Source organism: Ambystoma mexicanum, chromosome 14 (genome assembly GCF_040938575.1).
Source record: "Ambystoma mexicanum isolate Mex_15411 chromosome 14, UKY_AmexF1_1, whole genome shotgun sequence".
Classification (NCBI taxonomy): Eukaryota; Metazoa; Chordata; class Amphibia; order Caudata; family Ambystomatidae; genus Ambystoma; species Ambystoma mexicanum.
Genome location: NC_090940.1, coordinates 502,328,023 through 502,472,201, shown reverse-complemented (window position 1 = coordinate 502,472,201; position 144,179 = coordinate 502,328,023).

Genomic DNA, 144,179 nt, shown 5'->3' with positions numbered 1-144,179 from the left:
CCCCAGGTGAAGTAGAATGCACTCAACAGGGGACACATTGCGTTCATTGATGGTTCATCACTGATCTATCAGGGCATGCTATTGAGACACACCCGCACATCAGTTGTACATAGTGAGGATGGATACCTCGAGGTAATAACAAGAAAAAGTTTACCTCTGCACTATTCTGCACAAGAATCGGAACTACTGGGGTTGATAACAGCCCTACAATTGTACGCTGACAGAGAGGGGACTAGCTAATCTGGTTCAGCGCATGTGACATCCACAGTGCATTCAGGATACTACCACTGGAAATGGAGGGGCTTCCAGCAAACAAATGACACCCAATTGCAGAATACTGCACTGCTGTCTGAATTGATTTACGCATTCTCACTGCCTATTTCAGTAGCGGTCGTGAAGTGCTCTGCCCATACTAATGGTACCAATTTGATAGTGAGTGGCAATGCCGCAGCAGACCAGAAAATCAAGGCATCAGCATACTTGTTGGAGATGATAGAATCAGTATTGATAAGTTGTGATGAGAAAGCACACCAGAAGGAAATAGCAGAACCATATAGTGCAGTATCACTGACACAAATAATTGAATTGCAAGCACCCACGTCACAGGAAGAGCAGGAATTATGGATGAAGAGGGGCTGCTCATTGTACCATGCAGACCTAATGTGGCAGCAGAATACGATGGAAAGCTTGTGATTCTGCTAGAATTATTGAGAGTAGCATTAGAACAGTTGCACCTACCTGCGCATACGTTCAGGAATATATAACTGCAGAGTAGTATGACCAGTGGTACATACCCAGTCTACAGGAGCATATCCAAAATGTTAATAGTGCTGTTTGTCAGCAATTCACTGCAGGGCATACATTGAGGACGGTGAAGGCAATATTACCCGGTTCTTCTGGGCCATTTCAGCATCTCCATATTGATTATGTTGATATGACACAAAGATGTCATGGCTATTGGTATATGATTGTCGTGGGTTGTCCCTTCTCATGCTGGATAGAGGCAGGTCAATATGCTCATCCAGATGCTCAATCAGCAGACACATTCCTTGTATGTGAGGTATTTCCCCGCTGGGAGTGTGTGAAGTATTGTGATCCGATAATGGACATCACTTTACAAATTATTTATTCAAGGATATTGTCACCTTATTGGCCAGTGAGAACTTTACCCAAAAAAATAGGATCCATGTGATCACTGCGCTGCCCGTAATTCCAATGACGAAAATTTTGATGACCATTACTGTGCGGCACAGTGATCAGATAGCTCACTGTGGCCCGCATCCCTCTACCCGATCTCCACCCTAGCCACTTACCTTAACCGTGGGACACACGAAAGTGTGCCGCTGAGTTCCCTCAATCCTTGAGTGTCAGTTCCCACCCCTTATGTGGGCCTGCGTTGGCACCGCAGGGTTCCTTTTTCTTGTTTTTCTTTCTTTCTCTAAATCTTTCTTGTCCCCTGCTTTCCGTTTAACCATGACTAAATGGAGCGGGGGACACCCCTGCTTTGATTAGTCACAGTAATGGGGATCAGCGTTTTTTACTGTGCGTAGGTCGCAGTTTTAGTCCCAGGCAACCTTTTGGAGTCGCAGTAAATTTATAATTTCAATAAATACATATGGTACACTTATAAGAAATGCATGTACCATTCCAATTATATTAGCATTCTAAATATCCTTGTTGACAATTTAAAGACAAGATGCATATAGAGGTGTTTTATATACAAAATGGTAAAGAAATTGGCTGCAGCCTGGAATATACCCTCTCTAACAAAATCACAAGAATCTGTTTCATGGAGGGAATTTAAGACTACAGCAAAACAAAAAAGGTGATGGCTGTAAGGTTAAGTATTATTAAGCAAGGTGTCACGTCATGGTTGGGCAACCCCCACCCCCAATGAAATCATGCTGTAACAAGTGGGACCCAGGCTGATGTCAGGTGCAAGGCTGTAACCCATATGGCCCATACCACACAAAGAGGCCGAATCCGTGAGGCACACGGGGCAGTGATTGTAAACATTGTGAATTTGAGTCATCACAGTACTCCGCCAACGTAAGTAACCCAGACATCTGCATGCATTGACCATCCAAGCCAGATCACTGTCCCACTCAACACCCAAATGTCAACAAACCGCTGCAATCGCATTGTGATACCATAGGCATGTAGAAATGCTGACCCCCAAATCATTGCTCATGCCGTCTCTCTCTCCACCCGCCACAGGCAGCGAGCATGACAGCGAGGACCAGGAAAGCACCCGGGCCAGTACCTCCAGGGGCAGAGTCAGTGGCCGCCACATACCTGCAAGCAGGAAGACAACACAGGCAATACCACCTGCTCCAGCAACCCCCATGGAGGGTGCACAACCCCCACCTGCACCCCTACCCATGCCTGCAGTGCCGCTGGACACATGTCCCACGCTGCACTCTGAGGAGTCCAGTGTGGCTGGTGAGAATGCAGCCATGTGCCTCCTCGATGTGCCAGACAGCCCCCCATCAATATCGGGAGCCAACGTGGAGGACACCATTGACATTGGCCATACCCCTGACACACCATCATACAGCCAGGTGGCACACAGCGACTCCGGGGAGAGTGATACCCCAGGAGTACAACCTGCCTATCCTGTATCCACTTCCCCTGCAGAATCTCCGGGAAGGCCTGCAGGCCCAATACCAAGCCTGCCAAGCACATCGGCCACATCGGCCATGGATGTAGTGCGCTCTCAGCATCTCACAGGCCTCATTGAGGAGGTCATCAGGGACAATCGCGAATCAAGGGTGGAGTGGCGCAATGACCTTCAGGCTCTGGGTGAGGTGATCACAGTGAACACAAACCGGCTCTACAATGTCCTTGGCCGGATCGCAGATGCCCTGGAAGCAGCACACCCCACTCCACAGCCCCAGCGGGAGAAGCCACCTTCACAAAGCTCCCCCACCCAGACCAGCCCGGTCCGTCGTTCACTGCGTACATTGCGCCGCCACGACATGGATCCCCCTGGCTCTGGGAGTGCACATTGACCATGCCGGCACACACATGTGGCCTATGTTGCCCTAATTGAACTATTGTGGGGTTGTTGTGGGGGGAGATGGAGTGGGGTGAGGGTGTGTGTGGGAGTTGTGGGGGAGGCAGAGGGGGGTGAGGGTGTGTGTGGGAGTTGGGGGGTAGGGGGAGGGGGGTGAGGGTGTGTGTCGAAGTTGGGGGGGAAGGGGAGGGGGGTGGTGGAGGTTTTGTTGTACACGTTAGAACTTTATCATTCAATACACCGGTTGATCATCCAAAAAAAACAGAGTGGACATTGATCAATGTGCATGTGTCTTTTAATTTTCCACAGTGCATGGTGTACATGTATCCCCACACCCAGTGCCTGATGTCCTGACATACTCACACCCTCAGCTGACTAGTGAATCAGAAATATTGTCTGATCAATGTTTGCCGCATGGCATGTCCCTCCTGTGCATCGGCACCGTGATGCTGTCCTGCCATTCCTTCCTCCTCCCCCTCATTATCATCTGGTGGTAGCAGTTCCACGTCAGGGGGCAGTGGCACGTTCCGACGGATGCACATGTTGTGCAGCATTACACATGACATGGTGATCTTGGACACCTTCTCGTGGCTGTAGATGAGTGCCCCACCTGACCGGCTGAGGCAACGCAATCGTGCCTTCAACAGGCCGAAGGTCTGCTCTATCACCACCCGTGTACGTGTATGGGATCTATTGTAGTCCTCTTCATGCCTGTTCTGTGGGTTGCAGACCGGGGTCATGAGCCACAGCTTCAAAGGGTAGCCAGCATCACTTGCATAAGAGTGGAATGAAGGTAAGTGTTTGTAAATTCATGGTGGACAACTGTACTAGTCTTACATGGCAGCAGGTGATTACTGGCCATACACACATGTCCCAGGATGCATTCACCCCATTACTGGCCCGCTATGTGTCCTGTGCAATGGAATTATGGAGGGGGTAGCTTCTTCATGATGGGTTATGGTGTGCACTCACGTCTTGTTGCATGTGCATCGTATATGCATGCAGCACTGTTGGACTGCATTCATTGATGTGTTGTGCGAGTTTTGGTGACAGGGGTGGGTTGGCTGTAGTTAGTAGCATACTCATCATTCTGCACTGATCTGTGCCATGGTGACTTGCAGCAATCCTATGGGTGTGCAGGACCAGTCACACGCTGTGGGATCCCTGTTAGACTCACTTCTATGCACTCCCAGGGATGACTGTCCTGTGTGGTGAGATGCAGGAGTGTGCGACATGGTGCAGGATGCCCTTACGGTGTGTAAGGGCCACTGATGAGTGGTGCATGTGTTGTGGTATGTGGTATTTGGGCAGGTTTCCTGTTAGTCATGTTGTGTTGCTGTCATGATGCCTGCCCCTGGAAGACCAGACCAAGCCCAGCAGCCCCGGAAGCAGGCATCATGCCACTTGGAGCATGCCCAAAAGCCCCAGTTAGGGGCTGTTTGGGTGCAGTCCTGGCGCCTATGGCGCCAGGCTCATAAAGATAAAGTCAGTCCAGGCGCCATGGGCGCCAGGCTCATTATTGATAACTTACCTGAAGCAGACCATGCTGCATACTCACCTGAGGCAGACCATGCTGCATGAAGACTCAAGCCAAATGAGGTTTAGGAGGGACTATTTTACTGAAGGGACTATTTTGTTACTTGGGTGGGGCTTTGGAAGAATACTTACCTGGAACTTCTTCCAAGGCTATTTAAACCACGCCCGGACAGCCACTCGTGCTTCGCGTTATTCTGCTTGCTGCAGCGTAACGCTCACAGTGTTTTCAGCAGCTCCAGTCTTCAGCCACGCCCGCTTCAATCCTAGGACTCCTGAAACAAGAAGAAAAGAAGGATAAAGGTTAGAACAGGAGTTTTAACTTTAATCCTTACCTGAATCCTGATCCATTTCGCCACAGAGCTGAAAGACAGAAGTCTTTGAAGCATCTCTTAGCATTCCTACGGCGCTGCACTGAACTCACCTGCTTGGCGGTACTTCAGCATTCCATCACACTCTCTCCATCTCGCGTCCGCCCTCCGACACCTAAGGAGACAAAGACAGCAAGGTGAGCAAGGGGACTCTCTAAGGCTATACAAGCTACCCCCAAGGACTTACCTGATTTACCACGGGGGGTACTCACCTCATCTCGGGTCGGCGCAGTCAACTCTGCTTCATCGCCGTACCCCGGCCCCTAAGGGGAAAACCACAATAGACTTACCTGAATCTTACCAATTGCCATTTGGAAATCTTCGAGTGGATTAATCGGCAACCTGCAAGGAATCGGACAGAGTGAAGATCAGACATTTGAACTCTTATGAACAATTGGACTTTAGAGTCAATACTGGAACTCACCAATTCCTCTACGCCAGTGAAGTAACTGGTCATCAACGCGCCCCTGCGGTCGACGCAGGATGGAGAGCTCACCCTTCCAAACCATCGGGTGAGACTAGGGAGGGGACATCAAGAGTGATCTGTGGGAAGACAACGGGAGTGGGGAAGGTGGGTTGACACTAAATTCCACGGGTGGTTAATTCCCCATCTCCTTTGCAGAAGAATATTCCTGCGAGCCAGACAAACTAGGCAAAGCGGGCCAGTCCAGTCAGTCATCTCGGCGCTACACGTCACGCTGGTGGAAAAACAGCGGCCCAGTTCCGTTCGACGCCCCGTGGGAACCAGGTGAGCGTAACAGTTAGGTGTCGGCTCTAAATCATCAACGTGTGGTTAGGTAGACATGTGCCATGTCACTTGCCTTGGGGCACAGTGTTCTGTGAGGTGCACATCGTGCACTGGCCTGAACATTCCCACACAGGTGAAGTAGGCATCTCCCCCCTTTCCCACCAAGGTGAAGTGGGCATCCCCCCCCCCTTTCCCACCCAGGTGAAGTAGGCATCCCCCCCCTTTCCCACCCAGGTGAAGTAGGCATCTACCCCCCCTTTCCCACCCAGGTGAAGTAGGCATCCCCCCTTTCCCAACCAGGTGAAGTAGGCAGCCAACATACTCGCAGACCCAATGCACTGCCATGGCCCATTCAGGTTACTCACCAAACAGCCAGGCATGTCGTCCGGCATGTCGCTCCATGTAGCGTGGTAGTGTGGAATTCTGCAGGACCAAGGAGTCATGAGTTGATCCGGGGTATCGGGCATTGCAATGTGTGATGGCTTTACTGGCATTACACACCATCTGGACGTTGATGGAGTGGTATTGCTTGCGGTTGCGATACGGCACCTCCATGGGATGCGGGACCACCAATTCAACATGGGTGCAGTCGAGGGCACCTATGCAATTTGGCATGCCTGACAGTGCATGGAAGGCAACTTTTGTATCATATATCTCCTGGGGAGTCGGGGTAGGTATATGTAGTCCCTTGTGTGGTTGAGGAGGGCATCCAGCACTTGGTTGAGTATCCGGGAAAATATGGGCTGTGAAATGCCATGCATGTGTCCGACTGTATGCTGGTAGGTGCCTGTGGCAAGGAAGTGGAACACAGACACTACCTTCAGTAGAGGGGGGATGGCAGTGCTGATTTCTATGAGGCTCACTATATCGTCATGTATCAGGTCCACTGTGGTGGTAATGGTGTCCCAGTTAAGCCGGTACAGGGTGTGGATCTGCTCTGGTGTGAGGTTGAAGAGGGTGGCTCTGATGCAGGGGATTGGGGGCTGGTGGCGTGGTAATGGTGGCTGCACCGGTAGGGCATGCTGGGCCTGTCTCACCCTCCTTCTCCTCCTGTGCATCCTCTGTGGTGGGGGCTGTGGTTGTTGTTGTTGTAGTTGCTGCCTTGCAAGCAGGGCCTCCAGCTCCAGGAATGCTGCTACAATTGGTATCATCTTGGTATGGGAGGGGGTGTGGTGTGTGGGTGTGCTCTTTTTGTGCTGTGCCAGACTCCATTGCCTCCACCTGTGATGATTGAGTGCACCTGTGCCTCTTGGAAACACTGCTCATGGTTCTTAACACCTTCTTGGCAATGTCGTTATTTACTCCATGCCGGTAAGGTACTTTGCGGCCTTGTGGAGGCCGTTTTTTGCATGTCCGCATTACTTGGGATCAGCTCCGGTTTACGCCATGCCGCTAATTTCGGCATGGAGTGTCAGGCGCGCGCCACTAGACCGCAATCAACGACCTCGTACTTTACGGCGCCGTAAATAACGGTCTGGTAGGGCAGAATAGTCCATAACGGGAAACGATGACGGTAATCCTTTTCCAGCATCGTTTTCCCCTTACCTCCTAACTCGGAATGACCCCCAGATTCCTGTTTAAAAGATGTGACATCATCTTCATTGAGGACATTTAGCAGGGGTGGACTGGGACCAAAACGAGGCCCTAGAAATAATGTTCAAAGTGGCCCCCATTTTCAGCAAGCCTAACGCTTTTCCTATGAGGACAGTTGGAAATTAAATAGGTTACTACACGGAAGAGGCCCAGGGTGCAGAGGCCTACCGGGAAATCTCCGGAGCTCCCCATAAGCCAGTCCACCCCAGACATTTAGAACCGATGCCCGTTTGAAAGTGCATAGGATTGGGGACAGAGTGAAGAGTTGGATTGGCCCCAAGTTTGACTTACATCTTAATTGCTAGGTACAGGAAACACTCACATTATCTCCTGTAGCTATCTAGATACCCAAATATATGGAGGAAACTTTTGAGAACACTCCTGCAAAATTACAACATTCAAAACTATTGTAAAAACATAAGACTTTTACTTCTAAAGGAGCATGTAGCTGTAGCAAGTGCAAGAGGAACTTAAGTTAAAGGAGTTGGAAGATAATTGTAATAGTTGTGAAATGGATGGATCCTTATGTTTAAGGTTTGTATGATGAAGAAGGCCTGTTATTAAGAAGTAGGAGGAAGGAGGACTCACTGTTTTTATTTTTCTGTCACTACTGTTTAAAAATGTATAGGCATGCACTAATTAAATTCTGATTCAAGGTAGCCCTGCTGAAAATTGTTATTTATTTTAATGGAGGAAACTAAATACATTTCTTCTGACTGAATGACACAGAGGGGAGAAGTGACATGCACAACCCAGAGTCCAGCCACTGCCACGGTCCACCACCAGGAGATTAGGGCCAATCAAAATCATTATTATTATTATTACTATTATTATTTTTAATGTAATCCCTTCATTGTTGTAGGGGATGTGGGAAAGTACTTGGGAGAGAAAGTGATTGGGATGGGGAAAGCAGGTAAAGAAACTTTATGACACAAAGGGGGTAATTCATAGATTTCAGCGCAGAGGCAGCGCAGAGAGGGATCGTGCGCCAGCCTTGTGTGCTAAACAGCATTCTGGCGCACTGCGTATTCATGGAATTCCCAAGGCAAAAAGAGCCCTGGCGCAGAGAACATCCCGCAGCGCCAGTTACGCCCCCAGGAACGCCCCTCGCGCTAGGAAAAGCCATCAAAATCCCAAATCCAGCGCACAGGGCTGCGCTAACCCTGGACCAGCTTACAGGGCCGCTAGACAGCAAACGTCGAGCAGGGAACGTGTATTCCTGGGGTGCGCTGGAATTATCACACGCGGTAGGGCCTGTGCGAGCGGGGTACGTGCATTACTATGGTTCGCGGGGAGTTTCACACGCGACTGGCCCTGTGTGAGCAGGGTACGTGTGTTTGGGTGGTACGCGGGGAGTTTCACATGCGGTAAGCCCTGTGCGAGCGGGGGACGTGTATTTCAGGGGTGCGCGGGAAATTTCACACGCAGTAGGCCCTGTGCGATCGGGGTACATGGATTTCGGGGGTGCGTGGGAAGTTTCACACGCGACTGGCCCTGTGCGAGCGGGGTACGTGTATTACTGTGGTTCACGGGGAGTTTCACACGCGATTGGGCCTGTACGAGCAGGGTACGTGTATTTGGGTGGTACGCAGGAGTTTCACACACGGTAGGCCCTGTGAGAGCGTGGTACGTGTATTTCGGGGGTGCGCAGGAAGTTTCACACGCAATTGGCCCTGTGCGAGCGGGGTACGTGTATTACTGGGGTTCGCGGGGAGTTTCACACGCGATTGGGCCTGTGCGAGCAGGGTACGTGTATTCGGGTGGTACGTGGGGAGTTTCACACGTGGTAGGCACTGTGCGAGCGGGGTACGTGTATTTCGGGGGTGCGCAGGAAGTTTCACACGCAATTTCGCAGTCAGAGCGGGGTACGTGTATCCAGTGGGATGCGCATGGAGTCCCACACATGGATTGGCAGTGTGGGTCCTCCCAGGTGTGCCCTCAACCCCCTCCACGGGCCCTGCAGGCAGCCCACACCACAGGGGACTACCCTGCACCCCTGGCCATGTCCCACAGGCAGCCCATCCACCATGGGCATGCCCAGCCAGTCCACATGTCACCTTGCACTAGTGATCACCAACTCATGTCCCCCTGCACCCCCACCGCCCAGCATTGAGGGGCACCTGCCAGCAGGCCCCCACTCATGTCCCCCTGCACCCCCACCCCCAGCAGTGAGGGGCACCTGCCAGCAGGCCCCCACTCATGTCCCCCTGCACCCTCATCCCCAGCATTGAGGAGCACCTGCCAGCAGGCCCCCACTCATGTCCCACTCATGTCCCCCTGCACCCCCACCCCCCAGCAGTGAGGGGCACCTGCCAGCTGGCCCCCACTAATGTCCTACTCATGTCCCCCGGCACCCCCACCCCCCAGCATTGAGGTGCACCTGCCAGCAGGCCCCCACTCATGTCACACTCATGTCCCCCTGCACTCCCACCCCCCAGCATTGAGGGGCACCTGCCAGCAGGCCCCCCAGTCATGTCCCCCTGCACTCCCACTCCTCAGCAGTGAGGTGCACCTGCCAGCAGGCCCCCACTCATGTCCCACTCATGTCCCCCTGCACCCCCACCCCCCAGTAGTGAGGGGTACCTGCCAGCAGGCCCCCACTCATGTCCCCCCCACATGACATAAAGATGCACAATCATGGCCACCTTCTACACCAAAATACCTCAGCACGCCACCCCAGTCTTGAGACGCAATGATTTCCCAATCCACCCCACACTGACATGCCTATCTCAAGACACAAACCAAAAGTCAACTATGTACATCAACACATGTCCGTCATACACACCCACGGGTTGGCATTGATTGCGTAAACCCACATTTTCACATGCATGAACCCATATCAAAATGTATTATGGAAAAAAATAAAGCAATGAAATGAAAGCATAAAAAAATAGCACACATGAAATGAAAAGCATGTCCAAAAGATGAGTAAATGAAAAGTAGAACCAATCCAAAGAAATCCAAAAGAAAAATAGTCCAAACTCTCCCTCCACCAAAGCAAATCCAAAGGAAACGTAAAAAGAAAAATCCATTAATCCATGGTGAAATCCAAAGAAAAAGTTCAAATTAATCCATTGTCCAACTATGTACAATCCATTGTCAAAAAGAAAAATCCATTAATCCATGTTCAAATCCAAATGAAAAGTTCAAATAGATCCATTGTCCAACTATGTACAATCCATTGTCAAGGGTCCATGAGCCCAACAAAAGAAATTAAACCTACCTAAGAAACTACCTAAGAAAAAAACTATATACAAATGTGTGGGGCATAGTCCAATCACCCCAAATCAAAGGAAAATGAAAATGAAACCTAGCACTAAAAACTATTTACAATGGCAGCTAGTCCGACGGCTCACTTTTCGATGTCCCGGGCCAGGGCATCATCGAACTCCCACTCAATGTCCTGGAGGCAGTCCTCTTCCATGGCCCGAGGGTTCGCAGGGACGATGACATGTTGACCTCCAACTCCCTGCGAATTGCCTCGAGGCACTCGGCCCGCTTCAGTGCCCTCCGCATGGCGTTCTCCGCCCTGACCATTGTGAGCCGTGCCTCTTCTGCCCGCTGCCACTCCGCATCTATGGCGTGGCCCAACCGCTGCCACACGGAAGACACTTTTAATCTTGGGCCCTCCTGCCCTCTGGCCGATGCCTGCCCCTCCGATGTTGATGGCCCCGAGCAATCATGGCTCCCACCTTGTTGCTGCTGCTGCTGTGCCTGTGCCCCTGCTGTTGCTGCCTGCACGTCCTCCTATGGCTGGGGTGCAGTTGTCGTGGGGGCCACCCCTGCTGGACGTCCGACTCCCGACTGGCAGGGATGTGTCCCCCACCAGCCTGGCCGCTGGGTCAGAGGCAGCTCCACAGGGTACCCAGGTGATACATGGGTGGGAAGATGGCATGGTGGACGACTGGCGCGTAGGGTGTTCAGGTGAGGAGGGGGTCGGAACAAGGTCCAGCAAACGGAGGAATCCAGCCCTGGTGACTAGTCCCAGTAGGTAAACGCGGTCAACGAGGCATTCGAGATGACGTGCAGTGTCTTCACGAAAACACTTCAGGTCACCTTGCATGCCCCGTTGATGCAACGCCATCCCACTCAGGAAAGGCTCAACCCGGTCCTGGATAGCCACGTCCGCAGGAAGAGGAAGGCCAGTTGTTGTAAGCGGATTCCCTCCCTGAAAACGGGTCTGAACATAGGCATCCCTGCTGGTGTGGGATGATGCAGTCACAGGATCGGGGACAGTATTGCACACAGGCACCTCCACGGTGGCCTGTGCTGCCTCCTGTCCCTGCCTCTGCACTGCACCACTAGCACTAGTGGAATCCCCACCTCCAGACCCTGTGTGTGTCCCTTCCACGGCCTCCTCCTCCACCAAACCCCCCACCAACCTGGATGACTCTGTGCCATCTTCCTCCGTCGGGCCCTGTGGGGTCTCAGCTGCCCCTTCTGCTGCTGAGGGGTCCACCTCCAACCTCCGCCTCTTGGACCTACCCTCGGCTGCTGCGGCCTGGGACGCAGCACCAGACTCCTCACTCCCCGACAAGATGGCAACCTGGGAGGGGAGCCGGGCCTTGCCTCTCCGGCTGGTGGTGCGATCCCTGCCGCTCTGCTACACAGCACCCTCTCCGCCCTCTTCATCAGTTGAAGCTGCAGACAGGGAGAGATAGAACACAGGCATCAGGGCACTTGACAATGGACTGATACACACATGACAGTTGTACATGAGTGTCAGTGTCAAACTTCAGACATGGCATCACACTCCCCAACACACATGTCATTTCAACTCACACACATGAGCAATTCAACAGCATTATTCCACCAGGCAGCACCATCCATAAACAAACAACAGAAAGAGCAGCCGAAAGTGAGCCTGATGTCACATGAAACAAGGGGAGTGCACAACACATGCACACAGGCCACCACACTTACATGCATGTGTACATCTCCACCAACTCTCGCAGTGATGAGATCGCCATCCATGTCACATCTGCCATTCAGCCTTCTACATGTCAGTGTCACATGCATCCCTGTTGCATCACAGTTGCACACTTGTAAAATACACACACATGCACATGTACACAGTGCAGACACATGCAGCTGGAACCACCATCCATGTGTGACACCACAACCATGCCAATGTACATACACAGTAATTCAAACATATGTGCTCCCACACCTGCATTTGGCCTGCATGCTTACCAACACATCCACCATCCATTGGTCTCACACATGAGAGGACTCACATGTGTCAGCCTCACACCCCTGTACATACACATCCATACATGGCCATACAAATACACATGTGCAACCTGCACACTACTGGCACACCACAACACGCACAGTGTCCAATCAGTATGCATGTACACCTACCGTTCGACTCCAGACGGGTCTGCCTCTCAAGGACCTGGACATGAAGCGCTGGGCTTGTGTGTTCCAGGACCCTCATTTGGTGGTCTGACAGGTGGCCCCGGTGCCCCTTGGCATCCGCTGCCTTCAAGAGGCGCTGGGCCTTGTCGAGGGTCCTGGACCTGAAGTCCTCCCAGCGCTTCCGGACATGTTTGATGTCGCAGACTGCCACCCCCTCCTCGTTGATGGAAGTCACGATGTCCATCCAGATCCTTGTCCGTCCTTCATTGTTGGCGCGCAAACTTCCAAAGAGGACATCATACTGCCCCAGGACTTGCTCCACCAGGACACCTACTTCCCTGGCACTGAAGCTGATGGCCCTCTGCCTCTCTGGCTGGGGGTTGCCAGTGGTGTCAGATGGTGTTGTGCCTGACATGGCAACCCCAGAGGCAGGTGTGGATGGGCAACTGGGTCCTGGGGCTGGTCTGTGGAGCGATGGTATCCAAGTCGGGAGTCTTCAGTTCCAACAGGGGTGCTCACAGCAACTTCACCCCTGGCTGACGTGCAGGCAGCAAATAGCAGGGCACGTGGGCAGCAGGCAGTCAGGCAGCAGCAGATGGCAGGTGGGAGCGTGCTCGGGGCTCTTGGGGGCAGGAAAATGGCCTTTTGGGCAGGAGCGTGGTCTTCTGTGTGTATTCGTGTGGCCAGCTTGATACAGAGTGATTTGGCACGTGAAAAAATTGCACGTCAGCATGTAATCCGAGGAAAGGCCCTTAGCGCATAAGCGCGTCAGTGACGTTACACGCGCAGGCATTGCCCACAACACATGTGCACAGTGAATCAGCATGTGAGAAAACTGCACTTCACCGTGGTATTGGACGAAAAGGGCCTTAGCGCATAAGCGCGAAAGTGACATTTCAACGTGTGTGCTGGCTTAAAAGGTACAAGTATCACGCTATTTCCAGCCATGTGCCTCCTCGATGTGCCAGACAGCCCCCCATCAATATCGGGAGCCAACGTGGAGGACACCATTGACATTGGCCATACCCCTGACACACCATCATACAGCCAGGTGGCACACAGCGACTCCGGGGAGAGTGATACCCCAGGAGTACAACCTGCCTATCCTGTATCCACTTCCCCTGCAGAATCTCCGGGAAGGCCTGCAGGCCCAATACCAAGCCTGCCAAGCACATCGGCCACATCGGCCATGGATGTAGTGCGCTCTCAGCATCTCACAGGCCTCATTGAGGAGGTCATCAGGGACAATCGCGAATCAAGGGTGGAGTGGCGCAATGACCTTCAGGCTCTGGGTGAGGTGATCACAGTGAACACAAACCGGCTCTACAATGTCCTTGGCCGGATCGCAGATGCCCTGGAAGCAGCACACCCCACTCCACAGCCCCAGCGGGAGAAGCCACCTTCACAAAGCTCCCCCACCCAGACCAGCCCGGTCCGTCGTTCACTGCGTACATTGCGCCGCCACGACATGGATCCCCCTGGCTCTGGGAGTGCACATTGACCATGCCGGCACACACATGTGGCCTATGTTGCCCTAATTGAACTATTGTGGGGTTGTTGTGGGGGGAGATGGAGTGGGGTGAGGGTGTGTGTGGGAGTTGTGGGGGAGGCAGAGGGGGGTGAGGGTGTGTGTGGGAGTTGGGGGGTAGGGGGAGGGGGGTGAGGGTGTGTGTCGAAGTTGGGGGGGAAGGGGAGGGGGGTGGTGGAGGTTTTGTTGTACACGTTAGAACTTTATCATTCAATACACCGGTTGATCATCCAAAAAAAACAGAGTGGACATTGATCAATGTGCATGTGTCTTTTAATTTTCCACAGTGCATGGTGTACATGTATCCCCACACCCAGTGCCTGATGTCCTGACATACTCACACCCTCAGCTGACTAGTGAATCAGAAATATTGTCTGATCAATGTTTGCCGCATGGCATGTCCCTCCTGTGCATCGGCACCGTGATGCTGTCCTGCCATTCCTTCCTCCTCCCCCTCATTATCATCTGGTGGTAGCAGTTCCACGTCAGGGGGCAGTGGCACGTTCCGACGGATGCACATGTTGTGCAGCATTACACATGACATGGTGATCTTGGACACCTTCTCGTGGCTGTAGATGAGTGCCCCACCTGACCGGCTGAGGCAACGCAATCGTGCCTTCAACAGGCCGAAGGTCTGCTCTATCACCACCCGTGTACGTGTATGGGATCTATTGTAGTCCTCTTCATGCCTGTTCTGTGGGTTGCAGACCGGGGTCATGAGCCACAGCTTCAAAGGGTAGCCAGCATCACTTGCATAAGAGTGGAATGAAGGTAAGTGTTTGTAAATTCATGGTGGACAACTGTACTAGTCTTACATGGCAGCAGGTGATTACTGGCCATACACACATGTCCCAGGATGCATTCACCCCATTACTGGCCCGCTATGTGTCCTGTGCAATGGAATTATGGAGGGGGTAGCTTCTTCATGATGGGTTATGGTGTGCACTCACGTCTTGTTGCATGTGCATCGTATATGCATGCAGCACTGTTGGACTGCATTCATTGATGTGTTGTGCGAGTTTTGGTGACAGGGGTGGGTTGGCTGTAGTTAGTAGCATACTCATCATTCTGCACTGATCTGTGCCATGGTGACTTGCAGCAATCCTATGGGTGTGCAGGACCAGTCACACGCTGTGGGATCCCTGTTAGACTCACTTCTATGCACTCCCAGGGATGACTGTCCTGTGTGGTGAGATGCAGGAGTGTGCAACATGGTGCAGGATGCCCTTACGGTGTGTAAGGGCCACTGATGAGTGGTGCATGTGTTGTGGTATGTGGTATTTGGGCAGGTTTCCTGTTAGTCATGTTGTGTTGCTGTCATGATGCCTGCCCCTGGAAGACCAGACCAAGCCCAGCAGCCCCGGAAGCAGGCATCATGCCACTTGGAGCATGCCCAAAAGCCCCAGTTAGGGGCTGTTTGGGTGCAGTCCTGGCGCCTATGGCGCCAGGCTCATAAAGATAAAGTCAGTCCAGGCGCCATGGGCGCCAGGCTCATTATTGATAACTTACCTGAAGCAGACCATGCTGCATACTCACCTGAGGCAGACCATGCTGCATGAAGACTCAAGCCAAATGAGGTTTAGGAGGGACTATTTTACTGAAGGGACTATTTTGTTACTTGGGTGGGGCTTTGGAAGAATACTTACCTGGAACTTCTTCCAAGGCTATTTAAACCACGCCCGGACAGCCACTCGTGCTTCGCGTTATTCTGCTTGCTGCAGCGTAACGCTCACAGTGTTTTCAGCAGCTCCAGTCTTCAGCCACGCCCGCTTCAATCCTAGGACTCCTGAAACAAGAAGAAAAGAAGGATAAAGGTTAGAACAGGAGTTTTAACTTTAATCCTTACCTGAATCCTGATCCATTTCGCCACAGAGCTGAAAGACAGAAGTCTTTGAAGCATCTCTTAGCATTCCTACGGCGCTGCACTGAACTCACCTGCTTGGCGGTACTTCAGCATTCCATCACACTCTCTCCATCTCGCGTCCGCCCTCCGACACCTAAGGAGACAAAGACAGCAAGGTGAGCAAGGGGACTCTCTAAGGCTATACAAGCTACCCCCAAGGACTTACCTGATTTACCACGGGGGGTACTCACCTCATCTCGGGTCGGCGCAGTCAACTCTGCTTCATCGCCGTACCCCGGCCCCTAAGGGGAAAACCACAATAGACTTACCTGAATCTTACCAATTGCCATTTGGAAATCTTCGAGTGGATTAATCGGCAACCTGCAAGGAATCGGACAGAGTGAAGATCAGACATTTGAACTCTTATGAACAATTGGACTTTAGAGTCAATACTGGAACTCACCAATTCCTCTACGCCAGTGAAGTAACTGGTCATCAACGCGCCCCTGCGGTCGACGCAGGATGGAGAGCTCACCCTTCCAAACCATCGGGTGAGACTAGGGAGGGGACATCAAGAGTGATCTGTGGGAAGACAACGGGAGTGGGGAAGGTGGGTTGACACTAAATTCCACGGGTGGTTAATTCCCCATCTCCTTTGCAGAAGAATATTCCTGCGAGCCAGACAAACTAGGCAAAGCGGGCCAGTCCAGTCAGTCATCTCGGCGCTACACGTCACGCTGGTGGAAAAACAGCGGCCCAGTTCCGTTCGACGCCCCGTGGGAACCAGGTGAGCGTAACAGTTAGGTGTCGGCTCTAAATCATCAACGTGTGGTTAGGTAGACATGTGCCATGTCACTTGCCTTGGGGCACAGTGTTCTGTGAGGTGCACATCGTGCACTGGCCTGAACATTCCCACACAGGTGAAGTAGGCATCTCCCCCCTTTCCCACCAAGGTGAAGTGGGCATCCCCCCCCCCTTTCCCACCCAGGTGAAGTAGGCATCCCCCCCCTTTCCCACCCAGGTGAAGTAGGCATCTACCCCCCCTTTCCCACCCAGGTGAAGTAGGCATCCCCCCTTTCCCAACCAGGTGAAGTAGGCAGCCAACATACTCGCAGACCCAATGCACTGCCATGGCCCATTCAGGTTACTCACCAAACAGCCAGGCATGTCGTCCGGCATGTCGCTCCATGTAGCGTGGTAGTGTGGAATTCTGCAGGACCAAGGAGTCATGAGTTGATCCGGGGTATCGGGCATTGCAATGTGTGATGGCTTTACTGGCATTACACACCATCTGGACGTTGATGGAGTGGTATTGCTTGCGGTTGCGATACGGCACCTCCATGGGATGCGGGACCACCAATTCAACATGGGTGCAGTCGAGGGCACCTATGCAATTTGGCATGCCTGACAGTGCATGGAAGGCAACTTTTGTATCATATATCTCCTGGGGAGTCGGGGTAGGTATATGTAGTCCCTTGTGTGGTTGAGGAGGGCATCCAGCACTTGGTTGAGTATCCGGGAAAATATGGGCTGTGAAATGCCATGCATGTGTCCGACTGTATGCTGGTAGGTGCCTGTGGCAAGGAAGTGGAACACAGACACTACCTTCAGTAGAGGGGGGATGGCAGTGCTGATTTCTATGAGGCTCACTATATCGTCATGTATCAGGTCCACTGTGGTGGTAATGGTGTCCCAGTTAAGCCGGTACAGGGTGTGGATCTGCTCTGGTGTGAGGTTGAAGAGGGTGGCTCTGATGCAGGGGATTGGGGGCTGGTGGCGTGGTAATGGTGGCTGCACCGGTAGGGCATGCTGGGCCTGTCTCACCCTCCTTCTCCTCCTGTGCATCCTCTGTGGTGGGGGCTGTGGTTGTTGTTGTTGTAGTTGCTGCCTTGCAAGCAGGGCCTCCAGCTCCAGGAATGCTGCTACAATTGGTATCATCTTGGTATGGGAGGGGGTGTGGTGTGTGGGTGTGCTCTTTTTGTGCTGTGCCAGACTCCATTGCCTCCACCTGTGATGATTGAGTGCACCTGTGCCTCTTGGAAACACTGCTCATGGTTCTTAACACCTTCTTGGCAATGTCGTTATTTACTCCATGCCGGTAAGGTACTTTGCGGCCTTGTGGAGGCCGTTTTTTGCATGTCCGCATTACTTGGGATCAGCTCCGGTTTACGCCATGCCGCTAATTTCGGCATGGAGTGTCAGGCGCGCGCCACTAGACCGCAATCAACGACCTCGTACTTTACGGCGCCGTAAATAACGGTCTGGTAGGGCAGAATAGTCCATAACGGGAAACGATGACGGTAATCCTTTTCCAGCATCGTTTTCCCCTTACCTCCTAACTCGGAATGACCCCCAGATTCCTGTTTAAAAGACGTGACATCATCTTCATTGAGGACATTTAGCAGGGGTGGACTGGGACCAAAACGAGGCCCTAGAAATAATGTTCAAAGTGGCCCCCATTTTCAGCAAGCCTAACGCTTTTCCTATGAGGACAGTTGGAAATTAAATAGGTTACTACACGGAAGAGGCCCAGGGTGCAGAGGCCTACCGGGAAATCTCCGGAGCTCCCCATAAGCCAGTCCACCCCAGACATTTAGAACCGATGCCCGTTTGAAAGTGCATAGGATTGGGGACAGAGTGAAGAGTTGGATTGGCCCCAAGTTTGACTTACATCTTAATTGCTAGGTACAGGAAACACTCACATTATCTCCTGTAGCTATCTAGATACCCAAATATATGGAGGAAACTTTTGAGAACACTCCTGCAAAATTACAACATTCAAAACTATTGTAAAAACATAAGACTTTTACTTCTAAAGGAGCATGTAGCTGTAGCAAGTGCAAGAGGAACTTAAGTTAAAGGAGTTGGAAGATAATTGTAATAGTTGTGAAATGGATGGATCCTTATGTTTAAGGTTTGTATGATGAAGAAGGCCTGTTATTAAGAAGTAGGAGGAAGGAGGACTCACTGTTTTTATTTTTCTGTCACTACTGTTTAAAAATGTATAGGCATGCACTAATTAAATTCTGATTCAAGGTAGCCCTGCTGAAAATTGTTATTTATTTTAATGGAGGAAACTAAATACATTTCTTCTGACTGAATGACACAGAGGGGAGAAGTGACATGCACAACCCAGAGTCCAGCCACTGCCACGGTCCACCACCAGGAGATTAGGGCCAATCAAAATCATTATTATTATTATTACTATTATTATTTTTAATGTAATCCCTTCATTGTTGTAGGGGATGTGGGAAAGTACTTGGGAGAGAAAGTGATTGGGATGGGGAAAGCAGGTAAAGAAACTTTATGACACAAAGGGGGTAATTCATAGATTTCAGCGCAGAGGCAGCGCAGAGAGGGATCGTGCGCCAGCCTTGTGTGCTAAACAGCATTCTGGCGCACTGCGTATTCATGGAATTCCCAAGGCAAAAAGAGCCCTGGCGCAGAGAACATCCCGCAGCGCCAGTTACGCCCCCAGGAACGCCCCTCGCGCTAGGAAAAGCCATCAAAATCCCAAATCCAGCGCACAGGGCTGCGCTAACCCTGGACCAGCTTACAGGGCCGCTAGACAGCAAACGTCGAGCAGGGAACGTGTATTCCTGGGGTGCGCTGGAATTATCACACGCGGTAGGGCCTGTGCGAGCGGGGTACGTGCATTACTATGGTTCGCGGGGAGTTTCACACGCGACTGGCCCTGTGTGAGCAGGGTACGTGTGTTTGGGTGGTACGCGGGGAGTTTCACATGCGGTAAGCCCTGTGCGAGCGGGGGACGTGTATTTCAGGGGTGCGCGGGAAATTTCACACGCAGTAGGCCCTGTGCGATCGGGGTACATGGATTTCGGGGGTGCGTGGGAAGTTTCACACGCGACTGGCCCTGTGCGAGCGGGGTACGTGTATTACTGTGGTTCACGGGGAGTTTCACACGCGATTGGGCCTGTACGAGCAGGGTACGTGTATTTGGGTGGTACGCAGGAGTTTCACACACGGTAGGCCCTGTGAGAGCGTGGTACATGTATTTCGGGGGTGCGCAGGAAGTTTCACACGCAATTGGCCCTGTGCGAGCGGGGTACGTGTATTACTGGGGTTCGCGGGGAGTTTCACACGCGATTGGGCCTGTGCGAGCAGGGTACGTGTATTCGGGTGGTACGTGGGGAGTTTCACACGTGGTAGGCACTGTGCGAGCGGGGTACGTGTATTTCGGGGGTGCGCAGGAAGTTTCACACGCAATTTCGCAGTCAGAGCGGGGTACGTGTATCCAGTGGGATGCGCATGGAGTCCCACACATGGATTGGCAGTGTGGGTCCTCCCAGGTGTGCCCTCAACCCCCTCCACGGGCCCTGCAGGCAGCCCACACCACAGGGGACTACCCTGCACCCCTGGCCATGTCCCACAGGCAGCCCATCCACCATGGGCATGCCCAGCCAGTCCACATGTCACCTTGCACTAGTGATCACCAACTCATGTCCCCCTGCACCCCCACCGCCCAGCATTGAGGGGCACCTGCCAGCAGGCCCCCACTCATGTCCCCCTGCACCCCCACCCCCAGCAGTGAGGGGCACCTGCCAGCAGGCCCCCACTCATGTCCCCCTGCACCCTCATCCCCAGCATTGAGGAGCACCTGCCAGCAGGCCCCCACTCATGTCCCACTCATGTCCCCCTGCACCCCCACCCCCCAGCAGTGAGGGGCACCTGCCAGCTGGCCCCCACTAATGTCCTACTCATGTCCCCCGGCACCCCCACCCCCCAGCATTGAGGTGCACCTGCCAGCAGGCCCCCACTCATGTCACACTCATGTCCCCCTGCACTCCCACCCCCCAGCATTGAGGGGCACCTGCCAGCAGGCCCCCCAGTCATGTCCCCCTGCACTCCCACTCCTCAGCAGTGAGGTGCACCTGCCAGCAGGCCCCCACTCATGTCCCACTCATGTCCCCCTGCACCCCCACCCCCCAGTAGTGAGGGGTACCTGCCAGCAGGCCCCCACTCATGTCCCCCCCACATGACATAAAGATGCACAATCATGGCCACCTTCTACACCAAAATACCTCAGCACGCCACCCCAGTCTTGAGACGCAATGATTTCCCAATCCACCCCACACTGACATGCCTATCTCAAGACACAAACCAAAAGTCAACTATGTACATCAACACATGTCCGTCATACACACCCACGGGTTGGCATTGATTGCGTAAACCCACATTTTCACATGCATGAACCCATATCAAAATGTATTATGGAAAAAAATAAAGCAATGAAATGAAAGCATAAAAAAATAGCACACATGAAATGAAAAGCATGTCCAAAAGATGAGTAAATGAAAAGTAGAACCAATCCAAAGAAATCCAAAAGAAAAATAGTCCAAACTCTCCCTCCACCAAAGCAAATCCAAAGGAAACGTAAAAAGAAAAATCCATTAATCCATGGTGAAATCCAAAGAAAAAGTTCAAATTAATCCATTGTCCAACTATGTACAATCCATTGTCAAAAAGAAAAATCCATTAATCCATGTTCAAATCCAAATGAAAAGTTCAAATAGATCCATTGTCCAACTATGTACAATCCATTGTCAAGGGTCCATGAGCCCAACAAAAGAAATTAAACCTACCTAAGAAACTACCTAAGAAAAAAACTATATACAAATGTGTGGGGCATAGTCCAATCACCCCAAATCAAAGGAAAATGAAAATGAAACCTAGCACTAAAAACTATTTACAATGGCAGCTAGTCCGACGGCTCACTTTTCGATGTCCCGGGCCAGGGCATCATCGAACTCCCACTCAATGTCCTGGAGGCAGTCCTCTTCCATGGCCCGAGGGTTCGCAGGGACGATGACATGTTGACCTCCAACTCCCTGCGAATTGCCTCGAGGCACTCGGCCCGCTTCAGTGCCCTCCGCATGGCGTTCTCCGCCCTGACCATTGTGAGCCGTGCCTCTTCTGCCCGCTGCCACTCCGCATCTATGGCGTGGCCCAACCGCTGCCACACGGAAGACACTTTTAATCTTGGGCCCTCCTGCCCTCTGGCCGATGCCTGCCCCTCCGATGTTGATGGCCCCGAGCAATCATGGCTCCCACCTTGTTGCTGCTGCTGCTGTGCCTGTGCCCCTGCTGTTGCTGCCTGCACGTCCTCCTATGGCTGGGGTGCAGTTGTCGTGGGGGCCACCCCTGCTGGACGTCCGACTCCCGACTGGCAGGGATGTGTCCCCCACCAGCCTGGCCGCTGGGTCAGAGGCAGCTCCACAGGGTACCCAGGTGATACATGGGTGGGAAGATGGCATGGTGGACGACTGGCGCGTAGGGTGTTCAGGTGAGGAGGGGGTCGGAACAAGGTCCAGCAAACGGAGGAATCCAGCCCTGGTGACTAGTCCCAGTAGGTAAACGCGGTCAACGAGGCATTCGAGATGACGTGCAGTGTCTTCACGAAAACACTTCAGGTCACCTTGCATGCCCCGTTGATGCAACGCCATCCCACTCAGGAAAGGCTCAACCCGGTCCTGGATAGCCACGTCCGCAGGAAGAGGAAGGCCAGTTGTTGTAAGCGGATTCCCTCCCTGAAAACGGGTCTGAACATAGGCATCCCTGCTGGTGTGGGATGATGCAGTCACAGGATCGGGGACAGTATTGCACACAGGCACCTCCACGGTGGCCTGTGCTGCCTCCTGTCCCTGCCTCTGCACTGCACCACTAGCACTAGTGGAATCCCCACCTCCAGACCCTGTGTGTGTCCCTTCCACGGCCTCCTCCTCCACCAAACCCCCCACCAACCTGGATGACTCTGTGCCATCTTCCTCCGTCGGGCCCTGTGGGGTCTCAGCTGCCCCTTCTGCTGCTGAGGGGTCCACCTCCAACCTCCGCCTCTTGGACCTACCCTCGGCTGCTGTGGCCTGGGACGCAGCACCAGACTCCTCACTCCCCGACAAGATGGCAACCTGGGAGGGGAGCCGGGCCTTGCCTCTCCGGCTGGTGGTGCGATCCCTGCCGCTCTGCTACACAGCACCCTCTCCGCCCTCTTCATCAGTTGAAGCTGCAGACAGGGAGAGATAGAACACAGGCATCAGGGCACTTGACAATGGACTGATACACACATGACAGTTGTACATGAGTGTCAGTGTCAAACTTCAGACATGGCATCACACTCCCCAACACACATGTCATTTCAACTCACACACATGAGCAATTCAACAGCATTATTCCACCAGGCAGCACCATCCATAAACAAACAACAGAAAGAGCAGCCGAAAGTGAGCCTGATGTCACATGAAACAAGGGGAGTGCACAACACATGCACACAGGCCACCACACTTACATGCATGTGTACATCTCCACCAACTCTCGCAGTGATGAGATCGCCATCCATGTCACATCTGCCATTCAGCCTTCTACATGTCAGTGTCACATGCATCCCTGTTGCATCACAGTTGCACACTTGTAAAATACACACACATGCACATGTACACAGTGCAGACACATGCAGCTGGAACCACCATCCATGTGTGACACCACAACCATGCCAATGTACATACACAGTAATTCAAACATATGTGCTCCCACACCTGCATTTGGCCTGCATGCTTACCAACACATCCACCATCCATTGGTCTCACACATGAGAGGACTCACATGTGTCAGCCTCACACCCCTGTACATACACATCCATACATGGCCATACAAATACACATGTGCAACCTGCACACTACTGGCACACCACAACACGCACAGTGTCCAATCAGTATGCATGTACACCTACCGTTCGACTCCAGACGGGTCTGCCTCTCAAGGACCTGGACATGAAGCGCTGGGCTTGTGTGTTCCAGGACCCTCATTTGGTGGTCTGACAGGTGGCCCCGGTGCCCCTTGGCATCCGCTGCCTTCAAGAGGCGCTGGGCCTTGTCGAGGGTCCTGGACCTGAAGTCCTCCCAGCGCTTCCGGACATGTTTGATGTCGCAGACTGCCACCCCCTCCTCGTTGATGGAAGTCACGATGTCCATCCAGATCCTTGTCCGTCCTTCATTGTTGGCGCGCAAACTTCCAAAGAGGACATCATACTGCCCCAGGACTTGCTCCACCAGGACACCTACTTCCCTGGCACTGAAGCTGATGGCCCTCTGCCTCTCTGGCTGGGGGTTGCCAGTGGTGTCAGATGGTGTTGTGCCTGACATGGCAACCCCAGAGGCAGGTGTGGATGGGCAACTGGGTCCTGGGGCTGGTCTGTGGAGCGATGGTATCCAAGTCGGGAGTCTTCAGTTCCAACAGGGGTGCTCACAGCAACTTCACCCCTGGCTGACGTGCAGGCAGCAAATAGCAGGGCACGTGGGCAGCAGGCAGTCAGGCAGCAGCAGATGGCAGGTGGGAGCGTGCTCGGGGCTCTTGGGGGCAGGAAAATGGCCTTTTGGGCAGGAGCGTGGTCTTCTGTGTGTATTCGTGTGGCCAGCTTGATACAGAGTGATTTGGCACGTGAAAAAATTGCACGTCAGCATGTAATCCGAGGAAAGGCCCTTAGCGCATAAGCGCGTCAGTGACGTTACACGCGCAGGCATTGCCCACAACACATGTGCACAGTGAATCAGCATGTGAGAAAACTGCACTTCACCGTGGTATTGGACGAAAAGGGCCTTAGCGCATAAGCGCGAAAGTGACATTTCAACGTGTGTGCTGGCTTAAAAGGTACAAGTATCACGCTATTTCCTTGTACGTGCTTTTTGTGGAGAGCGAGCGGGTGTATCTTGTACTTCTTGTCGGTTCACACGTGATTACTTGACAACGTTTCCAGTTCGTACTCCCTGTTTCCGCAGACTGCGTTCTTTTCTTCTTTTGGCGGGGGTGTTGCCTATGCGCACACGCATGTCTTTTTCACGTTCTTTTTCAAGGCAGACGGTGAGTCACGCACGTATTACCCAACTGTGGTTGCCCCCATGTGTCGCATACCCCTTCAGTGGTCATTGTAGGCTGCGTGTAACACGCGTATGCTTATTTTTGTGTTTCTGGGTGCCACAGCGTAGTGCGGGTTTATTTTTCCATGCACGTGGTCTGCCAGGGGTTGCGTGCACGTGTGCTTTTGTTTTTGGGGTGCCTGTGCGTTTGCGTGACCCGTCATCTTCCCCCAGGGGTCACATGATCAGCTGCCCCCAAGCCCCTCGGTGTCCCATCAAAATTTGATTCCTATTTTGTGCTCGGAATGCACACGACGCATCCTGCAATCCCTCACCATCACAACGCTCCTACACAGAGCGTGGGCTTATCAGCCCATTTGTTGCCATCGTCCACTATATGCACCCAATGGGCTTTATTCATTCTAAGATGGCCGCCGTCCTTGATTTGCCGTGTCCTCTCCTCTGCCTGTCCCCACCAGGCCTCTAGCCGTGTCCTGATTGGCTACCTCGCTTCCCCTTAACTCTACGCGATTCGTCGGCAGGCGGAAGCCGGGTCGCGGAAGTAAGGCGAGGAAAAAAGGCTTCAGGCTCTGACTGAGCTGACCGAGCGCAATCGGCGCCCGGCGATGTGTCTATGTCCTTTTTGCTGCTGATTGCTACAACGCCCGTGGTCTCGTCATGCCTACCTGACTAACGGTGCCCGGCAACAAACTTTCCCAGAGCTAAGGTAACACCCTGCCCACAGCCTTAAAGTACCCTACATCGTTGGTGTCCCCTGCGCCTGGTCAGTCACAACCACCCTTCACCCGCAAGAACTTATTGACTCTTAATATCTGTCTGGCAGTGTATAGCATCTCTTGCACGGCCTCCCTGATTCTTCTCCTCTGCAAGGGCTTCACGCAACATTTGCATTCAGTCCACTATGCTCTGTATAGATATGCCTATTTGTACTATGCCTCTACAACTGCATTTAACCTCTTTGTGCTCTACATTGCCTCACCCAGTGTTGCCTTGCGCCCCAATCTGCATTTAGCATCTGTGTTTTGATCTGATTTGCCCAGGGATACCCTGCGCCCATACTTGCATTTAATTTGGTCATGCCTCATGGTCGCTAACAGACCACCACAATTGTGTTAAGCCTTATGATCGCTAACAGACCACCCCAATTTGTGTCGTGCCTTATAGTCGCTATCAGACCACTACAGTTCTGTTGTGCCCTATGGTCGCTATCAGACCACTACAATTGTGTCGTGCCTTATGGTCGCTATCAGACCACTGCAGTTGTGTTGTGCCTTATGGTCGCTATCAGTCCACTACAATTGTGTTGTGCCTTATGGTCGCTATCAGACCACTACAATTGTGTTGTGCCTTATGGTCGCTAACAGACCACCCCAATTTGTGTCGTGCCTTATGGTCGCTATCAGACCACTACGGTTGTGTTGTGCCTTATGGTCGCTATCAGACCACTACAATTGTGTTGTGCCTTATGGTCGCTATTAGATCACTACAAAGGTGTTGTGCCTCATGGTCACTAACAGACCACTTTAACCTGTATCCGGCTGCACTCACCCACTCGACCTAGCCAAACTATTGCCTAGAATTATTCATTGTATCTTTGGTCCTGCACCCTCCTAGTTAGCATAGCTGAACCTTTGTTGCTGAGACCTGTTTGCATTTGATTCTGTACTTACCTAGTCGGCCTAACCTCTGAGTCATTGATTACACGTGCTCATGTACTTCTTAGCCAGCTTAGTTAAACCTCTACCCCTGCGACTTTGATTGCATTTGCTCTTGCACCTACCTAGCCGGTATAGCAGAATTATTGCTACTGAGTCATTGACTACATATATCATATTAGCACTTAGTATCTAGGTGGCTCTTATCACCAGATTGCTCCTATATGTTAATACCTCTAGCATATATTGTGCTTCATACCTGTTACCAACTGCTCCCACCAACTACTAATGTGGCATCTTAGATAGACCTCCTTATATAACTATGTATCTATCAGCCATTTACACAGTCCTACTGAAGACTATCCTACATCTATTCATTATGCTAGATGTTAGCCTACCTAACACGCTGCTGCCTCCTCTGACATCGGTAATACATCAAACCTGTTACTCTCCAGGCCAATACCTATATCCTAGCCTTGGATCCCTTGAGACAACCACCTCTGCATCACGTCCATGTGATACACTCAGTAGAAACCTTAGACTCCGCGCCAGGCTAACCAAACTGCATGAACCTCCCCGTAGGTCTCTTCCCCCTACCAACATCAAAACTAACTTCCAGCAGATCTGCAATCCTCGCTATGTTAGACTACCGCCTCCACCCAACTCCAATACTTGTCCTACTCAGAACAATAAGCTCACTACAGCTAATACACCTACTATTCCATCCCCCCAAGCCACAGAGATCTCCAAAACCCCAACTATCGTTGGAGCACTCTTGAACGTGAGATCGCTTGTCGCCTATGCCCTAGACATTGCCGACCTAATCTCAGAAGGCAACTTTGACTTTCTCGCTATTACAGAGACTTGGCTACACAATGCAACAGGACCTTCGCTCATGCTAGCCATCCCAGATGGCTACACGATAATCAGAAATGACCGAGAAGGTGCAAGAGGCGGCGGCATTGCCATAATCTCCAAAAAAGCCTCTCACTCAGACCAGTACCTACCCAATCGTTCCAATCCTGCGAGACTTTATCTGCTAAACTCCAGATAAATAATAATCAAACTCTCACCATCCACCTTTTATATAGACCACCAGGCCCCTTAGGCACCTTTGATGAGGATCTCCACAACCTGCTCACTTATAACCTCAAACCTTGTTCCCAAATAATCCTCCTTGGGGACTTTAACTTAGGTTTCCATGACACCACGGATACCAATGCTACAGTGGTAGCCAACACTATTCACGCACTAGGCCTATCTCAAAGAGTTGACAAGCCTACGCATCTGAAGGGAAGAACGCTAGATTGGATAGCTGACTGTAACTGCTCAGCCACTATCCTATCCATAAAACCCCTACCTTGGACAGACCATTCTTTAGTGTCCTTTAACCTAGCCACGTCTAGACCTAACCCCACAATCCTTCCAATAGCACCGCCTTGCTTAACCAGAAATAAAAAATGCATCACGGTAGAGAAAGTGATCCCAGCTATACTACCGACCCTCAATGCATTATCAGCTAATCTAAGCCCCAGCACCCTAGTACAAGAATTCAATAATATCCTGCTGGTCACCCTAGATAAACTGGCACCTCTCAAACTCAGACCAAGCAAACCAAAAGCCCACCTAAACAAATGGTTTACTCCACAATTGAGAGACTTGCGCATCTTGAAAAGAAAAAGTGAAACCACCTGGAGGCTCTGTCCTTCAGTCGACAACAAAGTCAAACTAACCTCTCTCAGTTTACAAAAAAGAAGTTTGGCAGGCAAAACGTAACTCATATGATGACCATATAGCCAACTCTAATTCCAGCATGAAAGAGCTCTTTTCTATTTTAAAGGAACTTGAGTCGCCGATCACCACACCAGACGCCAGGTGAGGGTGTGTACTCCTGAGTGGTATGGGTCACCCAAGTGCTTCCTCCAAAACATTCAGCGGCCGTGGATTTGGGTATGACAGTATCCCTTCTGCCCACAGTAGCCAATTGGCGCCACATTACTGCAGTTGCTCTTGAAATGTCATCTTGCAACAGCATTGTTCTGAATTTTTCAGTGTTCATTCAGGCTAATTGTTTCAATTCTTCCATTTTTGCAACACATTTTTCAGCCCTCATGCCACATATGTGACATGCTTCTGTCATTGATTACACCCCACATTGGCCCGCATTTGTTACCTTGTTATGTGAATGATTAGACCATTCAGGGTGATTGAGTATTGGCCTGCTCACATTAATTTTTGGGGCCTGTTTGAATGTGGAACATGATAGTTGTTTCCTGTCATGTTGAAGTGACCAACCATTGATGTGTACATCTGCCTGCAATCACTGTATTATTGCACACTGGATGTGTTGCAGTGTGTGGCACATGCGTATTTTGTCACACTATTTAGCATTTTTCATCTCATCATGTCCATCTCATTTGGATGGGTGACAGTACTCATTCACTGACATATGGCTGTACTTGTCAAATGTACCATGGCTAGGCTACATGCCATCTGTCTTCTGGCATTTGTCATGTATTTGTATTGGACATGCCACTCACAGGCATGCAGCAATTGTGTTGCTTTTCCATCTTGGTGTCCTCAGTGCCTGCTTTTTACCTCCCCTTCCAACTCATTGACAGTGCATGCATGCCAGGGTTATTGTCATGTAGGACATGTGTAAACCATGTACTGGATCTCTGGCTTGTAAGGCCTATGTGTGTGCTATGGTGATCATGCCTGTTTCCATTTGTTGTCTTTCATGTTTTTGCAGGTGATTACGCACTTGATGCTGTAGAGGTGGAGGAGATGGTGCAGACCCAGGAGGAATCTCAGGCACGACCGGGCACCATTGGAGGACGTGGTGTGGTGGTGGGTGAAAACCCAATCTTATTGCAGACCATACTGTCCACGGGTGTCTCTGGTTGCACCTCCCCAGACCTCTATGATTCAGGTGCTGAATCGGATGATGAGACTAATGTTCTGTCGGAGGTGAGTGTTTCTGGTAGGGATTCTGTTCTGTCCAACCCACCTGCACCAGGGGTAGAACCCTCTATGGGGATGTTAGTATTGGTAACTCCGCCTTTGGCGGTTACGGATGCATGGTCACACTCCACAACATCTGATCCTGTTCCTGGGCCAGCAGATCAGTGGGGGAATGCAGTCCTGCAGCCTCAGGCAGTGCCGGCACAGCAAGGTACAGATCGCCTTGCTCCAAACAGGTGTGGTGCCCGCCGACACGGTGGCCATGCGCCATCAGGCAATACTGTATGGGAAAACTCCATTTACGGTATTGCAGCACAACAGGGAGCATCAGTTGAAATGATTGCTCAGGCAATGGAGAGGGTGGCCACTTCCATTCTCCCCCCTGAAAGGCAGATGGAGCAACTACAGCAGGCAACAGACTCCATTTGCCAATCACACAGGGAAGACATGTTGGCATCCAACAGGTACCGACGGGTGGAACTGGAGACTCTGCGGGAAGCCATTTCTGTGGAGTCACAGGGCCACAGGGAAGCCCTGAGGTTAGAACACCAGTTCCTCAGGCAGACTCTAAGTGAACTTGAGGCTTCCCGAAATGTAAGGTCAGAACAGCAGCTGGAGCAGCTCACACGTTCGCTCTCAGCTGAGCAGCAGGCAACTCGGGAGGAGATCCGGGCATCACGCGAGGCCATGCGTGCAGAAATTCAGGCAACCAGTGAGGTGCTGTATGGGATCTCCGCACTATCAGCCTCCAGAATCAGTCCTTAAACACCTGCATACTTGCTGCCATGGATGACCATACCAGGGCTTTGTGTGGGCTGCCTCCCATAGCACCACCACCTCCTGATGCAGAAGTAGAGGGTGAAGAGAGCGACAGCAGCAGTTCTCCCACAATAGCGTAGCCGTGCAGGCCATGAGCCCATGGAGGTATTTTTTTTTCCGCAACATCCACACAGGTGGGTGTTGGTGTGCACCCTGTCCTCGAACCTCCTGCGTGCCCCCACCTTGGCCCCCACATGGCCATTTTTGATTTTTATGTTTTTTTTTACAGTGTGTTGCCTTGTGTGGCTCCCGTGGGCATCCACTGTTTATTCCAGCTGGGCACATGCAGGCTTGTCCTGTGTTTCGGTTAGATGCTTGGGTTCCTGACACACACCCCTCCTGCTTCCCTTTCCATGGGCTTGCAAAGGGTGTGATAAAGTGACAAGGACTTACACAGTGACATTGGGCTCCCATGAGCTGTGTGGGCAGTCTGTTGTCAAAACTGTGTGTACATCCCTAGTGGGAATTATTGTTGTATTGAACACTGCATGGTGTATTGCTATGTGCTTTTGCATCCATGTCTTCCTCCTTATTCACAGATACCTTCTTCATGTCTTCACAAGGCCGTCTACTTTGCGGATGCAGTTCATGTTGTATGCAGTACACTGACACATTTGCCTGATGTCAACACTCTGCAGTTGGAAGGGGTGGATGTGCTGGCTTATTCAGGTTGTAAAACTTGCACTACTTTTATTTGGTACTGTCATATTTTGGCAATGTTTTATCCTGTGTTGCTGTATTGTGTTGCTGGTAAGTATTTGGTCATGTGTGCTGTTTGTTATTGATTACTGAGAGCATATTGTCTGTGGCCTGTTTCCATTTGGGACAGTGCACTTTGTGACACTTGTGTCATGTGTTGTGCATTCCTTTGTTTGCTTTCACATTGCATGACATGCCATGGTGTATTGGGTAGCGGAGATGGGGAGGGGTTGGGTGACATGGCGCTGTTTTCATGTTGTATTTTTCAAGGGGGTAGTCATTCATGCAGCATGAATGTGTGTCTTTTTGTGACACAGCATTGGCTGTCTTTCGGTAGGTAGGGATGCACACAATGTAACACTTCCAGGTGACCAATCTCAGGCTGGTATGGTTGTGACAAATGACTGTCCCTTATGTCATCATCATTGATTGTCAGCTGGTATGTACCACAGATGTGTGCACTCCACAGGGGTGTGATTTTAGGTGAAGTAATTAGCCACCACCTGCGTACGGGCTGCCTCACCACGTGCCCTTTCCCCTCCCATGCGCAGCGGGCGTGCTTGTGGTTGGGGATGTGGGGGCACCACCATGTGCACCGGCAGGCCCCGGCGGGTTGCAACATTGTGCAGGACACATGCTGCCACTATGATCCTGCACACTACTGGGGGCGCGTATAGCAGCTGCCTACCAGAGCGGTCAAGGGACCGAAAGCGTGACTTGAGCACTCCAAATGTGCGCTCCACCATGCCCCGGGTTGCAATATGGGCTGTGTTGTATCTTACCTCGGGTGGTGTGGTGGGGTTCCAAAGTGGCGTCATCAGGTGGGTGCTCAGAGGGTAGGCACTGTCCCCTGGGAGGTGATGATGGGTATCATTAGTGGGGTTGTGACATTACTCAGTATCTGACATGCATGCATGTGCAGAGGCATTTATACTCACCAAGCAGCCATGTATCACCATTCCACCCAGCTTCTAGGTCCCGGTTTAGGGTTGACATTCTGTAAATGAAACTGTCATGGGTGGACCCTGGATAGTTGGCATATGCTGAGGTGATGATTCCCTTGGCATCACATACTACCTGCACGTTGATGGAATGCCAGTGCTTGCGGTTTCTATAGATGTGCTCAGTTGCCCTGGGAGGACTTAGAGACACATGGGTGCAATCAATGGCACCTAGCACTTTGGGCAAGTGTGCCACCCCGTAAAAATCCTGTATGGCAGGCTGCCTTTCTGCAGGTGTTCTGGGCAGGTATATGTGCCTGCGGACTGATGGGCGTGCAGTCATGATGGCCAACACCTGGTGTAGGTAGCATGACTGCGTGGCCTGTGACACCCCCCCCACTATGGCACTTGTCAGCTGAAATGAACCAGTGGCCAAGAAGTGCAGTACATTGAGCACCTTTTTCAAGGGGCTCAGTGCTTGGGAGCACAGGGTGGGTGATGTGAGATCGAGTATTATGTGAGGTGGAAACCTGTACCTCCCATACACCTGGTCATCAGGCATCCCAAAAAGGCTGGTCCTGGGTGTAAAAATTCTGGCCCTGACTATCCTCCTCCTCCTGTGGTGTCCCACGACCACTGCTGCGAGGAACGGTATATTCATCATAGCGTCTGAGCTTGTTTGTTGTTTGCATGCACTTTTATGCTGCGTGGGTCCGCGTACGCCTGCTTCCTGCTGGCGTACGTATTTCCGGATTAGCGCGTCTTTTTGGCACACGCGTTTCCCCTGTTCGATTCCATGAATATGTGTTGTTGGTGCGCGTGTGGGTGTTCTGCGCATTTGCCTCCTGTACTTCCCCCGTAACGCCCACATTTTCACGCGTTGTTCCCCATTCTGCGTGTTACGCCCCGTGTTCCGCCTACTTTTGTTGTGTGCGCCGCACTATGGCACTTTTGTGGTGTGCGTAGCGCACGCCATTTGATGACCTGTGCGCCCACGTGCGCCACGCAGGATTTTAGTGCACATTCCAGTATTTACACACGCACGGACTTCCATGAATCCATGTGCGTGGCTTTCGCACACTTGCACTGCGATTTTCGCACTTGCTCTGCGATTCGCACGCTTTTGCATGCTTGCGCTGAGATTTTATGATGTGTTTCGTGTGGGTGGAGGATTTATGCGGTAGGTTTTGGAAACAATTTGATAGAGAAAAACAAAGTGGCAATGACTTGAAGGTTTTGAATGAATCTTAAACCTCGGGCATAGCTCTGTCAACTCTCCAGACCATCATTCTTTGCCCGCCAAGCCATCACAGAGAGGGCAAAGGCCATATGCAAACTCTACTCCCCAATGAGGCTGAAACATGTCTGGGGATGCTTGTGGTCTTGTACAGAAGGGGTCTGACTTAGAATTTTGGTCTGGAGTGTCCCTTTTGGGGTGGCTTCAAGCCTGATTTGTATATCGTCTTTCCCCTTCTGTAATGGCTAGGCAGGCTGAAAAACGATGGTCTAGATGGTTGGCCAGATATGTGCCCGTGGTTATGATTGATTCAAAATCTTCCAGCCACCAGCTTTCGGTTTTGCAATAGTTTGATAGAGACGAAAGAATTAGTATTTTTGAGACAAGGAAGTGATGAGATACTATGGATTGTTCAGATTTCTATTTTTTTAGAGGAAAAATTGCTAGACATTCTATGGGCTAAGTAATCAGGAAGTAGAATTAAAATTGGTGAAGTATCTTAGGTTGTAAGAAAAATCAAGAATTTGAATTAAAAAATGTTGATTTAAAAACAAAGTCATGTTTTATAACAATTAAATAAACAGATAATCCGAAACAGTGAAAGCTGAAGGATAGACTCCAGTGGGCACTAAGGGGGGGGGGAGTCCTGGGGTTTTGGTCACACAGGAACAGGCAGCTGTTTTGGGAATTGACAGATGTTTTTAAGGATGTTTTTTAAAGAGGTTCAAGTGGCAGATGGTTAAAGTTAAAGGTGTGGCAAATGAAGATCTAAGACAATGCTATGCCACCAACAGACTATGTTGGGTGTCTAGGAGACTTAATGTCAAACCAACATCTCCATTTTCTTTAATAAACAAATGAGCCTACAAATCCAGAAATTGACAGTGACTATTGTTGATACTGTCCCTGGGTGCTCACCTAGAAAACCTTGCTTTCTAGACAAAGACCCTGCTTTTTGAACTCTGAACAAAAGATTCAGCAGGAGCAGGTTATATATACGATATTGGCTCACCCATCCTGACACAACTTTGTGTTGACTGTGGAAATCTCCTCTTGTTCGTTTTGTCTATGGGAACCCTTCAGTCTCATAGAAGTTCTTCAAGATCATATTGTTTGTGATGTCAGGGGCTGCCAGAAATAGGCAGTCAGGATTTGGATATTGTGTGCGACATTGTATTGTATTGTATTCGTTATTTATATGGCACTCTTTCATCATTTGTATGGCCTCAATGCACCTTGTGGTTGGAACGCCCTCGGTGATCAGAGTAAATGTGTAGGAGGTTCTCAGAGTTTCGATTAGGAGATACTTGTGTGCATTTTCATCGGCTTAGGACTTAGGTAGGTGGCTAGGCTCCAGTAAGCAGTCCAGAGGTCAGGCACGTGGGTAGGCTCTGTTGGTTGTTTAGGATAGAGTGCAATTGCTGAAGATTGGATGTGTGGCCAGCTATACAGAATTATATTTTTTTTGGTAGTTGCTGTATACTAGTGGCAGAGGTGTTGAGGTACGAAAGTGGTTTAATGTGGACGGTTATGTGCGCTGCTAGACTGGAATGGCATAGCCATAGCTGCATTCTATGGTGCAGGGATGGATGGCCATGCTTTCAGCCTTTGTCCTCAGACATGGTGTAAGGTATATGTACCGTATGCTTTGATGTAGTTCGGCTTCAGCGTTGTTTTTCTTTGTCCAATGTGGACGGCATGGTCTCCTTATTCGTGGTCTCTCTGGAGCGAAAATCTGCTTTGCAGAGGGTGTATTATAGTATTTGTTTACTTCAGTTGAGCCAATAAGACTAAAGGTCTTGTGAACAATCAGTGAAGCTGTCCCAGAGGTAGGTGTTATTGGTGTTTCTCTAAATTACACGAGTAAACAATTTTCTCAGTGACCTATCTCGCAATACTTTCTCCTCTTTTGTGAAAGGCCCACACAAAAATGATTCCCTTTTCTAAATTCGGTACAGATATAATGTATTTCCAATTGAGATTTTATAACAGTTCTATTCCAACAATAATACTTTAGGAGGAGTGTTTTTATTTGTTTTAATATGTGTACATTTCAATCCCTGAATATACTATGTATTTCCCCCTCTGTGATTTCACACCATGTTTTGGTAAATTCAAATCACCTCTGGTTGAAAATAAATACGCGCTGCCTTGCTTCGAATAGGGTCAGATTCAATAATCTGTGAAAATTGTTCTGCATTTGTCGGAATGCCTCAGATATGGACCAAGCCTAGCAAACTAATGCATAATCAATACATCTTTCACCGGTGACCAGAGGCTTAGTCAAGCATGCAGAGTAGACCAGTCGATAAATGATAGCTGGAGGTCATTGCAATGGCAGCACTAAGCTCTCAGCTAAGATGGCGTCCCATTGGTCGTGACCGCGACTCTTCAGCCTCTGCAACAACTTCAGGGTCGCAGAAGGTCAAGTTTACTCATTGCTGAACACCTGCCCTTGGGACAGTGTGACCTTTGCCATTCACCACTCCTTCTAATCTACACTCTAAGTGAACTCCTGCCTCTTGTTAGTTGTTTGTTTTTGTGACATGTAAAGTGAATTAGACACAAATGATGGCGAGTACTTGGTTACACAGAAATGCATCCTGATTCTATCGGAAACTTGGGGACACAATAACTGTTTTGTCTTTATTTTACTCAAAGTCATGCGAGGATTGAAGGACATTTTAAGATTAAAATTGAAAAAGAGCTCAGGGACGTGATTGGTCAGCGATGCCACCATTTTAACCATCGTTGATATTTAGTCATGACAATCTGCACAGGGTCCAGCACGCAGAGCCAGAACCAGAATACAGGAGGACTATCAAATCACTCCATTTTTTATTTGTTTTTATTTCCATTTTTAAAGCGCTCAAACAGCCTGGGGGCATCGAGTCGCTGTTACAGGAATATGTCTTAGTGGCCTATTTATAACGTGCTTAACACCCAGAGGTTTTTAAGTGCAGACCCAGGGATCGAACATGTGTTACTTTGTGTAGTCTTGTTTCCAAGGCGAGCACGTTGTCACTGAGCTATCCTCGCAGAACAATGGATTTCACAATCGGTTTCGCAAAGAAGAGGTGCACTTAAATGTTCTCAAATGTTATTGCATGAAACAATGAACACTGCTACAGATTCAGGAATGAAAGCTGATAACAATACTCATTAGTAACTTGAAAAAAATAACATAATCGCTTTTTAATATATCGCTTTATGCCTGATTTTGCCTGCTTCTATGCGCTGGATTCACAGGTGACATTGGTGCCCCATTGAATGGTAATGATTCTATCAGGGTAACTTCAGTCAACAAACACTTGCGCACTAGCAGTAGTTTGGTCTTTTTCTGGACTGCTCCTATCGCAGATTTGTTGGCACTCACTTTTCCAAGATCGTTTCTGATTGGTGTTCTCGAACTTAGGGGGTGGGGTCTAGATCTGTTTTACCCCACCATATTCTTGCTGCTTTCGTTGCTAGGCAAATGAGCTGACTACTGATTGTAACAGCTCTCTTCTCTCTCTTATTCGTGTGCACTTAGTTCGTGCACTTTTCCTTGAAAGGTTTTTCACCAATGTTCTTTTGAAAAGGGGGGGTCCTGTTTTAGCCCCCCCCCCCTCTGGCCCACAGACCCATGGCCTCTCCCCTCAAACCTCCCACCCCCTACATCCTCAAAAAAGTATTGTGTTTTTTTTTTAATTAGGCGAAACACATATCGAAGAAAAGTGCACAAAGTGCGCACAAATAGGCAACAACGAAAAACAAACGCATTATGTTTTTAGCAAGAATGAAGCTCTGCAATCGAAGCCCCCCTCCCCACTTTAATACATAGAAAAAAATCAAGCTAGAGCACATTTTTCAAGCTGTGCTGATGGAGGTGACTGAGCATAACTGTGTCTGAGTTGTGCTAACTAGTGCTACATAGAAAACTCTCAGACTTGGGTGTGTTTTTTCTCCTCCGTTATTTAAATTGCATTGTGAAAGTATTTAAAATTGAATTGTGAAACCTAGGCCTTTTCCTCTCTTAAGGACTCTCAGACTTTGGTGGGTTTTTCCTCCGTTATTCAAATTGCATTGTGAAAGTATTTAAAATTGAATTGTGAAACCGAGGCCTTTTCCCCACTTAAAGGACTCTCAGACTTTGGTGGTTTTTTTCCTCCGTTATTTAAATTTCATTGTGAAAGTATTTAAAATTGAATTGTGAAACCTAGGCCTTTTCCCCACTTACAGGATTCTCAGACTTGGGTGTGTTTTTCCTCCGTTATTTAAATTGGAATGTGAAAGCATTTAAAATTGAAATGCGAAACCTATGCCTTTTCCCCACTTACAGGATTCTCAGCCTTGGGTGTGTTTTTCCTCCGTTATTTAAATTGGATTGTGAAAGCATTTAAAATTGAAATGTGAAACTGCCTTTTCCCCACTTACAGGACTCTCAGACTTGGGTGCGTTTTTCCTCCGTTATTCAAATTGCATTGTGAAATTATTTAAAATTGAATTGTGAAACCTAGGCCTTTTCCCCACTTAAAGGACTCTCAGACTTTGGTGGGTTTTTCCTCCGTTAATCAAATTGCATTGTGAAAGTATTTAAAATTGAATTCTGAAACCTAGGCCTTTTCCCCACTTAAAGGAGTCTCAGACTTTGGTGGGTTTTTCCTCTGTTATTCAAATTGCATTGTAAAAGTATTTAAAATTGAATTGTGAAACCTAGGCCTTTTGCCCACTTACAGGACTCTCAGACTTGGGTGTTTTTTTTCCTCCGTTATTTAAATTGCATTGTGAAAGTATTTAAAATTGAATTGTGAAACCTAGGCCCTTTCCTCACTTACAGGACTCTCAGACTTAGGTGTGTTTTTCCTCCGTTATTCAAATTGGATTGAGAATGTATTTAAGACTGAATTGTAAAACGTAGGCCTTTTCCCCACTTACCGGAATCTCAGACTTAGGTGTGTTCTTCCTCTTTTATTCAAATTGCATTGTGAAAGTATTTAAAACAGAATTGTGAAACCTAGGCCTTTTGCCCACTTGCAGGACTCTCAGATTTGGGTGTTTTTTTTCCTCCGTTATTTAAATTGGATTGTGAAAGTATTTAAAGTTCAATTGTGATAACTAGGCATTTTCCCCACTTACAGGACTCTCAGACTTGGGTGTGTTGTTCCTCCGTTATTTAAATTGGATTGTGAAAGTATTTACAACTGAAATGTGAAACCTAGGCCTTTTCGCCACTTACAGGACTCTGAGACTTGGGTGTGTTTTTCCTCTGTTATTTAAATTGGATTGTGAAAGTATTTAAAATTGAAATGTGAAACCTAGGCCTTTTCCCCAATAAAGGACTCTCAGACTTGGGTGTGTTTTTCCTCCGTTATTTAAATTGCATTGTGAAAGTGTTTTATTTTTTAAAAAAATATATATATAAATGATTTACTAATTTGTAAAACCTAGGCCTTTCCCCACTTACAGTACTCTCAGACTTATGTGTGTTTTTCCTCTGTTATTAAATTGCATTTTGAAGTAGCACCTGTCTAAGCCTTTTGCCCCGTGGCAAAGCATTCATTTAGTGAACATTTCTACCATTATCTAAGCTCCTGTTGTCTTGTCCAATTGTCTACTATGGTCTCGTCTCTCTCTTTCGCTTCTGCTTGTGTCCTTCCCTAGTGTTTCTCCCCTCCTCCTCCCACACCCTTCCTCTTCTCTCCTCTCCTCTCCCTACCTACACTATGGTGCTCTGTGTCTCTCCTACCTTTTCTAACTGCTTCTCTATCGACTATCCTGCTCTCCTCACTAAATCTGGTAGGAAGAAGTTTAAAAAGGACATGCTGGTCTCCAACCCAGGACTTCCCATCGCTGATACCTATACCAGTGCTTCCTCCATGCAAACCCTCACCAACATCCTTTTTGCAGTTCCCTCGCCAGACCTATGGACTCTTCATATGGTCTCTGTGCTTTCTCCTTTCTCTTCTTCTCCCATTAATGGTGGCACCCGGTGGGAGGCCCTTCTGGCCCCCTTGCACTCCTCTAAGGTCATCATTAATGTCTACCTGAATAGTACCGTCTTGGTCCAAGGCCCTCAGGCCAACTTACTCCTCTTTGATAGATGCTTCCCGCACCTCATACATTTCATTTCCTCTCCTGCTGTCCCATCTCTTCCCCCCACAGCTTCCTTGCCTCCCCCTGCTGTCTCCTCCTTGGCTACCTTGCCCTCTCCCCCTTCCTCTTCTGACCCCACCAGGCTTCTTCTACACCTCCGCAGGGTGTACCTCTGATTTGTACTCCTCCACGAAAGTCTTTCAAGGATGGCAACCTTCTCCATATTGTAATTCTCAGCTCTCGCTCTGCTGTCAAACACTCCTTGGACATCTGCGGTCTCCTGGAAGAACTTGACCATGAATGCCTTGGTCTTACTGAGACATGGTTCACGGCCAGCTCTGTCACAAGCTTTGACACTCTCCTAGCTGATGGCTACAAGATCCCCTCTGCGCCCAGATCCAACCATTCTGGAGGGGGAGTAGTCCTGATCTTCCCTGAGTGGATCCCTGCCTCTGACATTCCTACGCAGGCCTACTCCTCTTTCAAATGCCTCCTCTACAGGCTCTCTCTCTCTCCTGGCTACCATCTATCGACCACCCGGTCAGATCTTCTCCTTCCTCTCTGAGTTGGCTGACCTCTCCTCTTCCCTCCTGGTCTCTACTACTCAACTCCTCATTCTTTGAGACTTTAACATCCACCTGGATGCTTCCTGTCCTTCCTCTGGACTCTTTCGTAACCTATGCGACTCTCTCTCACTCTCTATTCTCCCCTCTGGCCTGACTCACTTTGCAGGGCACACACTGGATGTTCTGATCTCCTCAGACCTTCTCCTTTCTATCCATCTGACCACTCCTCTCTCCCCGAGCGATCACTTTCTCCTTTCCTCCCAGCTCACCCGCTCTACCCCTCAGGCCAAGCCACCTCCAGCACTGCCACCCAACTTCTCGATTATCTGACCCATGAAGCGTGTGTCATTTGAGGCTTTCACTGCCACTTTCTCACCCCCCCCCTTTTAGCTGACTCACACCCTGACACAGCCCTTTCCATGCTTGACTCTGCTATATCTGATACTCTTGATGTTCTTGCCCCTGTCATGAGGATCCGCCTGAAGCCCAATGCCAAGTGCAACTCCTTGTACGACTCTGATCTAGTCTCCCTCAAACACAAGTGCAGGGTGGCTGAGAGGAAATGGCGTGCTTCCAGTACATCGTTTGACAAAATGGCCTGCCGCCTGCCCCAAAGGCAATACCATCTCTCTGTCCACACCAAGAAGAGAGCTCACATCCAAGCCCACGTCTCTGCGGCATCTAACAACTTGGTTGAACTCTTTAAAATCTGCAAGGAACTGGCCAATCCTGCTGCAGTCTCTACCTCTCCTGTCCCCTCCCAGGCCCTCTGCACAGCTCTGGCTTCTCTCTTCATCACTAAAACTCAGGACCTTCCGTCCTCTCTTTCTTCCTCTCCCCCTCCTCCATTTACTCCCTGCTCTTCCTCTGGCCCTTCTTCGGCCACCACTACTCCCTCCTTCTCTGCCTTTCCCCTGTTCTCTGCAGACAAGGTTTCTAGACTTATCCGATCTTTGAAATTCTCATCACAACAGGTTCACCCTTGTTCCTTCAATACCATCAAGGACCATACTGTCACCATGGCACCTGCACTGGCATCTGCAATCATTCCTTCGCCACTGGAGTCTTCCCTTCCCCCCTGAAGCACTGCCTTGTGCACCCCCTTCATAAGAAACCCTTGGCCAACCCGTCCTGCCTGGCTAACTATCTCCCAATCCCCATCACACTTTCCTGGGCAAACTCCTGGAAAAGCTCGCCATCTCCCAGCTTAATCTTCACACTGAATCTGTTGGTTGTCTTCATGACCATCAGTCTGGCTTCAGAGCTGCCAGAAGCAACACAACTGCTCTCCGGAACACCCGTGAAGATCTGCTCTCCAACCTTGATTCCAACACCCCCTGTGTACTCATCTTACTTGATCTCTCTTCTGCCTTTGACACAGTCAACAATGCCAACCTGCTCAACTGTCTCAGTGATAACCTGGATATCACAGATCAGGCCCTGATCTTGGCTGACTTCTTTCCTCTCCGATCGACCCTCCCAGGTCCAACTTCGGTCCTTCCTCTACTCTATCTCTATAGCTACCCGTGGTGTTCCCCTGGTGTCTAACCTCTCTCCCTGGCTGTTCAACCAATACCTGGCACTTCTTGCCCATCGCATTGCCGCTGTCTGCCCCAACTTTCAGTGCTATGCGGATGACAGCTCAATTTCTGTCTCCCTTCAGCCACCTCTTCTCCTTCTCTCATCTTTGGCTGTCTGTCTGCTATCCAGGAGCGGTGTGATGCCAATGATCTCTGCTTAATGCCAGTAAGACAGAGATTCTCTGCATCTGCACACCTGCTGCCACCTTTCCTGTCACCCTCTGGCTGGCCTCTTTTGGCCCTCTTCCTGCTCCCACCTGTGAGGCTAAAAACCTTGGGGTCATCTTCAACTCCACACTCTCCTTCTCTCCTCACATCTCTGACGTCTCTAAGAAGTCCCACTACCAGCTGCACCTCCTCAGAGGTATTCTTCCTTTCCTCTCCTTCCCCCAGAAGCTCACTGTCTCCAGAGCTCTGGTTCTCTCTAGGCTTCACTACTGCAACAGCTTCTTTCTAAATCTGCCTGCCTCTAGTCTCTGCCCTCTGCAACTCATCCAAAATAGGACTGCAAGACTTGTCCTTGGCCTCAAGCCCAGGGATCGTAATTTTCCAGAACTGAAATCTCTGCACTGGCTCCCAGTGGCTGCAAGTATTAAGTTCAAAACCCTCTGTATTGTCCACAAGGCCTTCTGGGGCCTGGGGATTCAATACCTTCAACTCTCTCATCCTAAATATCTTCCTTCTTGAGCTCTTCGCTCATCCGCCTTCAACTCCCTCAGAGTCAGTCAATTCTCCAAGCGACAGGTTGGTGGTAGATCTCTTTCTGTGGCTGGGGCCTCCCTCTGGAACAGCCTCCCTGCCTCTCTGAGAATTGAGGAGAACCATCTCCGGTTCCGGAAGCACCTCAAGACCTTCCTCTTTGCTTCTGCTTTCTCTCCTCCTCTGCCCTGCTGAATTCCTGGCTGAAACTCGAACTGCACTGGTCACCTGGCTACCCTCTGTTCTTGGACCCAGGTCTCCTCCCCGCCAGTTGCACACTGGCACCTTCCCCCTGATTACCCTTGCACTCTGGGGCTGTTTCTGTATCCCTACAGCCCCCTACCAGCACTCGACATCTGATGTCTGCACTTACATTGCACCTGCCTCCAGCTGGCTGCACTTATTATTATTCTTATTCATTATTTTTATTTATTTACTGGTATCCTATGTACTGCACTTCCCCTTCCCCCTTGCACTCCTCCCCCCTGCACTTGTGCGATCTCAATGTCACCTGACCTAGCAAGATCGCTGTCTCTATCTTCCCTCTGCTCCCCTCCATTGCCTCATCGCGCCTTGAAACACTTGTGTATAGGTGCATTATTAATGCTATATCATATCATATGATGTTCGTTCTGCTAAACCACGAAGCCTCGACAAGTGTGGCATATTGAATAGCTATGTTCAGTAAGGCACCTCTAAGTGCTATGACTCTTTGTGTACAAAAGGCCCCTGAGCCGGCTGGTGCTCACCAATGCCTACCATAATAGTAAGGTGCATAGTGCAATGCCCCGTGCAGCACAATGCGATCCCTGAAGAGATCAAACAGGGGAATTATACCCCACTATGCAAAGGACTGGAGCATCACAGTAAGCGATTCCTCCTCGTGTGCATGCTTCTTTCGCATACACAACACTATGTGCCGTGCAACATAAAAATAAATAAAGTGCTAGTACATCACCGTTTCGAAAATGAGCACAGCACTGATAACAGCTGTTAAACACCAAACATTCAATAGTAAAGTGCATACATTATGAATATAGACTAATAGTGTATGTCCGCTATGAGAACAATACGGCATCAACGTCAGCTGTCAAGCAACCACCGCATGCGCAATGCAATGTGCATGAACCTATATCTAGCTAGGGTATTTCACAATGGGGCATGATTCTGATGCAGAAGCTCCCTAAAGTGCATAGTGCTGTAAAACAGGTCGCATGGTGATCAAGTGCTAATGTATTGCCTTATAGGAAACAGGACGTGCATGAGCCTATAGCTAGCTAAAGTAGTTAGCAACCAGGCACGCTCCTGATACAAATGATCCTCTAAAGTGCATAGTGCTGTGCAACAGGTCGCATGGTGATCAAGTGCTAATGTATTGCCTTATAGGAAACAGGACGTGCATGAGCCTATAGCTAGCTAAAGTAGTTAGCAACCAGGCATGCTCCTTATACAAATGCTCCTCTAAAGTGCATAGTGCTGTGCAACAGGTCGCATGGTGATCAAGTGCTAATGTATTGCCTTATAGGAAACAGGACGTGCATGAGCCTATAGCTAGCTAAAGTAGTTAGCAACCAGGCATGCTCCTTATACAAATGCTCCTCTAAAGTGCATAGTGCTGTGTAACAGGTCGCATGCTGATCAAGTGCTAATGTATTGCCTTATAGGAAACAGGACGTGCATGAGCCTATAGCTAGCTAAAGTAGTTAGCAACCAGGCACGCTCCTGATACAAATGATCCTCTAAAGTGCATAGTGCTGTGCAACAGGTCGCATGGTGATCAAGTGCTAATGTATTGCCTTATAGGAAACAGGACGTGCATGAGCCTATAGCTAGCTAAAGTAGTTAGCAACCAGGCATGCTCCTGATACAAATGATCCTCTAAAGTGCATAGTGCTGTGCAACAGGTCGCATGGTGATCAAGTGCTAATGTATTGCCTTATAGGAAACAGGACGTGCATGAGCCTATAGCTAGCTAAAGTAGTTAGCAACCAGGCACGCTCCTGATACAAATGATCCTCTAAAGTGCATAGTGCTGTGCAACAGGTCGCATGGTGATCAAGTGCTAATGTATTGCCTTATAGGAAACAGGACGTGCATGAGCCTATAGCTAGCTAAAGTAGTTAGCAACCAGGCATGCTCCTTATACAAATGCTCCTCTAAAGTGCATAGTGCTGTGCAACAGGTCGCATGGTGATCAAGTGCTAATGTATTGCCTTATAGGAAACAGGACGTGCATGAGCCTATAGCTAGCTAAAGTAGTTAGCAACCAGGCATGCTCCTTATACAAATGCTCCTCTAAAGTGCATAGTGCTGTGTAACAGGTCGCATGCTGATCAAGTGCTAATGTATTGCCTTATAGGAAACAGGACGTGCATGAGCCTATAGCTAGCTAAAGTAGTTAGCAACCAGGCACGCTCCTGATACAAATGATCCTCTAAAGTGCATAGTGCTGTGCAACAGGTCGCATGGTGATCAAGTGCTAATGTATTGCCTTATAGGAAACAGGACGTGCATGAGCCTATAGCTAGCTAAAGTAGTTAGCAACCAGGCATGCTCCTGATACAAATGATCCTCTAAAGTGCATAGTGCTGTGCAACAGGTCGCATGGTGATCAAGTGCTAATGTATTGCCTTATAGGAAACAGGACGTGCATGAGCCTATAGCTAGCTAAAGTAGTTAGCAACCAGGCATGCTCCTTATACAAATGCTCCTCTAAAGTGCATAGTGCTGTGTAACAGGTCGCATGCTGATCAAGTGCTAATGTATTGCCTTATAGGAAAGAGGACGTGCATGAGCCTATAGCTAGCTAAAGTAGTTAGCAACCAGGCATGCTCCTGATACAAATGATCCTCTAAAGTGCATAGTGCTGTGCAACAGGTCGCATGGTGATCAAGTGCTAATGTATTGCCTTATAGGAAACAGGACGTGCATGAGCCTATAGCTAGCTAAAGTAGTTAGCAACCAGGCATGCTCCTGATACAAATGCTCCTCTAAAGTGCATAGTGCGGTGCAACATGTTGCATAACAATATAGCGCTCATGCATCGTCATACCAATACCACAGAGGCACAAATAGTATAATAATGATACAATACTACTTCAAAGCTGCCGGAATGCACCTCGAAAGTGTATAGTGCTGTGCAACAGGTCACATGATAATAACATACTAATGTATCGCCATATAAAAAGCACACAAAGAGCATGAGCCTACAGATAGCCAGAATAGTTTGCAACCAGGCATGCTCCTGATACAAATGCTCCTCTAAAGTGCATAGTGCGGTGCAACATGTAGCATAACCATAACGTGCTAATGTATCGCCGTATCGAAAACACAATGGCACAAATAACATATACATGATAAAATACTACTTTAGAGCCGGAGGGAGCGCATGCTATCTGACAACCATCATACTGACTGTTAAGTGCATAGTGCATGAACCTATAGCTAGCTGACAAAAGTTGTGCAAAGCAAGGCATAGTGTCATATACTGAGCTGGAATATACTGGATCTGACAAGTGTCACTCTCCATTGCATCAGTGACACACCATTGAAACGCCCAACCACTTTGCTCAATACAGGGATCACAATGCAAACGTATAACCACAGTCACACTCCTATTCCTATACAAAAGGAAAAATAATGCAAGAAGAATGGACAGAAAGAGAAAAAAGAAAAAAGAAAAGAACAAGAAAGGAACCCAATCTAGACCAATGTCCAGGAGAAGTTTCCCCAAATACAAATAAGAAAGAAACTCACATTAACTCCAGCATAGTAGTATCAGTGATATCTCTAAATACGTAAGAAAATGTACATAGTCGGGTAAGAAGCAAAAAATTCTAAGTATCAATGTAATAAGAATCAAATGAAAAGAAAAACATTTGTAGGTGATATAAGGGAAAGAAGAAAAAAACGAATGAGCAGCAATGTTAATGGAAAGCAGCATACTAAACAACTAAATAACAACAATAAGGCAACACTAACAACAGTACAGTCAAGGGTGTATCATTGTCCCAGATATGTGTACAGCTCCTCATCAATATTGTGTCCATTAGGGTATTTGGTCTCAAGGTCCAGGATTCATCATGTTTGTTGTTGTCTAAGGGCACGTTCTCTATCTCCTCCTCTTTTCCCTTAATCTCAATCCTATGACTGCCAAAGAAGCTGCAACCCTCCAGGGTGCCTTTGTGAAAATCAGCAAAATGCTTGGCCATGGGATAGTTAGTATCGTTCTTGATTATCGCTCTAACATGTTGCTGTATGCAGACTTGTAACTTGCACTTAGTGCTGTCGACATACCATTTATTGCATGTGCATCTCAGGACATACACCACATAGTCGGACTTGCATGTGATTTTATCAACCATGGGAATATTCTTTCAGAGTACTGGATGTATGAAAGAACAACGGTTACATGCATATTGGCAAATCTTGCATCTGGTGCACTTGGAGAAACCCTTTCTCTGATCGTGGAGCCACATCCTGTTTCCTTCATTTCTTTCTTGTCTCATGAAGCTGTTGACAAGTGTATCCTTGACGGAAAAATTATTTCTAAAACGAATGTCTGGATAGGCATTCAGTCTGTTGAGTAAATCAATGCCAGCCAACGGAATCTTCCAATGTCATTGAGTGTATGTCTAATAGATTGGGCTTCAGTGCTAAACGTGAGTGTGAGTTGTGTAGCTGCCTTCTCATTGTCAGACCTCTTGGTTATGCTTGATACTGTAAGGAGACTCTGTCTATCACATAGGTGTGCTTTATTATACACTCCTTCGATGACTCTCTTGGGGTAACACTGTTGTTGGAATCCCTAAGCCGTTATTTTACTCTCCTTTTCAAAGGCTTCCAAAGTGGAGCAGTTCCTCCGAGGTCTAATAAATTACCCATATGGGACTCTCCATATTATATTTAAAGAAAGTGGATGCAAGCCAAAATCTAAATTCCACTCAATGACAGCAAACATTGCCCAGATAGAAGTGTTTGTAGACCTGGTGGTTGATGACCTTAAAAAAACTAGGTGAAAAGGGCTTTGTAGGAAAATCAAACATGAATACAAAAACACCCGGGAAGCCATAAGCACACTAAGAAATGATGACACCATTGTCATAAAACCCTCAGATAATGGAGGACATGCGGTGTCAATGGACAGGTTAAGATATATGGAAGAATCAATGAGACAAATGAGAAATCCAAAACACTACCAAAGACGAAACAAATAACCTAACACAAGAATATTAGATGGTATTTCAGGAAATGACAAGAGGATGGCTGTAAATTGGGCTGCTAGAATGGGAGGAAAGAGAATATTTAAGGGTTACATATCCAATGACCCCCCACAATCTACTGTGTACTCAAGGTGCATAAAAAACTAGAGAAGTCCACAGGGAGACCAATCATCTGGGCTATGGGATCACTTCTGGAAAAAACATCTAGGTATGTAAATAATTATCAGTTTCCATTTGTATCAACATTACCCTCTTATATTAGAGACACAATGGACTTTTTGAGTAAGATACAAGAAATACCATGTAAAGACACGTAACTATTGACAACACTAGATGTGGTCTCACTGTATACAACCATTGAACACCGGAAGGGAACTGAAGCAGTCCAACAATTTCTGTTCACTAGATCTGCGAGTTATATAGATCACTCAATGATGGTATTAGAAATGCTAACATTCTTCCTGGTACATAATGCCTTCCTGTTCAATGGAAAGTATTGTAGACAACTGTGTGGCAACGCCATGGGCATGACTTTTGTGTCTTCATATGCTAACCTGTATATGGGAGTATGGGAAAAAGACATTTGGCACACAGAAGAACTACAGAAGTACACAGACAAAATACAGCTTTGGTCTTGGTACATAGACAACCTATTCATAATGGTTCCATGTAATAATGTTCCTGAATAAATGTCTCCTGACAAAAATGTTGCAGTTTTCTACAGAGACATTATTACATTGAACACACTTAACGTCACTATATTTAATGACGCCAGTGGCTTTTCCCGGCGACATTATGTATGGGGACATTTTGTATGGGGACATTATTACCTGATACCTTCATAATATGGGAAGGAACTGCCTGAGAGTGGTCTGAGTTTGTATCAATAATCAGCAACAATGACAAACTCACAGAAAATTACCAACAAACAATTTTTTTTTTTTTTTAAATCAAAAAACTATTTATTGGATATTGTACATGATTAAAAGAAAGGCACGTAGTGCCACAAATACGAAAAAAACAAAGGATGTTGTAAAGTAATATTCTAAAACCTTTTAAACAGATAAGATATGTTGTACATAAAAAACATAATCAAAAGGGTATGTGCAAAACAAGCTGTACATTCGTGACTACTTTGTTTTTTTTTTTTTAGAACGGTTTTTATTATTTTTAAAACAAACAAACAATACAAACCGAACTGGCAGCGCTTTTTGCAACAAACACATGAACATCAATTAGTCAAGACCACTGCTCCCCCAATCCCACCCCCCTCAAGCTTGTTTGTGCCTCTCATTCCGTATCTGCTGCGTGTGGCAAGGTATCACCTTCTTCTGAGACTGCAGAATCCGTTATTGTTCCAAACAGTCCTGCTATTAATACTCTCCATGCTAGCAGGGTACTCACTTCTTCTTCCCCACACTTGCGACATGCCTCCTGCCATACCACCGTTTCAGCCTCCGCCCATTTTTGCAAATCCCGCCACCATACCTCCACCCGTGGCTTATGGCACTGCTTCCATCCCATGGCAATCCTTTATTTTGCGAGCACATATGCCAAGTCCTTCAATTTCCCAACATGTTTAAGTTTCCGTGGTCTGGGAAACCCTCCTAACAGGCAGGCCCAGGCCGTGTCTATAGTGAGCGTGACCCCTTTGTCCGTTAGTTTTTGCGCCACTTCTCCCCAGAAACTCTCAATCACTGGGCAAGACCAAAACATGTGTGTCATATCAGCATCTTCCATATCGCATTTTGTGCACGCTTGTCGTCCCGCATTTACAAACTTCGATATTCTCATCGGGTCATGTAAGCTCTGTGTGTTATGTACAACTGTATTTGTTGTAATCTGGCATTTCTTGACACCTTCTTGTGGTATCCCATAGCACGCTTCCACATTCCATCTTCCATCTGTGCTCCCACCTCTGTTTCCCAATCCAACCTCAAATGCGTCAATTTCTTCCCAACCCGGGTCATCACCATCTCATACAATCTAGAGATCTCATGCCCTCCTTCTGATATGTCATATATTGTCCCCATAATGGCGTCTGGTTCATCCGCCAATACAGTCTCAGGCCAGATTTTACGAATATTGTGCACTAGCCTTAGATACGTGACATACTGGCCCCTATGCAAGCCCGCCTCTTCCCCTAGTCCTTCAAAATTCTTAATGGCCCCCTCTTGCCAGACATCCCCCAATGTAACCAGCCCGACCGACTCCAAGTAGGTCCTGATTATCATCCTTAGTTGTGTGTCTTCCCCTGCCAAGGCAACCAACGGCACCTGCGGGGAACACAGGTACGGGTCCTCCATCATTCGACATACTCTACGCCACATCTTCCACCCAAGCAACATCATACTAGATGTTCCTTCATTTCTGACCTAGGCAACCAAATAATTTCCTTCAGGTGAAACGGAGTGCAGTCCTGTCCAAACAGCTTAAATTCGGGAGTTACCTCATCAGAGAGCCATTTGACAACATATTGCAACTGGCCAGCTACATAATAGGCCTCAAAATTAGGCAGCTTAATACCCCCTTTTTCATAGAAATTCTGCAACTTGCATAGCGCCACTCTATTCCGAGTGCCATGCCATAGGAAGTCTCTGCACATACTATTCAGCTTGGCAAAAAACTTCATAGGTATCATGTACGGAATATTGCTGAAAAAATGTAAGAGCCTAGGTAGGACCACCATTTTGAGCATCGCCCCCCGTCCCATCATCGCCAACGGCAACTTCTCCCAAAACTTCATACTTATACGGATTTTTCCCACAGCCACCGCGGTGTTGTGCAAATGTTCCTCCTCTACCGTGTGATACACATCTATTCTGAGGTAGCGGAAGGAGCCAACCGCCCATGGTATTGAGAACACTGGCAACCGCTCCGGAGGGGTTCCTATGTAGCTACCCAATGGGAACATGCTCGATTTTTGGGGGTTCACCGCTATGCCAGACAGTTCTGCATACCTTTCCATTACCTCCAGAATATATTGAAGATTTTCCTCCGGATATTTCAGATATAATAGCAAATCATCAGCATACAGTGATATTAGGTGTTTCTCTCCCCCTACTTCAATGCCTATCATGTCATATTGTTGCGAAGGTGCACTGCCAGGGGCTCCAGGGCCAGAATATATAACATCGGGGACCAGGGGCACCCTTGTCTGGTGCCTCTGCTAAGTTGCCACCTCTCGGATATCACCGCTCCTGTAGGTACCCTAGCCCGCGGCTCACAACTTCGTCCCCCTAACATAGCCCGGCCCCATCCCGTATTCCTTCAGGGCCTCCAGCAACCACGACCACCTGACTGAGTCGAAAGCTTTGACTGCATCTAGGGACACAACCGCCATTTCACCCTCGCTCTTGCTCACCCATTCAATCACCCGGTGGAGTCGCCTATGGTTGTGGGTTATATTTCTGTTGGGGACATAACCTGTCTGGTCTGGATGTATCAATTTACTAATAACTCTCTGCAACCTATTGGCCAGGACCGCCGTCAATATCTTGCCGTCCTGGTTCAGCATTGACAAGGGCCTATAGGAGCCGCAGATATGCCCTGGTTTGTTGGGCTTAGGGAGCGGTATTATTATCGCTTCTCTAAGCGATTCCGGCAGCCGGCCCACCTCAAAAGATTCATTAAACATTTCTAGCATGGGGGGGAGTACCTCCTCTCTATATGCTTTATAAAATTCGCTAGGGAGTCCGTCCGCACCCGGGCTCTTACTGGTGGGCAGCTGCCTCACCACCTCTTCCAATTCCTCCAAAGTAATCGGTGCATCCAGCTCCTCTCTTTCTTCGGCAGTAATCTTAGGTAATCCCATATCTCTTAAAGTTTCTCTTATCTCCTCTCGGTTGCCCCCCCTTTGTCCTCATATAGTGCCCTGTAATAATCTAAGAATGCCTCATTGACTTCTTCTTGGGTGTTCGCTACCTCTCCATCCTCTCTGTTTATCGTCCTAATCGGGGGCCTAGGGGTTTCACTCTTGTATAACCAGGCCAAGAGACGGCCTGTTTTATCTCCACCTGCATGCTGTCTCTCAACATACTTCTTATAGTTGAGGTTGCAGAGCGTTTCCCAGAGTTCTGCACACCGCTGCTGTAGTTTAAGTACTAGCTCCGCATCCCCCCTCCCCTATTGAGTTCCCGTTCCAGTTCATCCTCAGGTTCTCCTAACTCCATTAGGACCCCACCTTGCAGACCCTTTGATTTAGCAATGGCAGCACCCTGCAATACCACCTTAAAGGCTTCCCAGAGCGTGCCCGCCGAATCCACACTACCAGCGTTCTCCTCAAAATAATGTGTGATCTCATCCCTGATATCCTCTCTAAAGACCGGATCCTTGAGCGCCTCAGCCCGGAGGCGCCACGTCGGTATCCGCGCTCTGGGGCAGCAATACTGCCAACCCAGGACCAGAGGCAAGTGGTCCGACAGGACCCTCGCTTTGTAGTCTATTTGGGTGGCCTCTATCACCACATCTGGCGTGGCAAAAAAATAATCAAGTCTTGTATGCAGTTGTTGCGGGGCTGAGTAATGCGAGTACTGTTCCTCATTAGGATGATTCAGCCTCCAAACATCTGCCAGCCCGAAGTCGTCGAGCAGTGTCTGCAATGCCCTGGCCGCTGGGATGGGCCTATCAATCTTATCATCAGATCTGTCTACCCTGGGGTTCAGCACGCAATTAAAATCCCCTCCCCAAATAACCGCCCCACCCACACACGCACCCAGGTTGGTACACAGAGTCCTAAAATATGCCGCCGTATTTTGATTGGGGGCATACGTATTTACAATGCACACCTCCCTATTCTCCACCAGTGCCTTCAATATGACCATCCTCCCCTCCGTATCCACCACCTCTTGTGTAAGTTGGAGCGGAACGTGCAGTGCCACCCAGACCAACACTCCCCTAGCATAGGCAGAATACGGAGAGCCCACTACAGTACCTCTCCACTTCTTCCCCACCAGTTCCAACTTTTGCCGAGTCAGATGCATCTCTTGCAACAGTGCAATATCAATCTTCTGTCTTTTCAAATACATCATGACCTTGTTCCTCTTTAAGTAACTATTGAGTCCCCTGACATTCCACGTTACGATCTTAAGATCTCCCATAGTTCATAAGTATCCTCCCCCCTTCTGTGCAGCAAATCCCACCTGCCCACGGGATACAGATACAGCCCTCTGGCTTTTCCTTGTAGCCTCTTGTACAAACTCAAACTCCCCATAACTATACACACCCCAAACTCCCCACTTCCCTCCCCACCCTCTACCCATCCCTTCCCCAACACCACACTCCTGCTGCCCAGCTCCATCCATGGAACTCAGGCACCCCCACATCTAGCCCTGCAAGCACCAAACAATGCCCAGAGCTCAGTAGGGTGAAGTCGCCCTAATGGCCACTTAACTAAAGTTACTAAGTGGGGTAAAGAGATCCGCTCTGCAAGGCTCCTCAAAATACAGCAATAGTCACAGTGCTCGTAAATATTGTGCAACAGTCTGACCTTTTCTGCCAAGGCCGCGCAAATGACTATAATCAAGTCCCAGAAATCTATTCGGCGCCATCTTGTAGCACCCTCCTCGTGCACTACTTATCTCCTCCATCTCCTCTTCGCGTCCGAACGTCAGGCTTCTGGGGACATCCCTGCGCGTCGAGCCATCCCATGGCGTCCTCCGGAGTCTCAAAAAACAATATTTTGTGTTTCTGAAAAACTTTCAATTTCGCCAGATAGAGCAACATGTATTTATGGCCCACCTCTCTCAATCTCCGCTTTACCATCCCAAAGTTCATGCGGCTCCGCGGCACAGTCAGGGTATAGTCCGGGTAGGCCGTTATGTATGCCGCTCCTCGTGTAATCGTTCCTCCCTTGCGGAAGTGTTCTAGTATCCTCTCCCGGTCCCGGTAATTAAGGATTTTGGCAATTACTGCCCTAGGCAGGTTTCCCGGTGGCGGCCTCCTTGTTAGAGCTCTATGCGCACGTTCCACCGCAAATCCTTGAGATAAGACTCTTCCAGGTATCTCCTGCAACAGCATAGATTCGATGAACTCCGTGGGATCGTGGCCCTGCGATCCTTCTGGCAGGCCCACGATGCAAATGTTGTTCCGTCGGGCGCGTCCTTCTGCCTCCTCCGCCCTGCTCTCCAAGTTGCCCACTCTCTGCACCAGGGCATGCAATTCGGCCTTATGGGAGGCACAATCCGCGGTGTTCGGGCTCTCCTCTTTCTCAAGGGTCTCAGTGTGCTCCGCCAAGGACCTGACGTTCTGTCGGAGTAAATTCACCTCCTCCTGCACCTCACCGACCTTAAGGTCCAATGCCATTTTCAACTCAGTTACGGTCAGTTCAAGCTTAGCTTCCCAGGTCACCTTAAAGTCCGCAATCGCAGCCAGGACCTCTTGGTTAGTACCCGTCACAGGCATGCCGCCTGTGGGCGACTTATCCTTACTCTTGGAACTTTCCGGACCAGGGGACGTCTTGGCGAAGTCGTCCAACGGGGGCTGCTTCGCCTTCGGTCTCACTGTTCTATTAGACATGATCCAGAGGACCTGCGTTCTGCACAAGTTACAAATGCGTACCCAGTTTGCTCCTATCGCCCGACCACCGTGCGGCCTGCTCCTTCCTTTGTTCCGGTCGTTGATCGGCCATTTTGTTTCGTCTTTCGTCTCCGGCGCTCCTTATCTTTTTCGCACAAAGCTCCACCACCATTCCTCCCACGCCTTTCAAAAGTTCACCAAGCACAGTCAGACCATTCACACATCGGCATGTGTGTTTTCAGCAGTCATAGGCACGTTGTTATGCACTATTTCGCCAGGATCATTTCAGGATCTCGGGAGCTCCTCCAGATCGCGTCCTCCTACATGGCCTTCGTAGCCACGCCCCTACCAACAAACAAATATTGCATATTTAGATAGGAACATCAATATTGTGGATGAGAAGATACAAAGTGAGATGCATAGAAAAAAGACAAGTATGAATGCTGTATTAAAATCAGAGCGTGGCCATCCCAAAAACCTTAAAAGAAGTATTCCGTATGGTGAGTTCATCCGAATTAAGTGAAACTGTTCAGAAAAGGAAGAATACATAATATCTTCTAAGGAAGGAGCTAAAAGGTTGTTTAAAGAAAGAAAATATTCAAAATAAGTAATTGAAAAAGTGTATGAGAAATCTAAAAGTCTCAAAAGAGAAGATTTGCTAAACATCAAAGACAAGGAACATGCTAAAGAAACAGAAGAGAAGAACTAACCACTTTGGTTCATAAAAACATATAACTAACAGTCTTGGGCAATTCGGAAAATCCTTAATAAACATTGGAAAGTCCTGAAACAAGACAAGGACATTGCGGATCAGATAGAAACTAGGGCAATGATAACCCATAGGAAACCACTGTCAATAAGAAATATGTTGGTTCAAAGCTTCCTAGCGTCCAAAAAGAATAAGGCAAATTGGCTGCCTGCATAAAAAAAAACAGGATTCTCATGATGCCAGAAATGCAAAGCGTGCAAATATGGATTGAACATTACAGAATACCAACACCCAAGAACAGGGAAAATTATAAAGATCCAAGAACGCCTGACATTTAGCAGCATATATTTAATTTATGTTATTAAGTGTGGGTGTAGGAAATCGTACATAGGTAGCAAATAACATATGGCAGACTGAGAATACTACAACACCTTTGAGCAATTAAAAAAATAAAACTTCTCATACTCCCTTTCAAAACATTTCCATGAAATACATGAGGGCTGTGTGGAAACATTGCAATATTTTATTGTCCACCAGATATTACAACACCCGAGAGGGGGTGACAGAGAACTGCAATTAAAACAAAAAGAATCAAGGTGTATTGTAGACATGAAAACCAGGCTGCCAAATGGCCATAACTTGGATGAAGAATCATTTTTATTCATAGGCAATGTTTAGGCCAAAATAAGGAGCTGAAAACTAGGAAGTGACAGACCTCAGGGATAACTATACAAGTGTGATAAACTCTTATTAAAAAAAAATAGAACAATCCTTTTTTTTAAAAAAAAATGTAACTGTGTAAATTAAGTGGAGAATGTCTGGCACTATGGGTTTAATACTGGAAAATGACCATTGAGTCACGAGAGACATACAAAGAATGTGGATGCACTAACACTTTAAATGTCTCCAGTAAATGGGGAATTTGCACCATACTAATATTTACAAACTGCAGAATTTGCACACTCGAGTATTTTGACTCTAGCACTGTGTATCTTTATGATCCATTACTTTGTTTACTGATTGCAGAATGTGCACTATATTAATGTTCAACATTTGCAGAATTTGCACAGTAGGGTAATTCCTATTACTATATATCCCTATGAATGGGCACATTTTGAATATCTAACAATGTGAGAAGTAACATGCAATATGCACTTTATAGCAAAATTATGGAAAGCACTATGCACTTTATACACCTATAGAAAATGCACTCTATGGGTAACATAATGCATTAAAAATAAGCAAGAGAAACAGAGAAATTAGAATGTATATTTCACATTGTATCTATATATACAAAGCTGAATGTATGTTTGTGTGTGTGTAGGTTTGTCTGGCTATACAAATCCACAACGTTGAACCAACGTCTACCACATTTTGCATGGATTCCTCTTTTGTCTGGGGCATGATCGTAGTCTATGTTTGGATGCAAAAATCTTATATGCAAAACATTTCTGGGATGTGTGTGTCTGTATGTTTGTCCGGCTATACAAATCCACACTGTTGAACCCACTGCTACCAGATTTTGCATGTATTCCTCATTTGTATGGGGCAAGATTGTAGTCTATGTTTGGATGCAAAAAATTCACTCTGTAGACACCCTCTTTTACTGATGTTCACCCCTACACATTAGGTACTAGAAGGAGACAACATTTCGAAAAGTGTCTGAAGCAAAATCTTCAATGTGTTGGTTATTCCTTTTAAATGTATCACTACTGTATACAGTTCGAAAGTGTTTATTAAAGCCTTTTAAAAGGGAATAAAAAATATGTTTTTATCACGCGACTCCAATTATGGGAAATGGCAAGGTTACCTACCATCTTGGTATTGTAAGGGAAGGAGGGAATAATGCAATAACAAACAGGAGATTTCTCAGGTTTGCTCTTGGAGGACCTCAAGGATTACATATCTCAAAAGTAAGGGGGTTAGGGAGTTCCATCACAGAACAGGAGTCCTTGTCCCCATGAGGGGAGTCTCTCCCCATGAGGTCCCACTTTCGACCACTCCTAGGGGGATTGTTGCATAGTAGGCTTACCTCTCTACCCTCACAGGGAAGGGCTCCCCTCTGGGAAGAAGTTACGAGATCCTATGAATCGCCACAATATGTATATTTTTCTGGCTTTTTTCGACAAATAAGAAAGGTAGGAAATTCATGTTGCAGCCAGGGATGCATCTATGTTCACCTCAAAAGCACTTATCGAGACCACAACCGACATTTCAGACATATCAATTAAAATGGCTAAATCTTCCTAAGTGGCTCAGAATACAGACAGAGAGAGGCTTTTGGTGCAGAGCAATTATCTCCCAACATGATAATGCATTTTGGCATGTATATATTTGCAGTTTGCCAAATGGTGAAATTGTACTGACTGGGTGAAGTGACTGGGTGAAGTTCTCCATGGAGACCACTTGGGCCCTCAACACAAAATTGTGCTTCTTCCACTCGTTGCTTCTCTTCACCCCTTTATCCTCTGCACCTATCTCTCCTCTGCATTAAGGTTTTTCTTCGGTATACCTAGCATCCCAATGCATAGCAACATGCCTCATGCTATTTGGGAGATTCTCGTCCCGTTCTGCTCTTTTCTGTTGCTCATGGTTTTGTTTTTCCCTTTATGAATGCAGGCCTTCAAGTACCAGAATGACAAGAAACAATGACTGCTTGATGAGCACGCCCTAAAAGACATCCACATCCTCTCCAATCCACTCCACCTATCCTTCTTCCCCTTTTGGCCCTCTTCCCCCTACACATTCTCACTAGTTCTATTAGCTCGCACCCAACCTGTAATCCCTGTGTGTGCGTTCCCTATATACAGTGTTTCATAGCTAGGTTCTTGTTTTAGAAATGCCATAGAGATATGATATGTTATTTATAACGTGCTTAATACCCAGACGTTTCTAAGCGGGACCGGGAATCGAACCTGTGTTGCTTAGTGTCTTCTTGCTTCCAAAGCAAGCATGTTGTGGTTGAGCTATCCTCCCGCGGTTTGCACATATGCATTGCTTTGTCCTTGGTGCTCATCTATTTACTGAACCTTTCACCTCAGCGCTCCAATCAAAGAAATCCCTTCATCCTTTCACAGCTCTCTCTCCAGCCTCTCCTCCCACTGTTTCTCCCCTGGACTCACTAGTGTACTTCCACCACTTCCCAAACGTTGATCCACTCTAGGTCTTTCTGCCATTTGTGCTCTATTCTTCCCTCCCCTCTCTCCTGCAACCTCACATCATTCTGTCTTCTACTGCATGCCTCTCACTACTGCACTTTTTATCTGCAATACTCTGTTCCCATTATCTCTTCTCTTTGAGCGCGCGCGCACACACACACGCACACACACAGGCACACCCCCACCCCCCACCCCTACCTTTCTCCAGTTCTGTGTCCCTCTCTCCTCTGCACTTCTTGTCACTGTTGCACCTTCAACCTTCTGAACGTTTACACCTGCATCCTAATTTGACCTTGGGGGTTTACCCACCATAAAGTTACCCCAATAACCCCACCCAGCCAACTGGGATCTTGCTTTCAAAAACATTCTATAAGTGTTTTCATGTTTTATTTCATATATGTATTTTATTCAGTTTAACCTTTGGCTGTTTGTTCCGCTGCCTCAAAGAGTTGAAGCCAAATTGTTATCAGGGTCATTTCAGTTCTGTGGCCAGTGAACAGTGGCAATACTGTAACCAGGCCTCCGTTTTAATTCTGGATAACTTAAACAATTGTCTAGTGCTATGCTCAACAGCATGCCCTTGCTTGTTTCCCACCTCACATAGAATTCAAGGGAATAGATGAGAAAGCACAGCCAACAAACTTCGCCAAAAGTGTTGAGACACACCTGCTATTTTTGTAACCCGTACTTTCACATCTCTTCACAGTCTCCTGTGCTCCCTTTCAACATATTAAGGCAGCAGCCAGCATTATTGCATGGCACAGTCAGCAAGACTCATTTTCCCTCACTCATTTTTCTCTTATTTGGGGAACCTTGCAAATTGTTTGGACCCCCACAAATATTCGCCCAGGCAAAAAGAAAATCCCTCCAGGTGAACTTCTTGTGACAATTATGTTTAACATGCTGGGGTACCCGGCGTTGCCCGTGTCCAGATCGAGTGGTGTCTCATTTGCCCTGGAGGATGTTGCTCTTGTCCTCTTGTTTGCAAGTCTTGCTTCAGTCTGCTCTGGCGTCTCATGTGCCCTGGAGGATGTTGCTCCTGTCCTCTTGTCGGCAAGTCGTGCTGCTGTTTGTTGTTGTGTTTCAAAAGCTCTTGATATTGATTTTCGCTTTGCATCAGATGGAGCTTTTCCAAGTGATATTCGTTTTTTGTGCGGCATGTTTCAGTCACTCAATGGCTTCAGCACATTTGAGAAAATGTCCAAGAAAGATTGATTGATTATGTGCTCTTCTCATGATGAACTGTAACTTGCAATTTCCCATATTTGGAGTGGTGTGACACATTATTTTTTTTTTAATCCATGTTTATTATTCCCTTTAAAAATCATTTATAAAACACTTTGAACTGTATACAGTTGTAATACATTTCAAAGGGATAACCAACACATTGGGCCTCATTCCGAGTACGGCGCTAACCAATGGCGCTATTAACGCCTTGGTTGACGCCGTACCCGGACCGGCAGCGCCTTGGTGGATGGCGGAATTACCGCCCCATTCCAAGGTTGGCGGGGCGGTAATTCCCCATTCACCAAGGCTCTTCCCCATTCCCAAATGAGCCCCCATAGGGCTCAATGGGAATGGGGAAGATGCAAATAACGGTGACCGTTCATTACGGTCACCGTTATTGGCTTGGAGGCCCCTTTGCGCCCTCGACTTTAACACCTGCTCAAATCAGGCGTTAAGGGCGAGGGCGCAAAGGGAACTCGGAGTATGGCGGTAAGGGATTACCGCCACCGGTCTCGTTACCGGTGGCCGCTATCCCTTACCGCCATACTCGGAATGAGGCCCATTGACCATTTTGCTTCAGGCACTTTCACAATTTTGCCTCCTTCTAGTACCTACTGTAGTGAATCGGGGTGAGCATCAGCAAATGAGGGTGTCTACGGAGTGACATTTTTGCATCCAAACATAGACTACGATCTTTCCCCAGAAAAATGAGGAATCCATGCAAAATTGGGCAGCAGTGGGTTCAACGGTGTGGATTTGTATAGCAGAAACATACAGACACACATACATTCCGCTTTATATAAAAAGATTGCGGGGGAAAGGGGACATCCCATTTTTGGTGGAGGCTTCCATCAATATCATACACTGCTCTCCGGGTGTGCTACTCCCCACTGCACCCTTCTCTCATGCATCTGAAATGTGCATTGCAGGTGCATATGAGTCTGTTTTCACTCGCCCCTTCAATCTCCTGCAGTCTTCCCTCCAGCATGATAGCCTCCCTCTGGCTCCTTTTATAATAAAACAGTTGTCCCCTCTACACCCTGGTGTCCTGATCCAGCTGAGACCTAGGTCAGAAGTGCACAAGTCTTTCTATTCTATTCCATTCCGTAAAGGGAGAGCCTAGCTCAAGAGCAGAAGAGCGCTTTACAATAGGAGATTGCCAGCATGGGGCTTGGAATTGTATACAATAGCAAAGTAGTGTTCATGGAGGGAGATTGCAGATTCACAAGATTAGCGTTGCAGGAATCCTGATGACGCGTGGAGAAATACTCAGACACTTATGTACACCAGGGATGTCATTTGGTGGTTGCCAGGTTTACCCCTAAAAAAAAAGTTTTATTTTTTTATGTTTTTTTTAAACATTGAATCACCTGGGCGGTGGCCAGTGCCAGGTGGCTCTTTGTTTCTGGAGTCGCTGGATTTCCTGTTCAGGCCACTTAAAAAAACAGGGGTTCCACAAGTGCAACACTTTGAGCAGTGACCCTAAATAAGAAAGAATAGGAATAACAAATAATTTGTCTTTCTGGAATTCTATACAATAATTGCACGACTCATTAAAGGTTTATTTCAGGCCCAGTTCAGGGTTCAGGGGGTGTGTCACTGATTTAGTCTCTTCTTGAACACCTCAAATTCACAATGTAGCCAAAAACGTCCAAAAAGCATTTAGAGTAGAATAAGCATCCATTTCCGACTATGTATTTTGATTTTCTCAAGTTGCAGTTATAGCACACTTTTTTCTGCCATTGGGCCTCATTACACGGTAGGCGGAAAGGGATTACTGGCACCGGTAAGGGAACCGGTGCCGGTAATCCCTTACCGCCCTACTAGGAGGTCCCTTAGCGGATCCCTTCCTTAATGCCTGGTTTTACTAGGTGTTAAGGAAGGGACCCGTTGAGGGACTTCAGAGCTAATAACGGGCCCGCTAGTAGCAGGCCCGTTATTAGCTCCTTCCCCATTCCCATTGAGCCCTATGGGGGTTCAAATGGGAATGGGGAATGGTTCCAGGAATGGGGAATTACCGATCCTGCCGAGGTCGGAATGACCTGGTAAGTCCCCTTTACGGAAACACAGACCCGGAATGCGGTAAGAGGGTAGCCATGGCGCTATTAGCCATGGCTACCGCCTACCGTGTAATGAGGCCCATTGTCTGTGTTACAATCATCACAAGACATTCCATCTTGGTGTTCATAGTCACTTGACAAAATCCTTGTGCCTAAAAGCTTTTTTACAGTGTAGAAACGTTTGACCATAGCACATACAATCTCTATCTTTCCTATCAACCTGGCATGCTGTTCAGGATGTTTGTTTGCATGTATGAGGTAACAAGTGCCCATAGTACGGGATGCTGTGTGAGTCTGCGGCTTTCCCTGCACTACTCTACGGACCCGTAATGCTATTCCGCCTCCGTGATTGCCGGAATCACTGGGGCATTACAACCCTGGTGACCCAGTAATTCCAGAGGCGGAATTCTGTAAATCCCCATTCCCATGGAGTCCCATAGGACTCCATAGGGATGGGGACCATGGAAACACTGGTTCTGTCTATGACAGAGCCAGTGTTTCCATGTCCGCCTGCAGGTGATTGGTGTTACTCCCACCAGGTCAGACTTGGTGGGATTGACACCTCCAGCCTGCAGGTATCGGAATCAGCTGGTCCGGAAACAACGGTGGCGGCGGATTTACCGCCACCATTGTTTCCGGACCGGCTGACTTGTAATGAGGCCCAATGTGTTATATTTATGTTATTAACCATTTATAATGCGCATAAAGCCAGCGAGTGGTCAGACAAATCAGTACATCTGGAGCTAATGGCATGGGGGGCATAAAGAAATAAGTAGGATATGGGGCCTGGTGGTAAAGGCCAATCACAGTCAAGGATTCCTAGGAGGGAACAGAAACATAAAAGAGAGGCCATATTGCCCGGATAGCGCGTTTAGTAGCAGCATCACGAAAGCTACAGAATTAGGGATGTCAGGTTGCGAGTTCAGGCTAGCAGAGGTGGCATAATGAGCCCTCGACTTAGAGACTCACAGGAGTCTGACTGTCAGGGGAAGTGAAGAAGGTAAAGTGAGCGAGGATACCGTATTTTGCAAAGAAGGTGAAGCGAATCGTGGCGCAATATTCTCCAAAGCTGTCGTGACTGGGGCACTATATCCCAGCAACAAAAGCCTAAAATGAGGTTTATCAAGAAGAGGGTGGGAAATCTCATCTGGTTGCCAGATGTGTTACAAGCCCAACCCCGTGATCTTTGCACACAGGTGGGGGGAGAAGATCATACCCAGAAGTGCCAAAAAGGGGGAGAAGGCCATTCCCCATTTCCAGGGAGAGGCAACAAACAGGGAACTCGCGGGAATATTAGACTGTGCCAAACATGAAAAGTGGAAACTAACCCACTGAAGCCCCTCCAGTATCCTGGACGCTTATGAACAGACACAGTAACTCACTAGGATGCCAGTGGGTTAGAGAGGTGGACCCCTATAAGGATCAAGATGTGTGAGTGGCACTGCCCGCACCCTCAGATTGTAAGAGACTCTGTTGAGCATTGTCCTGGGTGCCACCACTCAGGAACCCTTGCATTGAAGACTAGGGGTGGAGCTTTGTACTCAAGACATTAGGCCCCGTAGAGTAGGTTTCTCAAAGAGTAGCCTTTTCCACATCTTGACACTTTTTTGCCCATCGAGCAACCCTATTTGACTTATACCCTTCCCAACAGGGGGTTCCCAACCTTCCTTGCTTCAATAAACAAATCAAGCCTACACTTGGTGTCTCCGTGTTCTGGGGAGCTCTTTACGACAACCAATAAATTAGGTAATATTAACATCTATTATTCCATTGTGAAGAAGCAGGAACAAACCATACAAAATGCAGTTTATCACATTATGTTGAAAACAATTGTATCAGTGTCACTTTATTCTTATTGTAGTGGACAACATCTTACCATCTTGCTTCCTGGATATGTTTGCACTGTATAAGCCCATACAAATACCAAAGATATTTAATACGGACCAGTGAGAATCACCATTACTTTTACTGTATTTTTTAGATGTTGGCCAATGTTCCACAAAACACTTAGATTTTTTTAATATCAAATGTTAGGCGTTTTCAGTTTTTCTCTGACACACACGATATTCTTCCTTGCTATTTTAATTAACCTCACCGAAGTTCTCATATGCAGATAATCACCTGCATGGGAATATAGTTAATAAGACATCTGCCTTTTTGCAAAGTGGGTAATTACTTTTTATTAGACAATTTTATTTTATGGAAAGTTCAAAGTTATAAATTTTCATATTTTCATTCAGCCTAGGCTAACTTCACATACATCCAGACATTAGGTATCTCCTATGAAGTTGTTGGCCTGCTTTCACAGGTGCCATCCTGCACAAGGACATATTGCAACATTGGAAAGTCGGAAGAACTATAGTTCTGATTGACAAAAATGTTTTCTGCGCCATAACGTATACATGGAACAGGCAAGTGTCTTCTTGGACACTTATTGAAAATGTTGAATCTGTGTGTACGTCGCTGAGTTCATGACGATTAGCAGATGTAAAGCCTTACACCCACACAAAGTGAGTAGGGGACTGCTATAGGTGTAAACGCTTTACTGACAGGCTCTGACTGGCCTACAGGGCAATAGGCCCATGGCCGAACCAAACACACAAAATGCTGGTGTGAGCTGTTTTTTGGGTCAAAGCTTTCGGATATATGCAGCTGCCAAGATCTTCCCAAATGTAATTTGGAAAGTCCTGAATAGCATGGCAGGCACCACAAACATCAGCAATGACATCCTGTTGTATGGAGCAACCACTGAAGAACACCATGACCGGCTAGCGGAAGTTCTAAAACTCTTATAGGAGTATGGCCTCACTTTACATGCTGAGTAGTGTGATTTTGGCATGAGCTAACTGAACTTATTTGGCTATGTTTTCAATGCAGAAGGAGTATTGCCAGACCCCGCCAAGGTGGCTGACATCATGGAAGCCAAAGCCGCTACGTCGGCATTGGAGATCAGGAGCTTCATGGGGATGGCTACATACTGTGCCAGGTGCATCCGAAACCTAGCCACCATCGAAGCCCCCTTCAGGAAGCTTACCCAGAAGGAAATGTAGTGGGAATGGTCCGAACAACACCAGCATGTGTTCCAACAGATCCAGGACTACCTGTAAAGCACCACCAGAATGGCGTTTTTCGACACCAAACGTGCCACTGAACTGCTGGTCGACGCAAGCCCCATGGGACTAGGGGCGGTGTTGAACCAAATCAACCGGGAGGGGCCGTATTCGCAGTCGCGTTTGCCAGCCGGGCGCTCACTAAGACTGAACAAAATTATGCACATATAAGAAAAGGAAACACTGGCCATTCTGTGTGGGTGCTGCCATTTCCAAGTCTACCAACTAGTCCAACCGGCGAAGATAGTCACAGACCATAAACCCCTAATACCAATCTTCAAAGGCTCGGGCCTCACACCCTCCAGCACGCCTAGAGAAGTGTATGCTGCAGTTACAATCATTCAACATTGAGGTAATATATTGAGCGGGTGCGGACAACCCTGCAGATTATCTGTCCCGCCACCCACAACCAGCTATCTCTCAAGAGAAAGAACATGCCAAAGAAGCAGAGGAACATGTGTGCCACATGGTAGCCTGTGCCCGTCCAAAGGCGATGACACTGCAGGAAATAGCCAAAGAGACCGAAGCAGATGTCTGCTTTCAGTGCACAAAACACACCAGACAGTCTGTAGACTAGAAAAACTTCTTATCAGCAACAGCCCATCGCACTATGGCAGCACAAGAGAAACGACAGGCCTTGTTTGGCATCAGACATGAACTGACCTTGTCAGAAGAACGGGTTGTGCTAAAAGGCCCTGTATCGTCCTGCCAGAGGTGCTATAAGAAAGGCCCTGTGTTTGGCACACGAGGGACACCTGGGCATATTAAAGACCCAAGCGTATCTCAAATCCCGAGTGTGGATGCCAGAAATACAGAACAGTGTACTGGAACTGGTTGAGACCTGTGCAACGTGCTAATCATCAGAGAGACAAATGGCACCAGAACCCATTGCAAATGCACCCAGAAGCAACACAAGATGGGAGTCAGTCAGTGTAGACTTCTGTACCATCGCTGGAGAAGGCTACCTATCCTAGTTCAGCAGATACCCGGAAGTCAACAGACGTCCTATCAGCCATAACGGCTCTGGAAAAGGTGTTTGCCATACATGGGATACCACGGAATATGAAGAGCTACAATCAGCTTCCTTTTACCAGCCGTGAGGTATGGCAATTTTTGAAAAGCGTCAACATAGACCACTAGAAGATTACCCCATGTTGGCCACAAGCTAACAGAGACGATGAAAGATTCATGGGGTCAGTGAATAAGACAATAAGGATCACAAACGTCCAACAGCAAACGTGGCTGCCTGCCATGTATCGATTTCTCTGGTCATGCAGGCTGACCCCCCAAACATCTACACGAGTCGGCATCGGCTGCACTGATGTTTGGAGTACTCATTCAAGTGGAACTGCCGCTACACTCGAACCTGGTAGATCCTGAACCAGACATGCCACTCATCGAAGAGGCACGTGAGAAATGGAATGAAAAGTAGGACCACGCTCGTAGAGCAAACACCGAGAACTCAAGGTTGGCAACACTGTGCTAGTGAGGAACCAGACACCCCTAAAGAAACTGACCCTGTCTTAAGAGTCGTGTCCCTGGGCAATACTCAACTCTGACCACAGAAAGATAACGGCCACTAGAGGGCAGGAGGCATTAACACTCACCATATCCCACTTCTGCAAGGTGCCAGCAACACTTTCGAAGGAACAACCCCCACATGCACAAGAAGGAGGTGAGTCACCGAATCCGGCCCAGGAACACCCCGAGAAAGATGATAGCACACCCGTACAGAATGAGGCCCTGACACTGCCTTGCTTCAAAAGCCGAGAAGAAAGATAGCAGGAGAGAAGGGCCAACACTCGATATGGACTAACGGAGAATCTTTGCCCATCATCCAGACTGTGTGGGTTTGTTCTACATGGAGTGTCCCATAAGCGACTCAGAAATGCCAAGACCGTTACAGGTCGAGAAAGAATCATAGACAGTTCCAAGTGAGTTGACAGACTTTATTCAAGAGATACAAGTTTGGGAGGAATGTGCTGTCTGCACGTGCCCAAGTCACGTGAGTGAGGGGGAGCCCGCCTCACGTGACAAGGAAGAAATAGGGAAGCGAATAAAGAGCGGTGTTGACCGAAAACGGGCAGAGCTGAGCACGATCTGAACTGTTTTGTTAGCGCTCTGCATTCCCCTCTGGCCTCCCTGCTAACATCTAAAGGCCAGAGAGAAAGCGTCGCAAAGGGGTGGGATCCTTTCACCAGCTGCCAGATTTGCTTGCATCTCGCAAATCCAAACAGATTTGCGAGACGTGAACTCCGGTTGCTGAGATTGAGGGACCCATGCTGCATAGTCACCCCAAAGATGCTAGACACACAATCCACGTATTTGTGAACACTTTACAAGAATGTTTGGATATTACTTGTTGCTAACTTTCTTTACATTCCTTCCATTTCCTGATTTTTTAAAAAAAATTGATTTGAATGGATTTTTGCCTTTCTTGCAAATTTTAAATGACAGTAATTGAGTGAAGTGTGTAATTCATTTTGAGTTTTAGTCCAAAAATATTCTTAGAGTTTAAAGTAGTCTAGGTATTTACTCTGCTTCATTGATTATTCTATAGAACAAAATTAAAACATGTTATATACATATACACAAATAATAAACTTTAACTGAACTGAGATAACCAAAGATTAATTGAAGTACCTTTGAATCTCTTTTTGAATAGGTGTGCTGAGCATTACACCATAGTAGATGCTGGGTTAAAATATACAAAAGACACACAAGAGAGTGTTTAGCCGGGAAGAGATAACAACATATTAAGGCTGAAACAGAGGGTAATATATTATACCAAATGCCATTAAGGGGAATTTGTATGAAATAGGCAGTGTTTCACTTGAAAACTCTAACCAAAGCCCATATAATCTCCGCCGGTGGTATTTACAGGCCGCCGCCCAGGTTGAGACTTCTGTGCCATGATGAATTCAATGGCATTATGACCACTATAGTGGCTAGCGGCTGTAGGGTACACTCACAAGTCTAGCTCTGCTGGCAGACTTTCATGAAGATAAACATTTCCTCAAGCGGATTCGCAGAAAATGTCCGCTTCCACCAACAAAACAACCCCCCTCGTCCCCCATGGCTGACCTTTTAAAAATACAATTCACTAGAATCCATAATGTGGGGCAAAAGTGGATCTGTGGGACCTCTTGCCCAGTGACACCACTGTAAAATGCAGGGCTCAAGTCGAGGGTACACTCTGCTTTTTTCAGAAATACTCCCACTTTTTTCAGAGGGCTCCTTGATATACTAATTTCTGGCGACACCACATTCAATTGCTAAATTGACCCCTGTTTCTGGCAACAAACTCACTGTTATAGTGGACTACGATTTCAAGGAGGTGCCCCTGCATGTTTAGGGCACAGTGCATGTAGACATCGGCAGCCAAGAAGAAGTGGCTGTGGCAGCTTGTTGCTGACAAATCTGTTGCAACAGTTGCCCGCACCCACACTTGGGAAGACACTGACAAAAGGTAAATGACCTACACAGAAAGTGAGGAGTGGTGTCCAGACACCAGACGGAGTCTATGACCACGCGAGGGCACACTAGAGACACTGGTGTGGAGACCAATTGAAGAAAAGAATCTTGGTACCCTTGACCCTCTCAACATATGGCTTCAGGATGACAGTGGTTGGCACAGGATCCATAGAACGTCTTGGTGTGAACATACGCTTCATACACAATATGGAAACATGGCCTTCTATGTATGGCTGGTGCCCCTGTGCATCTGTCCCCATTACTGAACTGAGACAACTGGATGCAAAGGTGTTCAACCCAATAATATCCACTCTGGAATGGTCACAGGACAGCAGAATGGGTCAAACGTTTCCCAAGATACCAAGGGCCATCTTTTCACGTCCCATTCATTCACCACAAGGTAACACAGCCATGATGCCGAATGAGGCTGAAATATGTCTAGGTTGCTTTTGAACTTATGCAGAAGGGATGTGCACAAGCCGTTTGAGCCAGACTCCCCTTTTAGGGGTGGGATCAAGCCTGATTTGTATATGGTCCCCTTTCTGTAATGGCTTGGCAGGCTGAAGAGCAATGGTCTGGGGGGGCGCTTCTCTGAGGTTAAGATTAACCTTTCGGCCATCACTTATTTTGTTTACTTTAGTCACCCTGATTGGGAGGGGCATGCCCAGATATGGGTTCCAAGACTGCTGGGTCAGTGATGACATGCAATGAGTCCAAAATATTTCTGGAGTGGCTTTTCATTTCATGCCAAATGGGTGTGACCAAGCAGCTTGGACTGGACTTCCCATTTTGTGGGTAGGACCAAGCCTGATTTATATATGTTCTCTCCCTTTCTGTAATGGCCTGGTCTGGAGGGTTGCGTAGACTGATGCCAGAGGTTAAGATGAATTCAAAACCTTTCAGCCATCACCTCTTTTGTTTGCATTAGGGGACTAGTTCAGCAGTTCTGAACGACACAAGCTGACAGCTGTGCCACTCATAATAACTAGCTGCCTAACACACTTCACACTTGATGAGATGATATGATATGATAGGTTATTTATAACACGCTTAATACCCAGAGGTTTCTAAGCGCGGACCCGGGGATTGAACCTGTGTGGCTCCGTGTCCTCTTGCTACCAAGGTGAGCACATTGACGCTGAGCTATCGTCCCGAAACTTGAGAGCAAAAAGCCAAAAGCAAATCAAGTCAAAGTGTAGGTCAGGTGTATGTGGAACAGCATTTACCTAAGTGCGGATCCTGTAATCTTGATGTGCAAAAGTGTGAAGTGCAAGTTACCTGATTGCACAGATAAGGAGGGACAAAATCAGGTTTGCCATTCCACAGTCTGGTGGCAACAAATCCAACATCACTCAAAGCAACATGTGTAATACAGTGTGACATCAGCACAGGTGAAAGTGTGGTATAGCCCATGGGACCTGCCGTGCAATCTGTCAATCGCTCCTAGGCAATGCATCTGGGCAGGTGTCCACAGGCAGAAATGTGTACTGCATCCAACCGTGCAGGAGAGAGATGTGGCACCCAGTGTTGGTCCCAACGTCACTCTGCAAATGCAGTCACAACCTAAAGGAGACAAGTCTTACATAGGGATGGGAAAGATTCCCTATACAGCAGACATCAATCATCTCACACTGGTATCATTTGCAGACATTCAGAATGTAGCTCTGTGCATTGAAAAGCAGGAGAGTGTGACCGCCCGCCCACAAAGCAATAATGTCACTAGGAGACCAGAAAGGCAATATGTGCCCTAAGGACACACTAAGGATGAGGACACACATCCATATATCCACCAAGAGGCAGCCCCTGTATGAATGGGATGCAAACATCCAATTGTGATAGAATTAGGTGCCACCTAAGCCTGGGTGTCTGCATGGCTTATCCTCTGTAGCAAATTAAATTATCTCACAGTTTCTCTGTTCCCCTGTATAAGACACCATGATATTTTCTGGGGACTGCATCGCCTTAGTGTGTCACAGCATTCAAAACAGTTAGGGCCCCACATCCCTGTCAATGGATGTAAACATGGATCGCAAATGCAGGAACACTTCCAATTCACTTTGCCAAGCCACTCAATATGCGCTGTATGCTTGGTCAACAGTAAGACTATAGACTGATTTTGGGAAGGAACGGGCCTCCAGCCAAACCTCAAGCCAATCCCGGATTCCCCATCCAGCCAGACTGCCGCCAATGCCACCACAATGCCTGTCACTAGCATGCCTGCTCCTGCGACAGCTGCCACCACTGTCACCACGGGATCCACCACAACCACAGTGGCCAATTCTACATCAGGGCATATGCAAACAAAATAGCAGCCTGCCATGCCGGAAAACAGATTACACAAAGTTTGCCCTGCCACCCTCCACCCAACCACCACCTGCTTTGTCACAGCTGTTGTGAGTGAGCACTAGGTCAGCGTTGAGGTGCTCATCCTCCTTCCACCACATGATGTGGGTCTGTGCGGGATTCGGGGGGAATGAGGAAATCAAGACTGCAGCAGATATTTCTGATCTTCTTGCGCTTCTCCCTTGTCAGCATGAGCCGATCACTGGTGGTGATGATGGCAAGGAGGATGCTCATGTGCATCTCCCTGACCCAGCATCCCACCGCCATTGCAATCAGCACTACTACTAGCATCAGTAACATCACCTAGACCAGGAGGTGCAGCTGTGGAAGACCGCCTGTGTTCAGAACATGACCAGATCCTGACCTGCATAGTTTGAATGGAGAGGCAGCAGGTGGTGTAGATAAGATTAAGGTCTGGCAGGTTGGGGTCATCGAAAGTTTCCATCAGGCACAACATAGATTTGGGATAAAGTTTAGAAAGTACACCAGCTGCCTCTTTCATCTGCAGATGGAAACTTACACGGCTATCAAGGCAGACACCATGTCACAGACATATGCCATTTTATCCACCATCCTTGAGTGGCTTGAGCACTTGCTAGCATTGGGCCAGATGTGTGATCAGCAGGAGTTATCTGCCTCCTAAACCTTTGCTAGTCAGACACCTCTACATCCTAGACTGTACGCTGCCTCTCTGCCAGGGCTTCTGGCCTACCTTCTACCATGGACTAGTTCAAAGAGGGTTCATAAGAAGTAATTCACTAAGAGAACCTACTTAGCTGTCTGTTTTCACTCACTTGTTGGACTCAGGAACGGGTAGAATGTTCCAATGACGCCTGGGATGTGTTATTTCAGGCTGTTGGGCTAACAACTGGGTAGCATGTCGTACTAGGGCTAGGGTTGTGGTATTTCAGGGTTTTGGGGAAGGGAATGAAACACATGGTGTTATGTTGTGTATAGAGCTTTCACATTTATTGTTTCACAATCACTATGGCCTTTGTTTCTTCTTGTAGCTTACCATAATATGGAGATGTGGCAAAGAGATGAGAATTATGTTGAATTCCATGTCTGTAATTTCTTTCTTTGTTTACTCATACAGTGCTGAGGACAAGCCCCGCAGGCATGGGAACGCTTACACAACATAAAACAAAACAGATGCCAGTCAAACAGAGCAAACTGTAGGGCTAAGAGAGAAATCAATGAAACAGAGCTGTCTTTAGACCATGCTTGAAGCCATCAAAGGAACAATATGCCCTTACGTCAGGTGAGAGGGCTTTCCAGCATGTCAGTGCCACATAAGTGAAAGACCCCTTAGACAACATACTCAGCCTGGCTCTAGGCATAGACAAAGGTAAATAATTATTGGACCTGAACACCCTCGGTGAGGGTTGCCAACAAAGCCTGTTGGAAAGATACACTAGACTTAAGCCACATAGACACTTGCATGTGATGGAAAACAGCCGAAAGGTGATTGTAAAGGAAACTGGAAGCCAATGCAGGGCTTTCCTAGCCTCAGAGATATGATCACTCCTGTGAATGCTCTCAACTGGCACCACCACATTATTTTGAACCGCCTCTAGTCAGGCAATTCCTCCTTTGCCAATGCCATACAGTAGACGCGAGCAGTAGTCCATTTTTGCACCAAATATGGCCCTGGCAATGGTAGCACAATTACTGTGGCTCAAAAAAGGTCTTAACTGGGCTAAGAGTTTAAGTGCTTAGATGATGAAACAAGGCTGCTCACATGTTGAGCTCCTGATCCCGGTTAATACCAACCTTGGGAGGTGTGGCAATAGCACATGCAGCTATTTGAAATTCACAAAACTCGGGACTGAGTTTTCGTAACTGGGCTGCTTCACTTATCATCATCAGCTCTTTTTTTTAATCATTAAGTGCTAAGCCATTCTCCACCATCCAATTCTGGATGAGAGAAAACACTGAATTGACGGTGTCAGTGTCTGTAGTATGACCACCTGAAAGAGGTATGAGACACTGGGCCTCATTACGAGCATGGCGGTTGCCGTGCCTGTATGACTACCGCCATGCTCGCTACCGGCCTCGCCACCCACGATTGGGCAATAACCAGCCCATTATGAGTTGAATGGGCCGGTAATTGCCCATTCGCGGGTGGCAGTAATGCCGGGCTCCCGATCCTCATTCTGAACTATAGGGCAGAATGGAGGTGGGGCGCATGGTTGCACTGGCACCGGTTATAACGGTGCTGGTGCAATCATGAGTTCTGCCCGAGGGTGCCACCCAGCTTGCCAGGTAAGACCTGGCGGGCTGACAGGAACCCGCGAGCAGAACTCGTAATGCAGCAGGAAGGTATGAAAGGTGCCGGTGGCTTACCGGCACCGTTCATACCATCACCGCCAGGGTCCTAATGAGGCCCATTGAGTATGATCAGCGAAGCTAGTGTATAACACCTCGTTAGCATCAAGCAGATCAAATAGGGGCAAGGTGAAGTTGTTATATAATGTAGGCGTGAAGCAGGATACCAGAGGGACTCCTCAAGTCACTGGAAAATCCTACGGCCATGGAGCTGTGCCACCTTTCTCAAAATCCTGAAGAGTATTTGCCTACAAATCAATCATGGACTATTCTGTGCTGTGAGCTAGTGCTCACCCAACTTCTGCTGGCCTAAGATGTTGTTTATAGTCAGGAATTGCTGTTTTTGGGTATAGGAAGCCCGATCTGAGATATTTAACAGAAATAGGGCATTGGTGATAGGCCTATAATTGCAAGGTTCATTAGGAGAAAACCATTTATTGGTAGCTGACCACTCCACCTAGGAACTTACAGCTGTTCACTCACTAGCTCTTGATACACCTAGCACTTAGACCCGCTCCCTCCTCCCATCTCTCTCTCTGCACTTTCACGTTCTGAATGCTCACAAGGCCTAGTAGGTTCACCACTACCTTTCATTGTTGTATTTGTTCTTCATCCCCATGCCCCCCTCCCTGTTGCTCTGTGGGTGCTTTGAAACAGAATTTACTTGATGTATACCTTACAAATGGGCAATAACATAAAAACATAAAATAAATCAAATAATTGGTTACTTAAGTAAGGATAATATCTACGCCTGCTGAATGCATGGCAGAATGAAGCTTCCACTAAAAGAAGAATTAATCAATTTCATAATCATTCGAATCAGCTGTGAGGCAGAGGCCATAACAACCATTGCAGCACATACATCTCCTTTGCAATAGGATCCGTAACCGTGCAAAACTGAAAGACAGGGACAGTATTCTCAGAACTTGGTGGATCAGTGTTTAACCACGGCCCCTCACGCACAGTACGTTTGCTAACAATGCCATCCTGGATTTTGTTGGTCCTATTCATCATAGCCTCCTGAATGGATATGCACCATCCTTTATCCGTAGTAACTGATGGAGCAGCCGGACAGGGGGTCTTCTAGTTCCTTAATCATTTAAAAAGCTCTTTAGTAGCTGAGGTAGCATTTCTGATCCTCCGATCACAGTTCTGTTGTTTAGCTAAAATCATGGCACATTATGAGCTTTATTTAAAATATTAAATTGATTTATGTTATCCTCCTAGATTTTTTTTTTATGTCTCAAAGGCTTTGAGTTTGGCAACCTTTAATGCATGAATTCCGGCTAAGTACCATACTTTGGAGTTCTTAAGCTTGACAGGCTGAGTTGCAACTGGGGCAACTACATCCATAGCATTGAGCAGGATATTTTGATATGCTTCGGCCAGGTCAGTGGACGATGCATAAGTAACGAAGGTGCAGAATGTTGTCTCCATATGGGGCGCCATTAATTCAGTGGAGTGGCCGTGCACATTTCTGGATGTGATAGGGATCCTTTCGGATTTATATTTCTTGTACTGTGAGGAATGGGCAATATTATAATGGATCAGAGAATGATCTGACTGTGGACAAGGCATCAGCTCAACATTCAAGATGGAGACATTGTGGCTCATGACTCTGTCAAGTGTACTACCTTTTAGATGGGTCGCGTCAGTAACAGGATGAGCCACGCCCACGTTAGTCAGTGTAGACTCGATGATTGTGGCCATAGGATCCAAGCCATGAAAGAGCCCAAGATTAAAGTCTCCTTTAATGATGACTTTAGATGAGAGCTCAAGTTGAGGCATCAGCATGTCACAGAATGGAGAACACAAGTCTGCCATTGCAGAAGGAGGTCAGTACATGAGAATGAAGTTGAAAATGGTGTTATGATCAGCAAGCCATTTAACGCACAGGATAACTCAGCCCAACAGTCTTGAGATGGTAGCTTCATGTAGAGAAGCCTCATAATTGAAGGCCACTCCTCCCCCCTGACCTGAGGTGCGATCACATCTAAATATCTTATAGCCTAGGGAGACAGCAAGAGCAAGCCAGGACCAGCTGCATCATGCAGCCAGGTTTCCGTCACTGCAAAGACATCAATATTCTTATCAACAATAAGTCTAAAATCTCAGTTGCATGTTTAATGAGGCATCAGGTGTTTAACAATAAGCACTTAAGGGTCCGAATAGGGTTCTGATAACGACAAGGTAAGTCCTGAAGACCCACAGAGGCAGCAAAAGATCATTAAGATCACCTCCACCCATAACTCCATTAATTTCTGATTCAGTAAACACTACGGTCCCTGACATAGCGTCAGCCGCTGCACTATTGTCAATCCCAACAGTGCCTGTGGGTAGTTGATCCGATATCAAAAGGCTAATGGTATTGATCCTGCTATCAGCTGTATCAGATATGTCTAATCTGGCAAATTATTCAAGATCAGCCTGCAGTATGTTAGTGACAGTGGTAGAAGAAGGCCCTGCCTCAATAGACTAGTTGTTTTGAGAGGTCGAGGTACAGGTAATACATGCAAGTAATGTTTCCTGAACATTCATTTTGCAGGACAGGCCAATGCTGGACATTATCATCGCCTCCTCCTTGTTAGGCTGTGTAGTCTCTTTTGCTGTAATTACTAATGGAGCCCTGCAGAATGTTTCAGATGACATGCAGTAGCCAATGATTGGTTTTAGGACTCAACATTGAAGCACACATTTGTCACTCTACTTGCCCACATGTAAGGTAGCTTTTGGGATGCCAACTTGCCCATCTTTTGTCTTCAGGTCAATCTTCTGACATGATAACCTGTAGGAGGAGTGAAAGAGGTATTGGCTGTTGTCTGCAATTGTCTCACTGTCACCAGCAATACCCCAATGGAATCATGTTGTTTGTCAGTATCCGTCTTTTATATATGCCCACCATATTCCTTAGACCAATTCTACTTTATGACTTCCATTAGACTGCAGGGTAGACCATTTTGAGATCTGTACAGTTGTGTCCCTTGTGGCAGGTACTCATCACTTAACTAGTTGGATTAGGATTGGATTGAATTTTATTTATACAGCGCAGCATTCACCCAAAGGCATCTTGGCGCTCCTTGTAGGACAGCAAAAAGATTAGCCTATAAGAGGAGTGTTTTAAGAGCTTTGCAAAATGCACAGTGAACAGGAGTAGCTCTAAGCAAAAGAGGGAGAGAGTTCCAGAAGGTGTGTGATGTCAGGTGGTGAAGGGGATGGAGTTGATTATAATATTTTGTCTTCGGCCGTCGGGAGATCTGAGTACATTGGAAATCATGTTGTCATCAAGAACTTACCTAAGTGCCACGTCCTTGTACCGGGGTTGCCTAGTAAAACTCACCAAAACATTACAAAAGTTGTCAAAAAGCAGTGTATACCGATGCAAGAAGTAATGCAGTTTTATTCAGGGCCCCAGACCCAGCTGGGACAACAAATTCAAACAGATCACGGAACAGAACTGCATGAAAAGATGCTATCAAAGAAACACTGCTAACATAAGAACTTTTATACAAAGCAAAGTAATTAGCATTTGCGATTGTGCAACATAAAAAAATCTCCCCACACAGAACTTATTGGGTCTCGCACTTTAAACCCTTATAGAAAAAAATACTTTTTGATCAACAATTGGGTCCACAAACCTTCCCACGATGCCATCAATTACAGCTTGTGACGTTACATCCAGCCCCAATTCCCACAGCACAAAATTAAGTCATTGAAACATTTGAGACAACCAGGTGAACTTTACTCAACTGCCTTGGTCGCCTCATTCTGATTCTCATGAGAATGGCCATTCACCATGACACCATCAGAGCCTTGAACCACAGACATACTACCATACAATTGTTGCATATCAGAGACATGGGACAACTTGAAACCGCTGTGGTTCTTCTCGACACCATTAGAAAATTGTATTCCATAAATGATTTTGAATTATAAAATGGTCATGTTTCACTTATTCGTTGGTGGAACCTGTGAGTTTTAATCTGTGACCTTGAAAAATAACAATCACTGTGTACTTCTCTCAGTGCTGGCCTGGGATTGCAGACTCTGCACTAAATCACAAGCCACAAGGGCCAAAATGCTAATACACGCTTAAAGAAAAAGCAAGCTTTTAAGGCCTATTTACTGTGTTTCGTTCCACCACTAAGTTTGATTATACTTACTTGTGCGCCAGCATGTATGGATCAGTTTTATTAAGCATTTAATTTCAATAACATCAGAAAGAGCCCTTGCACCTTTTACAGCGCTACTCTCGCAGCTGACAAGTGCACTCCTTCATACTGCGCTGAACTTGCATTTTTATTACATGCTTTTGGCCATGAATGTCTCCATGTCCCTTCTATGGTTGTAGGAGGGGCTTGTCATTAGGATTCCTGCAGGCAAGTTGCTCCTAATGATATCTGGTGCTGTTACAGCCACGTGTCACTGTGTGATCAGTTTCTGGTCTATGATGGTCCAGTATTGCCAGGGCAAACGATCAGCTCCCTGCACCTTGTCAGTGGGCTTGTATCCGTGATCTGTACTGCTGGCTGGCTCATTTGAACTTTATGTGTCATGCTCATGCTTGTTGGTTCTGCACTTGGTAATCCAGCAGATTGGGCTGTGGTATGCATGAACCTCTTATGGGGCTTTGGTGTCCTGTGTAGGGAATAGTCTCCACCTGTGGCTGTTCGTGATATATGCTGCTAGCCAGATGCTGACCCTTAGGGAAGTGATTGTTCTTTGTCATTAACTATGGCTATTTCACTTTTAGTATGGGGGGGCATGACGGGTGTTTGGCCAACCGACCCATACGCCTAGAAACACTTGTGTACAGGCGCGTTATAAATGCCATATCATACCAATTGGGTGTGTCACTTTCATGCCTGGTAAATATTTTGGGTGTCCCTGCAGGAATTTGCAGCCTGTTTAGTACTTTATTAGTACTCTGACTGCCACTACAACCTCTTTGTTGCTGGACTTATTTTTTGGGAGCACGATTGGCTTGATTCTATGCAGATTGGCAACTTGTAAAAGAGCAGATTTTACAAGCGGCAGCATTTCACAAATACAGATGCCTCTAGTGTTTTTTTAAAACTGCTGGTAGACTTTTCATTTTCTCTGCTGGCCAAGCTCTCAATGCGGTATCTGAACTGTAATCAGGTTGTTAGTGGAAACAGAGGTATTTACCAAGTATTGCAATTTTGACCAGAACCGCCCAACTCATAATCATCCCATATGTTGTAAATGATGTAAACAGAAGTAAAAGAATAGAAAAAACCCCTCTTAACAATTAGATACACTGAATCAATGGAGACAGTGTGCACATGTATTGCAGGAGTCAGTTAAAGTGTATGGGAGATGTTAATGTTTCAGGAAGTACACTGAGCGTTTTATAGAACTTTATAGTGCGACCACTTCCAAGGAATGTTCTGGATGCAGGCATGGTCAGCCTGGGGAGTTTGTTAAAATGGCAATACAATTTTCAGAGCTCGGTTTACTCAAGGAAGGCACTCTAGAAGCGCACTACAAAGTTGCATCAACAGTGTTGAATTTGCTCGATGGCAGAAGAGTTGTGTTGACCAAAAAGGCACTTGGTGGAAAAGGGCAGAGAAATAGAAGGAAGCTGGGCATGTGGCTTCCAGATCCTCATGCCAGTTTTCCATGGGAGATCCTCTCATCGACTGCTTTTTAAATCAATGTTCTTCCAAGTAGGATAAGGTGGTAGGTGGCGTCAGACGTTTGCCTGCTTCATTCTTTTGTTGGCTTTGTAGATGCTTTGTGCACTGCAAAAGGTTTTCAATTAAGTCACCCAGTCCTTGGATTTGATCAGCACATTTCTCACAGTCTCTGTATTCTGTTGGATTTTCTGCATTTTTTTTCAAAGTGACACTGTCCCAAAATAATATCCTGCACTGCTATTTTACCAATGTGCGTGCCATCGCCATCTCTCACTGTGTTCTATGCACTGTGCATGAAGACTTAAACAACACAATGCTTGTATTCCTATGATTCACAGTGATGGCCCTGCCAGGCTTGCCTTGATAAATCAATCTGATCATGAGAAATAGCAAAATGCTTCTTTTCATATATTGTTTATTCTCTGTATTCTGATTCTGTCATATAACCTTACAGATTATACCAGACTTTATTTAATATATTTCATTCTCTTGTACATTTTTACATCAAGTTCACAAACATTCAATATGGATATCCTTTTGTGGCAACAATAATAAATTCTGCACACTAAAATTACACATTTTTTTTGCCCTATCAACTACCACTGATAATCATCAGGCCACGTAGAGCCCATCTCCATCAGTGTTGGAAGTGAGCGGCAACGGTTGAGTGGTGTTCCACTACTTTTATTTGTTTCCGTTTACCATTCCTCTACTTTTTAATCACGATATTCATCATTCTACACAGGGGATTTGTCCATTCATGTGCTTGTGCAAGTGTAAAGTTGTAATAGGAGCCCTAGTTACTAGTCACTTAGACTATTGCAATGCCCCGGCCGCAACACCTTGTCTCATGTTGCACTATGCTTCTGCCTACCCTCTCCCCTGCCAAGACCACAGTTTCACCACTTGTTTTGGTACACTTCTACCACTGATCTCCATCTAGAATAATTGTATTGATACAAAAATGCATATTTACTACAAACAATGCTTGCAAATTCCTTTTTGGACAAACATGACAGGTTTCAGTTCATTCCTTACTTTATTTGCGTGTACATTCATCAGTGGTAATTCTAGTTCATCAACAATACTCTGCAACCCCCTGTCTACGGACAATCTGAGAACTGGTTAGAGGTCTTCTCTCTCCAAGCATGCCCCAGAGGTAAATCACTATACAATACCTCACTTTAATATTTCTTTATAATGTAAGAAATTATTACTCTATAGTCACTTTCAATGTTATTGAGTGGGGAGAAAAATGTCATTCATCACCTGCCTGGGGAAATCTTTGCATTCTGACTATCATCCAGGTACCCTGTAATAGGGCCCGGAGTAGTATGGTGCCCATCAATTAATACTCTATAGGAGAAGAAACAGCAAGGCCAACCAAATTATTCCTTCATTTGCATTTGAACACATCTGTAGCAAGAAAGAGTAAGAATTGCTTTCTCAGGAGGATAGCTTAGTGGCAACGTGCTCACCTTGGAAGCAAGACGACATGGAGCAACACAGGTTTTATCTCCGGGACCGCGCTTAGAAACCTCTGGGTATTAAGCACGTTATTAATGACTTATCATATCATATCATATGACATAGGCTCCCCTGTTCACAATTTATTGCATGCTTGTTTAAAATTATTCTTGAACAGGTTGATATTTTACTCTTGATATTATCAGTATTACTTTTCTATTATTTTCTCTCATCGTTCTGTTGCTGAAATATCAATACAGTACTTTTCAAATTAATATCTCTATCTCTGTGTACGTATAATATCCATTAAACAGTGTGTTTGTGATTACTATACCTCACTCAACAAAATGAAGAGATTCTTGTGAGTTTACCAGTGGTCAGTTAAGAAGCCATTGATAAAATCATTCCTCTGTACTTTTTCTGGATCACTATTTAACCAGAACCTCCAACTGTAAAGACACCTTTGGTGCTTGTTTACCTGTAATCACACACTTATAGTAACTATTTTGAACTTCATAGGTCTTTCAAACCAGAAGCCTCCTCTCTGATCTTATCTTTCCTATGGTAGTCATGTCTTACAATGTTCCGGTTCCGCATTTTGCACCAAGAGTGGCCATATTTCTAGCTTGGACTATTCCTAATTGACATTCTACACTGTAAATGGCTTCAACTGCTACCTTGTTGATTCCCTTTTTAATATCCTTTAACGTGTTCGAAAGATCATTGGGAAATTTAGATCTACGTGTTAGTAGACTACCCCAGTGGACACATCCACCTCTCTTTATAAAAATGTACTTCTTTACATCTTTAATGCACCAATCATTTCTGGGCTTAGTCATATCCCATATCACCTTTACAGAAATCCTATATTTTAACAATTTAGCTTTATTTAAACTGATTCTATGCATAACTAATATTTAGGAATATCTGTCCCTTACTCACCTTCAAGGTACATTGTTATGATGCACGATTGTCAACCTGATTCCCATTAATTTCTTTACATGCAAGAACACGAGTGTTATAAAGCCGGATGTGTATATTCCGGGTCCATATGTTTCCTTCAACTCAAAGTGCAACTTTCCGGATGACTAATCATAAACACCCATTGCACTAGCAAGGCTTACCTAGAGAGCTACCAGAGAAGTAAACACATTTTTAAGTTTCATTTTGTTTTCTGGCACATTGTGGTTAAGGCGAATTCAGTCTTTTTTCATTTTTAAATATTGACTTCTCTTCCAAATCAATTATGTTTTCTTTGCTGATTCATCCTGTCTTCTAGTTCTAAGCAAAATGAACCACCTAAAATCATGTCCATTTTACAAAAAATGTTAAACTAATGGAGTTGTTACCACTTGCTTCATAACTCAACATATCTGTTCAATCAACCATGTTTTGACTCATATTTCAGTTGTTCTAATATATTACAGTTGTATAGGCATACTATCTTTAATACCACCATTCATGCTTAATTTTCAGACTGTCTTGAGACTTAGATCAACTTATATCATTTTCACTGTCCACTAACATATGACAATTACAACAATTTAAGTGTCTGACCAGTTTTAATAATCCTCAATGTTCCACTAAAATCCTCCTATTATTTTCTACTTTATGATTGCGGCTGTTACATATCACCCCATCTCTTTCCATAGCCTCATCAAAACAGGTCCATCCCTGTTCCTCTAAAACCATTAAGGACCACATTGATACCCTCGCTCTGGCCCTTGCCGATTTCTGCAACCACTCCCTTGTGCATCCTCTCCTCAAGAAACCCTCAGCTGATCCTTTTTGTCCGGCTAACTGTCCCCCAATTTCCATTATTCCCTTTTGGGGTAAGCTCCTGGAAAAGCAGGCCATCTCTCAGCTTAAGCTTCATGTCGATTCTGTTGGCAATCTCCATGACCACCAATCTGGCTTCAGACCTGCCAGAAGCACAGAAACTGCACTCCTGAACATCCGTGAAGACCTGCTCTCCAAGCTTGACTCTAACATTCCCCCTGTCCTCATCCTACTTGATCTCTCCTCTACTTTCGACACAGTCAACTGTACCACCCTGCTCAATCGTCTATGTGACAACATGGTTTGGGCTGGGCTGACCGCTTTCCTCTCTGATCGACCCTCCCAGGCACTACTAGGGTCCTTCTTATCTTCTATCTCCCTCTCTTCCAGTGGTGTTCCCCAGGGGCTAACCTCTTGCCTTGGCTTTTTAACCAATACCTGGCAACTCTCGCCAATTACATTTCCATTTTCTGCTCAAATTTCCAGTGCTATGCTGATGAAACCAAACTCATTTTCAGGCTTCCTTCAGCCACCTCCTCTCCTTCCCTCATCTCTGATTGCCTAATCGCCATTCAAAATTGGTGTGCCACCAACAATCTTTGTCTAAATGCCAACAAGACTGAGAGCCTCCTCATTGGTACACCTTCGCCATCCTTTCCCCTCACTGTCTGGCCGGCCTCCCTTGGCCCTCCTCCTACCCCTACCTGTGAGGCTAGGTCGTATCTCTCCAGCTCTGAAATCCCTTCATTGGCTCCCAATGGATGCACAGATTAAATTTAAAAACCTCAGCATTGTCCACTAGGCTTTCTGGGGTCTGAGTCCAAAATACCTTGAACTATCCCTCTGTAAATACCTCCCCTCTCGAGCCCTCCCTTCACTCCACTACCTCGAACTCCCCCAAGGTCAGTCGTTTTTTTAAAGAAACAAGCTGGGGGTAGATCTCTGTCTTCGGCTGGGGCCTCCCCATTGGAACAGCCTCCCTGCCACCTTGAAACTTGAGGAGAACCATTTCTGGTTCCGGAAGCATCTCAAGACCTTCCTCTCCTCTTCTGCCTTTGCCCCTCTACTCCCCTGCTGATCTGCTTTCATTCGGCACTGTGCACATGGACACCCTCTGTGCTTCGGGCCCAGGTACCTGCTCACCCTGCCACCCTCCAGCACTGCCTCCGGGACACCCCTTGCAATGAGGTCAGTATCTGTACCCATACAGTCCCCCACCCATTTTTCTTCTGCTTCTGCAATTATCAAACCCACCCTATCTGTCTAACGTAGCAATTTACCACTTGCTGGCTGTACTACCACCGTTTATCATCTTTATTTATTTATTTTACTTACTATTATTTATTCTGTTCTCTCCTCTGTTCCGCACTTTCCACTTCTCCCCCCTTCCATGCATATTCCCACTTTTTCCCTTTCCCACGCACTTGCGCGTTCTTAATCTCACTGTGCCTAGTGAGACCGTTGCTTTTGTTTCCCCCTATTCCCCTCTCTTTGCTTAGTCACACTCTGAAACACTTGTGTATGAGCACGATATAAATAAAATATTATATATCATATCCCTTTTTTCATATGCAACAAGGTTGTTCAAAATGGATTTTGTCACCATTAAAGAGCTTCGAATTTTTCATAATTATTTTCTTGATTTTATAAAAACCAGTTATTGAAAGTCGAGAAACGTACTATTCTTCTCCTCAATTACTTGGGGTACTTAGGAGACAATAGAGCATCATGGTTGTTATTTCAGGTAATTTTGCCAAAGTTCACACACGTTGAAGATGATATCCTTTTTGATGTAACTTCTCAATCATCTCATTTGCTTCTTTTTAATACAAATCCTCCTCACTGCTTTCAAATCTAAGACTTAAAAATTGGCTAAAGGGAAGATGGTCCTGTGTAATATCTTGGTACCTGAAGAACAACCGGACCAGCAGGTAAGTTACTTGTAGGTTTATTGTAATGTAAGTTGCCAGGAAGAAACAACGGCACGTCCCATCAAGCCAGCATAGCTCTCAACTGTAACTCTTAGAACCCTTTCAGAGTATATCATCTCCAACACTCCACGCACTCTGACATCATTACATTCCACACAACAGTGATGTCACCACCCCACCTGAGATACACATTACAACATCCTGCATATGCCATAAGCGTACAGACAGCAGCTTTAGCAGCTCTACAGATACCCCTCTACCGGCAAGTTCATCCAGATATCTTGATTAGAGTTAAAGAACACCATAGCTACCAAGCTAGCATCGTATGCTTCAAGCGCTTGAATTTGAAGCAGGAGGTCAGTATAACAATCCAACAATCAAGCCAAAGGTTCCATTTGTCATGGGGACAGGGTCAAGTAGCAGGTGAACCTGTCCTGCATGCAATCCAGTTTGGACTTGGGAATAGGAAGCATGATATGATATGATTTGGTATATATAATGCGCCTGTACACAAGTACTTGTAGGCGCCACAAAACAAGCAGGGGGCACAGAGTGAAGACAGGACAATGATCCTACTAGGCCTTGTGTCATTTGGATTGTGCAAGTGTGACAACAAGAGTGCAGAGAGGAAAGAGAGAGGGGGAAGTGCAGGGGAGAGCAACGGGGAATTTGCAGCCAGGGCACCAAGGCTCTAAGTGAGTGCAGCCAGGACAGCACAGCTCTGAGTAAGTTCATGGAAGCCAGGGGCAGCAGGAGTTAAGGTTACAGGCCCTAAGTGCGCAGTAGGCCCGGAGGCAGTGCAAGAAGACTGGTAATGGAGGGGTTGGGTACCCTGTGAGACCCTGAGGGTACCCGGCAACAAGTCAGGGCAGGCAGATAGGAAGGTTAGCAAAGAAGAGGGAGAGAGAAGGCAAAGGAGAAGGGGAAGGGGAAGGTCTTCAGCAGCTTCTGGAATGTCAGGTGGTCAGGCTCAAGTTTGGGAGGGGCAGGGAGGCCGTTCCAGAGGGAGGCACCTGCAGAGGCGACAGATCTACCCCCCATTCTCAACTTGGAGAAACATCTGACCCTCAGAGAGTTTGAGGTAGCTTAGCGAAGGGCTCTAAATGGAAGGTATTTAGGCAGAAAGAGTTGAATATAGTGCGTGCCCTGATGCCAGAAAGGCTTTGGATGATGTAAGGGGTCTTGAACTTGTTCCTGTAACCACCGGGAGTCAGTGCAGAGATTTCAGGGCTCGAGAGAAGTGGTTCCTGGACTTGAGGCCAAGGATAAAGCTTGCAGTCCTATTCTGGATTAGTTGAAGGATGCAAAGAATAGAGTTAGGCAGATTAAGAAAGAGGCTGTTGCAGTAGTGCAACCTGGAGATAACCAAAGCTCTGGAGACAGTGAGCTTCTGGGGGAAGGATGGAAAAGTAGAATACCTCTGAGGAGGTGCAGCTGGAAGTGGGTCTTCTTGGCAAGGTCTGTGAGGAGAGGAGAGGAGAGAGTGGAATCGAAGATGATCCCCATTTTGCTTCCTCTGAAGAGGGCGAGGGTAGAGGGCCCAAAGAGGGTGGCCATAATGAAAGGGAAAGCGGGAGCAGGGGTACCAATGAGCGGAATCTCAGTCTTACTGTCGATGAGGCAGAGATCATTTGAGGTGCATGATTTCTGAATCACAGATATACAGTCAGGAAGCAGAGGAGGCTGAGTGAAGCCTGAAAGAGAGCTCTGTGTCATCCACAAAACACTGGAAGTTGGAAAGAAAAGGTGGAAGTCAGGTGGGCCAAAGGTGCCAAGTAGGCATTGAAGAGCCAGGGTGAGAGGTGGTGGGAGAAGAGACCCAGGTTGGACTGGGGAGGGTCAGTCCAAGAAGAAGGAGGACAGCCACACCAGAGGCTGATCCGCGAGGCCAAGTTTCTCGCAGAGACGATCAATCAGAATGCCGTGATTGACTGTATAGAAGGTAGAGGAGAGGTCATGGAGAATGAGGACAGCGGGATAGCTCAATTCAAGGTTAGAGAGCAGATTTTCACAGGTGTTCAGAAGAGCGGTTTCCGTGCCTCTGGATGCTCTGAAGCCAGTCTGTTGGTCATGTAGATAACCAAAAGATTCAGTGTGGACAGTTATCTAGGAGATGGCCAGATTTTGCAGGAGGTTGCCCAGGAAAGGAGTGATGGTGATCGGGCAATAGTTTGACAGACAGGAAGGATCGACAGAAGGCTTTTTTAGATGGGGGTACACAAGGGAGTGCTTGTGGAGAGAGGGGGAAGTTCCAGTGGCAAAAGAGTGATAACAGAAATCGGCCAAGGCAGAAGCGAGGGAAGCAATGTGGTCCTTGATAGTTTTGGAAGAGAAGGGGAGCACCCATTTGAAGATACTTTCATAGGTCGGACTTGTCTAGAGACATTGTCAGGTATCAGAGGGAGGAAGGAAGGAGAGGAGGGGGTGAATCGGCCAAAGGGGGCTGAGAGAGGTAGAAGGAGAGAGAGAGGAAGAGGAACGTGAGGACAGGATGTCCTGAGTTTTAGTGGTGAAATGAGAGGCCAGAGCCGAGCAGACAGCCTGGGAGGGAACAGAAGAGGTGGTGACTGCAGTAGGATTGGCAAGTTCCTTGCAGATTTTAAAGAGTTTGGCTGTGTTGTTAGAGGCCGTAGAGATGGGGCTTGAATATGGACCCTCTTTTTGGAGACGGCAGAGAGCATGTAGTGCCTTTGGAGCAGGTGGCAGGCCAGTTTGTCAGAGGAGGTGCCCAATGCCCATCACCTGTGCTCAGCTAGACTGCACTCACATTTCAGGGTGGCCATAGTCATACCAAGAATTGCACTTGGAGGAAGGCTTCAGACAGATCCTCATGACAGGGGCAATGATGTCCAGAGTGTTGGAGATAAAAAAAAGATGCTAGTTGGTGAGGGATGTGTCAGAGTGGGAGTCAGCCGCAGGAGTAAGAGGAGTTCACTTCATGGGCCGAATGACCGAGAAGGCAGGTGGTGGTGCTGGGGTGGGATTGGCTTGGGGGACAGGAAGCTGCAGGTTTGAGGAGAGCAGAAAGTGGTCAGTGTAAAATAAGATTTTGTAGAGTCCAACTGGTGTGGGACTTTACAAGACTTATCTGCTTGATATTAGTGACCCAACTTTTAACATAGGTCTGTACTACACAAGTCGATAGAGTGGCTGAGCAGCCAGGCTTATCTTAGAAAGGGTACTGTGAGCTATAGAGCAGTACAATGAAATCAGTAAATACAAGACAAGTATTCAAGTAAACATTTACACCCTTAAAAGTTATATTACATTATTTAATTATATATACACAAAGCAAATGAATCAGGATGTCCATGATTTCACTGAATTTACTTAACCTAAAGGTGAAATCTTTGAATGTTCTTTTCTTCAATGTGTTTTCTATTATGCGGGGGAGACCCCCCCACCAACATCCCCCCTACTTCCCCCTACCATATCCCATCCCCTTGCCCCACCCCATCTATGCTTTAAAATGTACCCAACCAAAATCGAAGACATTTGTTTTCGAAGATTTCACATTGTCAAACGGTAATTATATAGTGCCTCCTTAGTATTTATATTTGCCTAAGCCCAATCGCTTTACATGGAAAACCGCATTGCAAAGGTCTGATTTTTGGGTTAACTTCGCCGCCATTTTAAGATTCAGCCGCCATTTTGATTTCTACTTGTGTGTTCTTCATTCTAAAATGGTGGACTATGTTTTCAGTTTGCAACCAAGCCTCCTGACCTTTGAGTTCTGTTAATGTTTAGGCTGTCCAAGAGCCGACTGTTAAGACTGGGTAAAGAGACCTTGCGCTCCATATGAACTGTCATCTAAGTATTGTCTGCACACACAATCCTCATCCTTGTATAAACATTGGGACAATAAAAAGCAAACCTTGAGCGTGGACACAACCCAAATGCAATTGTGAGGAGACAACAAACAGTGCTTGCTGCAGGATTTGAGAACATACATCGTCATTGTGTCTTCATGGAAATGCAAACCTATGTAATCCTTTGCATATTATTGTATAAGCTGTATGTGAACTAGGCACGAACTCTAGACCACAAATTATTAACATGTAGAGAGGCTGGCAATATTACTCAGAATTGTATAAAAGCACAAATGTTTCTAATGTCCAGCACTCTCTCTCCTCTCATTGATGGGCTGGTACTCATTGCGGGGTGGTGAGAGCAAGATAGCTATCTGTGTTTCTTTTTAACTGCACATAATAAAGATCTGTGAATCTTTTTAGCCTGTGATTGGTGTATTTTCTTTTGTGGTACTCAGCCTCGATATTTCTTTGTTTTTACAACATCAGGTGAAAATGGATTCGATGAAATGTACGGATATGAATGAATCACACTAAATATGCAGCAACTAATAGTAACATTCAATAGAAGCCTAGAATCAAGTTATTTAAGCAGCAATAATGCAGGTGAGTAATTTGTTTGTGTACTAAAATATTTCCAGCACACAGAGTGGCATCAATCAGGTCAGTAGTAGCACTTATGATTCACCATACAATATTGAGCTTGGAGGGAAAAAGTGTTATACTAGAATACAAAAACTGTAGCACTGTAACAATAGTATTTTCTCCCAGAGGGATGTAGGAATTCTTTTCCCCAGCAATACAAGTTCAAACAATAAAAACCTTTATAGGAAGCAAGCACTGCCACAGCCAGTAGAGTCAGAAGGGATGCTGCTAGGGAGCCAGCACTGCCAAAGTCAATAGGACAGTTCTAGTTCTGATCCAATATTCTTAGAAAAAATTAGATGAACAGTCAGTAGTTCTTTGAAGAAAAATCCAGGAGCTCAAGGGAACCTACCTGATGTGCACAAGCGGTTAGGCCTGCACAAGAGAATTGAGGTAATTCAAAAGGATAGAAAGAAGCACTCCCCAAGCTAGGAAGCACTAGATTTGGCTAAAGCTGGTTAAGCCCAAAGCCCTACAGTACCTTAGAATTGAAGCAGATGTTCCAGCTGACTTCCTTCTTGATGCAGCGATGCAGAATCTTGTTCCTGGACCTTGGTCGTGTTGACAAATGGGAGGATGTCTGGTGGGCGTCTGTGGCAGCACTCTCGAGAGGGCCACTGCAACAATGGATTCCACTCATTTCAGCAGCTCTTTGTTGTTTCTGGTGCCTTTTTCTCAGCGCCAAAGGAGAACAAATATCCCTGGTTGCAATTTACTTGGTCCCTCAGTACTGAACTCTGGTGAGAGGACTCTGGATAAAGATTTCTTTCTTCTGTATACTCATATGGATGTCTGTGAAGATTCAGCCAGATTCGTCCTTCGGAAAACATTGCACTCATCGATGGTCCAGGTACCCTGGGTATTGGGAAATCACAGTCCAGGAAGGTCGCAGTGACACAGGGGTTGGCCCAGAACAAAGCAGGTCTTGAGTCTAGTTAGTCCCAGCATACTAAGGGAGGGAGACAGCACAGGGGCAATGTGCTGGTCTTGGAAACAAGACAGTGCAGAGCAACAGAGGTTTGAGTCCCGGATCTGTCCTTATAAACTGAGCTCTGGTATTAAGTGCATTATAAAAAAGCTATTAAATAAATAAATAAATAGAATAAAGGGAGGAAGTCTTCTTTGGTGGAGCTTCCCTGTCAATGGGAAACAGGATCAGCTCAGCTGCAGGGCTTCACCGGTGCTTTCGCGATCCTGGACGGTGCTGCTGGCTTCTCTCTGCATGTCTTCTTCGGATTTGATGTTCCAGTGGTTGACTCTGGTTGTAGTCTCAAAACCCTCACCTTATATGCAAAATCCCATTCATTGATATGATATGATATGGCATTTATAACGCGCCTATACACAAGTGGTTCAAGGCGCGACGAGGCGGGGAGGAGCAACAGAGGGAAGACAGACAACGATCCTACTAGGCCAGGTGTCATTGAGATCGTGCAAGTGCAACGGAAGGGGGGAAAGGGAAAAAGTGCGGGGGAGGGGCAGGGGAGAGTGCAGTACATGGGATAATAAAATAACGAGATAATAAAACAGCCAGCTGGTGGCAAGTGCAGGGTGAGTGCAGACAGAAGTGTGCTGGTGGGGGGAGACTGTAGGGATACAGAAAAACAGTCCCCAGGTTCAGGGGTTGCCAGGGAGGCAGTGTAGGTGTGCACCAGGCTGGACTTGGGCCTGAGAACAGAAGGATGGCCAGGTAACCAGTGCAGTCTCAGTATTAGCCAGGAATTTAGAAAAGGAGAGGGGGAGAGAAAGCAGAGGCAAAGAGGAAGGTTTTAAGGTGCTTCTGGAACCGAAGATGGTTCTCCTCAAGTTTCAGGGAGGCAAGGAGGCTGTTCCAGAGGGAGGCCACAGCCAAGGAGAGAGATCTACCACCAACTTGTTGCTTTGAGAAGCTGACCCTGAGGGAGTTGGAGGCCGATGAGCGAAGAGCACGAGAAGGAAGATATTTAGGAAGAGAGACTGAAGGTATGGAGGCCCCAGACCCCAGAAGGCCTTGTGGACGATTCAGAGGGTTTTGAACTTAATCCTCGCAGCCACTGGGAGCCAATGCAGAGATGTCAGTCCTGGAGAGATATGATCCCTGGGCCTGAGGCCAAGGACAAGTCTCGCAGTCCTGTTCTGGATGAGTTGCAGAGGGCGGAGAGTAGAGACAGGCAGATTTAGAAAGAGGCTGTTGCAATAGTCCAACCTAGAGAGAACCAGGGCTCTAGAGACAGTAAGCGTCTGGGGGAAGGAGACGAAAGGAAGAATACCTCCGAGAAGGTGCAGCTGGTAGTGTCAAAATACAATTGCAAAAGTAGAGAGAGTAACCAGCTACACCAAAATATTATCACAATATACAACTTTTATTAATAATCATTAAAAACATACAGATGCTAAAACCTGGTAAAATAACGTGCAAGTGACACCAAGCAATTGAATTGTAACAGTTCATCACTAGTCTATCAGTGGACTAGAGCACAACTCCTATTGACACCTTAATGTAACATATACAGGAGAAAGACATTTTTAGTCAATGAAGACCCAAATACACAGACCAGTGGATCTAATCACTGGTGTTATGCCTCGACATGTTTCAGTTCATGTAATTTCTTCAGAACTTTCTTCAGGAGGAAGTTTTTGATCCGTCAATTTCTCTTTAACATTCAATGTGGCACTTCGTCATTATAAAGTGCTCAACCCAAATTGGTTCTGCTGAAAAAACATTTAAAGGAACTCTTTAAATGAAACTTTTGGATATGATAAACCTCTAATTGGTTTTTTTTAAATAAGTATTTAAATATTGTAAATTTAAGGCGAAATATGTTGATGTGGATATGGGCGCACACTCACGTTTGACAGTTGGCTTCTGTAGGCTCTAAATAGTAGCTTTTGATATGATCTGTATGTATCTCCACAGAAATTGAATCTGTAAAGGGTGCACTTTGTGCTTTAAGACGGAACAATATCCAGCTTTCCCCTGTACTACTTTCACCCTGATGATAGGTAAAAGATGTATTTGTTTCTCTTTTTGCCAAGCTAAATCAGATTGAACCTGTTTTCTCTGTAGTGAATACGTAGACTCACAGAGTTCTTTTAAATTTTTTTTCAGCAGCACCAATTTGGGTTGAGCACTTTATAATGACAAAGTGCCACATTGAATGTTAAAGAGAAAGTAACGGATCAAAAACTTCCTCCTGAAGAACGTTCTAAAGAAATGACACAAACTGAAACATGTCGAGGCATAACACTAGTGACTAGATCCACTGGTCTGTGTATTTGGGTCTTCATTGACTAAGAATTTCCTTTTCCTGTATATGTTACATTAAGGTGTCAATAGGAGTTGTGCTCTAGTCCATTCAAAGACTAGTGATGAACTGTTACAATTCAATTTTGAGCATTTTGCTTGGTGTCACTTGCACTTAATTTTACTAGGTTTTAGCATCCGTATGTTTTTTATGATGTTTTTTAATGATTATTGATAAGAATTGTATAGTGTGATAATATTTTGGTGTAGCTGCTTCCTCTCTCTACTTTTGCAATTGTATTTTGTCTCTATAAACCCTTCTTGAAGGTAGAAATCTCTTTACTACCCTAGGGAGTAACTGTCCTGAAGGGGTTCTTCCCACAATATATTTTGTTTTGCAGCTGGCAGTGTGACTTCTTAGAGATGTCAGAGATGTGAGGAGAGAAAGAGTGTGGAGTCGAAGATGACACGAAGGTTTTTAGCCTTGCAGGTGGGAACAGGAAGAGGGCCAAGCGAGACCGGCCAGAGAGCTACAGGAAAGGAGGGAGTGGGTGAGCCGATGAGGAGAATCACAGTCTTACTGGCATTAAGGCAGAGTTCATTGGTGGCACAACACTCCAGGATAGCAGACAGACAGTCAGAGTGAGCGACAGAGAAGAGGTGGTCGAAGGTAGCCTAAAAATGAGTTGAGTGTCATCCGCACAGCACTGAAAGTTGGGGCAGAGAGCGGCAATGCAGTGGGAAAGGAGTGCCAGGTATTGGTTAGACAGCCACGGAGAGAAGTTAGACCCCTGGGGGACACCAAAGGTAGAGAAAAAGATAGGAGAGAGGAAGGACCCAAGTTGGACCTGGGAGGGTCGGTCAGAGAGGAAGAATTCAGCCACGCCAGGGCCTGACCGGTGATGCCCAGGTTATCACTGAGACAATTTAGCAGGATGGCATGGTTGACAGTGTCAAGGGAAGAAGAGAGATCAAGTAAGATGAGGACACAGGGTATGTTAGAGTCAAGGTTGGAGAGCAAGTCTTCACAGTTTCCATGCTTCTGGCAGCTCTGAAGCCAGACTGATGGTCATGAAGACAACCAACAGATTCAGTGTGGAGGTTAAGCTGGGAGATGACCAGTTTCTCCAGGAGCTTGCCCAGGAAGGGAGTGACAGAGATTGGGCAATAGTTAGCCGGGCAGGAGGGTTCGGCAGAGGGTTTCTTCATAGGAGGGTGCACAAGGGAGTGCTTCAGGGGAGATGGGAAGACTCCAGTGGCTAAGGAGTGGTTGCAGAGACTCCAGAGACTCCATTCACATCACTAAGCTGTCAATCACACAGGAGGGCATCCTCCAGGATTGCTTCCTGCCCAGTTGGAACTGGTTTCAGTGAGGCGTGCCTATTAACAAAGGACAGTGATGTTTTGGGCTCCTCTCTCCCTTCCTGCCTTCCCAGACACACTGGGGCCTGCGTGGGATTCAGCTGCCAAAGGCAAAATACGCAATGGGATCAAACCTGATCTAAACAACAGATTAAAAGCCCAAAATGAACTAACAAACAAGAAATGGCATAATAAGGAGGCAGGGGCCATTTTGGTAAAATGGTCACCCTTGGGTGCTGTACTGCAGCTGAGAAATCAGCCTGCAGATACATTGCACACAAGGTTGTAAAAAGAAGCCACTGTCACCAGCCACTCAAGTGAGTTAGTGTAACCAAATGTTACACGCAAAGTGGGATAAGGAGTTATTAGGTAACCCCCCAACCCTCCACATAAGGTGGTGTGTGCTGGATCCACAAAGGAAAAAGGTAAGTAAGATAAAAGTTGTCCTACTATTCTTGGGAACTGTAGTTCACACAAGAACATTTATTTAAACATTTAGAGGAGTCAAAGGGACTCCTCAGTGGCACTGCACAAAGGGTGCTGTGAGTCACTGTATAGTTTACCAGACTGCATTAAAACATAAGGAACACAAAAGCTTAGTTAGAGGGAAAAGGCATGAGTGTTTGGCAAAAAGGCCCACTCATCCGGTAGGTTAAAAACAAAAAGGTCCCAAATTCAAGCAAAGGGCTTGGGGTCTGTAAGGTTAAAGGGAATTAGCGCAGAAACTGAAAATTATTCCTAACAATCAGTCAAAGAGAGAGGAGTAGTGAGAGGGTTAGAGATGGGGATGTCTGAGGATATGAGGACATCCAAGGTGTTTCCGGCAGAGTGTGTTGGACCAGAGGTTAGAATGGAAAGGGATAGAGAGTCACAAAGGTTGCGGAAAAGCCCAGAGGAGAGGTCAGAGGCATCCAGGAGGATGTTGAGTTCTCATAGGAGGATAAGTTGAGAGGAAGAGTCAAGAAGAGAAGGGGTGAGGTCTGCTCATTCTGAGAGGGAAAGTGCGACCTTGCCAGGTGGCCTGTAGATGGTGCCCACAATAAGAGAGAGGCCAGGAAACACAGAGAGCCTGCAGACCAGGCATTCAAAGGAGGAATAGGCCTGCATGGGAATGACAGAAGCAGAAACCCGTTCAGGAAAGATGAGGGTCACTCCACCTTTGGGCCAATTAGTTCTGTGCTCGGAGAGGATCTTATAGCCCTCAGGGAGGAGAATGCCAACGCTTGTGACAGAGCTGGCCATGAACCACATCTCGGTGAGAGCGAGGATATCAAGGTCAAGGTCTACGAGGGGGTGGCAGATGTCAGAGGGGTGTTTGACAGAGGAGCAAGAGTTTAGAGTAGCTACATCGAGCAGGTTGCCATTTTTGAAAGACTTCCAGGGCGGATTACAGGAATGCGGTACGCCCTGCAGAAGTGGCAGAGGGGCCCCAGGGTGGGCAGAGGCAGTAGTCAGGGGTGGCACCGAGGCCAGTGAGGAGGTGGGGGGTATCAGAGAGGAGGCAGAGGAAAAGGAAGATGGTGGCAAAGGGGCCAGACAGCAGGTAAAAGGAGTGGCAGGAGAAGGGAGGAAGTTGATCAAATGAGCGAGATGCCTTATCCAGAAGGAGGAGATTGGGCTGAGATCCCTGGACCATCACAGTACCATTTTTATAGAAATTAGTGAAGGCTGTGGAGCAGTGGAAGGAGGCCAAGAGGACCTTCCATCGGGTGCCGCTATTAATGGGAGAGGAGAAGAAAGGAGAGAGAACAGAGACAAAATGAGGGGTCCATAGGTCTGAAGAGGGCATTACAAAGAGGATGTCGGTGAAAGTCTGTCTGGAGTAAGCGCTGATGCAGGTATCAGCAATGGGCAGGCCTGGGTCAGAGACCAGGATATGCTTCTTGAACTTTTTCCTTGTAGACTCAGTGAGAGGGATACAATTGGCGATAGAGTAGCAGTTTGAGAAGATGGGAGACATTGAGAGCACCTTGGAGGGTGTGAGGCGGAAAGGGAGAGAGGAAAAGAAACACAGCCCAGAGCCGCGGAACTCATGATTCACCGGAGGAGAGGGTTCACACAGCGGAAGAACACAGGAAGCTCAAGCAGGTAACACACCTGAAAGGGAATGCAGGAAACATCATGGACGGAAGACAGTGGGGGAAACAGAGATCAACAACCAAAGCATGTGATGTCAAAGACTTCACAGTAAATTGTCTGCAGCTTTGACATTATAAAGGGAAATGCTTGACCTAATCCATAGGGTGTTAAGCCTGAATTTGAAGTGTGGCTTTGGAATTGAGCATCCCTTCCAAATTATGACTGTTACAGTGAATAGTTTCTCTGGGGAAACTTTGCTCAAGAATAGGTCATATTTGTTGGTACACCAGAGAGTGTGCAGCCCTATTGAGCTCATTCCGCTATCGAAATTCCAATCCTTGTATTTTGTATTTTATTTATTTATATAGCGCGCCTGGCCCAAAGGCATCTGGGCGCATTGTTGCTGAGATCACAGAAATAGCACACCTTTTCCACTCAGATATACAAATAGGATGCTTGATTCTTCTCAGAGGGTAAAAGAGGTTCCAACTTAGATTAATGACTCAGCATCTTTTACACAATAAAGTCCCTTTATCCCGTTTAGCAGCATGATGTGCCAAGCTCCTTCCTTATTTCCCAGCCCTTGGCATTTACCCTAATGTGCCCCACCAACCATCTGCTCACATACAAGCTCTTTACTTTGACATTAAAACATGGCTATCATGCCTACACCTTTGAAGCAAACACATCCATGCAGGCCTCACTGGGTAGGAGTTCTGCTCTTCTTAAACCTTGACTGTTGGACCCTCGCACCTTGCTCGTCTGATAGGGTTCAATTATAATATTTCTCACAGTAGCACAGACTGTCTACAGAAACATAGGCCCTTCACGTTTGTACCATTTCATGAAATTGCATGGGAGGCAGATTAAGGCCCTGATTCATGACATTTTCTGTGTAGAAAATCAGGGCTTTACGTGCCATTCTACGTGCAAAACCCTGTTTGTCAATTCATGGAATCGACTGTGCTGGTCTTTTTCGTACTTTGCGGGTACTTCGCGCAGGCTCTGCAAGTCTCTGCGAGCGTCCGAGTGCCTTGGCGAGACACCTCACAGAGCATGGGCGTGGCTTGCGCATGGACCGGAGTAGGGGGCGTAACTCACAAAATGAGGAAGAACAAGGGAAAATGTGGGCATTCCAAGGGACACCCCCACCTAAAGCGATCGCACACCCACAACTACGCAGTTAACATCGTATTCATGGATCTGACCGTGCAACCCCACGTTGGGGAAATGACCAGGCAAAGCTCTCGATGTTACTGCCACCCGAAGGCAGTCGTGCAGACACTTGCGCATAGGAATCACAGCACAGAGGTAAAATTGCATGTTGGATTTACGGGTGAGTGCATGCAGTCAGGGTTCTGATAGAAGTTAGGGTTGCGCGTAAGCAGTGTATTGGGGTGCAAGAATGGTTTACAGGAGTTTTACTCGAGTTGAGTCAATTTGTATGCATGTTGTCAGGGTGCCGGTAATAATTACTGGGGACCCCGCCCAGTGTGCTGAGGTACAGACCTGGTTGCGGGTGACCTCACGCACTGTTTCAAGGGTGCATGTGTTTGCACCTGGAAGGCATGCAAAGCTAGCTGTATCTGGCTCTTTTTGCTTTGCTTGCGGGCGTGTTGGGGGTGTTCCAGCTGCGACTTGCGTGTATGGTCACTTTGCACAAAAGATTCCTTGAATACGCAGAGCATGCACAATAGCTTCTGTGTGCAGTCTCATGCCGAGGCATTCTCAGTGTGCAGCCTTTCTGGCATCTCTGCACATTTTTCCATGAATCGGGCCCTAACACTTCTCTTTCCGGTTCAAAATATTTTTGCCAAATAATTTTCACTGTGGCATTTTTTTTGCTGCATTTTCTGGGGATTGTTTTGCTGCAAAATGCAGAGGAGACCTCCTGTTGCCATATCTCCACCCACCTTTCACCTCTGCTCATCCCATATTGCCCCACCCATACACTACCTGCATTTCTGCTGAAAGATTTGGTAAAAAAACTTGCAGTCAACAAAATCTGCATTGAAAATTCCTCAAAAAGACTGAAGGCCTCATTAGTTAGGCAGTAAAAAAGTGTTGGTGATTCAGTTACAGTAACTTTTTTGCAGTAGTATAATTACTGCCTCTTTTACAGTTCACCCAAATTCTGAGTTTAGAGGTAAATCCTTCACTTTACCTCCAAAAATCAGAGGATTTACTGCTCAGTATTATCCATTGCGGTAAATCCAGAAAAATCCCCATGGAATCTGAGTTACTCCAAAATGGGGATTTACATCACCCTACGACCAGTTGTAATCCCATGGTAATGACATGGGACAGAGTGGAGGTAATATTAAATGAGTTTGGCTGTAAATAGGCAAATTTACTGAAAATGTATCGCCAAACTCGAGACAAGGCGCTAATCCTCCCCTTCTTTAATGTCTGCTCTGAGGTGGGAAATCAGAAGCACAATATTTGGGAACCAGACAGAAAAAGCAAAGGGTCCTGCACATGAATGAAAATCAGTAGGGCACAGACAGAGCGAAAAACCATTCCATAATTGGTGAAGATTAGCCACACATCACATTTAGATAGATCTGTGAGCATGTCACTTTTAGATAGAATTGTGAAGAATAAGCATGCGTCACAATTAGTTTTGTGAACATTACCCATGCATCACATTTAGATAGATCTGTGAGTGTCTCACTTTTAGATAGAATTGTGAAGATTAGCCATGCATCACAGTTAGATAGATTGTGAAAGTTACCATGCATGTCACTAGACTGGATTGGGAAGATTAGTCATGCGTCACATTAGATAGAATTGGATAGATTAGCCACCGAGTAGGAACTGAGAGAGTAGCCAGTGTACTAACCACCGTGCTCCTGCTCCCCTCCAGCACACCAACAAGTACTATACACGCCCACTTGGCCAAATTATACCGAAACTCACACCGAACAAAACAAGACTCACGTACAACAAGCCATCCCTGACACTGGACCTTACCCATACGGATACAACGAGCCAGTGCGCACAGCCTCAAATACCAGACAATCAACAAATAAAACACTCAGACACACCCCAACATAACACACATTCATATACGAAACAACCCAGGCAATCTACACAGAAAACACAGACACACCTAACATAACATTCACATAGAATACAACCCAGGTATTGGGGCCTTACCCTTACAGATACAAAAAGCCAGTTCACCCAATCAACCATCTGCAACCCAACACACACAGGTGGCAGTTTCTCCTGGTTCTGGACCTATCCTATCGCTCTACCCTCACTAACCAACCCTGTCATTTTTCTTGCAGAGCCACATGAGAGCCTGGAGACTCCTCCCGGGTGGTAGCGGTGTGCGGTATAAATCAAGATAACATACCATAACATTACAGTCCCTTTGTACCCATTTAAAATCATTTCTGAAATACAGCCTGAAAAACAAGCGTGCCTTCATGACCCTGTCGGCCATTTTGGTATTTGGAGTGACGGTTTGTGCCAATAAACAGTAGTACAGCTAGGACTTTTCCATAGCTCTCAACCTTTTTGGTCAGCAAGGCGGGTGAAAACACCCGATTTTCTTTTTGGCGGGTGAGAGGCCCATAGAAGTGAATGGGCGTATGAAGGACTTGGCGGGTGATTCATCTGCTTTCAAGGCGGGTGACACCCGCCAAAAGCGGGTGAGTTGAGAGCTATGCTTTTCTAAATGCACACTTTTTGCACTTAGAAGAACTGTTATTCTTTCGCTCTTGCGATGCGTCCACAGCTCCTCAAGCTATGATATTCCCGGACACAATAAAGCAATTCCCTCAGGCCCTATGTTAATTTAATTTCAATGCACATTTTCTTTATGTAAATGTTTTGTACATAATTTGATTCAGGAGCTAAATTGTGCCTGAGCTTACTTTATGTACGATGTTTCTTGTAAGTAATTAATTATGTTTTAAAAAAAGAGATTGAAACATGTTTCATTTCTGTTAGTACATTCTCTGTTTCTGGAGATGAATGATGTAGGTGATAACCCACCGAGGAGGTGTGGTCACGTGAGAGGCGGATGGCGTTGTCAGGTGCGGTGTTAAATGTAACCTTCCTTTTTAGCCTACATCACTTTGGATCCTGTCGCTTCCTGTCCTATCGTGCGCGGGGCGTCAAGCGTCACAACGTGAAGTGACGCACGGTGAAAGTGGATAGAAGAATGGATAATGAGACATGCTTATGAGCAGAATTAAACGCACAAATCACACAAAACTTGACCTGTCTAGGAGGTTGGACACCCTTTAAGTCGCTGGAATGTGCACAGATGCCTTATTATATTAGGGGAGAGTTGAGACCAGTAAGCTCTGACCAAACCCAAGTCCCAGGGACTCCAGTGTAAAATTTTATTTTTACCAGTACTCACATGGTTAAACCAGCCTTTTTAGTTTGGGCTGTTAGGTGGCAGAGACACCTATAAGCCAAAACTATTGAATTAGAGCACAGATAGCGAGAAATGGCATATGTGGCTGGACACAAAGCTTGAAGGTGTTGTTTCGGTATTTACCCACCCATTGACTGCCAATGGCTATCCTAATCCGTAGGACCATTGCCACCAATTCTTGCCGCTCGCGGTCCAAAACAACTCCTCATGGGAACTCTTTCAGCTCACTTTATTTAAGCCTTAACATCCAACTTTGCATTTAAGGGCCTGCAGAGTGTTTTTTTAAAGCAATCTTCTTAGAGTTAATGACTTAATTGGAGCTGTAAAGAATCACTGGTGTAACAAAAATGTCTAAGCCAGGTATGTCTTCAGCCACTCGATTAATAAGTACTATGCGAGTCGTTCACTAAAGTCCAGTTAAAAACAAGCATTGGCAAAGCCAACAGTGTTGGCTTTTGTATAAGTATTAAACATTTGCCAGGCACTGCTATTAGATGCCCAGGTACTCGCACCATGTTGCATCTGCTACTATCAATAGACAGTTAACACCGGTAAGGCAGTGCCTGGCAAGTGCCTTTCCCATGCCTACACTAAAGCCCAAACTGTTGTCATTGCCAATGATTTGTCTTATTTCATAATCATTCACTGTAGAAGTGAAAAGGGGATGACCACTTGAGATTTCTAGATGTAATGAAAGTCACTGTCTCCCCATCCATTGCTACCACCTCCAACCCTCAAACTAACCAACTTGAAACTAATAGTTAATTTCAGCTAACAGCTGCACAGTAATAGCATGTGCTCGGGCATGTAGGTTCCATGCACGCAAATGTTTTGAGTAAAAAACATGCTCATGGGCAATGTTAGCAGTTTTTTTTATTTTATTTTTTATTAAGCATTTAGCGTAAATGAATACAAACGTTTTGCTTTCTTAACCTAATTAGTCTTTCTCACCAAGCCAAACGCTCAGAAATGTCCATGGATCCTTTTAGTTGCAGGCCTTTGATAGGTCCTCGCTCTAGTTCGATCGTCTATTGACCTCGTTATCTGTTTTATGTTTGGCTGTCTGAAGCCGCAGTCTGGCTGTGACTAATTTGATTCAGATTTCCTATTGTCTAGTCCTGAGTTTTATTTGCATTGTTTCCAAGTACGAGCCCAGACCTCTTACTGTTTGACTGTTACGGGTGACGGGTGACGTACAAAGCTTCCCACCAAGAATCGGAATCCAAGCCACATGATGGCAGAGCGCTTTGGAGTAAGTTCTCTCTCTGATTTTAGCTCTTTGCAAAACATCAGAAGATGTTGTGACGATTCTTCATGGTTGTTACAAAATTGCCATTGGTTGTCTGCTACAATTCCATATTTCTTTAGGTTTTGTTTTGTTCTTATGAAATTTTGTCTAAAGCGTAATATTGCGTCCCTATGCTTTGGATTTGCGCTCTTCTTTAAGTAGTTAGGTGACTTTTTGGGAAAATTGGTTAGTTTATTTGATAAGGAGTGTGATTTAGAGCCTGCACGGATAGCTTCTGTTTGAGCCCGGTCCACTGATAGCAGTACTGATTTTGCTTTTTTAGGATTCTTGTGTAGTGTTTCGGCACTAATCCACAGATTCTCCATGATTTCTTCACATTTAGTTCTCCAAATGTCGAGGAGCCAAAAAGCGGAGACTTCATTTTGGAACTTCATTATTTTATGTTGCAGTGGACAGTCAATTAGTTCCACTTTCCTATGGGTTATTAGGGTTTTCCATGTCACATGAACGTGGAGTGAGTGTAGTCCCAATCCGTCCCTGATCACGCCGATTGGTATGCAGTTTGGCAATCTTAGCGTTCGCTTCCAAACTCTGGCCTCCAGTGTGTCCCAAATTTCCCCGGTTTAGCAGTTTGGCAGGTCAGAGCTAAAGTGTCTTTTGTGATGCACTGCACAGGCTAACTGGCCTAGGCACTGGAATTAAAACTCCTGTACAGTGAAGCCCATGAGGAATTGTTGGGGACCAAGAGTGACAACCAAACGACTAGCAAACCTGGCCATATTAAGCCTTAGCGCTGTAGTAGGGGAAGAGTTCCCAGATAATCGGTACCTAGAAAGCCTGCCTTAATGTCCCAAGAGAAGCCAGGATGTTAAGGAGGTCTTTTGGCACCTAATGCCCTGAAATTCCACCCACCCTCTCCCAGGTGCTAAGGCAGTTGAGAGGGAAGGCAATCTCAATCCCTCGAAATAAAGACTACAGGCTGTCTACATCATCTCCTCTGCATTGTGCGGCCATGAAAACCTGGGTGCACTGGGGAACACAGCCTTGGACATGCTAGGATGGTGTGCAACATGGAGATCAACCCGGCACCACTGCATTGTGGTAGCTGGAAGAAGGATGTTCTGGTGTCTGGGATGGAGAAGCAGTGGCGAGGCAACAATGGAAGGGTGAGGGATGGGAGCAAGAGGGCCCTGTTAGGGAGGACTTCTGCACCGCAGAGACCTCTGCTTATCCCAGCTTGGCAAGAACCAACGTTCCAAGGAAATAATAGTGAATAAAGCTACAAATGTGCATGAAATCCTTGTTCCTGAATGGCATTCTCTTAAAGGTGATAAAGAGGTTTTAGCTCCAATAAATGCAACAAAATGATGCAGAGCAAATAGGGTACATGTTGATACATTCGGCATTGTAAAGTAATGAATCAATAGTGGTTCACACTACCGTTTTTTTTATATATATTACTCCAACTTTCCTTTGAAAGTGCTGGGTGTTCCAAAAGGTACTTCAGCAAGTGTTGTTTTGGAACTGATAGAATGCCTTTCGGCGGTATAAAGTATTTAGCCCCAATGTTTTACTATGGTGAACTTAGTGCCCTGGCCTTTTTTTACATTAATTCAAGCAAAACGAATATGAGTGTTCTTATATGGGCATACTGGCCTACATGGTGCAGCCAGTACAGACACATTTTCTTAGTTTGGTATTTCATTGTTTACTGCCATTATGGGCAATGCCAGTATGATGAGTGTTCTTGCATGGGCATACTGGCCAACATTGGTGCAGCTAGCATTGGCATGTTCTCTTAATGCACCACAGCATTATTTTACTGCCATTGCGAACAAAGCTAACATGTTGTGTTTGCCTAGATGACCATACTGACCTTCATTGGAACAGTGAGTATGTACATGCTTTCTTACAATGGCACGGCATTTCTTTTACTGCATTCTGTGCAAAGCCAATAGGGGTATGTTGTTATGTGTGGAAACTGGACTATATTCTCAGGTGCAGCATGACCATGTGTTACAGAATCATTACTGCTATTATGGGCAGCACAGTTACGTGTGAGTACTGGCATATATTGGTGCAGCTAGCCTGAACCTGTATGGTAACCTTCATCATGGACATGTTTTTTACACTGGCATATTACTGGCATATATTGTGTGAAAAATGCACCTTGAAAACGCATTGGAAAATGCTCCTGTGCACTGATGGTTACGTGGCACCTACAGAGCCGATCGCAAACTGTATTGCTTTTAATCCAACTTTTCAGAGAAAGTGTGCTGTAAAATGCACCATTTAGTATCCCATTATGTAAAACATGTTGGGCCTTGTTTGTGAATCAGGCCCTGGGGAAGAATCCCCGTGTACCTCCCTCGATTGGATCAGGTTCTCTTGCTCTACCTGACCACTTCCGCATAGTATTTGCCCATGTTTACACCTCTGCAAATAAAAACGTGACTAGCTAAAGCTGATCAAGCATCTTCTTTTTGTCCTTATTAACAACTGAAAAAGTGTAATCAAGATTAACACAATAAAGTTTGCTACACAACTCAGATACTGAATTCTAAAGGGATATAACAAAAAGCATGGTTATGTCAATGGGGAAGAGTGGAAGGCAGAGGTGAAGCAACATGTATGGCTACAAATACAATCTGGCACATACATGTGGAAGTCAGTGTTACAACGATGGAATATCTTCAGCAAGGCTCATGAGCTTAGTTTAGTCACAGTCCTTCTCTGCCAGATAGAAAGCACCGAACAGCATTATTAGCTGGTAATGGTCCTACATGCTGAGCTTTTCGGTGGCTACCTCACTCTTCTTCCCTCCAACTCAACTCCAACTCACCTCCCTTCCATTAAAAAAAAATATGTCAAACTTTCAGTCAACAGTCTCCTCCTTGTCTGCACCTCTGCATTTGTCCCACGAAACCATAGTCTTTTTTCTATTTTTATGACAGTAATTTAGTTTTGTAGTTTTCGTTTGGCTAACAAGCGTGCACACCATTCACAAACGCTCACTACAAAAACAATAAGAATTTGCCAACTACATTTTCGCTTAGTGCTAATGGTGAAAATCACTACCTATGTTGCCCCGCATAACAGCTCTCGGTCTGGTAGACTGCTGTCAGACAGTATTGCCCAAGTCCATTGCCAGGTTTTTTTTTTTAGTGTACATGAGGCCATTTAAGACAAGTGTTTGTGGTACCATGCCCTTTAAATGAACATTACTGGAGCTAATATACTTTAAAAGGTAACATCACTCATAGAAGATAGCCATAGGATGCAAGGCCAGAGGGGTTATTTTACAATCCCAAAGAGCACAAATTGTGGTTTTAAAAATGTGTGTAAAATATTGCACCTGATTTTATACTAAGTTTGATGATCTGGGTGATGTTGCGTGGTTTTGGCAGGTGGAGTGGTAGAACAGAATGGGATTATTGTTTGCGCCTCCCCTACAGGCCCCCACTGCCAAAACGGCATAGTTTTCTGCCAGCATGTGATTTGATGCTGGTGAATAACATTATAAACGTCTGTCGCCAGGCGCATATGGTGGGAGACATTTAGACTTATTTGCACTACAAATCAATAATGCATGTTAACTTCGATCTAACAACAGGTTTAACACACATGTTCAGCACTTTGTAGTGCAGACCAGGAAAACTGCACAGAGGGAAGTGCAGTGCGCGTCATTGCACAAATTGGTGATCCCTTGCGTTCAGTTACAACTTTTCGCAAAATGAGCCCCAACATGATTTATTTAGGAACATAACGGATTTGTTTTGAGGGCACAACAAGCAGTAATGTTAAGGGTTGCTCCTCACGCCATACTGGAATCATTGGTGAACCCGCTTGATAATATGGATTTTGATAAGTGTGCAGTGCCATGTCCCTGTCCGAGGTGGGATGCACAATGGCCGTGCCCTAGAGTAGCAAGTCAATAAAGATGTCAATTTGGTCAAATCCTACATTGTACTTCTATGTGATAGCTAGGTCTGTTTTTTATGTGATTTAGAAAAAGAAAGAAACCATATAAATATAAATACTAGCCATAAATACTCGCCATACACATTAAAATCAATGTATCCAATACAAAAAAAGAGGTACTACACATAATCGCCTCGACAGCTCACCCACAGAAAAAACACTTGGGTTAAAACAATTAATTTGACAACAATTATAACATCCTCGCCTCCTAGCACTTACATCCTGTCATATATTACATTTTATTAGTACCTGGTGGAGTTCGGGGGTGGCAGCCTCTCAGCCAATGAGGAGGCTCGGAACCGGGCCATTACCAGCGGTAACCCCCGATCCGATCCGCCTCACGGCTGGAGGCCGCCATCTTCCCCCGCCGAGAAACGAGGTAAGTGTGGTCCTCCCCATCCACAGAATTCCCTTCCACCTCCCAGCTCCACTTACCTTCTTTGCAGTCCTTTTCAGGAGCGGATGAACTGGGAACACTTCTGTCCTTAGAGCGTCCGCTCAAGATCTGCGACAGGCTGTCATGGAATGGAAGAAGGGACTACTCGTAGTCCCTTCTCCCGTTTCCATGGCAGACATTTCTTCAAAAAACATTTCAATGGCTGCCATGGAAAGGGAAAACGGACATCGTTTTCCCATCACTGGTGGCTATTTCTTTGACTTTTTTTTCGGTTCTGAAACACTGGAGTGTTTCGAAACTGACAAAAATGCATTTAGGAACCTTGGTCTTCGCAGGCTTATTGGGCTTATTGCTTAACGAATATGCTTAACGAATACCCTCATCCTTTTCCCATGCAACCAGAATTGTTGGCATCCCCTGAAGGCTCTCATCCTTACAACTGCATAACTGACAGTTTAATTTGCGACTTCTTATTGGACACATGTTGCACCATCTTCCTTCTTCCCATAGGACTCAATGTCCTCATGATGAACACTACTCAACACTGACTGTTCAGGGAATAGGTCTTTTGATGAGTGTGTGCTTTTAGTTTGCTTTGGATTTTCTGGGCAGCATTCATTGGAGTTTGGGGGCAGAAGTGTTTATCTTCCCACCTCTTCATACCCCATTATTTAATCCCCTTCCTTGCTCATGTACTAATTTCCTACTGCAATAACATTTCCTAGTTCCAATCCCTGTGTGGGTCTATATCCTGTCATCCAAGGGCACTGGCCTTGTTCATGCAGCGTCTAAAATGGACATGAATTAAGTGTATTTTACTGTGAGGAAAAGTCCATGTGCTTCTGTGGCCTTATAATTCTAAATGGCCCAGGGAGTTGCTTCTATGATGGGGCCTATATTTGAGTATGTGCATCCTACATTCTAATGCAATAATGGACGATCAAACAGATTCGTACTGTGCTTTGTAGTCAAGACCTGTGACATTACCAAAATAAAGCTTTTCCACTGCTTGTGGTGCCCTTTGCACCTTTCTCTGCTTATACATGTGTCAACCCTAATGCACTACTGCACAATATTTGCCTACTTCATTATGTCACATTTCCTATACTCTCAATGTGCGTTTCTGCTGTCTGTTGCTGCCCTACATTTCTTCATTGAATGCTCTCAGAAACGTATCTCTCGCCCCTGCTGCTCACATGGGGTAGGAAGGGTGCACCTGTAACTAAGGCCACTGGCCTACAGTCCATTCTATAGGGAGTTCCTTAATGTGTACTTCCTCTCACATTTGGGATGTTGGAATTGCATCCCAACACAACCAAAGGTGAATTGATCTGCAAATCTCAAACACATGTTTGATTCATATAGCAATAATCAAGATTCTTCAATATGTTGAAAAGCTGTCTCACACATAACTTCCATTTTGATGACAGAAAATTACAACCATGCAATAAGGGGGGGCAGTTTAGGGGGATTATATCCAACATCTGCAACCTGGTTGCCCATCCCTTCAATTACCCAACTGCATTCAGCCTCAAGCACAGGGGTATGGTTCAAGCGGAAATTCATAGAGGAATAAAGTTTAGAGCGATATTTGAGAAGTGTCTGCAATGATGTTTGTCAGATCTTTAACGCAATATGGACATTAAAACATGTTCTATAAAATAGAGATTTCATTTTGTGTTGCCCATATTTCTTGATAGTCTTTTACATGGGATTTTAGGACTCCAAGTTCACCATATTTCCATAATCTCCTCATCTACCATCCTCCATTTTCCACAAGAGTCTCAATTTCCATCAGAAATATGAGCCCTGATCAGGCCTTTCTGAGTCCCTCCCCCAAGGTTGTCTGCCCTAAACTGGATCACCAGAAATGATTCCACTGTAAAGAGGAAAACTAGTAGAAGTCCTAACTCTATACATTCCAGTATTCTAAGCTGAGTATGCTGTTGAATGTGTGGTCCATGGCATTGCCAAACATTTATCTGTTGACTGTATTACCAAATAAACAACTATCTAAAGAGTGGTATTACTTTTAATTTGAGCCAGCCAATCCAGATCAAATCTGAAAACACCATGGGCCTAATTTACCAAAAAATCCCTAAGTCTGTGCTAAGTAGTTAGCGCGATCAAGAACATTGGGAGGATGTAATGTACAGTGCTTGGAGCTGATTCATGGAATTAAATGGCTAACCAAACATAGCGTTGTCAAACTACATTTGCGCTAGACCCATGGAAACAAGTAATCAAGGATTAGTTACCAGAAGTCATCATTACTTCAATCCCACTCCTTTGACTGACTAGTCCTCGTCCTTGTACTCCCACTAAGCTGTCCACCAACCCCCTAATTTAAGGCAGTACCCAGAAGTCCACCCTCATCCCAGTGCCTGCACTAATCTGCGCACCAACATCCTAACATAAAACAACACCTACAAGTCTGCCCTCATCCCAGTACCCCCACTGCGCACAGACCCCTAACCAAAGGCAGCACATGAAAGACACCCATGGCCCAGTTCAATGCAGAGCATTCACCTACCTAAACGCTGTGGCCTGTGTCTACCACGAGGTACACCTGCCAGATATCCTCCTCTTAACATGTTCACTTGAAAGCCGTGCCGTTGGATCCAGGATTGTCACCTCTTCCATGGTTGGTTCCTCGTTGGATCACACTCCGCTAGACAACAACAGCCAACCATACTTTTACTGCAGCTACATTTTGGCCCCTTGATGTACAGGTGACAAAGTCCACATGTGATGTGTGCAGCACAGTGATCCAGATTGAGGCCACATCCCTTATCGCCATCCACAATGCCAAAATGCCATGCCTGATTCCAAAGTGTGTGCATATCCAAATGGACAAGCAAGTGCCAAAGGGACACTTAAACATCACTAGAACCAGAAAGGAACACAATGCACAATTAACAGAACCGTGGGAAGTGAATGGGAAGAGTGGAATGAGCTGTCACCAGATACCCCAAACATCTCTACTCTGTGGAACACCTGGCAAAACACACGAAGAAATTAGAACCCTTCCCCAATAAGAGACCCAAAACACCATCATATAACATCCTACTCATCACCAAATGTATCCCTACATTGAGACCATTAGACACCAATCAAAAACGTTCTCAGCCAAAACTGAGATACGAAACCAAACATGCAGTGCCTCTGCACGAGAAATGGCATCAGACAACCATCCCTTGTCATCCCCAGGTCTCTCTCCTACACGTGAAACCCATGTTGAAAAGGCCATATGGGCAATTCAAAGTAATGTTGCTATGCCTACCTCAAATAACCCCCAACATTAATCAACACCCATGAACATATTCACAAATTAATTGCCATGTAAACTACAGCATACATATATCACGCACCCACATACACCATGTATATTATTGAACAACATGCCTGTACTGCAAAGCACTGAAGTAGGCAAGGAACAAAGATGTTAAACATGTGAAATCAAAACGTGTCAGCTTCCCACATCTACAATAGCCCACATATGTACAATGACCATGAATGCATCATACTAAATATCATGCACACATGCCCCTCAGCAAACAGCCCAGTAGCAATATAATTCACTGAGTGTCCTCTAAACCCTTATGACAGTCATAGGACATACTTATCTGGAGATCATGTTCAAACCAAATGTGCACATGGACAAAGAGACAGCAAACAGTGTGTTTGAAACATGAATGAAAATGTATTAAAGGCAAAACACAGACAAACATGAAGGGAGAATAATTGATATCCAGTAATTTTATCGGAAACAAAACAGAGTGATACATAACAGAGTGGACAATAACACCGAAAAACACCAACAAGTTTAAATAAATAAAGGGTAGTGGGGTACGGGGTTAATATAGGTTTGCTATTGGGTTAGTGTGGCGTTAAAAGGGTGGAAAAAGGGGGGTTTGGGTGGGAACCCCCAAATAAAAAATGTATATAATTTGGTGTTTTTCAATGTTTCGTCCACTCTGTTATGTAACACTTTTTGTGGTCGGTAAGATCACATATAACTGAATAATTGTCCATAAAAAAAATGAATAAATAAAGGAAACATACAACTAGTGAACTATATACATGAGTCAGCAGGCTAGTCCATGCAAGTCTCTAACAATGCCTCAGTCAAGGCCGATTCACCCTCCATAAATGCCTCTTGCAGATGGGCTTCCATTGTTTCCTGGAGGGCTTGCAGAGCGTCCCTCATCTGAGACTCATTCTCCTCTGCTGCCCTGCAAGAATCTTACAGGATTGCAGCCCACGCCAACCTCTCTGTCACCTTGACCCTGGCCCTGCCAATTGCCTCCTCATGTGCCCGCTGCCTCTCCTCGTCCTGCTGCCTCACAAATGACAGGATGCCTACAGGCGCTCCGGAGCCTCCTGCCTCACTTACACCATGTGTGCACATGCTTCCACCTCCTGGTTACAATGGTTACAATGCCATCCATGATCCATGAATTGCCTCCTCAAAACCAACATCTCCTGCTGCCTGGCAAAATGTCTTTAGCGCAGGTACTCCCTGCTGACTGGATGACTGTGTGCATTGGGGAAGTACAGCAAAAGCACTGCCATCAAGTGCCTGCTATTCCTCCGGAGCCTGTTCCTCACACACAGTCACATCCAGACTGGACAATGATGGGACAGGGCACAGGAGGCTGTGATGGTAGCTGGCATGGGGTGCTTCCATTGAGGCTGACCTGGGTACTGATGAGGAGAAGGAGGCCTTTGCAGTGTCCTGTCCAAAGGAAATCAGTGCTACTGCCAGTTGGGACAAGAGGCGCCTATCTGTCTGTGATGCTCTACAAGCAGCTCATGAGTTTCTTGCACAGCATTACTCATAGACACCTCAAGATGTTAGACCATATATGGAATAAAGGCACAATAACCATATGCTAAATTACACACCAGTCATGAAGTTCGATTTGCAAACAGGTCTGGTCTATTCATAAAGTATCTCAGTCGGCCGACCGGGTCAACCCTCACTACGTTTGTTCCCAGACACCGTGAGATGAGACAGAGCGAGCAGAACTCAAGCAGTCCTATATATACATAACACATCAACATTCTATAATGCTATTCGTCCCGCCCTTATACATGACATAAAAGCTAGGGTTCGGTAATTGACAGTTATGACAGTTATGACAAGTCTTCATTTAGTCTAAACATTAGTATTCTAGCAAAGGCTGCAGAGACAGTTTTCTGTTATGGGGAACACGGGGCACTGGCACAGGGAAGGATATCATGTTCTTGCAGGTAGACATTCCAACCAACGTTATCTGTTTGCTGCGGCTCATGAGCTAAGGGTCAGACAGTTCTGGGACAGAGAAAATACCATCCTTTGTGAAGGAGCACAGTTAGTTGCATATAATTCACATTTAACTGCCTTTTACAACAGCGCTTGCAAGACAAACCGGCACCTGGGCTACTGATTAGGCGCAGCTCTTGCACAGCTTCAAGGCCTCAGTGAGAGTAAAACAATGTATTTCTGCACGGCTCTACATTCCTGCCTACGTTAGCATTCAGAGTTCAAGCTGTGGCCTCGCATCGTGTGTGGATCTGAAGCATAGAATATATTTGCAAAGCGTTACAAAAAAGAAAATGGGCGGCATTTACAAAATGGATTCACAATGGTCACATTCAGGTTTCACGGTTTGCAATGTTTGTCACATGATGCGATTTGCTTCTGGCCGACATACTATTCATATCATTTGGGCTATGCATTTGCATTTACGGTCTAACAAACCCTCCTTTTGGCCATAAGCCAATGTCATCATCATCCAAAAATTGCGTCCTCATCAGACCAAGTGTCACTTTCCGAACTACCCATGTCGCTATCATCATCATCATCAGAAATATTGATTGCCATAAACTCTTTGATTATTTCATTTTCATTTTTGAGACCACCATTTATCATATGAGGTGTGGGCTTCACCATCTTTGTGCTAATTGTCTGTATGCATTCACTTGTAATTGTGGAACAAATGGCTGGCAAACATTGTATGCAGCAACAGCAGAATATGAGGATACTGAATATCATAACAAAAATTGCAATTAGTTTCCATCCCCAGGATCGTAACAGTTCCCAGAACCATGAACTTAAATTTATATTCCAGCCACCTGCAGGAACATGAATTTCAGAACTTAGGACTTGTAATTTCTTAATTGCTTCAAATATTGTAGGGGAGGAGTCACTTACAAATACACAGCACGCTGATCCCACTAATTTGCATACAGCTCGACGGTCAGCCAAAATAAAGTCAAGAACCATTCTATTTTGAAGTGCAATGAGTCTGATTGCTTTTTGTTCCAGTGTCATATTGTAAAGTATGTCAGTGGTTCCATTAATTGTTTTCTCTAACATCTGGACAGTTTACTGATATTCCATGAGTTTATTACCTGTCACCAGAAAGCTAGAAAGGATGTTGCTATGTCTCCAAAGATGTGCCCAGTAGTATCATCTCGTTGTGGCCGAAATCTGGATATTTTTGCTATTTCAGAAGTTTTACGAGCAATACACCAGGTAAAAGTATCCCTAAATAACAGGTACCTTCCCAGTTTCTAGGTAACCATGGATAAGCTTGGTCTCCACACACAAAATAAACAGAACCTCCTATACATAATGGTTTCTGTTCGTGTTCAAGTACAGCAGTATTCATGCATCTAGTAAATGTTCCCACCAGGTGGGAAACTTTTTTCCGTAAGCAAAATGAAACAGAATGTGGACTATGATTAATAGTATAGGAGGGGGGCATGTCATCTTTGTTACAAACCGGAGGCATTTTGAAAGTAATTAGGAACTGGTAAGGCCTAGAGAGTCTATCAATGAAACTGGTTGATACAGTGTTCATTTTGCTCTTATTTGGAAACACGGAACAACCCAGCAGTGTTAATACCAATCTTTCAAATTCATTTATATTCGTTCCATCAAAGTTTCCATTGGCACTATCATTCCATCTTCCAAAAAATAGAGCTCTTAATGATGCATAACAGGCAGTATTAAGGGGTAGAGGATGTATATACCAACTCATTCCTCTTTCTCCGTGCTGGGGTAAATGCGAACACACCCAGCGACTGGATCTATTCAAGATAGCATGGGTCATATTCATAATCAATAACAGAGTATTGTTATCATAACCTATTCTGCTTTTCACATCTCGTGAGGGATGAGTGTAAGAAAGCACGTAGGCTGGGGTAGTCATAGTGGGAGCATTGACAGTTGGCAATAGGGTGTTCATCGGATGCATAGTTTCCAAGTACCAAAACATTGGGATTAGTGTACATACGATAAAGATAGATATGATGATCAGGAGCATGTTAGTCTTTGTAGACCAAGTCTTTCTTGGGGCAGATTCAATGCCAGTGTCTATAGTTATATCATCGGAAGCAGGAGCGAATACAGGCATGATCTATAAAACTTATTTCAAGAAAAGTTTCTCAGCATCCATCAAAAAAGTTCTCCACAGCAACACACGCGTAGTCAGCAAAGTTCAGACAAGTTCAGTTCAGCCTGCTTAAGATGGCAGCAAGCCAGTGTTTACTTCAACAGCTCCAAAAAGGCAGGAGCAAGCATCAATATCGATTTTTCATAATGTCGGTACCTTTTGCCCCTGCTTGTTCACGGTGGGTTACAAAGTCCTTCACTTTCAAAGATAGCACCGGGAAATCACGTGTCAGAGCTCTCATCCGATACAGCTCATACGTTCCCTTTCCCTAGTCCTCTGTTTCCAGCTTCGTCTGTGAGCTAGAAACAAAGGCTGCTGATTACTTCCGAATTTGTGAACGCAGATTGTACCTTACAGCTCCAGGTACAGTGTGATTGATGAATAATGCAATGTCGTTGTTTGCAGCAGATGCAAAATCAGTGCCAGTCTGTGATGCAATTGGTGATGATGAGGCAGCAGCTGAACAATGTTGAGGTAACACTGATGTTTCAATTTTCGTCACAATCTCCCCAGGCCCCTTCTCGGGCTCAGAAAGTAGTTCTGGCTGAAATTCGGCGATGTCTTTGTGATCAATCACAGCTGGTTTACTCTTGAAGTCAGGACTATCGGTCTCTTTCTCATGTGGAAGGGAAACGGGATTCTTTTCATGTGCATTGCGTGGATCCAATTCTTTCGACCGTTCACTCAAACTGCAGTCTGCGTGGCCAGAAGCCCCTGGTCCTGTCCCTTCCAATGTGTGCAAGCAAAGATTTTCTTTCAAAGTTTTTCACAAGAGCCCAATCTCCCAGTTGCAGACTATGTTCTGGGCCAGTATATCTGACAGGAAGAGCCTCCTGCACCTGCTGATGAATCAAACACAAGTTTTGAGTCAACTGTCTACAATAGTCAGTGAGTAACGGGTATTCAACATCCTTCAATTTTCTCAGGCGTGGCATATTCCAGACATTGGTTGGTCTCCCCATAACTATTTTGTATGGTGAGAGACCAGTTCTTGCAAACAAAGCTAGTGGGAATGCATCAGGCCATTTCAAAAGGCTTTCGGCACATATCTTTGCCAACTTATTTTTCAAGTTTTCAAGATACCGTTTTGGTGTTCTACCAGACCGACATTCATCGGGTGTCTGGCTGAATGCAATCATTTATCGATTCGGAGGCCTGCACAAATCTGTAATATCACGCCGGCTATGAAATGTGGGCCATTGTCTGACCATATGACACGGGGTAACCCAAACCTGGTAAAATATTCCTTTAACATGGATTTCGCTGTTGACATAGCTGAACAATCTTTCAGGGGATAGGTCTCCACCCATTTGCTGAATGCACAGATCACTAGAAGGACATATTTATAGTTGTGGCATCTCTCCATTTCTATGAAGTCAAAATGGATGACCTCAAATGGCATAGAGGGAGGACCAAAACTTCCTACTGGTCTCACTGTCCCTTTTCCAATGTTATGTTGTAAGCAAGTCATGCAATTCTGAACCAATCTCTCAGCAGTTTTCTTAATGTTGCCATTGTACCATACAGAATCAAGGTGCAGATAAATGTTTTTGCGCATATATGTGTTGGACTATAGGCCATGGTAACCATTGCCATAACATATGCATTAGGCAACATCCATCTATTATTTTCTTTGTCCACCCAACAACCCTCGGCATCTAATTCTGCTGGACCCTCAGGCCATTGTTTTATTTCCTCAACTTCGTCCTCGACTCGTCCTTGCCTTCAACGTATGCGATAGAGCATCACAGAGAGGCGTCTCAACGCCTCACGACGTGTGTTCCCAGACACCGTGAGATGAGAGAGAGAGCAGTGCTCAAAAAGTCATATATATACATAACACATCATCATTCTATAATGCTATTCGGCCCGCCCATAAACATGACATACAAGCTAGGGTTTGGTAATTGACAGTTATGACAAGTCTTCATTCAGTTTAAACATTAGTATTCTAGCAAAGGCGGCAGAGACAGTTTTCTGTTATGGGGAACACGGGGCACTGGCACAGGGAAGGATATCATGTTCTTGCAGGGAGACATTCCAACCAACGTTATCTGTTCGCTGTGGCTCATGAGCTAAGGGTCAGACAGTTCTGGGGCAGAGAAAATACCATCCTTTGTGAAGGAGCACCGTTAGTTGCATATAATTCACATTTAACTGCCTTTTACAACAGCGCTAGCAAGACAAAGCGGCACCTGGGCTACTGATTAGGCACGGCTCTTGCACAGCTTCAAGGGCTCAGTGAGAGGAAAACAATGTATTTCTGCACGGCTCTACATTCCTGTCTACGGTAGCATTCAGAGTTCAAGCTGTGGCCTTGCACCGTGTGTGGATCTGAAGCATAGAATATATTTGCAAAGCGTTACAAAAAAGAAAATGGCCGGCATTTACAAAATGGATTCCCAATGGTCACATTCAGGTTTCACAGTTTGCAATGTTTGTCACATGTTGCGATTTGCTTCTGGCCAACATACTATTCATATCATTTGTGCTATGCATTTGCATTTACGGTCTAACAAAACCACCAATCAACAGTGGCACCACTGCATCCTGGATGGCCAGATCAGCTGGAAGTGCAGGCTCTTCTTGGGTGGAGGCTTCGTTGAAGGTGGGCAGTGCTGCAGCAGATGGCCCTGGGACACGAGCTTGTGCTGACCCCTCCATGGTGGACAGTTCAGCCTGCACATCTGCCTTGGTATCCCCACCTGACACTGTGGGCAGGCCTGCAATGGCTTCCTCCTGCTTCTCCTCCTCCATCAGCCCAGGCACCTCCAATAAGGTCTCCATGCTTTGGGGCACCTTTGTGTCAACATCACCACCACCACCACCCTGTCCCTCTGCTGATGAGGTGTCCACCACGATGATGGGACCATTCAACTCCTCCTAAGCAGCAGTGCCATCATAATGAGGCTCTCCCCCAGGCATATCACCCTCAGAGGAAGTGGATACAACAGGGCATGCCCGGGATATGCACCTTCATCTGGAAGCCTTTCTCCTGGGATGCACCTCCACAGCACAGGTCATACCCTCTTCTTCCGCTGCTGCAACTGTGGAAAAGGCAACTAAGAAAATAGCTATCAATCAACAAGGCCAATGCAGGTGTACTCTTATCAATTTTGTCATTAGCATGCTGTCAGTATCAGTCAACAGACAATTGTCTCACACACACAGACCCATGCCCTGTAAAATGATTGAATACAGTCTCACAAGTGAAAGCATCACACATTATACATCACCATCACAATGAAGCAATGACCCAATGTATCCTGTAGGTATGGCCATGGAAAGGCCACCTGGCCACATGTGTCTCTGGCACCATATCTACATCTACATCAATCCACATCTAACAACATGCACACCTAACAGTCAAACCTGAAAGCATGCAACATGTACATGGACCCTTTGCTGAGGATACTCTTGCTCCCAACACAAACATATGTCAAGATGACATAACATGCTTGCCCCCCTCATCCAGTTGCCTCATAGGGCCCATTGTTGATGTATATAGTCAGATGAACTAAAATGACATGACCACAAATCTATACCCATGTGTCAGTCTCAGCGGCTGAGTGCAGATGAGACTATCATCATACACAATTGAACAACCCATAGAGGAGCCTGCATGAATGTGTCTCAAATGGCCTCAACATCTCAATCTGGCAACAGTTGCTGTCAGAGGCATTGCTGTCAGCATCACACAGTGCATACAGACAAGCAATTTGCATCCCCCAAAGCAGTCAGTGCTCATACCTACACCTGTCCACTTCACAGATGTGTAAGGACAGACAATGAGGTGTCCACACACTGTGGATCACTCGCGCCTCTTGCACACCTATTGCTACTGAATGCCAGTCAATCCATCTAGGTAAGATAAACTTACAAATGGTTTTCTAAAAGAACCTCAGTTATGCACAAACAGATTATTCAAATTTTACAAAATTTGATTGTAAAAAATATATATATGTTCTTCTTTGTTGCAAATAAAAGGCAATTGAAAATGTCACAATCTCAACAAGATATATTTGTATCAGCTGTATGCGTTTCTGGATACTTCCCTTCCCCAGGAGCAGTCAATCTTGTGTTTTTCTTTATATCTTTTATATGCCTCCGTAAAGGAATCAACAATCTGAACACATCAATCCATTTTAGTAAGATGTATTATGTATCTATACACTGTAATTACATATATTACTTCTGTCATGTTATTATCCATGATCATTCACCTGGTGTAGATCTGGACAAAGCAATCCAAGCTGTATGTGTACACCTCTCAAGTTAGGCCTCAGGAATGCACTGAGGTATGTCCATGCAATACGGTGTGGACCCTGATAAAAAAATTAAAAAATCTATATTAGCTATATCCTAAAGAATTGGAGACAATCTGTTACACACTCCGTGATTCTTCACAGATATGTGCCATCTCACATTTCCTTTTTCGGCAAGAGCCAGCATGCCAGTGAAGTATTGTGTAACACACATGCTGTGAAAAGCATTAACTAACTGAAGTTATGCATACCCATGCAGGACATACAAAAGTCTGTGGAAATGTTGAGCCTATGAGTAGTCACCAACAGCTTGGATGTGTGCCTGCAGGTCAAGGAGCTGTCCATGGACTGCTAGGTTGATCCACTCTAGGATCCTCAGGTGATGGGATGACACACAATGGCGGCCCGCAAGGTGCACCTCTACGGACACACCTGCCTCGAGGACATCCTTCACCTGGCTCCGGATCGTGAGGTTGTCACAGAACATCTTCACATGGTCCACTGTATGGACTGCCACCCCTCTGTGTTGATGGCAGCTCTGATGTCCACCCAGATCTTCTGATGGCCACATGTTCCAAGCTGCTTCTCCGGAACAGAGAGAGCACCATAATTAGCCTGGGCCTGCTCACCCAGGATGCCAACTTCTCCAACAGAGAAGTTGACAGCCCTCAGGCTCGCCTTGGGTGTGCTGGTGAATGTTCAGGACATGGTACACCTGAGGCTGGTGGGGTGAAGCTGGGCCCTGACTACATGTATTGCTGAGCTGTGGTGGTGGTTCTGAGTGGTGGAAGTCCTAATATGGCAGATGAGGTGGTCACAGGGCCTGACAGGAGAGTAACTGAAGAACATGCTGTGTGGGAAGAACGGGCTGTCTGGGAATAGCTGGCACTCCAAGGAAGTGCTAGTGGTCGGAAGTCAGTGACACACCACCAGGCAGCAAGGGATAATGAGGTTTGGAGGCAAAATAAGGCTAGAGGAGACAAGATATGGCACAAGTTAGAAACTATAGCAAGGCACAGGTGTGTACACTCCATGCCTGAGGCAGCAGTGACAAAATCAGAGGAAGGGCCCTATTCTTGTAATTTCAGCACTTACGTGCGTAACGCACTATATGATGTGGCATCCCATGTGTGTGCAGAGGCAGGGATATTTGGAGGATGCACCACAAATTTCCTGGCGTGTGCCGCGGTGGCTAAATTTAGGGGGTACAACATAGATTTCTTGGTGTGTGTGTGGAGGAAGAGATATTTAGGGGTACACTACAGATTTTACACCAAAATCTGCAGGTATCCTGCAATGAACGCTACTAGCCCCATGAGTGGGAGGGCTCTGCAGAGAGGAAGAGGACAATGATGGGGAACAGGCAAAAGAAAGGTCCCCTGCTAACTGTGGTGATGAGCCTACAGGTCCCCCTGTACCGCCAAGGTCCACTAGGGCCAAGAAGGGCCAGCCTGCAGAGTAGGAACTGGCAGCACCCCACAAAGAGGCCCAGGTCAAGAAGACAGGGCCACCAAGGAAGAGGTGATTTAGAGATGATCCTCACTGATTGCATAAACAAACACCCTGTTGACCTGTACCACTGGGCTGGCAATTCCCTTCTTGTGACCAGCAGTGGAGGATGTGGCAGGAGGTCACAGATCAAATCAATGCCTGTCGGATGGATAGGCACACTGCAGAAGAGGTCCCCTAGTGGATGGGGTCCTCATGTGATGTACCAAGGAGACATTCAGCAGCAATGTGGCCTTTGCCCAGGCTACTGGAGGTGGATCACCACATGTAGATGAGCTGACTCCATTTGAAGACGTTGCCAGTGGACTCATCAGCAGAGAGCAGGTGGTTGGCATGGGAGGCATGAACACCTATGCAGCCTCGTGAGGTGAGTGCCGTGTGGTCATGTTATATATGCTTTTATCTACACATGATATGCCATAAAATGTTGGGTTAAAGTTGGTCAGGGTCCTTATCACCCATCCATGAGTTCTACAGCAACGCATCCATGGTGACTTCCATTACATGTTGTGCATCTAACAAACGCTTGAACTCTGCGGTTGACATTCATCTTATAGTATACATTACTGAATTAGCGCACCACGGGTATCCCACGGTAGCGGTAATCATGAAAGAAAAGACTTTGATTTGTGCAAATTACCTTTCCGCATTGTAGAGACTTCTAATTTGAGCCCTCTCTCCCCTGGTGTGCATGGAGAACTCGGGCCCGCTTGGTAAAAGGAACGTTTAACTTCACTTCATTTCATTTCCCTGCACAGCCCTGCGAGCAGTCGAGTGCTCTTGCTGTATCGACTCGCGCTTCCTGGACTGCTCACGTGAACCTTTGTGAAGCATTTATTTAAGGTGCAGCCACCCTTGCGCGTTAAGCCCGCTGCGGGGACAAGAGCGCTGCTGTTTGGGCTGTTTGGCTGGTCGGCTGGGCATGAAAAAAAATACGGGAAACACCCCATGGAAGTTACGTGCAGGTGGGTCACTTATCTTAAAAATCATTTGTACATCTGGGGGATATCCCAAAGCTAAACAAGTCATATGACCAAAGGGAAAAAAAAAGTTGCTAGGATCAGCACGTATAAACAAGCTAACATCACCTGTTGTTATTTTGCTGGGGTAGGGAGACTGTTGGGGCTTGACCCCTTTGATCCCACCCTGCGAAACGATCAAAAATTTGGATTAAAAGCTATAAGGGAAGGGAGACTGCTGGGGTTCGACCCTCTTGATCCCAAACCCTGCAAATAACTTGTTATAACCTGACAACATCAGGGGAAAAGACACTTACAGCCTCATTTGAAGGCTTGATACCAGTGTTCTAAACTAACATACATAAGATTTTCAAATACCCAATGGCAGAAGTAGGGTTAGAAACTAGATTGGATGGCCACCCTCTACCTAACAACCTTATTGATGATTTAATATTATCCGAAGACAAGGATACCGAATCAGTGCTAGTTAAGGAAAGCATGACTCCGAATCATGGAACGAAAGATCACAAGCAAGGAGCAGTACTTGGTCCATTCATGATAGAGGTAAAGATCGGCAATCAAACAGGGAGGGAGCTGCTACAGGAAGACATACAATTAAACTCAGAGAGCAATGAGGCCAACCCAACCAGGAACAATGTCATATTCCATCAACTTGACAATACGATTGAAACGGACGAATCACCTCAGCCTCAGGAAAGTTTAGCTGTTGCAAAGCAGACTAAGGAAGTTCTGGCCCTTATGGCAAATGAAACATCTGACAAAAATGATCATGACTTAGAAGCTATAAGGGAAACGGTCCTTTCAAAGAAAGATGTGCCAGAGAAGCCACCACCTGTACTAGAGATAACATCAATAACAGTAGAAGAAAATATTCCTAAGGCAAAGGATTTAATTCAACTATCTGAGGATATTCCCGTGGTAGAACCCAATACTGCGGTGGAAGATTTAGTTAAAACAGCGAAAGGATACTTTAATGGATCGAAAGGTAAAACAATAACCCCTAAACCAATCAGAATGGACTTTATAAGATATACAGACCTAGAAAAAAAAATATGGAAACCCAGGACTCTATCCTCAGGGGATGCTCAAGACAGAAATAATCCTTTTTTTGGGAAACAATCCTTATTAAACTGGGGAACAGGCATTTCTGGGAACGTACCTAAAAGGAAATTAACTCATAAAAACATCACGGCAAACGAAATCCCTGACGCTGTTATGCTGGAAAACTCAACCTTAATTGATAAAGAGCCACAGACTGTAGAGACCGCCGCTCAAACCGTGAAAGGGGAAACCAAAAACCAGTTAATACAAACAGACAATGAACAAGACCCAAACTTGGACCACGCTACCATCAACGATAGAAGCACCTCAGAAAGAGAGGGAGACGACTAACAAACCTAAGACAGGGGGAGAAAAGTGTGAAAAGGATGACTTCCTGATGATTACAACAATGGCAGCGATCTTGGCCCCTTACATGAAACTACGCGAAGATGCTACGGACACTCTGAAGGACCACACTACATTGCTAGCAATGGTTCATTCTAAGACAATCTTTATTGAAGGATTCATATCGGCCATCCAAAAAAATATGCAAAATGTTGAGCAAAGAATCTCCGATATGTTACACACTATCCTAGAACCAATCATGAAAGAGAAGGAAAACCGATTGAAAGATCCTAGGAGACATTCTCTAGGTGGTTCTGACTGCTCCGTTTTTCAATTAAAAGAATTAGCAAAACTGAAACCACAAATTGAAGAAAATGCAAACGAAGAGCATTTGAAAGAACATACTGAAAATATGATTGAAAAAGGGACCTTAGAAGAGCTAAGTACTCAGGTCGAATGTCCAATCCCAACTCCGAGGAAAGGAGAAACAACTAAAGATACAATGGATATTATAAATGGAAAGGAAAAAAACAAAGAAAATAATGAACTGGTGTCAAATACCTCAAAATCCCAGCGGAAAACGAAACTCAAAGAGGAGCCACGGGGAACAACGATCAGAAAATTAAACAGATCACAAAAAAAGGACAACACACACCTCAAAAAACCTTAGACCTTGTGCAGCACGAAAAAGATATGGATGCATCAAGAATAGATAAGCATGACTCAAAACTATGCGAAATCTTTAAAAAAAAGGACGTAAAACAGATGGAAGGTATCACTGTGTCGCAACGAAAGGAGCAAATCGCTATGAATGACAAGAAAGCGAAAACTATTCAACCATCAAAGATACTCAAAAAAACAAAAAATCAACTGCCGAGGAGGGTATGTAAATCAAATAAAAGCAAATCATTCTTCAAATGTCTGAGTACACTAAAGGAAGCAGCAACTAGTGCAGTAAATTGAAACATTGGTAGCCATACGCAAACAAGTACGAGTCCAAAGAACAAAGAAGCAGTAGAAACGGATGACTCCGATCAGGAGTTAATGGATATGTCCACTTATTCCATCTCGGATGACAACGTTTCAACTGATAGTGACTCAGAAGAAGAAGAAATTTAAATAATTGATGAACAAGCACAGCCGGAACATCAAAGAGGAGTTAAACTAATGTTGGATGACAAGAGGATAACTGGGGAAAACGCAAACAAAGCTGAAACAACAAAAAAGGAAAATAATATAGCCAAGCCCGAAATTGTTAGCAAGAAAAAATTAAAGCCAACGATGACGGGAAGCTCAAACATTCCAGTTAAAAGACCAACAAGAAACCTGGAAAGTCAAAATATAAACAGCCCCATACCTATTTTGGAGTTCAAAGAATGCACCGCAGAAGAAAGTGAGCAGAACAGTGGAACTGTTGATTTCCGGACTAGTCCTTTGAGACTACCGAAACGCAGATTAAACCCGGAAAAAAAGGGCAGAGGTCTTCTTTTGGAAAGACTAGTACATACAGACGATGGTCTTATCCTAAACAGGGCAAATGTCCTAAGGTTGTTCCACCATATACCAGCCTTGAGATTAATCAGCTCCAGTGACATAACCCTGTTGGAATTTCCTGACAAAAGGTATATGGATAGTATTCGGGTTTGTACATGCTCCCAGGTAATTCATCAGCTATTACTATCCGAAGAGAGGACCATAAGAAAGAAGGGGTTCAAGATAACCGAAAAAAACAAAAAACGAAACAGAACCAGAGGTAATGGATAAAGAAACTAACTCAAACAAAGCTTGTTTCCAAGAGGGATATGATACGCATAAAAAAGCCATGAAACAATCGCAGGTAACCCAACCTCAAGACGGAGAACAGGAAAGATGGGTATGGCTGGCCAACCTAGCAGCAGGAAAAATGAAGACTATAGAGCCGGAAAGTAACACAAAAGGAAACATGGTCCCTTATTTCCTGGAATACAAGGGGATTCAACCACCTTCTAACAAAAAATGAATTTGAAAAAGAGATGCCAGAGGTACTATGCCTGCGGGAAACGTGGTTGAGAGAAACTCCTCTGATTGACGGCTATTCAGTAAATATAAATCCAGCAAAAAAAGGAGAAAAAGGAAGACCAATAGCGGGTCTGCTGATAGCGATAAAAAAAGAACTAAACTGGAATGTGATTCATTCTTGGAACTTGACTCCATATATTCAAATCTTAGTCCTGGAAACACCGTCGCCCCTCGATGATCAACACCACCAGCACGTTGTGCTGATGAATATATATTGGGTGCCAGGAGCTAAAGGAAACAAATCCCTTCCAAGGGATGTAGCAGTGGCAATTGATGAGCTGAAAGCTAAATGGCATGACCCATGGATAATATTGGTGTGCGACTTAAATTGCACTTGTCTGGACGAAAACAATAAAGCACTCGAAGACGTACCGAAAACGGCCACAACCAAACACAAAAGAGGGGTCAATTGGAGGTCCATGTTATAATCTAGAGATTGCACAATCCTAAATGGAGTCACGTTATGCGACATCCCAGGGAAACCGACATGGCGAGGGTTGAAATCCAAAGCCATTTTAGAATACGTGACAGTTTCAACCAATATGTCAATGTTTATTCAAAAACTTGAGGTGCAACCGACCAAGGCTAGTGACCATAATGCTATCAAACTTACTTGTTCTAGTTTTCCTCCTAAGAACGCAAACGAAATATATCCATTTAAGATAGAAATTAATACTGGGAGAACTCGAGTTAAATTGAATTCAGCAAAATTACCAACGCTGAATGACAACTTGACATCCACCCTAAATGATTTGTATCTGCAGCTACCTCTGCAAACCATCGATTATGTTCCTTTGCTAAAAATCTTCCATACTAGAATTAAACCTGTGTCTACAAAACCAATAATGTCACATCGACATATATTCGATCAAGCCGTGCTTGACAAAAAAAAGATTATGAGGAAACAGCTAAAATCACTGAAAGACTTGAATGAGGTAAACAAAACTGATAAAGTACGAGAAATAAAACAAACCTTCAGAAATTGGAGGAAGTTGCACAAAAAAACAATGTTAAACCATGACTCCCAGGCAATGTTAAGAACGATATGTGAGAGAAATACAGCAGAGACGTGGGCTTTAATGAATAATAAAGAGACTTTGCAAGACGCAATAATAACAAATCCAGTCACAGAGAAACAATGGCAATTATATTACAAACAACAACAGCCAGCTCTTACACCTCTTATAAATGATTGGATTATACCAAAAAGGGAAGACATTTTGCTGACCATAGACAGTGAGACATTAGAAGACATGATTAAAAAACTAAAGAACTCTAAGGCACAGGGGCCAGAGGGCCTGACTAACGAAGGTCTGAAAAAGGACCCAGCGGAATGGGCTAAAATCCTACACCAACTGTTTAAATATATCTTGGATTCGGGGAAACTACCGACTTCTTGGAAGACGAGTATTGTGGTGCCAATCTTTAAAAAGGGCCTAAGAACAGTCCCAGAAAATTACAGGCCAATTGCCATTCTAGATGTGGCTGGAAAAATCTTTGCCTCAATTCTTTTAAAATCTTTGACAAATTGGGCAACTCAAACAGGCCATAAGGACGAATGGCAATCTGGGTTCGTAAAAGGACAAGGCACCCCATTAAACATCTTTATTCTAAATCTGTAGAAAGCTCGAACCCTGTACAACAAACAGGCAAAATTCTATATAGCTTTTGTTGACCTATCAAAGGCTTTTGATGCAGTTGATCGAGAGAGGATGTGGAGGAAATTAAAAAAATGGAATTGTCCAGAAATTATACTTTACAACATAAAGGAATTACACTCGAACACCTCAATTAAAGTGAAACTAAATAAAGCCGGCCTGTTATCGGACACAATTCCTACGACCATTGGGCTTAAGCAAGGATGCCCCTTGGCTCCAGAATTATATAAACTATATTCCTCAGATATGGAAAAAGCCTTTGCAGATATAAGATCCTTCCCAGCAAAACCTGCTAATATAGCAATTGGACGATTGATCTATGCAGACGACATAGTTTTAATCGATCAGACTCCTATAGGTCTTCAACATCAACTAAAAGCATTAGAAACATATGTAGCCAAAAACAAAATGACCATCAATCCAGACAAATCTAGGATTTTGACGTTCTCTAATACCAAAAAGAAGAAAAATATAAACTCACCCCAATGGTATTTATCCAATAAAAAGATAATGGAAGTAACCGCTATTACATACCTGGGGGTTCGTATCAATACCAACAGATATGAAGCCCCGAGATGTTAGGATTTAAAAAACAAACTTGGAAACCTAATAGGCCAAGCTAAGATTCTACTGGCGCGATACTGTAGATTCTGCATGAAACCGCTGATAGACTTCTATCGTGCAAAAGTAGTGGCAATCCTAACCTATGGATCAGAAACCTCACTCTTATTGGACCACAAAATATGGTCACGGCTAGAAGGCAAGTTCTGGAGATCTATTTTGGGATTGCCAAAATCTTTCCCTATTCAATTAATTAGAAGAGAGCTGGCACTATCCTCTCTAAAAGTCATCGTGGAGTGGAAGATATTGTCTTTCTACAGATGATGCCTAGAACCGCCAACAAAGGGGGTTTTGCGGCCATAAAAAAGGCAACTGATGAGAGGTCGGAACCAATATTGACTGAATGGGCCAAAATATGTCAGATGATCCTTCTTAATTTAAATGAGACGGAAGAATCCTTCTTAAACAATCCAGATCAAGTGAAAAACAAATGTACACTAGAGATTGGATTGATACACTGGACGAGCTTACTAAATATTGAGGCTTTGAAGAATTCTGGGCAGTTCCGCGAAAACTGAATATACTACCCAAATACCTAACTCTTTTCCCCAATTGGTTCTTGAGGCAAGGCTTCTTAAAGCTGCGTTTGAATCTTTGGCCAAGTAGAACCAATCATTATAGAAAAAGAGAGAGAGATGAACCAAAGAACTGTAGATTATGTAAAAATGTATTAAAAGTTGAATCATTGAAATATCTGCTGCTGGAATGCCCTACTGTGAGAGGTGAACGACAGATGTACTTAGGTCATATCTGGCAAGAACATAGATTCAAGGACATTGATCTTTGGTGGTCAAACCTGTTGGAATGAGATAAGATCTCAAACAATCTTGCAGTCATAAACTTCATCCAGTTCATCTTTGAAAAAATTGAGGGACAAGACGAACCTCTTGGAACAGTGAAAAGGACCTGAAATCAAGCAGACTTTTGCAGTGTTAAACACTAAGCAACATAAAAGAAAAGAAAGAGAAAGGAAATAAGAAACAGGCATTTTTATAAATGTTTATTAATATTTTAGCATATCTGTAGAACAGAAGTTTGGGAAAACGCTATTCTTGTTGTCTTGGGTTATTTTTATTCAATTATTCTTGATTTTTAAAATGTTCTTTAAGCTTTCTTTAACGATTGAATTAACTCTTGTCTTGATTTTGTATAGTTGTACTTGCTTCTTTTTTTACTCTTTTTTATGACATCTTCTAATCTTTTATGTTGTTTTCTAATCTTTTATGTTGTTTTCTGTTTCTTGTTCGGTAAAAATAGCTAAAGGTTTTCTTGTTTAAACCAAAGAGCTAAATAAAAAAAAATAAAAAAAAGTATACATTACTGTATACAGAATTCTCCAGCAATGCCAATACACCTATATATGACAAGACCTGCAAGACGCATGCCACTGGACACGCTCATATTGTCACACTTGTAGATAGTGCATTGTGTACACAAATGACTCACATGGTAGGACACCAAGCAGTGGATGATGTCAGAGTTCTCCATTCACTAGCCCTGGCGGACAGTGGACATGGATGAGCGACAATGTCGGTGAGAAGTCGCATGAACGTGTGCTCCAGACATGAGTTGCAGTGGTTGGACAGAAGATCTTTGGCTTGATGCTGGACCTAATATGCACTAACATGATTGCCCAGTCACCTGTTTCTTTCACATTTCCGAAATGCCCAGTTTCAATATGTGATGTATGTGTGGCTGGCCGTATTCTGTCTGTATGCATTAGGATTCACATACGCATGTTTAGTCAGGTAGGTAGGCCTCTGAATATTGTTGTCTGACTTTGCACAGGTTACGATACAGTGGAGGAGGAAGAGGAGGTCCAACCATCCACCAATGCACCCCGAGGTACTGTGCCTGGGGAGAATCCCTTCGTGTTGCAGGCCACCTTCAGAAGGCCTGCTGACATTTTCGATGATGCTGCTGAATCTGATGTTTAGGGCGTACTGAGGGACATAATGGAGGGCACATCACTGAGAAGTCCAGATGCTATGGAGCTTCTTGAGGCTGCTGAGTCAAAGGAAGAGAGCCAGGAGACCCTGGGCATGGCCATGGGAAGTCCTACATCAATGATTGCCTTCACCCATCATGGAGGCAGCAGCAGAGGCTGGTGTCAGTCAGAGGTTTGTAGACCGATGCCAATGACAGTGCACTCCCTGTGATGCGCCCAGGCTTTTGGCATCCCGGCTTGCTAGGCCCTGCACACATTGTGGATGTTTGCGGGCTGGACAGTCAGAGTGGAGGGAGGAGTTTCTGCGTGCAGGTGCCCAATGGGCAGGGTACAGCAGGAGATGGCCAGGGACATGCATTGCCAGACAAAACATGTAATCTCCTCAAATGCTGCACACACTGCCTTTCGCTGCCTATTGTGACAGGAGAGGAGAGAGGGCAATGATTTGGCTTTGAGACAATCCTTGCATGATGAGTTAGTGGCTTCAAGGGACCTCCAGTGCAGGATATGGCCACATTGAGGGAAACCCTCCATGTTGATATGTTGGCCTCCAGGGAATCCCAACATCAAGACACAGATTACCTGTGTAAATGCCTGCATGCAGACATTTTAGCCTTCCTTGAGACAGTCTCTTAACATGCAGTTGTAGACATCAAGGGTCAGCATGCATAATGACTCTTTGGCCACTTGTGACATCCATCATCAGGACCGTGTAGCTATTCGGGCCCACATGTACACATCCTTCTCACGAGAGGCCATATCCAATGAGGATTTGGCATTGCATGGTGAGAGTGTACATCCCAATTTCCTATTTCTTCCAGGGTGGAGTGTATTTTTTTTAACCCCATCCAGGGAGAACTGTACCCTTTTTGTGCTCCATCCAAGGTGATTTTGTTTTGTCCTCATCCAGGGTGGACTGTATCATTTTTTTGGTCCTCGTGTCAGGACCACTGTGTTCTCGAGGGCAGTGATTCAACTGCTCATGGTGCTTTTGGTACTTATTTTACGGGGCACATTTTTGAGCTGTTGGACTGGCCATGCAGTCATGCTCAGTGGAGTCAAGTGATGTGGTCTTATATATTGCTACAGCCTCCCACATACAGGTAAACATTCCATTCAGCATTGATGTGGCAATGTACATTCTGTCAGACAGACTCCTTTGGCTGGTCCAAGCACATATCCAATGTAATTTCAGGTGTCCTGCCTCATCCAGTGCACACACTCTGTAAGATGACTCCCAAGTACCCAATTTCCACCCAAGTCCCTATTCCCTCTGCTAGACACTGACCCTCCTAAAACCAATGCAGAGGCCCAGTGTTAGGTGGAGGTGGTGAGGGATTCACAGTACAACAGCTGTTCCACCAGGTAAGGTTGTGCACTGTCATTCTTTTTCATGGCTGGTGACAGATGCATCCCAATAGTGGCATAATGTGGCACATATAGAATGTGCATGATGTATGTGATATGGTGATGACTGGGTGATGGTCACTGTCAGCGAAGATGTAGTTGTCCTACATAATTGTGTGTGTGTGCACGTCTCCTTGATCAGCTATGCATTTGTGTTTTGTCATTGGTTGCACCTCCACGACTTGCTGCTTTAAATCAGTCTCCTCAGGTTGTTCCTGAGCACATGTTTTTGGCGGGGGCTTATGCAGAAGCTTCTTTTTGTGTGGCATTAAATTTGCACTTCTATCATGTCAGCCATGTATGCCGTCTCCCAAAATGTTTCATTTCAAGTTGCCACTTGATGATCAGGGGTGGACTGGTCTATAGGGAAGTATTATAATTTCCCAGTAGGCCTCTGCACCACAGGCCTATTTTTTGTGGTATTTCCAAATGTCCTCCTGGGGAATGGGTTGGGCGTGTAGAAGTGTGATATGGGGCCACTTTGAGAATTATTTCCAGGCCCTCTTTTGGTTCCCAGTTCACTCTTGTCCATGATGCCTGGGCATGTAAAGCACATGACTCTCACAGTCCATGTCAGTGGATAAGCCATATTAAATGGATGTGGGGATGTGTGAAGTGTGTAGTGCCTTGCTGATGAGGTGTGGGTGTGGATGCCTAAATGTCTTTTTCACGTGCCATGTGTAATGTTGCTGTTGTGTTCCATTTGATTTGATCAAGGACTGTTAATAATGAGGGGTCTGTAACTGTGCATTATTTTTTTCATGTTTTTGTATCTTGTGTGTGGTGAGATAGCTTCCTTGAAGATTTGGTCGGCATCTTCATGATGGTAGACGGGACATGTTGAGGGTATCAGAGATGTGAATGAGGAGGGGGTGGGTGAGCAGCTGTTGATTTTCCCATTGCAGGAGTACATACATGATAGTGGTGAGTGGTGGTGAGCAGGACCAGCTGCAGTGGTTGCCGAAGTACCCAGCTCCAAGATTGCAGTCAGGTGAGACATGCTTTTGCCGTTTGATGCATGGGACTCAGGGCAACACATGTGAAAGAGCTGGCTTACAATATTATGTATTTTGGGCAATCCAAGAGGCACATTCTCATGGTGTTTTTATGGCAAGATGCATAAGCCTGATTGCATTCTTGAAGGCCATCCGGATGTGCCTTTACTGTGTGTGCTTTGCTGTATGTGTCCCAAAAGTGTTGATATTCCTGTGAAATAGGTGTGTACTACCTGGTTGTGTGTGTCCTGTCCCTGTGCCTTTTGGCCTGCTAAGGGAATGGGTGGTACCTGTGGATGAGGGCCAGAAGTCCTCCTATATCTCTACTGCTATGCCACACCATGTAGCAATATTGTGCAGAATACAACATGCCACAATGATTTTGCATACTACAGGGGTTGCATAGAGTAATATACCTCCTGAGTGGTCAACGGAGCAGACGCGTGACATAAGCACCTCACATGGGGTGGCAGGATTCCTGATGGGTGTCAGCTGGAATAGTGACAGCGAGTAGTCACTGTTCCCTACGATGAGTAAATGATTACTAAAAGGGAACCTCTCTCAGGAATTGTATTTACCAAATGGATAGGGCATTTATTTTTGAGCATATATCGACTGATCAGAAATGATTTTCCATTGCAGCTTACCTTCAATTTTCTGACATTTACACATGCGAACCTCCTGGGTCAGAAACCGCCATCTTGTGATAATCATATCCGTTGATCCATTGCCCTAAGTTTAAGGGCCCTCGCGGCAGTAAATCAAATTACCCGCCCCTCAAGATGACATCGATATGTCAAACCAATATGCTCCACCTCTTCTCATGACATCGATGCACAGCGTAGCCAAATGTACCCTGTCATCAACAACCTCATCATTACCCAATGGAAAACCAGGAAGATCAACACACACATACTCTCTTTTTGCAAAAAGAAGAAAACAACTTATACTTTTCAATAAAAACTCATAGTTGGGAATTTACAAAGTTGTTATATTGCTTAATTCAAAGGACAAAAAGGGGAATACATCAACGAATCATTCAAATATTCTGTGCACACAATCAGTGGAAGAACACAATGTTTACTACAAGCCATAGATCAAATTTTTAGGGCGACTGTCACATTCCATTTTATCTTTCTGATTCCATTCATCGATGGCCAGTACTTCAATCGGAAAAGTCAAATGTTGATATCCACATGTCTTTATTGAGTGAATATTGCCATGTTTGTTAGTATGACGGGCACCACAAATGGGCATACTTGGGTGGGTCGATCGTCCCAGAAGATAGTAATCATTATTCCATTTGTGATGACAAAATTCCAATTCTGGTTGAAGAACCCATCGACAGGCAGATGATTGTCATGAAATACGCACATCTTTATGATATAACTATGTAAATTAGAGAAATGGGAAATATATTTTAGTACCCATTGGCAAAATGAGTATGATATTTCACTAAATTTCAATACAAAATTACTTCAATTAAAAAATGCACCATCTTTGCATCAACTTGAATACAAACATTTGCAAAATATTATTGTAATACCTTCATTTTTGCTTACATGATTTGTAGGCTTTCCAATTTAACACTGTGAAATGAATCTTGTTCTCATTCAACAGCTCTTACAAATAGAAACTTGATTTTCATGTGTTCAGTTTCTTTCAATTGTATCTTATCTTCTTTTTATGTTACTTGCTACATTTTATCCTTGCAATTGTCACTGCGAGGGATTCAGGGACAAACTATAAAGCAAATCTGCGTTGTGTGCTCAAATTTCCAAGGTCAAGCTCGGTTTCATTTTCGGCTTTAACGCAGAATATAATAATATTATGTTCCTATTGCAATAGTAAGATCTACAGGAAAAATGCAAAAATATTTTTATTCTTCAAAATCACATAGGGCCTCATTACGACCCAGGCGGACTTCGCGGTGCTAAATGCACCGCGAAGCATGGCGGAAAGCCGCCGATAGCGCCATGGGGGTTGGCGGATTTACCGCCCCATTCCGACCTCGGCGGAGCGGTAAATCCCCAATCCCCATTCTGCCCTTCCCCATTCCCATTTTCGCCCCATAGGGTATAATGGGAGTGGGGAAGGAGTTAATTACGCCACCGTAAAATACGGTGGCGTAATTAACAACGAGGTCCCGTAGCGCCATGGTTTTCTCCGGCTGGTAAAACCAGGCGGAGAAAACCTCCATGGCGCTACGGGAACTCGTAGTATGGCGGAGAGGTACGCCATGCACTACGCTGGCGTAACACCCTCTCCGCCAGGGTCCTAATGAGGCCCATAATATTTTGTTTAAACATTAATATAAATATACATCTTTTTTTCTGTTTTTATCAAACAAAACTACAAGCACACTCAGGGTATTCTGGTTTTACATCTGGTCTGCCACTTTTACAATCCAAATATATTCACTGTCAATTTAATTTGTTTTAAGTGAAAAACAACATACTTTTTTTAAAACCCAATTGAAACAGTGCCCTATACCAACAACTACAATTCAATAAAATGTTTACTGTGCTTTCAGTAAAATAGTAACATTTCACAATATACCCCCACCCAGGCATCAGGTGTGGGACTGGGTTGCCATGCTGACGTCATCTGTATGGAAAAAGCCAGCATCCAACAGGAGGGGAATGGTCATCGGCACCGACAGATGCACCGTACTGTCTTTCTACTCCGGCTGTTGGGGGACGGGGCAGGGTCCCATGTTATGTTATGTTACAGTATTTATACTAGCTGTTCCCAGAATAATATACACCATTCTAGAACATCTTAAATGTCAAAATCGGTTGGTATTTCATAGGGTCACTTCTGACCCCCTTCTTAAATATTGGAATTACCAGTGGGTGCAGAATCAGTGGTGATCATGGTGTGGTTTAAATTGAACATTTTGTAGTGGATTTGCCCAAAATGAATTATTTTTAATGAATCCTTTTATTGAATTATCGATATTGGTGGCTTAAAGGATCTGAGTGGTTATTCTTTTATTTGTTTTATTAGATGTATTTTATTATGTATTTATTATGTTTCTGATTATGTATTTGTATTGCTTAAATGTGTATATGGATTATATTAACCAAAATTGCACAATAAAAACAGAAGAAAAATAAATGTACAACTAAAGGGTGTATTGCTGGATCCACAATGGGATACACAGCTGCAAAGTCTGTTGACACCCTTTGAACTAATACTTAACACCCACCATGGGTTCAAAGGGCTTGTCTCCAGACTATACACCTCCCTAGTCTAAAGCCGGGTCTATCACCGTATTGAGATCTCCTCCACAAATGAGTAAGCCTGTTTTCCATGTCTCTAAAAATTTGAAGACTTCCCTGCAGAATGGAGTTTGGTGCTGATTTGGCGCATTAGCCGAGCAAAATGTGATCGCAATCGATCCTATGTTCCCATTTGTAGCCAGCTATCGGCCATCTGTGCTTCTATGAATTTGTGCAATTCCTAGACCTAATGACGCCTGGTATAATATCCCCACTCCCGCCTTCTTTATGGGACCTGAAGTCCAAGTGGCACGACCAAGGCCTTTCCCTTTAAAGACATATTCCTTCCCTTTTATTTAAACTTTGATACCTGAGTAAATAATACATGCAACCCCGACAGCTTAAATTCTTCGAAGCATTGATTTCTTCTGCAATGAGTTTAACCCTTTAATATTTAAGGACACAAAACTAATCATGCCATCAGCCATAATAGTGGTATGATTTTTTTTCCCCATTAACCATCAATCTCTGAGAGATAAAGCGCACAGCTACAGAGTACTTCATTTTGTTTTTCACTATAACCTCCCCGCTCAAGTTTCCCCTGTTCATCATATATGCCATAAACCCTTGAACCTGATGTTCACTGTTAGGTTCTCCTCCCCCTTGACCCCTCTTCCCCCTTTTTGGAGAAATGTGACCAACCATTTCCCTTTGACCTGAGACACCCTATACATCTAGGGCCACTCAAGCGGAGCCGCTCACCCTGAAGCAACTATAATTCCTTTTAAAGGTACTGCTGTGTATTTCTCTGATAACTTAACCTATAACCTCTCAACTTGAGAACTGTGACAAAGAACCCCTTAAGCTCCTTCGCCTTCCTTCCAAACTATGTTTTACATGGCAACAGGCCTATCACTGCCAAGCACACATACTAAAAAGGACTTCATACTCAGTACATAGCAAACTGAAGGTCTCTTGAATTTAGAATTGCTGGTAATGGGGTGTAGCATCTTCCAAATGTCCTAGATTCAAAGGCACAACCTTGTCTGGGCTGGGATTTCCAATTCCCTAACTTAGCTCCTCGTGGTGTCCGTACATCATCCAACTCTGCGCCATGGTCTTCAGATTTCAATTATTTTAGGATGCTAGTAGCTTTGCCTCCAATACAATTCTATACTCCTCTATGTAGTGTCAAAAGTTAAAAGAAAAGGTGAACCCACATATGTACCAAATCACCTGCTCTTGTAGCCATACTGTTAGTGGTTGACAGTCTTTCCTCTTCAATAAGGTGTTTGATGATTGGTCCTGATATATCTTGACGCGCGACCCTTCAAAGTCTATATGTTCTTTCTCTCTTGCCTTCTGAACAATTTCAATCTTCTGTCTGAAGTAGTGGCATTTTACTAGGACCGATCTCGGGCCATTTGGAGGGCCACCACCCCTGTGAATCTTATCAAATGCTACCTCAGGTGTCGGAGGTGTTTCAAAGAGAGAGTTGATTAGGGCTTTCACTCACTATTCTAAGAAGAGAGCAGTCTCTCCTGGTGATTCCTTCAGTCCATTACACAAATATTAAAACCTCTTTCTCTTTTTTCAAGATCATCAACCCCAGCCACCAGATCGGCCTCTCTCTGTTCCAGGTCTAAAAAGCGACCTTCCATCTTCATCTCTGTGAGGTCAGATGACATCTGATTGTGCTCCAATGATTCTAGTTTATCTACCACTTTGACCATCTTGGTGTGCAATTCTGTTATTTTTGCAGTTATGCTGCTTTTCATGGGCCTTATTTCCTCCAATAGCAAATGCACATTAATTTTACTTGATGCTTCTTGGTCATTGCCCGGTATGCCCGGCAAGTCCACTCAGTGTTGCTACTCCATTGCAGCTGTGCAATGGCAAAACCCCTGCAAGATCGCTGCAATGCTTTGGTCCAGCATGACCTCTTCAGTTAATACTTAAAAGCGAAACATAGGTCTGCCAATGTCAGCTTCCTTCAATGCTCAATTTAATAGCCTCACAAGCCACTTGCTATGTCGGGCCCTTCATAATGATTGCAACACTCACTGTATTTCATACTTCAGCGCGGTGTCATACCTTTCCAACCAGATACTGGTTGTTTGGTATTCTTTAATTTATGTTGTTTATGCTTTGTTTTAACTGTTTTGTTGTTTAGTGTGTGGGAGATCCTAGACTAGGAAGGGAACCCCTGGCAGGGTAGGCCTAGTTAGGGTTTCTTTGCAATTTTTGTTGAAAATAAAAATGCAAATACAGAGAAAACTACAAGCAGTTGTCTGCCTCGCATTACTGAGCCCTCACAATTGCAGGTCAGGGTTTGCAAAGGAGAGTATGGAGACACCAGGTGTTAGTTAGGTGGAAAATTGTTGATATATGCAAGAACACGTTAAGTTGTACATTCGCTTACCCTCTGTTGAACCTGCTGGCCCAAAACCAATAAACAAATGAAAAGGAATAGAAAATATAATAAATGTGCATTGATAAGTCTGAGAAACCAGAGGTTGTCTCCTGAATAGAAGTCAGGAATTCCTTATTCAGGTGCCCAGGACACAGCCATCGCTGTTGGATCCAGTTCCTGGGGGTGGACCAGTGGGGGAGGATCACCTAGATGGGGGAGCCCAGGGTTATGCTCAGGGAATCGCCCCAGGTGAGACGCGTATTGTACCGGGGAAGATGAAGAGGAGGACGGTATAACCGAGGCCTTTGGAGGATATCCACCCAAATCTACCATCCCCTCTGTATTTAACAAATCCCTTTGGATTCCACACCACGTTGCATTTAGAAACCATCTCTCTCAGAATCCCTGCTTTCCTGTTCCGTATCCCAATACTGTCAATCATTCTTCTTCTTGTCGCTCTGATTATTTCCTGCACTCCCAACCTGCCCAGGTAAGGTACTACACTCCACACAATCCCCTATGTTCCGTTCTCCATCTCAGTTATTCCCGTCCATTTCAAAAACCTTCCAGTAGGATACTCTGACACTCCAACCTATCCCCTTTCCAATGTAAAGACTATAATTCCTGATACCCACATTTTCCCCAATGTAGAAAAACACAGACTTGTAATAAACCTGGTTAATTGACATGTCCCGACCCAAGGGTCAGGTAAAGTCAGGCAATGAATTTGAACCATGCACACTTGACAGCCTTTCCTTTTCCCGACAGGGATAAAGGGCGAGCGAGAGAGCTCACTACGAGCATGGTAGACAGCACAAAGAGATGGCGGGAAACAAGACGGCGGTGAGGAGAGAAGTGACCTTACCCTTTTCGTCCCATGTCAGTGGAACCTTTTGCGGAAGAGCCTAAGACTACAAACACTATCTCAAATGTTTGCAGCAGATGTCAATCGTAAAGGGAGCATGATGACGCTGATAAGCGGAAGCGAGGGAAACTCCTTCTATCATGGAACAGGCCTTGACTCTAGTAAAAGCTAAAGCCAAGCGGTTCATCACAGCCGAATAGTCGAGGGGAGAACCGACAAGAGCCGGGCTGTGTTGAATGAGGAACGCAAAGTGGCGAGTAGGAACTTAGTTCAATGAACTGTGAAAGAACTGTAAACATGTTGAAGGGAGACCAGCTGCAGAGGGAACTGGCTCCACGTGGGTGTTGCTCCAAGAGACTCTGGTCGATCAACATCTGAGCAAAACTACAGAAACCATAAGGCAGTAGGAGAGACGTCAGAAGAGGTCAAAGTGGTCACTTTGAAGGTCAAGTAAAATCCTCGTACAAGCAAATGACTTTGATCCACAAACTTGAGAAAGAAAGTGAAGTGAATCCCGTGAACATTACAAGTGAAAATGAATGTGAAGTTGGCAAGAGTGAACCAACGAGAAGGGGGAAAAGTCTAAAGTCCTGAGAAACAGTGTGTTTACAAAAGCAAGGGCTGTCCACTACAAACTGTTTGAAAAGACATTGAAAAGCCAAGGGGAGTGAACCGCACTAAGGAGAGGACAGGAGAAGTACACTGGCCCACTGGTTGTTTTGGAATTCGAGCCTGGCAAGGGAGAAAACAAGAGACACTGTAAGACAGGAGAAGTACACTGTCCCACTAATCGAAAGAGGAGGGCGAACAAGGGGTGAGCCATTATCATCCTTATCAAGTGAACCCAAAAAGGGAGGTTCACAGCGAACTGTTGAACAGATTTTTGAGAGAACCATAGCAGAATACTGTTGAAAGGCATAGGCAACCCAGAGAAGGGAGGCCAACAGTTGAGACGGGTCCAAGCCCGAACGAAGGAGATCCAGGGGTGAAGATATCTCCCAAAACCTGTTAAGAGAAGGAACTTTTTTTGAAAGGTCAGCCCCAGAAGAGGGGGACATAAGAGTGAAACCTTCACCCAAAGTGAACGGCAAAGAAGAGCTTTTGTGATTGTTTTGAGAATACATCAGGCCCTTGAAGTCAAGAGACTGTCAAGAGGAACAAGACTTGTCTATCAACGGTCCTAATTGCTGCCATTCGAACTGTTAACTTGTGCTGGGAAAGTTTGAGTATGTGCTGTGCTCCAAGCTCCCATCTTACCCGTGCCTCAAACATGGCGAAGGGCGTCCCAGGCTACCACATCCTGACATATTATTTACAAACACTTCTTTCTTTTCCTGAAAACTACCCAGACCATTTATGTATTAGTTGTGAGGTTTGGCAATAGGGTTCTTAGTATAGACCCTTATTATTTGACACAACGCCAAAGGGACTGCCTTATTTTTAATTTGATGGTCAGCGCTTGCTCCCATCTTAGATTTAGGTTTAGATTAAGCCTTTTTCCACCCTATCTACAGTTTAAATAAACACAGTTGAACTGTGATCACTTGTGTCTGTCTTTACTGTTGTCACCATGAGTTCCTCGCAAAAGGGAGAAGTGGTTGGATAGATTATGATCAAGTGAGAATGATATTGAAAACGTTTTGATGGCAGTAATGATAATTTTTGTTGAGCTTGATGCTATAGCATACTATTTTTATTAGTGTAGTTGGTGGTGTTGGTGACTTGGACAATCTCTTTCCTTCACTTGTTATCATATTACTTCATTGCTTTTATTTCCTATGACTGTTAAAGTGTGATCATTGTTAACATTTAATAAAAAGAGTTGTGTATTCCTAAATAGAATGTAATGAAATCTAGAGTACCTAAAGCCGAGACGTAGCACGTGAAGAAATAAAAAGAATAAGAAATGCAATCACCCTTATAATACAAGGACTGAGTATTTTGTATGTTGATTTTAGGATTTTTGCCTTGTTATATGTTGTTGGTGAAAATATGAGAACATTTGAAATTCGCATGGAAAACGAAATGAAACACACTTAATTGAAATAAGTTGAAAATAAACAATGCAAAATTATTACATAAATACATTTTTTTATTGAAAGTAACATATTTAAATAAAAAGCACATCTTTTCAAAAAGCCTTAATGGTACATGCTGTCTACAAATTATAATTATCTGGTAGTGACACTGTCTGTAAAAATCCCTTGTATTGTCCGGTGGATCTAGGAAATTGTTCATGATTGCTCAAACCAATTCCCTAGCTAAGCTAAAGAAACTCAGGTGCCCGTCAAGAAGTCCAAATAAAAAGGCACAGTCTGACTAAAAAAGAAAAAAAGGCACCTAGGCTATCCCTGTCACTAGAATAAACAATAATAAAGTTTGGGTTCTGCTTGTGACTGTCAGGTACTGTCAGGATTGGAGTGACATATTCTTTTACATACAGTATCATATACCCATTTACATTGGGTCAGGGGAGACACATATTTAGTATAGAAAGGTTTTGGGAAGTTATTATGGGTTATATTTTTAAACAGCCAATTTTGCCCTTAACCTTCATTGCAGTCTATGGAAAATGCCCCAAGCCAAGATGGAGGTTCTCAGTCTAAATTCTAATTGGCTGGAGATTGTTTATAGGGAGGACAGTGAACATTCTAAACTGCCTTTCATCGTCTTTGCCCAGCTGAGAGGTCGTGTGCTATGCTGCTCCTGCTTAACTTGTTCAAGGGTGTCAAGTTTCAAGCAGTCGAGCAGCATCTTTGAAAATATAACAGGAGTCGTGTATGGAGTTTGGTGGAGACACAGGACAGGAGTGAGAAATTTCCAATTTACTGAGAAAAGAAGTTTTCAAGACTCAATCACAAGGTAAGTGACTTTCCATGTTTTGATGAACTTTGTAAAAAGGTTATATTAATTTAAAAGGATTGAAATCGCAAACCTGTATCTAAAAACTGAAGCGCGTACGTTTGTTTTCTTTCCTACGTATCATTTCAAACTAGCGCGTGATTTTTTTTTCCGTTACCTTGAGCCTGCACGTGTGACTCTGCGCGTGAGAGTGAAGCGTGTGCGTGAACTTTGGACTCGCGTTTACTGTTCATATACGCGAGGGTTTTGCTACGCGAGTTCGCGTGTGTATTTTATTACGCGTACCGTATCTGCGCGTGCGCAAGAACAAATCTATGTGGAACTTCCGCGCGAGCTCTCAGAAGTGTCACATGATAAAATAAAAGCACGTGTGCTTTTTTTGCCGCGATTTGGTTTTTGCGCGTATGCGTATTTTTTCGTGGGTTGGACTTTAGCGCGAGTGTGTTTAACTCACGTCTTGGACTTTAACGCTTGTGCGTCTTACCCGCTATTTGGATTTTGAGCGCGTGTGCGTATTTCCCGCGACTTGGAGTAAAGCGCGTGTGTTTTTTCCCGCGGTTTGGATTTTCAGTGCGTGTGCATATTTCCCGCGACTTGGATTAAAGCGCGTGCGTTTTACCCGCGGTTTGGATTTTAGCGCGTGTGCTGGATTTTTCCACTCTAAAAAGAAAATATTAAAATAAATACAAGAACTTAAAAGAACTTCCTTAAAACTTATTTAAAGAACTTTAGACCTTGTTCAAGAATCTTGAGGTTGAGAAGACTAACTACAAAGTTAAATATTACATTCATGGACCTGCTGAGAAGGCTGAATGATCTTTAAGATTCTGGTCAACAAGTAAGGAAGTCTTGTCTGCTTATCACTTCTCTGGGCATACTGAAGAGAAGTACCAGGTATGGTTTTTTGACTATTTTGGTAAAGGATATAGAGTTTTAAGGTTAGTATAGTAACCCATTGAGTAATGAGGTGTATTACATGTTTATGTTTTCACTACAGGTGAAGAACCAGCGAGTTGATAGCTTCCAGCCTGGTGTTTGTTTATTTGTCCCTTCCCCCTTTCCCCTGGAAGTGAGGTAAACTGAGCGGTTATATATTTTATCAGCTCAGAGTGCCACATTTTGGGTGGATTGTCGGGGGTTCAGCAGCTTCCGCAGACACCAGGATCTCAGCCTGACAGTGACCCAGTAGAATGACTACCTTGTCCTGGATGTAAAGTATCCCAGAGATTTCAAGTAGTCTCAATATAAATGTTCCCTAAAATTCCAGGCTTTTTGTGACACACAAACAAAACAAAACGGTTGTACAGGATCCTCTTGAGGGTAATGGAATGACTCCCTTCTTTTAACTTTTTATTTTACACTACTTCTGGTGGTCTTGTCATTGTTGTCAGATCTGATGGTCCACCCACTACAGGCCGTGCCACCACATTTCCGTCCCTCCAGATCCACTGCGCCAGTCTCGGGCGTCCCACTGCTTCTTTCTTCAACTTTGGAGACGTGCTTTGCTGCAGTCTCCCAAAGCATTAGTGGCTTAAACGAAAGGCTAGAATTACCTAATCGGTGTAGCTTAAGCTTCTCACCAACATCAGGAATAATAGACTTAGAAGAATGGATATGATAATAGTATGCTTTGGTACTTTCAAAAGAGCTCTTTCCAGATCTTATAGACTTTCGGGGACTCATGGGTGAAGGAGTAAGGCAGTCTCATCATGGGACTAGTATTTATATCCCCAGAAGAATTTGCCATTATTACGGCCCTCTGGGGGTGAGAGTTAGAGAGGCCTTGTTGCTGACCCATATCCCGGTCCTCAGTATGAGAGTCCCTCCCCATGAGGTCCTCCCGCATCTTACCAACCCTGGAGGAACTATCGGTTAGCTACCTCACCACCCTAGCCTTATGGACAAGGACTCGTATCTGGGGAGAAGTGATGAGAGTAGATGAATCGTTCCACTGTGTAAAAGATAGAGACATAGTTGTGTTGAATGAATCCAATAATTGAATGTATCTTGTTTGGCCTATCTTATAAAATCCAAGGCATTGATAAGAATTCAAAAACATACTTTGTGAGTAAAGTAGTCACAGTCCAATACTTTTGAGATAAGCATACACCCTTTTGAAAAATCAAAGATAGGAAGATGATTTTTTTAATAGCTTGAAAGTAACTACAATTTTATTGTTGGTTCACAAAATAGAAGATGGGCGAGTTTGGCATGAACAAAGAACAATACATTTTCCAATATATCAAAAATATATTTTGTGAGTTTACCCATGAGATCACCATATATTAGCAGAACAACATAAAAGGCTATTGTGCAAGGTTGACACAAATAGAATATACAGACACAATACTTAGTCATTACTAGTTGCATGAGGGCGAACAATTCCATCATCAACATTTTCAACACAGATCTTATAAGGCAGTCTGCCATGGAGTCATGCAGCTGGGTAACTCATTGTGGTGGAGGCTCTTCTTCGGCTATGTAAGCCAAGCAGCCAGAGTTTTCTCGGCAGCAACAGTTCTCCACCAAAGTTGGCATTACCTCACATCAATGGCAGGTACATCAAGTGGAAATGGCTTTCATGTGTCGAGAATCAGGATACTGGGAGCGATCGTCACGACTTTCACTCGATTCACCATCTTTTCGGCTACTTTCTCTCTCAACCATTTTCTCTTCAGTATACTGCGGCTCGTAAAGGAATGGATTCCATAATTATTGAGGATTGAAGAAGGAAAAAATAAATTGTGGGAGAAAAATAAAAAAAAGTGTAATGTGTATACAGTAATGTATTGAGGTTTTATTTCAAAATGCCATGTAAAAGAAAAAAATGAGAAGAAACAGACATGTTATTAAAACCCATAGTGCAAAGACAACAGGAATAGGCCCAAAGTTGGAAACTTCTCATTGGTAGATGGTAAAAGAAGTAACGTAAATATGTAATTTAAATATGGTTTAGTAAAGTCATTTGTCAATTATGTCATAATTATTGAAATTGAAAGTGCTTACAGAGTAAATTAATTTGAGCTTGCATAAGTACCCTTTTCAGTTTAATTTGTCATAGTTGTTAGGTAGCTGAACAGAGAAAATAGAATTCGTGGACACTCGCAATGAAATAGATGGACACTAAGGCAGCAGAAACTCCAATGTTGTCTGATCAGAAATGGTTTGTTGATACTTATCAAGGAAAGAGATGTCTTGAAATTTCCATGGAGAAACGTCAATAGATTGCTCACAGAGGACATTCAAATGAGATGTGCACTGGCATTGTGACAAGGGATGTAAGCATCTAATGATGTCAGCTTGACGGGTGGGTGATCTGATTTACTGCCGCGAGGGCCCATGAATTTAGGGCGATTGATCAATGGATAAGATTATCACAAGATGGCGCTTTCCGACCCGTGAGTGTCGCATGTGTAAATGTCAGATTATCAAAGGTAAAATGCATTGATCGATCGATATATGTTCAAAAATACATGCCCTTTGCATTGGGCCAATAAAATTCCTAAGAGAACTTCCCCTTTAAATGCATATTGTTATTTCTTGTGGTGCTGTTTGTCATTTGACTGCTTGTGTTTGTGTGATAGTTGATACTCACCCACAAGCCAGCTGTTGCCAAAGGTTCCTGCTGCAAGGGACTGGAATCTAGGGGAATGCTGGAAGGTATATCAATCATGCATGCATCCTTGGTAATTGGCATTGACAGGCATGATGTGTCCCTTGGCATCACAGATCACCTGCACATTGATGGAATGCCAATGTTTCCTGTTGCGATAAATGTGGTTTGTGTCTCGGGGGTATAGGGGGAAATGTTGCAGAACTACATGGAGGCAGTCGATGGCTCCCAGGGCCTGGGGAAAGTGTGCAAATGCATAGAATTCCTGCAACACTCTCTGCCTTGCCTGCAGGGTGAGTGGCATGTAAATGTGCCTAGGGACACATGATGGGATGGAGCGCAAGACCTGGTGGAGGCATCTTGATTGTGTAGGCTTCGCCGGATGGATATATGTGATTTTTTCAAAACCAAAAATAGAGAATGACTTTTTAACAAACCGAAAATGCAAACAAAATATTGTTTTTTTGGGGTGGGGCTCCCCTAAACCCCCAGTTTCTCATGCTTAATAACATACCCCAATCAGATTTAACACTTACCCCACCCCACATATCTATTTTTTTGAAAATTCAGTATTTTTAGGTATTTTTTATTTGTTAAAATGTCATTCTCTATTTTTTATTAGTATAATCACTGGATATCATGCCGGATTAAACCCTGTGGAGGTCCCTAGGCAATAAAAATGTTGGGTCCTCCCTTGCAAATGATCTCCTAAAACATTTAAAATTGTTTTCACCGCTTTATTTTGATCCATTGTCACAGGGCTCCTAAGAGGAGTAAGAGGAGTGGGGCCCATAGGGCGGTGCCTGGTTGGCCTAATGGATAATCCAACACTGGATAAATGTCCCACAATGGCTGTGGTGTGTTGGAATGATCCTGTGACCAGGAAGTGTAGGGCTGGTCAGAGGCGGCGCAGCCTGTGAGCACTCCCTGACCAGGTCTAGGGTGACATGCGGAGGGAAGCGGTATCTTCCATGCGCCTCCTCATCTGGCATCCCCAATAATGTTGTTCATATCCTGGCATTCCTCCTCATCCTCCACCTCCTCCTTCCATGTAGTAAAAATCAGTGCTAGCAATACAAGATGCAGCATTGTGGCACTTGCATGTTCATTGGGTTGCATTGCGCATTTATGTGTGAGCTTTCATTGCGCTTTGCGATTGTGGTGGTAAGATCGCGGGATGATGGTTCTCTTTTGGAGTCAAAACGATTGCACAATAGCTTTTGTAGAATGGCTTTACTTAGCGCTTGATGGGGCGTGATTGTTGTTTGCATGGTGCCTCCCTCCCCACACCATGTTCTTCCTCATTTTCCTTGTTCAATGAGGATTTTGCATGCTCCGCCCCCTTTCTATTCTTTGCGCTGGCCCTTCCCGCGCCTCCGGTCCAGAGCACTAAGAGAAATTGGCCAGCCCAAAGTCCGATCTGTGTATCGGAATGCGTTTTTTAGCGCGGTGCAAAGTGTACTTTTATGGCTCACAGTCACTAAACGTTTTGAAACTGTCTCCCCATCTCTCCTTCTTCCGGACAAACTGAAACTTCACAAAACCAGATAATCTTTTGTCTAGTCAGGCAGTTTATGACAAGTGTTGCTTTCCTTCTCAGGACAAAAGCACAACTGATTATCATTTGCAAGTGCCCGCAAAGCTAGCCTTGTGGTAATCTTCGTACCAGTGGAGTCATTACAATGCGCCCAGCCCCTTTTCACGCTGGTTTCGAAATGACTCACTTTCGTTCTGTCGGACGCAGAGGTGTACATGAGTCAAACCACGGTGAACTGGCACAAGAAGAGAAAACAAAGACAGTATATTTGATTAAAACCTACTCATAATAGAAATTGCAAACAAATTAAAATACAGCATGGTGATATAATACAATTGGCAAACAGCTGTGCCACACACACGTTTTCCACACATAATTTTCTAAAGTAGTAATGCACACTGGTAGGAAAGGGTGTCCGGTGAGATGATATTGTGCAAGTCCACACGGCAGCGCATGCCCAGGGATAATGCATCTGACATGATCTCTGGGCCTGCATGGCAACATACGCATGCGCGTTGTGGTACCAGTGGACACCCTCTTGTCTCTGTTTCGGTTGGCATTTGACGTGTGCATTCACAGAAGAAAGAGTTGGGGTTTCCAAAGCGAATGTACTGCAGTAGAGGCCAGATCCTCTAAGGTTTTATGTTGGAAGAATGCATTTCTATGAACCAAAGTAAAAAGGTAGAATTTGTTTACAAAAAATGTGTGTATCACAACATACAGGTCCAACCCTCCTTACTATATGCTTACGTCAAACTCACCATTTATATATACAAAATGCGGTAAACAAAATTTCGACCATTTTACTTTTGGTCAAAAAGGTGATTATGTCCTGTAATACCCAGTTTTAAGAACCCCCACTCTGACGGCCTGATTCTCATGTAGGCGCAGTGGAGCATGCTAAACACATGCTTCACTGCGGCTTTTCGAGCCCAAGGACCACGGTTATTCTCAAGTGGGCCTGGGTGTCGTCGCTGTGCACGACAGTGCACTGCCTGCAATCCGCCTGTTTCTGTGGAGAACGGGCGGACTGCAAAATCTCGGCAGCATTTTCATAAAATAACGAGGAAATCGCAATTTTACGAAAGTGCTGCCGATATCAGGATCAGTAATGATCATTTTCGTTGGACTATTTCCTGCCTCTTGTGTCTGGAT